Genomic DNA, 117,666 nt, shown 5'->3' on the forward strand with positions numbered 1-117,666 from the left:
ATGAATATAAACTTTATCATCTTACTTAGCACATTATAGCCTTTTTAACGGTACCTGACATGGCATATCTCACATGAATTATTATGATTCTGACGTATTGATGTTAAAAAATATAATAAATGCTTCCTCAGTCCAGCCAGCGTGACACCCCCAATGCGAGATTGGTGTCGAAGGGAGTAATCAGAGCTCCTGAATACACCTCAAGGACTCCCCCCAGTCCAGCCAGTGTCACAAATACTGTGCATTTAATATCAGATATTTACAGTAAACTTCATAGCTAACATTTTATACTTCTTTTCCTCCATAGGAAGAACACCTGCAACTTTTAACAGCTTTCTGACCTCTGTGTGTTCTGGGAGGTTGCTTTTAGAAAAACAAACAAACAAACATTCTCTTAATGACTGAGCCGTGATTACAAGAGAACAGCAAGACTTTTTTTGGAAGCTCAGAATACAGCACCAACAATGCGCAGACAATCCAGACAAATTATAAATACTGTTGCTGATGTCAAAGAAAATGCAAAAGGAATTATTGAAGATGATGGAGAGATTTATTCTCTGCCTGTTCCAAAAGACAAGATTGGCAGAGTGGATGAATCAAAAGTTGCAAAGGTTTCAAAAATGGAAAATTTAAGTGGCAGGAGCTCCACACATGGGCAGAAACTCAGAGTGAAATGCAACAAATACATAGAGAGAAAATCATATCAGAACAGTAAGGATGATACTAAACTGACAGTTAATGAAAGCCTTTCTGTTAGACTAAAAGGAAACTTAATTGAACCTTCCTTGTCCTCATTGACATCAGACAAACTAAGTCCTTTTTCAGAAGGCAGACCTACATTTTTAGGTAATGCAAGCTGTCTTGTGCCTAATACAGGTGAAGCAGATATAAAACCTAATGGTGGAACATCAGAGAAAAGAATGAAGAAACCTATTGATTTTGCTAGCATAACAATAGCTGAATATGGGATTAGTCCAGAGTCTTTTACTTCTAAGCATTCTGTAGGTAAGGGTTGACAAAGTGACTCTAAAAATGAAAGTTTCAAAATATTCTGCTTCATATGTGAGTGAGAACATGTGGTATGTTGCATAATTTACATTCCCTTTAATATTTAATGGTGTACATGAATTGCTCTCCAGAAGATTTCATGGCATTTGGGACAACTTTTAAGTGAAAAATGCTCTTAAATTGGATTGGAATGTGGTGGGCGAAAGCTGTCAATTAAAAATTATTTGTAATCTGTTTTAATTTTTTAAAGAGATGGATTTCATCATAAATTGAAATCCTCAAAGTTGTTATAAAAATCCCAAGATTGCTGACACAGCTGGAAGCACTGTTGAAATAGGCAACAGAATTGGCTTCACAAAAACCCAAAAGATTAAAATTTTTGAAGGTGCCTTAAGGTATGATTGTGTTTATATTGCTGGATTCCATTTACAGTTAAAACCAAAATGATACTGTAATGGATTAACAGCGCAAGACACCCAGGATGCAATATACCGAGTACAACATACAACACTGATACGATCATGTAAAATGGCAAAATGATCTGAGTTTATTACCCGAATGGTCTATCTGCTTGGATGAATGTCAGTTTCATTCACAGCAGAGTAATAAGACATAATGGGCATGTCTAGTAACACAGACATAGGTTTTATAAGAAGAAATAGTACAGGAGAAAAAAATTGAGGAATTGTCCGATGTTCACTGTACCTGGCATATGATTAATCAGAAATTACTCTATATGTCTTTTTGGGTGGAGGGGAAATACTGTGACTTCCTAAAGCTCTGTTCAGCCAACATGAGATTATGGGAATAGGATCAACTGGAGGGAATTTTTAAAAGTAAAACAGGGAGCTTTCTTCCTCCCAAGTGCTTTATAGCCAAACTTGGATGTTTCTGTTGATGGCACAGACTCTTCATAAGTACAACTAAGTGTGCAATTTCACTCTCAGTGGGTGGGGCTTTCTTCCTGAACCCTAAATGATGATCATTTTACACCAGGGTAAGGAATGGTGATTATTCCACAGCACAGCCTTTTATATATTCTAGCTATGTTAACCACAGGATTTTCCCGTCCCTTTTTAAAGGCACAAAAGAGACCAGAGCAGAATGTTAAAACATTTTGAAAACGTGTTTAGTAACCTATCTAGGAACTGTCAATATGGTTCCCCAGGGGAAAACAGCAGTGTTATACCTCAGTTTGGGGCGAAGGGGGGTTGTTTTTGGTTTTTTTCCAGTGCTAGAGAGCTGAGGGGAGGGTAGCCTTGCATGGTGCCATTCTCTCCTACTCTCAGCCCCAAAACCTGTGGAAATTCCAGCAGAACTTCCATGGAAGCTTATGTTGATCACTGCAGCATTAACTTTCTATCTCCTGGTTCTTAGACTCTGCGGAAGTGTTGGGTGTAAGAATGTTTATGCTGCCAAGGAGAGGGACACCAAGGGGCTGCCCAAGGATTGATTTGAGGGAATTTCCTTTAAGCCTTTGTTTTTACTTTCTGTGAAGGCCTTTTCTTGGTTCTCTACACTTTCTTCAGCGCAATACTGTTTAATTGTCTTTTGTATTCAGACAGCAAACTGTGTTTTTGCATGTGTATGTACTCACCTGTCCCCCTCTACCGTGAAACTGTTGGGGAGTTTTCCAGTGTTTGCTGTTTTATTTTTTCTTATAATGAAGACAACATTGCAAACACACAAGTTTGTATGACACTTAAATTTTTGAAATAGAAGGAGTTTTACTATTTTAAAAGACTTGTAAGTATTCCCCTGAAGCTTCATTGTTCTTTTCTTGCATTGTTTTCATTTCAGGGAAATCCATGGCTTTAAAATGTAGGCGCAGATCTACAATTGGTGTACGGGGTTCCCCTGAAAATAATAGTCTTATTCGATACCTTGCCCAACAAAGAAGGAACAGAACTGAAGACCCTATCACAACGGTGGGGAATTTGTTGCAGAATTTTGCAATATAGCTAGTGGAGGAAATCAGCTTCAGACATTTGTCACATCTTGAATGAATGTGACAATGTTAACTGTTTCACAGTCAAACTTTTTTTAGTTTAGATTTTGAATGTGAAGGAAATCAGTCTAACATAGATTGAAAGAAACGAAGATAAGTCTGAGGAGAAAAACAAAAATAGAAATAACAATGGATTTAACTGTGATACTTAACATTTTTCCTACTGAGAATTGTGGGGAGCTAAAGTTGAGGCTAACTGCCTCCAACAGACGTATCTTGGTAACTCAGATTATCATATACTGAAAAAGAGTTACATTAAAATAATGTGAAGGTAAAGCTACGCTTTAAAACTGTTACACCCTCTCCATTCCTCCCTGTTTTCCTATATCCCTTTCCAAGGTTTGCTGTCTATTTCCTCGTATATTTGTTGCTCAAATAATGTTAATGAACTTAAACATTTTGCTTCACAACAGACCGAGATGCTGTTTTTACCATTTAAAAATCTTTACAGCTCAATTGTAAAACTTCCTGAAAGCGTGTGCATCTGTTTGGGTTATTGGATTGAAAAACTGTGTTCTGTATTGGAATATCAAAACAAGTTTAAATATTGGAACAGTTGAGAGTACATAGTAGAAACTTAAAGGTAAAAAATATGAGAGATGTAATTATCTCAAAACGAAGCATTACAAACCCAGGATATTCTGAATTAAGATTAAATTTAGAATAAATAGAAGCATGCTAAAGTCTGGAGATGCACATATAAAGTGCCTAAACAACCTTAACTTTGACCTGTAATATCACCATGCAATAACAATATAATTATTACAAAAGGCATTTTAGTGGTTGTGGTCCAAGATTAAATTAAACTGACTTTTAAAGACTCCTCATTCACTTTTTTTCATATTTTTTCTCTCATGCTGTTACTACAGGACTAGGTGCCTTAAGTGTCTGTTTTCATACTTTAACATCTTAGGACATAACTCCTGAATTTCTTGGATTTGTAATGCTTGGGTTTTGCAATAATTACAAAATATTGACACAAGGCTAATTTAAAAAGAGAAATACTTAAATTTCTTAATGAATCCAGTTTTTAATTAATTTTTTTAATTCCTAGATTAAGTAATGGATCTTGAAGTCTCAGAAAATTCATTCTGTACTTAAAGTGCTGTTAGTTTGGGAAAGTGTGCTGTTTTTCTTACATAAGAGGCTGAATCCCTTGCTTGACGTGCAAAACAAACTCCGCCTTACTTATGGAGTCACAAACAACGTTTGTATAATTATAATATACATATCTGTTAGTATCCTGTAAGATACTACTTTAAGACACAGACTACTTGCTTTTTACGTATGTTCAGTTCATGCTTTTACATCATAAAGGGCCTATGTGCATCATAAGGTTATGGTCATATTGAAGACTGGGGGTCTGTTCACTTCACTGAACTCATCACTCTCATGTCATGAAGCTACATTTTTAACTGTCCACTCTTTTTATCAGTCCTCTGCCTCTGAGGTATAACTGGATGTTGTTTTCTTATGGAGAGTTAAATATTCAGGAGTTCTCGATCTGTTTTTTTATAAAATGTCAGTGTTGTGTGTAGTTATGGCTAAAATATAGAAAGATGCTGTTACTCAAACAATTTAGTTTACATGAATGTGAATTGGGAGGGAGCGGAGGGCAACAGCAAACAGGTTTGGAAGGACAAGTGTAGGAGAAAAAGGAGTGCATTTCTGTGTAATAATATGTTTTGAGATTAATCCCTTTTCTACGTTCTTCATCATAGAACTCAGGGCCAATAACCAAGTGAAACAGGCCATTTTAAGATGCACTTATTTGCCTCTTTAATCATGTTTGTGCTGTTGTGTTAACATAATTCATTCTTCTTCAACATTTGTAAGTTTCAACCTTTAAACAGCTCAAATGGTTTACTATTTGTTCATGTCCTAGCTGGCCAGCCCTTTTAAACATCGAAATGTTGGCTCGTTAAAGGATAGAATATCTGTTTTCCGATCATCTTTTAAATCGGTGCAAGACGACGAAGGGAGCGCTTGCTTTCCAGGCCTCTCAAAGGAGGAGGGGGAGTCCCAGGTAGCAGACTGTTGTAAGTAAGCTACATCTGCAAGCACAAAAATCAATAATGTTGATGGTGATTTTAATTTTGGTCTCAGTAGAAGCAATATATTTCATAGTAATAACCCAGTTTCAAGATGTTTGTTTGTAACAAGTGTACTTTTTTAACATTAGTATTTTATTTCTGGGTGAATCTTGGTTTCACAGAAAACTTGAACATTGGCGCTTTCAGGTAGTTTATTTTTATCTGTTGCCTTAGTGACTTCCCTGATAGTTTCTACTTTTTAAAATTTTATGAAGTATTATTATGACCATAATTGTCCAAAATGTATACTAACCAGTCAGGTTTCTTGTGTTTTACTTCTCACTGAATGTGTTTTCATTCACTGTTGTCATTGTTCCTCTCTATTTCATGGATCTAGAGACTGAAATCATAAGTTACTATTTGCACATTTCTGGTAACAATTCCAATCGCGTGAAGATTGGTCTCCAGTACCTTCTTCAAAAATGCAGTAGCATTTGAAAATTTTATCAAAGAAATAAAATGTATAATTAATGTACTCAAATACTGAAAACTCCAAATTAATTGATAAGTTGCCCTGTCCCCTGAGGCCCCTGAACAATCCAATAGAGAAAAAGGAAATGAACAAATGTTGCACATGAAAAGTCAAGATGGCTCAATGGTAGGTACAGAAAAGGTGCCAGTAATACCTTGTTGTATTTACTACTTTTCATACCAGCCACAAAATAACCATCCAGTTTTGGTGGTTTTCTTTGTTTAAAACCCCCCAGAAAATGAGAATAAGTAATACAGTACTACGTGCACAGTAGAATTTAAAAGTTTTTTCTTAATTTTGTCTGACTAGAGAGACTTCTAGCTTATCTATCTTTATGCAGTGAAGGGATGTAAATGATCTGCATGAAAAATCTAAGATTTGTGTTTTGGGTTTTTTTTAACTTACAAATGCAGCTGAGAACCCACCACCTTTTACAAAACAGCATGAACCATCTCAGTTGAGTAAAGAGTTAATATCTGAATGCAAGAGCGTTGCTTACAGGGAAACCTTGAAAGAAAAATTAACTCATGGTGATAAATCTGCCGCTGATACCCAGATATGCAAGATTCTCTCTCCACCAGAGCAGGTGCCCATCATTGAAGCTGCTACTACTATTTCAAAGGTATGCTTACCTGAAGAATGTCTGTGTATATCTTTAAGGGGGTAAGGTGGGAATTTATTATGAAATTGCATCAGCAGATCCCTCTTGTAAGAATTAATTTTCCATTGTGATACGTGGAATTGCTGATGTAGCAAAATATGTTGGGGGCACTGGTGCATTGAGTGTAGATTGAATTGTAGCCCCACCGTAGTCATCCTTAGTTCCTCTTCTGTCACCAGCAGTTATGGGCCCAACACCAAAGTGGATGCTTTGTTTTTTCGTTTTTCTACATTCATAGGCTTAAAATGTTTTTGTCTGGCTGCTGTAAAGTCTTCTAATAGACAAGCTTATCTTTTGTCTTGTAATCACATACAGGTTTAATTTCAAACTTCTGTTTACATAAATGAAGATGATTTTAATTTTGTAACTTACTACATTTGGCATCTGAAGATTTCTTGTACATAGATAAAATTGAACTTCAAAGTTCTACCTCTTGGTGCTCTAGGTTCTGTCAGTTACAACTCTGATACTTGCACAGACAAATTTGAACATGTCCGTTAACTAATGCAATCATTCAGAAGCGATTTAGATGAGATGCAAAACAAAGGTTCTCCATGACCCCTCTCCTCAAGGAAAAAGGCATATTATTGCCTGTGAACAAATTGGGAATGGGGAGAGAAACCCTACTGGATTTAATACAATTACTACTTAAGATAGACCAGTGACCTAGCAATTCTGATCTATGGCACATCTTGTCAGGTGTCTTGTCTGATAGTGGCCTCCAAAGGAAGGTGCAAGTAACCTGCAATAAAAGCTAGCCCTTGGAAGTTTTTTTTTTCTAAATCCCCCATCAGCTAGTGGATACTTTGTTCACTAAAATACAAACTTTCTTTCCCCTTACGTTATTTGAGAAAAATTCAAATCCTCTTTTGAATTGTGTTAAGCTTTTGGCCTTGCTGATATTTTGTGACAATGAATTCAACTAAAGAGACTAGTAATGGGAGAATGAAAACTGTATTTCCTACAGAAGAAATATTACCTGACATTTTAACAGGCATTATATGCTTAAAGCAAAAAGAAAAGTCATAAGCAACAGTTGCTATTCAAGTCATCATGAGCTAGCAGCAGCTGAACAGTCCTCACCTACAGGTAGAATAGAAACTTACCTGTTTGGTCCTGTACTGACAGCCTTCAAGATGAACTGCAAAGCCTTTAAATATTTTGTCCTCTTCTTTCTTCATGATCTATAAATAGGCCTCAGGTGGTTCTTCTGTTAAAATTCTGGGGGTTTTTTTCTTTTACATTGGAAATACCAAGTCTCGCCTGCCTTCCCTGTGTGTGTTTTGAGGACTGGAACTGAGCATTTGTGGGAACAGAGGATGTTTAGTCAGACAACTTAACTTGGTTCTTGATTTATTTGCTATTTAACGAAAACATGTGGCAAACACTTAAGAGAGAAGCTTTTTTGTAAAAGATTCAGGACTTCCTCCTTTCATCTTAGGATTGAGAGCTCTGACACCTGTCCTCCAGAGGCTCCTCTTTGTCTTGCTTTGAAGATCGGAGTTGATGCATCAGAGGTGAAAAACAAGCCTTTTAAAACACTGCTTACTTTAAAAAGACTATTTAGACATAGAAACAAATTTCAATGAATACAAGCAAAATCGATTTTCTTTACAATTCATTTCTAATAACTTGAATGAAGCTGCTCTCTCAGGTTTTTGCTTTATAAAAAGTCATGGATATTTTTATTTTGAAAACTTCTTTACTATGTTTCATTGTATATCCATATTCTGGTTAAAAGAGCTATATTTTTTTTTTTTAAGGAAATTCTCTGTACGCCCCCAAATATTATTGACTCTGGAAGCTTATCTTTAGAGGTTATTCCACTGACGGGCACCCCGAAGACACCACACAGTAAGAAGATTCATCACTGTTTTTGTTAATGCTCTATTAGAAGCTTAAAACCGAACTATGCCGTATCAGTTGTTCCTATTCTACAAACAGCAATGCTATATCTTTCTGATCAGGAGTTTTAAATGCAACAGAAGTCAGTATAGCTTTGTGCTACATTACCAGTGCTGGCAAAAAAAGTGCATGAATGAGAGAGTAATATTCAAATGCTACTGCAGAGGAAGCTCAGTTAAAACGGTTCCCAGATGTATTCAGCTCTTTTTGCTGTAAACTGCACTTGAAAATGCTTCTTTTAAATGATAATTTAATAGAAAACCAGGCATTATGTACCCCAACAAGAGTAATCATCAAGAGACTCTCTAGAGTCTCTGGAAAAGAAAATAGCTCAAAGATAAGAAACCGTCTCATCCAGTAAACTATTCTTTTGCTGTAATTTTGATATTTATTAATCACTCTGAACTAACTTTATTTTTCCAAGCATCTAATGGTGTTGCCTTTATCTTCTAAAAAGCTTTGTTTTATAACTGACAAGTCCTACGACACATTACAAATCTACATTCTAAGAAGTTTCAGTGCCTCTTCATTTGTACTTTAATTTTGCCTTTCTCCTTTAAGTACTACAGCTCTATAAGCTATTTTTAATGAGGCGTTAAATACTCATATAAAACAATTTTCCAGCTCTCAAAATATTTAGTCCAACAGTTTGGAATGTGTTCAGTAAAGTTGTATGTCACATAAATAGTAAGGATTTAAAATAGACGTATCATTAGACTCTAAGAAAGGTGAGATTATAATTAAGGAACTTTTATAATTAACATAGATTTCACCTGAAAGTGATAATCTATCTCACTGAACATGTCACTTAACTGCATGTTAAAACTGCATGCAGAAAATAGGGAAGCATAATGGAAATGCTGATACAATCTTACAAGAAAAGAAAATTGTAGTACTATAGCAGCTATGTATTAAATGTCGGAAATAAAACTATATCTGATATTGTGTGGTAGTAACTCATATCTAATGCATCTCTAATGGAGACCACAACTCCAAAAACCTAGCTTCTGAGGAATTCACATATTAAGCAGCTTTTGAAACTAAGTTGTTGCAATACATGTATGCTGCTAATGTTGAATTTTTTTAACATTACTTCTAAAGCCCTTAAATCTTGATATTTATATATTCATTTTGAAGACTTTAGTTCTGAGTGTATCAGTGAAGAAGTTGGAAGTAATGCTAGATCACAGCTAAGTAGAAAGAAAGTTACTTTTGCAGAAGAACTGAGCTTGGAGATATTTGATGAAACCATGCCACCTTATACACCACTGCAAAAAGGAAACCTACCATCCAAAGAACAATCCCATAGTGGCTCCTCCTACCTTCGATCTGTTCTGAAAAAAACACCAGTAAAACTACTGATGGAAAGCGTGAAGGTTGGTCTATTGATCTGATCATAAACATACATTTGAGACATTAAAGAAGCATTATTGTGTTCACTACTCGGTGACTTCTTTAAATTGAACCATATTTTCCATGAAACCTCTTTTCACAAATGGCGTAACAAAATGCATTGGAAGTTTATATTAAGCAGTTATGTCAGTGTGGTAGAAGGGGTATGTCTGTGACCTTTTTTCATGTCAGAGGTTTATCTTGATTATTTTGAAAGGTTCAAGAGTACTTCATTGTGTACAGTACACTTTCTAAAAAAACCAACAAGATTATTCAATGCGCAGTTTATGCTAACTACTAAGAATTACTTAAAGAAAATGACTTTCATTATCCTTTTTAAAAAATGAACATTGGATAGATTGAACATGATCAGACAAGTATTGTTATGTCTGGATTGTTGTTATAGTACTGTATTGATTAAACAGGAGTAACACTGTTAATCTTAATAGGAAAATGTAAGCAATCCTACTGGCATGGAAGGAAATGAACCTCTTTTATTCTCCAAACTCTCAAGAAGTTGTGAAGAACTGCAAACAGGTCAGAACTTTTTATATTTTTCTAAATTTGTATGAACTTTATTTCCTATTAATTAAAAGGGACACTGTCAAGTTGAATTTGATGCTGTTGTTACTAGACACTCTGTTACAGAACTTGAGGAAAATGTGTGCAAGTAAGCAGTGCATGAATGTCGTCCTGTTTCATGGGGCAGGCAGGACAATTGACCAAGAAAAAGAGGATACTGTCTATCTGTAAAGTGCCATCAAACTCTCCAAGTGAACAGTCAGCAGAGGGAGAGGGGAAGGAGGAAGACAATATTTTTCTCTAATTTCTTTCTTTTAGCATTTCTTTCAGTTATACAGCAACAGGCACACAACCCTAAGATGAAGTGTGGCTTTTCAAGTTGACAGTGCCTATTTAATATTACATGTTTTAATTGTGAGAAGATGTAAGAAAACTAATATATGGCACTATCCTTAGGATATAACTTTAAAGTACTTTAAAGTTAAAAGTGATCTACAATGCTCTTGTGAAAAATAGGTCATGGTAGGATTATACGATGACTGCCTGAAACCAAAAGTGACAGAAGGGTTTACAGTAAGTAAAGAAAATTTAGTTTTTGGCCTGTGGCCAAAATACCATCTTGAACTGTGATCCTGTTGGACGTTAAGTCAGTATTTGATGTGGAGACCTTTTAAGAACGGGAAGTATTAGTTGGTTTGTTTAGTAGCAAGCTTCCTACTCTCTGACTCAGTACTTAATAGCCTTCCAACGGTTGCAGTGGGGGCAAGAAACCTAGTTGGCTTCAAGACTGAGCTTGATAAGTTTATGCAAAGGATGGTATGATAGGACAGCCTAATTTGCAATTGACTGATCTTAGGTTACTAGTGATAAATATGCCAATGGCCTGTGAAGGGACGTTAGATGGGGTGGATTCTGATTTACTACAGAGAATTCTTTCTGGGTGTCTGGCCAGTGAGTCTTGCCCACATGCTCAAGGTTTAACTGATCGCCATATTTGGGGTCAGGAAGGAATTTTCCCCCAGGGCAGATTGGCATAGGCCCTGGGGGTTTTTCGCCTTCCTCTGTAGCATGGGGCATCTGTCTCTCTTGCTGGTGGATTCTCTGTACCTTGAAGTCTTTAAATCATGATTTGAGGACTTCAATAACTCTCTTAGGTTAGGGGTCTATTACAGGAGTGGGTGGGTGAAGTTCTGTAGCCTCCGTTGTGCAGGAGGTCAGACTAGATGACCAGTGTGGGGAATCAGAAGCACTGTTTGTGGCTGGTTGGGAAGTCTGACTTCAGTGTCATCCACCAGGGCTGGGAGAATCTGCTCTCCTTTCACAGCCTGCCCTGACCTTGGCATTTTCAAGTGACTACCCTAGGCACGGACGGGTCACACCATCATTTATTTATCACTAACTTTCAAACAATATTTGGAAACATCAGAATCTAGCAGTCCATCTTGCCTATTAAATAGCTTCTTGAGAGGGAGCCTAATAAAAGAGCAACTATGGAATTATTTTTATAGTCATTCTATTACTTCCTACCATAAAGCAATTAATTTTCAGTTCTAGTTTTACAAAAAACTCAAATATGACTCCTGTATTTTTGTCTCTTATTCTCAAATCTAATAGTTCCATACTAAAAACTCCTGTTGACTTTATTAGGAATTCTGTGCTTGAAATAATTGCCTATTCAAGTGCCTAAATAAAACAGGAGAATTTAAAGTAAAATATTTTTTAATTATGTTTGAGTTCACTGTGTATTTAATATCTTTTGTTACAGATAGAAGCAAAACTAAAACAGACACAGCTAATGTGTACAGCTCTGAAAAGCCAATGAAGAGAAAGAAGGTTACTTTTGGAGAAGATCTAAGCCCAGAAGTATTTGACAAAACCTTACCTGCAAATACTCCATTGCATAAAGGAGCAACCCCAGTCAGTTACCCAAGATCACCAAACAGTAGCCCTTCCACAGTAGTAAGTCCTATCAAAAATCCTTTATCCCAGCCAAACTTTGATGACTGTAGTGATGACGACGACGATGCTGTGAGTTTGCTTTAAACTATTTACAATGGCTTCTTAGTCTCTACAATCAGTTTTCTCATTCCATTTTGTTCTGGTTTTTTTAACGTTAAAATCTGGAGTAAATGACATCTTGGAATGGTTACACTCTTCAAACATCAAATTTTACTTCATTTGCCTTAGGCGTCCTGCATAGCTGCTCTGCCTGCAGATTTGCCATTGGGAGTGAATTCTGTTACAGTATCGGAGGTATGTAGTATTTTACCTCACTGTGGGTGTTTGATTCCTTCATACTTGTACCATGTTTCTTAATGTCTCTACATATGACAGTTATAAGTTTCTTTATCCTGTAAAGAGGAAAATTCTGTTAGACCATTCCTATGCTATTTTTAAGCAGATTTTTTAAAGTATTGAAACTGTGATTTTAATTTATTTATTTTTTTAAATCCAGGAATATGTTATGCCTCTTCAAGAGTCTGTAGCAGTCCCTGAGAATATGAAAGGTAAATTTGGGTTATAATACAGCTTCTTAGTTTGTATATTTGCTATCTCTCAGCATTTGTGTTTCTTAGTTAATGAAAAATTTTAGGGACAGTGCCAAGGATACATGCTTATATTTTAATATAGAAATATGTTTAATGCTGCTGTTTGATTACACTTTAGGGGTAAACAAGACAATGTTTAAGCATCTGAAATGTTAACTTTTCATTGACTTTTAGGCCAACTCAATCTCACTGAAGTCTGTGTGTGTGTGTATGACTAGTCTAAGTTGAATTTACTACTTAATGGTTTTTAACAACTGAGTGCCTAATGTGATCAGCATGTAAAAGATGCATGATGATGTGATGGAGCATAAACGTTTTATCAGCAAGAATTTAGGATTTGGTTTCACATTCTGCCTAAAAGGTATTACCTCTATCACTGAACCTACATTGGTTAAACCTACTAATTTACACCCTGATTGTGCGCCATTGAATCACTGGGAGCTTTGCCTTTGACCTAAGTTGAGTACCAGATCAATCCCTTGGACCAAGTTAATTCCTGGTGAAATTTGGCCCTTTAACTGTGAGGTCTAAGATGAACTGGGCTTAGTAACTTGGATATATCTGTTTTTATTGAGTCTGCAGTTTCTATTAATATTAGGCTTTTTCCAATGTAAAAAACAAAAGCTAAAAACAAACTAAAACTACAAAAATAATAAACAAGGTACATGCATACCTCTTTCTAATCAACCACGTTACCTTGTTGCAGTAATCTTTGTCCTCCTCTTACCAAACTTTTTGGTTTTTCTTGTATCTGCTTGTCATATATTTTTATTTACAACTGTAAATTTTTCATGTCAGTGGCTGTCTTGTGTGGGTTTTTTTAAGGGCTTAGCATATTTTATACACAAAACAAATAAGAATAAATAAAAAAGGTGAGATGAGGTGTATTGTGAAAGGAGATATATTTGATGGATTTCCCAAGACAGGTATATCTGCTGTTCTTACATAGTTTAATCAAGATTTTTATTTTCCAATGTATTTAACAGAAGTTGATTCCTTTGATAACAAAAACTCTTGTACCAGAATAACAAGGTCCTCTACTAAAAGAAAGGTAAGTATCTTTTAATATTTTCTTTTGGTAATTTTATGTCTTAATGATTCATATTTTTTTTGAATTTCCAAATAACTCTCAAATTTTATCAACTGTTCATATTGTTAGAAATTGGTGACAAATAAGAGCATCCCTTAAATAATTTTTAAAATAATGATAAAATTAACAAAACTACGCTTTCATAATTTTATTTTAAAATAGGGTTTACTTTTCCAACACTCAGTCTTGCATAATTATAAACCCTTCTTGATGATCTTCAAATTTTATTCCTGTTCACTATATAGTTTTTTTGTTTATTGCTGCAAGATCTCCAGGATATGTGTTTGCACGTGGTAGAGATTAACATTAGTTAAATCCGTACATTGCAGGTACTGATTACCCCTCATCACTGCAAAGGTGATTATGTTCCCAGGTAGCAATGTTAAAAAAGTATTAACTGATATGTTAACTTGCTTGCCCAGTAATCTAGCAGCATCACTCACCTAGCAAAGAAATGTTAATATCAGGAACTTGAGGCTCACAGAGTTCCTTTCACAGCGCTCTAACTTATTCCAATAATATCTCTTACTAGACTCACTGCACAGAGGTGTGTAGCATTAGTTACATGTTGGAGAACTTCAGTGCAGAAATAAAATACTCCAGAAGACCAATCCACCCTACTTAAAATAAATACCAAAAACAGAGAAATGTTTAACTGAATTAAAAGGCTTTATAATTCTTTCTTCCCCATTGCAGTAATTTAGCTATCGTAATTTAGCTTTAATCAAATGAGTAAAAGATAAGATTTATAACTTTGAGATTGTTACAGCTTCTGGTCTATATTGTGTACTTTTTTAAAAAAGAATTGATGTTCCTCAGCAGTATATCAACATTTCAGAAGAGACTGGTCTTAGCGTCTCAACGGCCAAAAATGCTCCAGATAATAAAAATCCAAGAAAAAGCAAGATTCAAAGAGAAAAGACTGTAAACAAATCTGCCACCAAAAGGACAGCAGTAAGTAATAGTTCATTGCAATTGTGTGAGTACCTTGCTTAATTTTTCCTGTTTTTAGATGTCTTCTGAAATTACTTTTTCATGGATTTCTCCCATAATTAAAAGAACTGCTCAAAGTAAATGTTTTTGGAGGGCTTGTTTTTACGCCACTGCCAACACTTTTTTTTTTTTTTTTTTTTTAAATCTTGTAGGTGTCTCTCTCTCCCTAATCCCTTCCTGCACCACTTGTTATGAAGCTGGGCCCAATAGGCTTTATAGACCTATAATTTTTATACCTTTTCTTCAAGACCTTTCTTATGAAAGCTGGGGGAAACCTCGTACAGCAGTATAGCACAGAAAGGACCCCTTAAGCTTTCTCTAAGATGTAACTCCCATAACAGTTGTATGTAACAATGAATACCTGTGCTCGGTTACACCCTATTTTCTTAAAATATAACCTAAATGTAGGTTTGTCCCCATAATAAACTGTTAGTTGATGTAGCTGTATTGAAAAACTTAAAAGGGATAATACTGTCTTGTCTTCTAAAACTTTTCAGAAGATAAAATGTAGAGATTACGGAGGGAAAAAAGGAAAGAAAAAGGTAGAAAAATCCTTGTGTGACGGAAGAGCAGTAGCTTCCAAGAGACCTCTTCTGAGCCTGATTCCTGAGATCCCAGAGGTCTTCTCTTCTGCACCATCTTCTCCAAACACACCTAAGACACATACTCTGCTATTCTCAGGTAATATAGTCTCTCTTCCTCCCTTTAAGTTGCTTTCACTTTTTTCCACAGTCAATGATAAAACTGTAAAAGCTGTTGATAGCTTTCTAGACACGCCACACATGTATAAAAAGTCTAACCTGATGTTTATCATCTTGTGAAGACGGATCATGGAGAAGGAAAAAGAAAAGAGTACTTCAGTGATTATAATCCAGGAAATCTATGGTGCTGTTACAAAGCCCCAAACTGGATAAAACTGAACTATTACAGTGCAGCAGTTTAAATTGAATTAATTACAAAAAGAGTCCATCAAACACATGAGGTTACAGGGTAAGGCAGAAAATCCTTGACGTGGGGAATCCTAAACTCTGAAATTTTCTTGGTTTTTGTGTGTTGGTTAACCTGAAATTAAAGGTCTATCTTGTGTAATTTTTAGTTTACTGTAACTTTTTTAAAAAAATGAATGGGTTGTCACAACTAAAGGACCAGAGAGGTACACTTTCTCCATTACAATAAAAAAATTAATGAGGCCAAGATACTGAGTGCTGTAGAATTCAAAACCTTCATGCCAAGAAGTTGTTGAGCAGATTAGAAATAATTTGGCAAGCGAGCTGCTTATTTTGAGCTTTGGACAAAACGCATGATGGAAGTGGGAGGGGGGGGGGGGAAAACAAACCCAAATATTAGTCTTCAGCATCTGTGAACAAAACTAATATGCGAACAAACTGGAAATCTTATGCTTCCCTATCTACCCCGTTATAACATTTTTACATATAGTATAAGCCTTTGTGTGTGTGTGCGCGCCCGTGCGCGCGCATGTGCAAAACTACTGTTCTCTAAAGTATCACTGAGTTCTCAGGATTTTTGGATCCTGTAACCCCATGTCACGTGACCTAGATTGATACAGATTAACATCGTGAGATGTTGTTCCCTTATAAAACTGCAACCATTAGCTTCCAGTTTGTCTCCTGGAAGTGATGGACTGTATTATAGGTATTTTTAGTTAATGAACGAACTGATGTTTCTGCCCGATTGATACAGTATTCAAATGAGTATTTTCTTTATTTGAACATCAGCAGTATGCTTCACACTGTAAAAGAAGAGACCTGTTCCCTTCTCTCAGGAGCTTAAGTTCTCAGATATGCAACCCAAACAATACATGCGTATTGCACAGGATGACCAGAAGATCAGCATCAAAAATGTTATGGTGGGGAAAAAAATTAGGATTTTTGTCAAATAAAAATTCTTTCATTGGTTTTATAATTTGAGAGGCTTTGGAAGTGTTCTGATTTATTTTGAGGGATTTGAAAGAAGTGAAGGGTAATTGCTTTGACCTACCAAGATAAGGAAGGAATTTTCAGGCGTGCATCATAAAAGGAAGCGCACAGGAGGAGAGTCTGAAGGAAACTGGTTAAGTGGCAGAATGCTACGTTTTTAATACAATTTGGCATACAGAATATGAACTGTAATATTTAATTTTCAGAGGGGACCTTGTGACTATAATGCAGTAGTAAGTTAAGCAGCAGGAAGAAAAGACAGACCACTCGGAAGCAGCATGGTGTCTTGACTACTGTAGAAAGCAGGTGGCCTGCTGCCATGTTGGTAATGATAGCTTGGAGCATGTCGTCTATTAATGGAATTCCCTTTGAGCCATGAGAGCTTGAGAGGAAAGGATTAATGCTTTTCTCCACTGGCACCCCTGGATCCTTTAGACTACTCCATTGGGGCTGGCTGAGAAAGTTTAGAGTGATCTTTCCACTGGGAATTAAACATTTACCTTTCAAATAAAACCCAATTTAATGGGAAATGAAGAGGCATCTGAAATGGTAGTATCACTCTGTTTTCGGGTTAGTGTTGCTGGGCAGCTCATAATTCTGCCCATGGTTGAAACAACATTGCCTATCTGTCTTGGTGCATGTTAACATCCTCTGAAAATATGCTGCTGCCTGATGCCTTTGTTTTGAAACCAGTAGGTCTCCTTCAAACTTTCCTATAAAATTCTGATTATTTGTAGGCTAGTCTGACTAGAAAGATGGGTAGGTAACCACTACAGAGAAGCATTGATCGTAACTGTCAATGTTAGCTACTTGAAATAGTTGTTCTCCTTCAGGGAGTGGAAAGGAGTGTAAAACCTTCAAAAGTATTTTACTTATCTATTATAAATTATTAAAATAGAGTATAAATATCGCTTTGAAATTTACTTTTAGGTGTTCTGAGTATAACCAAGCAAATTTGTGTCAACTTAACTTTTTAAAATTGTAAACTTTGTATATCCTTTTAGATTATTCCAAGTCCAGCAAGGCTCACACAGGCTCTATGAATGAAGTTGTTGAACAGAAAAAAGTGATTGGAAGAATCCAAAGGAAAGTACCGATCACAAACAAATGTCCAAACACTAAAGAACTTGAAATTGTAGAAGCAAGAAGCACCAGTGGCATGGAGTGTCAGTCATCAGACAATGGCCTTGATTCTGCTTCAACCATTAATATTGGGGTAGTTAATATACATAAAAACTTTCAAACAGAAAATGAGCTGGGATCATCCTTAATGGCACTAGATCAGAAAGAAAGTGATATATGTGTGAGTAATCAGATCAGTGAAGAAGACAACATTACTAAGACCAGCTATCAGCAGTCTAAGCCCAGTCTTATGAGAGAACACACTTCACCTGTAACTGTAAAATCAAATTTTCATTTGCCACTACCAAACACATTTATTCAAGAGATTAAGAGCACTTCTCCATTTGATACATCTGACAAAGATCATGAAAAAGAAAGAGAGGTCTTAAGAGAAGATGAATGTGTACTAAAAAATGACCATCCTTCAAATAACACAGAGGTGCTAAAAGAACTAGAGATTTTAAACCTGCAGGACATCGTTGTAAGTGAAAATACTCCAACTGAATGTCCTATTAAAGACTTCCCGAGAGAACAAACAGCTCACTGTGATGCCAGTGTTAACTTCAAAAGGTTTTCAAGAAAAGGCAGGAGAACCATTGTCTGTCTTCCTGATATTGAGAACCTTCATTGTGAAGCTCTTGGAAACAATCTCTGTGGTTCCTTTTCTAATGAGCAAGAACCCCCTTCCATACCTCAAATAGAAAATGACTCAGAAATGTTCAGTGATCTACATTACTCTATAGAACAGTCCTTCATGAAGGTGAGGGAGGATGGCAAAAAAAAGGTAAGGCACAGTCTGAGGCTTCATAAAAATGCAGAAAATGAGGGACTTGCATGGATTAAAATACCTGTTAAGATTGACAAGAACTCTTCATCAGATTCTGCTTGCAAATCCAGGAGGACAATGTATGCATCCGTCTTTAAAGAATCTGAGAACGTTCACCAAAGACAAGAATATGGGATCCCATTTTCAGCTTTGAGGAAAGAGAAAAGTGAGTGTGTTCCTGCTGCAGGAGGTTCTTGCAAAACACGGAGGAGGAGCATGTGTGCATCCACTACCCAAGGAACCAAAAATATAACTCAGACACAGAAAAAGAGAAGGGCAAACTTTGTGTACAATAACAAAAGCTACCAAAAGGAGACTGAAGTGGACGTATCCTTTGAGAACCATCCTAATGCCTAAGCAAACTGGGCCATTCACTTTTAAAGAGAGAGGTCAGTATTTTAATGTAGATTTTCTTTGCTTTCAATTCAGTTATCTGTCTTTAAATGTGTCATTTAGAAATAGGGCATTATTTATCTCTCTGGTCACAGACATTTATATAAGCATTCATTTTATTTATTCATTTGTCAAGTAACTTACATTTTCCTGTCTTGACAGTTTCAAAATGCTTGGCGAAACAACGGAGGAAAAGCAAGCTCAGCTTTAAGGGGTACAGGTGTATTGGCAATGATGGGCAAACAAGGGTGAAATTTTAATCTCTAGATGCTAGGAATCAGCACTTCCTGTTTCTAGCAGAAATGATACTGATCACAAAGCAAAGTGATTAAATGTTTGTTTATAAGAGCTTCAAGGATTGATTGAAGCAGTAGTAAAAGCTGTTTTAAAAAAAAAAGTATAGGTAACAGTCGAGAATAAATACACACTTCAGTTATTTATTGGAAATATACGGGGTTTTAGTAATAAAGCAGAACACCACACTCCTCCTTCCTGTGGAAAGGATAGCTATAGAAACTAATGAATTGTATCCCAGCGAGCATTTTGTTCTGTTGTGACACTTACAGTCAAAGGAGAATAGTGTTTATAGAATAATCTACTGCTTATGTTAGATGCAAGATTTCTTTAAGGAGCAAGACCCAGTTCTTGCTCACTTACTTTAGGATTCTTTATATTTAGATCTTTTTATACTTAGTCCCCCTAAAACAATATTACTGTCTTTAAAAAAAAAAATTAAAAAGTACCGTATTACCGAAGTCCTGGGTTTCAAATGTTCTGTTGCCCTGATTTTTAAGAGGCAGGAATTATGGCAAAGCACATGGCAGTACATATATATTTGCCACTGTAACTTTGGAGTGGTTACTGGGTGTAAGATATGGCTTAGGGCCAGACTCAGCATGCATAGCCCACTCATTATGGAACAGTCAGTGTGTGAAGTGTTTCATTCCTCCACTCGCATGGAAAAATCCAGCAACCACACATGGTTATGACAAAAGAGAAAGTTTATGGAACAGAAAAAGCCTCTTATATTGACAAACTGTATATTCTAGTACTTCCCACTCTTGATGTAATCCATTCTTGATGGTGGTTCTTGACAGAGCAGGATTCAAATCCTAATTTCATTGTATTTTGAAGGATGGAGTCATCTTATATAAAAACTGAGCTTGTCTTTACTTAGTTGAGCTATTGTGGTCTCAGGAATACCCTTCCAGCTGTCATTGTTTGAAGAGTTTATATTTCCTGTTTGCTGAATTCTGCTTTATAAATTGCTAAATAATTGCTTTTGAAATCCATGTAATTTTTTTTCCGGATTTCAAAAACAAACTAACAAATAGAGATCCTCTACAAATATAACAATGAAGAAAGCTCCTGCTGGGGTGCAGACTTTTCCCGTGTTCTGCAAAGACTTTGCTTTACCATCTTGGCACCAGCAAGTCTGGAGTTCCCACTACTATGAACTTGTGTATTTTACATTTGCTCTAGTTATTAAGAAATCCCAATTTCTGCAAAAGGATTGATCATTTAAGATTAAATGATCTTTACTGTATACAACACTTTTATATTTTAATGTTTAAGGTTGAAGTGGCTAGAAAAGAATGTGAAAATGTCCAGAAAACACTACTACATTGTGAATGTTTTAATTCTTCAGTGTATGTATATCCAATACAGTGCTCAGTAGTTGACCTGCCATCTCACTGTCTGCTTATTTCTAGTTTGAACTATAAAATGTTGAATATGGTCTACTTAACACAATCAGTATTTTCATATTTCATACTGTTCTAGTTCCTCTCTAAAGTGATACATGCCAGCTTTAAAACAGTTTCTTAATGTTGAAAAATCACAGCTGTTGTAAAACCTGCTCAACCATTTTGAGCTGGAATAAAACTTATGCACTGTTGGTCAAGTTAGAAAATCATATTGGAACGTTATGTCTGTCTCATCTTATCTGCAGAGACCAACCACCAGTCTTTCAAAAAACAAGAACTACTGAGGCAACCTTACAGGAAATGTCATCAAAAGAAATCGTGTGTTGTACTGTTGATTTCAGTTGACAGCTGATCAGGATACATCCTCTTTCTTCTACTGTTTTATCTTCCCTTTTTTCACATCTTCATTAACTAAACGTTTGCATATTTATCTGCGCTTGCTGTCTACATTTTTCTAACTTGAACTGGTTTCTGGATGGTACTAGAATATGCTCTCTGTTAGCAGAATTTAATCTACCACAGTGAAAATTCTAGACTTTAATTAGAAGATACAAGCATATTCAGTTAAAGTTGTTAGAATAGCAGTATCTTTGTTACCAGAAGAGGGCAGCATGGCATGAATTTTGCAGTAGGATACACAAATTGGACTTGTTTGTGAAAACTGTCAGATTTCAAAATCTTTTAAACCATTCCCAGACCAGAATACTGGATGTGAAAATCATTTGTTGGTTTAAAACAAACTGGTAATAGCAGCTAACTCTGGTACTCTTATTTTATACTTAATGTTTCTTTCTATTTCACACTTGTGGGGTTGGGAGAAATGGTTTAAAGGTTGAAATAAAACTAAATTCATCTTATGAATGATAGCATACAAATAAGCTTGACTGTAATCCATATGATATAGTGAGTTGTGTATAGAGCAAGACTGGGTGTTTTCTGGTGGTCTTGACTAAAATTTTATGTTTTCCTGGAATCTATTTTTCAGTAGGTACTTGACAGTTTGTTTTACATGGTGTAAATGGTCCACTGCAGATCTCTTACAGTGTGTGCCTCTGTAGTTCAGTCCAGTATTAAAGACTTTGTTCAGTTGCTGGGAATGGCCTAATGTCTGTAAATACAGCTGGAGACAGCTTCTCCTTGCATGAAAGAGATAGATATCCCTTTTTCTTAAAAAAATACATCTGAGTATAAACAGATCTTCTTTCTAGGATCATTCCCAGTGATGGGGACCTGATTAAAACAGTTGTGTAGACAGGATCAAAATGTGCTTTATTCATATCCTTGAATCTTCTGTAAGATCTAAAGTCACTCTTGCTATTGGACACAGATCAGTTGCCCACTGGGTGTAAATCTTTTTTTAACAAAGATGATACACAATGTGTCCATTGCTCAGTATCATTCACTTTGATTCATCCACCCCATTGCTTTAGCATTTAAAATGTTATAGAGCACTTGTCCTCCTTATATAAGATATATTTATCTAAATTATAAACTTCTGCTCATTCAGAAATAGGTGTTCATTATTTTCTCTTACCAGTGTATGAATGAAGACAGACTTTGAATGGGATTTGTGGGGGGTTAACGGAGGCTAGAGGTTAGAACCTGAGGGGAGGTGAAAAATTATTGAAGACAGGGATGCACAAGAGTGTAATGAGTCACTAAGAGTAAGGTGGGTACACTTGAAATAAGGGTCATGAGACCATCCTCATGTTGGAGGGTCATTGGACTGTGGAAGGAAGCATGGATTCTGGGAGAGGAGGCTTTTCAACCATGGAGTATGCATGCATGCATTTATTTATATATATATTGAGCTCACTGACTCTTAATCATCACACATTAAAAGCTTGTCTTGACAAAGGCAGACTTTGCTTGTAAGTGTTGAGGGGCAGTGATGGTTTTTGTTCTGTTTTTGGTTGTACAGTGCGTAGTACAATGTGATGCTGGTCCATGACTGAGGCCAGATCTACACTACAAAGTTAGCTTTCACACACCTAGCTGACATATTTATGCTATGATAGCAACTTCCACCCCCACAACTTATCCCAGTACAAGAATCCTTTTGCCAGGATAGTTTGTCCTTCGGGGAAGTGGTCTAATCATATCACGCAAAGGAGTTATTTTGTTGATCTAAACTACATCTACACTGGCAAAGCCTTTGTTGTATGGACTAGGCAATACCACAATATAAATAACTGGGTTTTGGCCAACTTATTTCACCTGTCTGCTTCATTTTCCCTATCTGTATAATGGGGATAACACTTCCCTACCTCATTGGGATGTTGTGAAGATTACTTAGTGCTCGTGTAAAGTTCTAATAAATTCCTGGTATGTAGACATCACTTCAACCATAGTAACAGCTAGCTAAGTATGTATTCCTGAATAATTACGTTTATCGGATTCCTATGTAATTGCCACGTAGTGTGATTTACAGGACAAATGTTTCCTGGAAATGTGATCCTTATATTGCCACTAAATTGTAATTACCAGGTCATTAGTCAACTGTAGCTATGTAAGGAAAGAGTTGTTACATCACACTTGTTCCCTATAAAGTGAAGTGTCAAATTATAGTAAAATATATGAAAACTACCTGTAGGGGATGCAGATTAACAATAGGAATTCTTTTCCTGAGTTTGTGTTGTACCATGAGAATGGCACAAAGAAGAAAAACACCAAGCCTGAATTCTTCAGAGAACATGAGGTTGCAGGTTCAAAGAGATTCCAATAAAGGGTTGGAATCTTACTATAAATGTTCTGCTAATGGCAATTAAGTTGTCAAATTCACTCTTTCCAAAACTACCTAAATCATAGAATAAACCAGTGGTTCCCAACCTGTGGCCCGCAGGGTCTTTCAAAGCGGCCTGCCATTCCCTTCCTGCTGGCTGCAGAAGGGAGCTGATACCTAAGGACACAGGCGGACCGTATTGCTGCAGGGCTACAAGATCGGTGCAGGCTCCTTCCTAAAGCCAAGGAGAGGAGAGATCAGCTCTGCCCTGCCCCTGGCTGTAGTAGGAAGCATGGCAAAGCACTCTGCCTGGGTCCCTAGGCACTGGGGTCCCTGCTGGAGCCAGAGGAAAGGGAGCACTGATCTTCTGTCTCCCTGACTGTAGAAGGGAGCCACTCTGTAGGGACCCGGGTGGCACGCACAGGGCTACAGGATGCATGCGGTTTCCCTGCTGCACGGGCACAGGAGATCTGCAAAGAGGCAGCCTCCTCACTGAACTCCTTCCATCTGGCTGCGGGGGAGCTGCTGGCAGAGCAGCAGGACCTGCCATGCTTGAGGAGGGGCAGGACTCTAAAAATCAGTGCCTTCTGGTTTGACCTGCACTTAGAAGGCCACCCACCATGACTTACTGTGAGTAATAATAAGTGTAAAATAGTGAATGTAAAAAATGAGCAGAATAGCATCAAAATGTTTACTTTAAATTTGTAGTCCTTCACGGTGTATACATCAATACATTTTTTTATGAGTCGATAGAGTGGTGGCCCTTCAGGATTGTAAAACTGATGTGTGTGGCCCTTGAACCAAAAAAGGTTGGGAACCACTGGAATAATTTGCTTTTCATATACTAGAAGCATGCTGTTTTCATGGCAGTAAAACAGCTATTTTTAACCTGACAAAAATAATTCTAATTTTTTTAATAAAGAGAAAATTAAGTGGAAATAATGCTCTAATTTACTGATAAAGGATATTAACAAACATCCAGTAGTCTAACTGTGTTGTAATTGGAAACGGTTGGATTTTAGGGACAATTTTCTTTATATTATTTTTGTTGGAGTGGTTCTCCTCCTCCCGCTATCTTCTAAATAGCGAATTATTTTTTAAAACTGCTTTATTGCTCAATGCTACATATAAAATTTAATTGTACCTGTTCATGGAAGACTGACATCAGGCCAAAATGTGTCATGCTCTGCTACTCCGCCTGCTGGCTCTGCAAGTTACTGTACAGTCTACCTAGAGCTGGGCTGACATCTGTCCTGATGCCAATTCACATGCCAGGGGGTAAACAAATGGCATTATTACTTTCCACATCATTAGAAACACCTCAAATATACCTTGAACAGAATATTACATAAGTAAAGAACAAAATAATTTTCAAGCTTCTAACAGGCTATTAAGCAATGGAAAGTATGTTTGTTTCGTAGAAACACTGGGAAAGGTGTAGGTGAGTGTCTTTTTTCAACGGGCACTTTTTTTTTTAAAAGAGATAAGCAGCACAAAGCAGGGTCTTAGACTAGGTGAGGTAGGATCTGATTGTGCTACACTCCCTGTGGGAAAGGTACAACTTCATCTTTGACACTCAGACAAGAAAGCTAATGTATTAGTTTTGTAATGAAGTCTTGTAAATTGTGCATAACGGAGCATTTAACTACTTTAAGCAAGCTTTGGTGGGGGGAAGAAGAAAAAACCCAGTGTGCATTGGGAATGAAGGCATGGAACATATTCCCTAACTCAAACCTGAAAAACCTGGTGTTAGTCTTGGGTTCTTGCCAATGACCCTTTGACTCCCTCTTCCTGCCCCCTGCACAGATTTGGAACTGGTCAGCCATTTTTGTTTTTGGAAAGGAGAGGAGGCAGATATAATGAATGGCTTTTATTGTGCAATATTTCAAAACCTTGTGACTGTATTCGGATGGGATGGAAAATGTTCTACCCTGTGCCGTAGCCAAAACAAACACAACATATTCCCTAAACCTGGATGTGTGTTTCACTCAAACTGGCAGTAGTTAGAGCTCTACTCTCAACAAGAATTTAGTTTGACGATTTTTAGCCCTTGTTCAAATGAATGTCTCAGCCAAAGAAAATACTAGAAAAAAAAATTAATATATTTACAGCTTGTAGATGCCATTTATATTTTTAGTTCAGATTGTTTAGTTTAAGAAATGCCATTAGCTGGCCTATATTTTAGATTTTTTTTTTTTTAATTTTAATTAGTTTGTCTTACTAGAATAGTGAGTCTGAAGGAAAATGTTCTATGTAGCTCCCACATGGGTGATAAATAGCTGAGATGCAAGGACTTAAGTTCAGGAGCTACCAAGAAACTGAATATTCTGCAGATCCAACGAACCAGCAGTAAAAGTCCTTGATGGAAGCCTATAGACTAGCTTCCAACTCCACTAAACTTTGGTTTAAATGCCTTCTCTCTTTGCTGTTTTCTGGCATTGCAGATGAATTTAAGGAAGAGGCTGTACTGTGTAATCAACATAATTCATGTAATGCAACATGTTTTATGGCCTGAACAAACTATTTATTAACTTTTAATGTATAGGCAACCATGCCCAAAGGCCTCTGGGTGCCATAACAATGCAGAATTAACCATAAATAATCAAAACAGGCACCATGCCTGACCACCCAAAAAATCTTGTATGCCTGACATTCCCCCCCTCGAAACAAAAATCCCTTGAACAGATAAAATAGAAACTTCAGCTAGATGTTCTTGTTGACACAATGTAACACAAATAAATGAACCTTATTTCTATATTATCATCCTGTAGATAAATGATGGGGATGAGGTATCTCTTAATAACTGAAATAGGAATTGTAAAAACAGATAGCAATCATGTAAAGAAAGGCAGCATGATATAATGGACTGAGCATAAAACTGGAGATTAGGAACTCCAGAGTTCTATTTTCTGCCAGTGATGTGCTGGGTAGTCTTGGGCAAAATCTCTTAACTATTGTGCCTCAGTTTCCCCCTCTAATTCATTGACTTATGTGCCCATAAGCATAGATTCTGGGTGCAAGGCATGGATTTAATGCAGCCATAAACTAAATCAGTTAGTCTTCAATATAATTCATGTACATTCATTGCCCCTATTCTGCCTCAATCTGTCATAAATAACCCACTTACAATCAAACAAATGCTTGACTAAAAGATGTATCTTGTTCCACATACGGAAGGTCAGTACCTCTGGGTTCTGGTAGTAAATAATACTTGCTTACCCCACCACGGCTGTATGGGAATTAATGTTTGTACTGTTCTTTGATGTAATGTGCTCTCAACCTTGCAAAGTTGTTGTGAAAACTTAATTAGGCAGGTACAAAACCTACTTACTGATAATGAAAAAAGTAATTTTACTTTCCCATCAAAAAGAAATTTACTTGCCCCTGGTGCGTTATGCAAGGAGAACTTTGCAAGGCTAATATAAATGCTAGGAAATGTGCACAGCTCATCTTACAGAGCTAATGCTTAGCTGTTACAGACGTGAATGGTGTCTTGACCTTGCATCTCAAGAGGTGGAGCAGGAGGCCATAGCTCCACAGGTTTAAACGTGGGGAAGAGATCCAAAATGAGGAACAGTGGAAGAGGCGGCTTGTAAGTATGGGGCACTAAGTTCGCCTGTCCAATTTTTTTCCCTGCAACTTTTTGGGTCTTATTAGGAGAGTTGATGGAAGAATGGATTCAGAAGTCTGTGCAATAACTGATGTTGGTCTGAAATGGGGCGGGATTGTTGAATGGTATTTGAGTCTTGAATTCCATTTTTCTTTAACCCTTAGAGGCAATTTTATTTTGTCCTCAGTAAATGACACTTGATACCTTTCCACTTCAGTGCTCTGTACAAACATTAACTAAGCCTCATAGTCCCCGCATGGGATATTAATCCATTTTAAACTTGAGCAGAAGTGCTTAAATGACTCGATCAAGGCTATAAAAACACTTGCTGTCAAACCTGAGATGAAAGCTCAGGAGTTCATGGATCCCACCTCTATGCCTAGGCCCCTAAATTTTGTATAAGCCATGTATGTTCATATTCAGTTTCTCCTCCACCCCAACAGGTGCCCTCCCTTCTACCAACAGTACTGCTTTCTCCCCACAAGAAGGAGACCCATCATACCCAATTGAGGATCTCACAGCATTTCCACTGGCCTGCCTCCCTAATACTACCTGCTGCCAGGCATGTATGTACTCCTGCATCAACTTACTCCTTGCTGGTTTGCAGACTGATGATCCAAATAGGGAAATGGAGCAGTAGGTAACATGGAGAACAGAGGCACAGACAAGAAGTCAGGAAGCGAGTCAGAACTCTGCTGCCAGGAACCCTGTCTAATGCCTGGCATAGTGCCCCTTAACAGAGCCACAGAATCCCCTAACAACCACCAGATCTAAGGTGTTAAGTGCCTGGAAACTGGCCCTGTGGGTAAGCATTGAAGAAAGTGATGAGGCTGCAGGCAGAATTAAATGTGTGGTTTCATACTGATGCAGAGAATAGTTGAAGCCTTACATTTTTAAATTTTTATTTACAAGGAAAATCCCCAGCTCTGACAGTTCCTTTTCATATTCCACTAAGGGTGTGGTGAGGGTTATGGAGTGAGGGGTGTGGTGGAGGGAAGAGGAGAACCTTTTAAAAATCCTAAAACTTCAGAGATGTTTTGTTTCCGTATATTGTAGCCTGCCTTCCTTCTTTCAGTATCTAATGCAGTGCACTAGTATGACTGTGCCAAAAGCTGTTTAAACAATATTAAGATGTTTTCTTCAAGCTTCTCCCTAGGAAGATACTCTCTTTCAAGAGGAATGTTTTCCCCCGAGCATTACATCATGAATTGGTTCAGTTCTTGCAGTAAGAAATTGGACCAAATGGTGGAGAAGATCTCCTGGGGAAACATACTTATGCTGTTAAGTATTCCCATCAGAAAACTTAGAAACTGCTTACATATTACTATTCAGTCTACATTTAGCCTTTCACCTTCTTGCAGCTGAATGGGTTTTTTTAAAAGACATTTGAACCCTTTGTCATTACACCCTCTCTCTCCAGTATCTTATGAACCGAACTGTGGCAATAGTCTAATACTCTTGATGCACTACTGTTTTCAAAGTGTGTTTTGTTGGGTGTGTGCAAACTGTTAATGAGGATGCAATTATGAAAGCTTTCTTGGAAATGTTGAATTTGGCTTTTGCTGGAGCATTAAATGAGAGGAACTTTGGAGAACACTGGAGGCTGGAAGGATTTGGGTGGATTTATGGGACAGCAGCCATATGAACAATGTCTGCACTAGAAGAGTATTGGATTTCTTTATGTTTACGAAATGGGATACTTGATAACGGATCTTTTTATCAGTAAAAAAAATCACAGAACATTTTGCCAACAAGAAATATGATCTCACTACGTTTCAATAAAAACTCAGAATTGAGGGGCGGGGGCAATGGGCTTTGTGTAATATGCCTGTTTTTACTTGTGTGTATAAAAGAGATTGTGAACGGTTATAAGTTAGAGTGCTTTGTAGTTTCAAAAAAAATTGGTATTGTGCTTGCACTAAAGGCAATTGAAAAACCCCAAGGCAACTTAAAAAAGCAACCAACTTTAAGAGATTTAATTCAACTACATGGGTAAAATGGATCAGGAAGATTCCTCATTTCAGTCCACCCCACTGAGACAACATACACAGCTACTGCAATACAAGACAAAAGCCATCCATCATCAGAACAGCTCATAGGAAATCAACACAACAGTGAATGTACTGCAAGATACAACACTGTCTTAGCAATTGCTGACCAGTTCAAATGGACCAGAGAAGCTGAGCTATACTCTCATGCTTGGAAATGAGCCCTCCAGAGCATGTCTGAGAGACACGGACATGCTAATTTAGAGAGAACCACTGCTACTACCCAGAGGTGTTCCATGGATGAAGATGGAACTTTAGCCTCCAGTGTGACTATCTGGCACCCTTTAACCAGCCCTACACGTGTTCTCCTCAGACAACTTGATATGATACACAATTAGAGAGGCCTGGAGCTTATGCTGTGCTTTCTAAGTGCTCCTTGTATTAATATTTTGCATCTATGTTGATGTAAAGAATAGGTTTAAAAAAAATGCAGGCAGACTTTTAGTGCGCATAACAAGAAGGGCCATTAAGCTGGACCAGCTGTTGAGGAATTGGCACCAAAACAGAGAACTAGAAATTGGCACAGGGTTTTAGAAAATGTCTGCCAAAATATGTATATATTTAAATTCTATATAACATGCACACTAATTTATATTTAATATCTTTTTACTAGTTTCAGATTATGGAATTGTCCAATAACAAAAAAGGAAAGTATGTAACATTGTAGGACGAGGCCATAGCCTTGACCTCAAGCCCAATAAAGTCAAGGGAAAGACTCATTTTGCATCAGGTCTTACGTTAGTGTTTTATCAACAGTAAGGCCAAAATATTCTTGCAGGATCAGCACTTTGGGCCAAAGCTCCAATTATATGTTGGTGTCTGACTCCCAATGCATGTCAAGCACTTAAATAGCTTTAAGGATCTGGGCCTATCATTCATAATGTGAATCTGTGTTGAAAAGGCATGTGCCTGGAGTGATTGTGGAAGGTGTCACATGGACAGCCTGGGAGCCTGTCATTTTCATCCAAAGAACAAGGATAGGGTGGATAGTGGCAGTGCAAACTTCTCCCCACTACTCTTTTCCAATATTCCTCACCTCTGGGGCAAGAAGGGCATTTAATCTACATGGCTCATTCAGTCTCGGGGGAGCTGACCAGTAATAGCAGTGGTTTTTATGATGTGGACACATCTGTTAGGAACCATGCTGAGCCCATCCATGTTGTATATTCTGCCTTGGGGCTGTGCATGGAACTTCCCCTGAATTCCCTATACAGAAGGTACAGGAGAGATTCATGCAGGATACCACAGTTCCTTTAATATAGAGACTCTTGGAAATCGCCTGCAGTTTGAGAGAGCTTGTGTCCTTCAGTGTTTGAACATATAGGGTGAAATCCTGGCCACACTGGTCTAAGGAACTTTTGCTGTTGACATCAATGGCGCTAGGCTTTCAATGATGGTATTTTTAAGTAATGCATTTTAATTGAAACAGTCTCCTCCTCAGCAACCCTCTTCCCCTGTATTGCTCAGTTTCTGTGTATCAAAAATACATCTACTGCATAATTCAGAACATGCATGAATATTTAGCAGAAATGATTATTTAATCTTATGATAGATGCATTTTTCTTGTGCCTCCTGTCTTATGCATTTCTCCACTACAGAGCCAATATTTTAAATTATTGCTCAAAATTAAACTGCTTACACCAAATAGTCCCCACTTGCTTAAGATGGAGGATAGTTGTAGTTAGGGCAATAATTATTAAGACTCTGGTGGCGAGCAAGAAAACACCACATGAATCTAATAAAAGCTCAAGGAGACACTTAAATTGAAAAGCATTTTTTAAAATATAAACCAGCTTAATTTGGTTACTAACTCCTTAGATTACTAAAACTCAAATGTTATTAAAGATTACATTCCCTTTCATCTATATATACTTTGCATTTCATTCACAGTACTTAGTGATGTAAGGTGTGTCTGTAATTCTGTGCACCAACAATTTCATAAGTTTGTTTTGTAGTGGAGAAACTGACCCCCCCAAAAAGGGGGGAGTGAAAGAAATGTATAACTATCTGAATCTTCCAATGAAGAACAGATGGTACTTTTTCTTTGATTATTAACTACATTTAATAAGTGCTATAATAGCAAGTCTGCTGTATGCAGACCCCACAGCTGCTTTCTACTGCAAAAAATATTTCATCTTTTTATATTGCATATTGGAAATACGTTCTAAATAAACTAAGGATACAGTAGAATTAAAGCAATGGATGGAGAGGACTGGGTTGGATGGTTTGATTTGGTTCCACCGTGACTTGTGTCCTTGGACAACTCCTTTCATTTCTCTGTGTCTACCTTTCTCTCTCTATAAAACAGATTATTAATCTCTACATACGTGGTGGTGTTAGGCTTAATTAACTGTTTGCAAAACACTGAGATCTGTTGATGAAAGGGGCTATAGGTGCAAAAGAATGTTTATTGGGTTTTTGGGGGTTGGGAGGCAGTGGATTTTTTTTTTTTAATAGCAACATTGTCACTGTTCACAGAGATGGAAATGAAGCAGTTAATCTCTGACGTTAAAGTGCGTTAATGGTATGGCTGTTGAGGTGTGACTGACAGAGCTTCAATGATTTAAGGGTGGCACTGCTTTTAGAAGAGAGGTGGCTTGTTCAGCTTTATAAAGTCCTTAAGATAATGTCTTTTATATCTATGATTGATTTATTTTATATTTATGCAGTTGGCAGTGGGATTTGAAATATAACATAAGCACTTCCTGAGATGTCAGTACTCCAATGTTAGTGGTCTGAACAAGGATGTAATTCATATCTGCAGGTGCTTACTCTGGTATCAAACACTTCAATAACATCATGCTTGTGGAATCCAGCGCTCCCCAGTGTCCCATTTGTATCCTGATATGCCCACATCTTTCCTATGTGTGTTTTTCTTTCTTAAGGAGCTCTCATTTCCTTCAATAGGATATGTTTTATTTCATCCTTTTTCCTGCATTTACTCATACTAATGTCACCGCATTCACTGGTAATAGCGAGGCTTGGAAATAACCCGTGTATCCATGAAAACACTGGGTCTGAAATTTAATGCCTGGGATGCTTTATTAAGGAAGAATGGATATTTAAGTGAAGGGAGGTAATAGCTTCTTTCTGGATTCTAATTTGATCTAACAAGTGGGTAAGCACGTCCCGCAGGCTCATATGCAACATGCACTGATGTTCTCTGAGGCGCTGTTTGACAAGCCATGGGTGAAAGTGTGCTGGAACCTGATGGCTTTTATGCAAAGGAATGGAAATTGGACAGTCAGGTGGTGGAAGAAAGCAAGTTCCTGAACAAAAAAAGACCAGATGTGCTCTGTGAACTTCTTACCTGGCTTTCTGAGGAGGATTAGTATGACCTTAATGAGCAGAATACAGAACTGGAAGTCAGTCTTGGGTTCCTTCTATTACTATTTTTTGGAGAGAAATGAGATGTAGTGATCAGAACGGGAGCCTGGAAACTAGGATTGCTGGGATCTACTGTTTGCTCTTCCACTGATCAACCATATAATCTGGGGGATTTCACTTGTCCTTTTCATGTCATGATCTTATTCTAACCCTTGTCCTTTCCCCTTCTCCCATTTTGCTCTGTTTATGACATGTCTGAATTTAGACTAAGCTTTTCAAAACATGGACTGTCTTTGATTTGTAAAGCAAGTTTCCACACTAGGGGGCACTTGGGTTAATACTCATTTGTAAAATTACTAATTCAGTAATTCTTAGCTCTGCTACACCACTTTAAATCTTCCCACTGCTTTGAAGCCAACTATCAATCGTCACAACCCTCCTGTGAGATAAAGAATTATCCCTATTTTACAGAGGGGAGAAACTGAGGCATAAGAAGGTTATGTGGTTTGGTTACAGAGGGAGGTGGTGGCAAGAGGGGTAGTGGTTATAAGCTTTTGGTGTGAGTAAGCATGTTGGTAAAGCCCTTTGACACTCTTGGATTCAATGCACTGTAACATGTAGTTCATGGGACTCCTTGCCTAGTGCCATTAGAATAAGATAGTTCAGTCAGCAAGTGGAGTGTCCTTTTATTGGGTGCTTTAAGCCAAAATATTTCCCATTCCTGTTAGAACTTCCTTCCCCTCAGAGGCCAACTCTCTCAACAGCTGCTAGGAACTGCATCTTTTCCCAACAAGCCAGGAGAGTACTGCAGGGGTCCCTACGTGAGACTCCTTTATCTTACGGAATCATGCAACAGTAATGGTCCAGTGCACCTCATCTGGGTAAGTCATTTTTGCAGTGGTAACATAGCACAAGGAGGAAAAAGCTACAGAATATGGTGTTTACCTTGGAAACTGAGTGGCCCCAGTTCATACCACTTGAGCTAAAAATAATCCCTTTTCGTAGGAGGCCTTGAACCTGTTTGTTTTCATACTGTAGAAGGAAATGGCACAGTATGGTGCCCATTTTACAGATGGGGAAAGGGAGGCAGATTAAGAAGTTAGGTGTCAGAGGAATAATCTATCAGCCTCAGTAAAACATCTATAAACTCTCAGCTGGAAGGTGCAGAAGTATTAATGTCATTTCATTTTCACAGTTTATAAACAGCAAAGATGCAATTTCCTGTTTTTAGCCAGGGAAACTGCTTGTGGGGGGGGTAGCTGCAAGTCACAGGCATGTGGTAACTAGCCACTTTAGCCTAAGAGCTCTCCCACCCACCCACACACCTCCCACTCGCCTGCTATGGATAAAATGTAACTTTGGCAAACCCTTTTTGCCACTTACTATCCTGAGCAAAATATCTATTCCACTCTCTCCCATCCATGCTTTGTTTTTGTTTTGTTCCTTCTCTAAATCAGCTTGGAAAATAAGTAACAAGCCATGCTACCAGCAGCTGGGGACAGGAAATCCATGACATTAGCCCTATTGTATAAAGTCCCCTTCCAACAGAAGAATCCAGTTCATTTCCTTTCTGCAGCAGGTGGAACAACTCTGGCTGAGTCACAGTTTCAACTGTTTTTAGTCTCTCTTTTTAAGTCTCTTCTCACTGTTCCTTTGTTTTTGTTTTTTTTTAATTGCCAGGAATTTAGTCACTCTCCAGAGAAGTAAACATGACTTATTTAGTGCATCAACTAAAAACAGCTTTTAACGATTTGGAAGGAGAATTTTGTCTCTCCATCTGCAAAAAGATGTAATTACTTTCAGTCTGAATGGGATTATTTCAGATGAAAGGAAACAAGCAAATAAAAAGAAAACAGAAGTGAAGTCTCCCTGCAATGATTGGATGTGTTTTTCCTCTACACTAGACTGCCTGAACACTACACCTCACAATGGCTCTATGTCTCTGCAGGAAGCAGTTTTTGTAGGGATTTAAAGATGCACTATGGGGGGGAAGATAGATGCAACAGTTACCTGGCAAAATCCATCCCAGACAAAGGTTGGCATGAATGAAATGGCACATGCTAACATCTGTAAATGTTCACGAATACATATCTGACTAATAGATCCAAAAGAGAATCTCCAGATCCTAATCCCCAACTGAGGGAAATTCAGGTGTAAGCAGTAAGATATTGGTTACCCCCTTTACAAAGGGGCTCAGTCACTGCCCACTAAAATCCACTTGTCCCTTCTCCTCCCTTACAGCTTTAAGGTAGCCAGGTCTGCAGCTAACCTGTGCCCTCAGGCCCATTCCAGTTTCTAATACAGGAGAAACAGTCTTTATTTTCCTTTTGCTCTGCACTATCTCTGAACAGCAAACAACAGAGTCAGGTGGCTACAGTCCAGACTCAGCTGCTTTAGGTTCCACTGTCTGAGTTACCTAATTACTAATCCCCTCTCCAGGGCTGGTTCCAGCAAATCTGGATTCTGTCCCTAGAACTAAGGGACAAAAGCTAGTTTATAACTTTCTCCTCCCCAGGCTCCTACTGGGCTCAGACTGGGGCCATTAGTCCCCCAGCAAGGGAGGTGGAAGACACAGGGAAGGTGCCTAGTGTGTGGAAGGTAGGTAAGGGACTTACAGCCGGAGATTTCCTGTCCGCAGGAGAAACCTGCAGCAGGCTTCAGTCGGGGCTGTGGTGAAGAGGGTGAGACCCTAGTTCTCCACAGGAGGTCGGCTTCTCCCCAGCACGGCACGGCACACAGCAGTGCCTGCTCCCAGCAGACACATCCCGCCTAGGGGTTCAGTCTCGCTGAGTGGGACGGGACGCCCTGGGCTGATTCCACGCACCCCGTGCAGCCCGGTTCGCCCTGCAAGCAGACCGGACCCGGGGCTGGGAGCCGCCCTGCTCCCCCTGGGGGAGGGACATGGGGGGACCCACAGATACTGCTCAGTCCCCCCCCCGTTCCTCTGCACCTCCTAGGAGCTTGGGGGGGGGGGGAGGGAGGGAGCAAGAAGCCAGGCCCGGGCTGCCTGTGCGCACCTGGGCGGCGAGCGCGAGGCGCTGCTGCTCCGCCCGCCCCTGATGCAGCGCAGGTGTGGGGAACGGGCCGGGTGCAGGGCGCGAGCGCGACCGTTGCTCTTTGCTGCCCCCCCCCCGCGCGCCCCCCCGGGGTGCGCTGAGGGAGCTGCGCTGTGCGCTGTGCACGCAGGTCCCTGTCCACAGGTGGGTGCGACAGCAGGAGGAGGGGGGGGCGCCGGGGGGGGAGGAGGGCAGGAGTGAGGGGGGTTAGGGGGCAGTGCAGGGGGGTAGAGGTAGGGGGGAGTGCGGGGGCTGGGGGCAGTGCAGGGGGGAGAGGTATGGGGCAGTGCAGGGGGGAGAGGTATGGGGCAGTGCAGGGGGGAGAGGGTTTAGGGGTGAAGGGGCAGTGCAGGGGGGTAGGGGTGAAAGTGCAGGGGCAGGGGGGACAGGGGGGTTGCTCTCAGAGGCTGGGGTGTGAGGGGTCACCCCTCTGAAAGCTCGAGCCCCGCTGCTGTAACTTCCCCTCAGGCTCTGTCCCCCCAGATTGCTCTAGAGCTCGCCCTGCTAGGAGCTTAGACTCGGGGCAGGGACTCTCTCTCTCCTTGTGTGTTTGTGCAGCACCTACCACCACGGAGCCTTGAGCCGTGGTACCTTGCACCCACTCCTATTGGTTATTCTTTGTATCTGCCCGCACAGATCCAAGTGACTTAAACTGCAAAGGTAGAAATAATCTGACTGGGGGGTGGGAGGATATGTTATTAAAAGCAGAAGCCATCTCAGGGAACCCAGCTTGGCTCCATTCTTATGAAGAAGCCTTGAATAAGAGAGGGGGAAAGCATTGGGAGTAATTATCCAAAATGGGTGGCATAAATCCAAACAAGAAGTAATACATCAGTTTTAAAGCTACTCATTTCAAACTGTGAGTTAGATTTATTTGACCTGCTTTTGGGAGCAAATATTAATGAAAGGGCGAAGGCAGCGTACGGCTCTTTCAGGTCTTTCATTTCCCACTAGATATCTCTGGTGTAAGAACTAATTATGAATGTTCCTGATTTAATTTGGAAAAAAAATTGGATGAAGATTTTTTAATTTCTTTTAAGGTCTTCTGTTATTGTGCAGTATCTGAAGTTAACTCTGGCTCTTTCTTTAGTAACTATCCCAGCCTGGAGTCCATGGAGGCCACTTAGACCCTATGCAATTAATGGATATGATTATTTTTAAATACAGATCTGTCCAAGGATTCTGAGAGTTGAAACATTTTTCCTCGCTCTTAGGCTGTTACATGTCACAAACTTGCACCCCACTATGACAGTAATACGTGTGTGGCAGCCCCTGAAATTTCCCTGTCTATTTATTCCACACCATGTTAGCATGTTACATTTGAACTTGGACCTCAAACGTGCTTTGTTCTGGTCAACCAGCATTAGTGGCCTTTGCAAGAACCCATATCTCAGGCAATTCTAAGAGCCTGATTCTGCCATTGGATGTGTGGGGATGGAATTTTTGCCTAGCTTATTGCCCCACTGAAGTTAATAAGGCTCCACGCATATGCAGGGGCCCACTCATGGGGATTCAGTTTCAAGACAGAGGCCTTACTTATCCTAGAAGAGCAGGATTCCTGTAGAGAACATCTGTTGCTTGCTGATGAGAAAGCAGTAGAAAAACCCACAGTGGGGAAGAGAACTGGGTGGCAATGGTTGCTGAGATTTCCTATTGTAGAGTCACTGACCCTGCTAGCACTTGATTTAAAGTAAGTTGCATTAAATCACTTTTTTTTGGTTTTTAGCAGGGACCACCAACTTGATGGCACTCATAACCCCTTCACTGCCCAGTGAATATTCAATTCCCATCCAACTACATCTGTGCTCCTACACCATCCATCTGAGAGCTCCATAGAGCTTATGGGTCACAGTTCGCCGTTTGGGATGGAGGTTTAAGGTAGGCAACATTTAAGGACTACAGAGCTCAACTGCACTGCACAGAGCACTGGCTTTTTGCAGGATTCCTGCACCCTTGCCACTCAAGCTGCAAATCCAGTCTGATCTCGCAAGGTAACATAGGAACATAAGACTGGAAGGGACTTCCTGGGTCATTGAGTCCAGTCCCTGCTAATGAGTCCCTTTGTAAACATATCAGGCTCAAGCTTAAAACTAATTAGCTTGTTTGCTCTTACTACTCCCATTGGGAGACTGTTTGAGAACCTCACTCCTAAACTGGTTAAAAAAATCTTCTCATTGCCAACCAAAATTTATCCATGGCTAGTTTATCCCTATTTGTTCTTCTACCAGTATTGTCCTTGAGCTTAAACAGCTCTTCCCGTCCCCTTGATGTTCAGTTCCCATTGTATTTAAAGTCAGAGTTTAAGGCTACAATGGGCCACCAGATCCTTTAGTCTAACCTCCTTTATATCACAGGCCACCAGCACCCATAGAGAGCTATTCAACCCCCCTCTCAGCCTTTGTTTTGCCATGTTAAACAAGCCAAGCTCCTTTAATCTCTTCTCATAAGATATGGTCAGGGGAATGGAGAACCTCTTAGGTAGTACTTCTCTGTAGGATCCAGATGGATCAGTGCAAGGGTTGGAGATGGCAAAGGAGCACCTAACCGTTTTAGGAAATAGGGCTGATTTACTAGATGGTGTTCTTCCTGCAAAATCTCTGTTAGGGCTGGTCATGACTTTTTAATTGAAAAGGGCTTTTTGAATGAAAAATGGCATTTCAAATTATTGATGTTTTTCATTGATACATTGCTTTGCCTTGAATGTAATTGAAATAAAACATTTTTGCATTCCTCCCTTTTCCAAAGGTCAGGGGGGTTAGGGCTGAAGACAGAAACCAACTTCCCTCCACTTCACTCTCCCCTCCCCCCCAAAAAATTCCTATCAAATGGAAACATTTTTTCATTTTGCTGAAAAATGGGGAAAACACCATGGAAAATTTTGGAAGGAACAAAAATCCCTCACTCCCCACCCCTATTTCCTTTTAAATTTGTCATGGAAAATGCTTTGTGTTTTTCTGCCAGGCTCATACTGAACCAGTACTTAGGGGCATTCTGCTGCCAGGGGGACCACCTTTTGAATTAAAAATAAAACTGAGATCCTAACTAGCTGTGCTCTTTAAAGATCCCATGGTACTTTTTGCAAGAGTAACCTTTGTGTCCTGGCTAAATTCCAGCTCAAGTCATTACAATCTACATATCTAAATATGTCCCCTCCAGCAATTCCAGCATGTGGAATTATTCTATTATCTGATTAGAACAGTGCACGAAGGCTCTACTCAAGGTCAGGGATGCACTCCGCTAGGTGCCACACAGGCAATGTGGGTATGTGGTGGGTCTCTGCTCCCAAAAGCATCCTGTCTAAGGGTCTGATCCTGCGACTGCCTCTGTGCGGGTCTTTGTGGCACCAGTTTGAGGAGTGAGGCCTGATTCAAAATAAGATACAACCAGAGCATGCCAAGTGATAGGAGGGAAGGTGGGGTGGGACAACATGGTTTTGTAGTGCGGTTGTATGCTATTAAACTGCTGCTGTGTTCCATGACAGTCCAGGATGAAGTTAACCTGATGTATCACTTCCATGCTTGATGGGGGCTGGGATGTGAAGTATAGGGGTCTATACTGTAATCACTGGTGTAGACATAGCCAAGCTAGCTTTAATCTAGCTGGCTCAGGTGCCAGAGCAGTGAAGCGGGGGCAGTGTAAGCTTTTGTGGGAGCTGGCTGTACACACCTGCCTGGAACCCTGGCTAGTTACTGGGAAAGTTAACCCAGCCTAAAGCCCTGTCTGCCAGTTTCACTGTTCTACTCCTCAAGCTAGCTAGATTGAAGCTAGTTCAGAATGTCTCCCTAAGATGCAGCATCACCCCGCACAGTACAGACATACCCATAGTCGACATTTGTGAGGTTCTTTGAGAACTTTGGGTGAAGGCACAAGAAAAGATTACTACTATTACTCAACAAATTTAGAATTGGACAAAATGGGTCCTTTTCAGATTATGGAAAGCACTTCAGCATTAATTCAGCAAAGCATTTAAGCACATGTTTAAATTAAACACTTTGCTGAATAGGAATGGACTTAAACATGTGCATATGTGCTTTGCTGAATTGGGGGCCTTCAAAAACTGAGGGGGAGGGAGTCTTCCTTCATTATGTAGTTGCATATTATTGTGGCAAACAGCTGGCTCCACTCTAGTGGGTCTCATGCTCCTGTTGCTTGTAGTGGGCTAGGGTATCTCCAGTCACCCCATCTTCCCTGAGGAGGGGATAGGGACCCATCCCTATCCACTTCTCTGGGTCCCAGCTCAGTGGCCCTATGAGAAGCAGCTATGTGCTGCTGGCACCATGTTCCCAACTGCAATTCTTTTCCCCTAGGCTAATTTTCCCCCTCCTTCTGGCTTCTTGAGCCTGGTACCTTCCTCCAGTCCATTCCTCCACAAAACGGTGCGGTGCGGTGCGGTCTGGTCTGGTCTGGTCTGGTCTGGTCCTCCTCAGCATTCCTGGTCTTCCCAGCTGGTGCCCCATCTGGGTGGGGCAGAGGGTTTTTATGGAGCACCTGGCTGGTCCCTAATTGGCCTCAGCTGCTCCTAATTGCCCCCTAATGACTCTCAACTAATCTGCAGGGAACAGAGCCCTGAGCATCCTGGGGCTTCCCTATCTCCTTTCCATCACTTTCCTGCAGCTTTCTGCCCTTGCTATATCACATAATGCATTAGTGTGTTCACTAGAAATGTGGGGCCAGATTTTCCAAAGAGCTCAGCAACCATTTAGGCACCTAAATAAGAAGCCAGATTTAAAAAAATAAATAAATAAATAAAATATTTAAAGCAGTTCCCATTGTGACCCTTATGACCAGATTTTCAAAAATGCTCAGTACTCAACATGGACCCAATATACTCAACTGTATTCAAATCTAGCACATAACGTCCATTTGCTCTGAAGCTTGGGCAGGTAAAATTCAGATAAGACAGTAAATTGAGCAAGCAGAGAAATGTCCCCATTTCTTTTGGACCCCTGTTTTCTCCTATTGAATTATTACAACTGGGCAATTAATACTTAGCTGTTTTGTGGCTGATGGAAATATCTCGTCTTGACCTTTCTGGTACATGTGGTAGGGCCCATGATCAAAGTCTATTAAGTCATTTTGGTTTAAATTGTTCATTGCATATACATTTTTGCATCGATTTTTAAACAGCTATAATTTAACTTTCAGTGTTTTTAAATGAAAACAGCAGCTTTGGTTACAGTCAGCATATTCTAGGTAGTCCACAGAGGGTAAATATTAATTTCCCAATGGACACCTTTTTTCTTATGGTGATTGGCAGGGTTTTTTATTATTATTACCCATGCCTTTTATTTAAAGCATTGCTGGATGTCTGTATCTCAAAACACCTGCTGTGTCAGTGATTACACTGTTTAATGGTGTATCTACCTCAGAGGAATGTGGCTAAACTTAGGAGGGGACTGGAGAGGACATCAGCACAGCTGTCAGGTTTGTTCATCTCTGCATTCTGCTAGAGGAAATGCTGTCTACTGTTTAAAGCACGGTCTTGGCTATCAAAGTGCCTGGGTTCTACCTTTGGCTCTGTGACCTCAGTCAGGGTGTTTAACATCTATATGCCTAAGTTTCTCCATCTGTAAAATGGGACTGACAATATTAAGTGGTGTTGTAAAACATGTGATGAGCTATGGATGAGCAGCTCTGTAGCAGAGCCTATGGTTGAAACCCTGATACTTAGCAGAGCCGTTTGGAGGACTATTTACACAGTTCTGCTAGCACGCTGTATGTGGCACTCCATTGATGTGATTCCTGAGTATGGAAGGCAACAGATAGGGATTGGATCCATTCACTAGTGTTTGTAGAAGTGTTTGTAAAGTCAGTGGATCAAGTCCATAGTTCGGGGATGTTTGGATCTGGGCTAGCTTTAAAATTTTAATCCAGGATCTGATATTTCACCATGTGAACCTTGGAGGGCTGGGGTTTCAAATCTAGGGGTTTGGTTTTGCCTGTTATAGTCATCATTGGGGAGCCAGGAAGTTCAGATCTGCATTCAAACTTCAAGACTCTGGATGTTCACAGGAGTGGTGGTGACGGGTTATGGAGCAGCATGGTTTTGATTCATTTCAAGTCACTAAGGAAGGGTTTTCCAAGGGGTTTAAGTGTTAGGTGCCAACTCCCATTGACTTTCAGTGGGAGATGTGTACTCACTTCATTAATCCAAGCCTGAAAACCCAGTATCCTTAATTAGCTCGACCAAGGCACTGGTATTGATTCTGTTTTCAACTTCAGAGAAGATGTTGGAATTATTAAGGGAGATACTGACTTATACTCTGGGCAAAGAGACCTTTCTTAATTTTCATCTTTACTGCTAGTCAGAAAGATATATACTCTCCAAATAATAGCAGTTTCCTCGTGCTAGAGTTATAGCGGCTTTGTGATACAATAAACAGCACCCTGTCATAAGTCTTGTTTAAAAAATGGCCTGACATTTCTTTAAAAGTAAAGAGAAACACTACTGCAGGAATGACCTTTGTGAAGGTCACAGATGTTTTGTGTGGTGGGGGAAGCTATGGTTGCATACTTATGCACCACGATATATTGCTTACTTTTCACAAAGTGTTTTCCTGAGAAATTACAGTACATTAAAAAATGTAGGGTGAGCTCCATTCAGTCCTTTAATGCTGGTTTTTTAAATGATACAAAACAGAAAAAACAGTGCTGGCTGGGTTCACCCCCTTCCCATGCCCCCCATCTTTAAATGTCTAGCATCACAGATGGGAGCAGGTTCTCAAAAGGTTTGGAATTCAGATTAGGTTTCGATAAGAACCCTAGAGTTGGGATCCTTACCAGAATATCTGCAAAACTGAGCTGGAAATCATGTCATGGCAGTTTTCTGGTATTTTCCAGAACGTATGACGTTAACCTGTGGAATTCATTGCCACAAGACGTTATCGATGCTAAGAGCTGAGCAGCTTTAGGAACTGGATCAGATTGTTTCTGGGCCAGATCCTCAATCTGGTGTAAATTGATGTAGCTCAGTTAGGCAAGCGAGTTCAGTTGGAGGTATTCCAATTTACACCAGCTGAGGATTTGACCCCTATTTGTATGATAAGAATATCAACTGCAATTACAGTTGCTAGGATGAATATATACAAGGGATATCTCCACTCATGTTTCAGAGCACAGACTAGGCACTAACTGGGATGAGGAAAAAATTCCCACAAGGATGATGTTGTTACGGAATAGTCCATTCTCTAAAGACACCCACGTGTTAACTCCTCAGTGTGAGAACAGCAGAACTCTGGAAGAATTTCAGAAAACCCTCCAGATTTACCAACCAAGTGCCCACAAACTCTTCAGTACCTTAGTAATCAGGAAAGAGACATTGGTCCAGTCTTTCCTAACAGGGAGTCACCAAGCATACATGATTAGGTAAAAGAGGAATGGATTTTAATCTGGATAGTTGTGATTACTTATTTGTGTTCCACCAGCAGCCCCCACTGAGATTAGGGCATCATTGAGGTAGGCCCAGTATGTACTTACAGTAACTGAGAGTCCCTTCCCCAAAGAGCAGAGCTGGGCAAATATTTTCAGCCCAAACTTTTTTTTTCCCTGTAAAAAAATGTAGTTTTGGGTTGACCAAAACATTTTGCAAATTTTAGTTGAATTGTTTTAGTTGAAGTCCACCCCCTCAAGAAATTCTGAAATGTCTTTCAAAATTCAACTTTTTTTTATTTTAAATTCACCTCAAGTTTTATTTTAAAAAAATAAAGGTTAAAATAGCTCGAAGAAATACTTCATTTGAACTGAAATTATTTTTTTATTTTATTTTACTTTTTTCAGTTCACCAAAAATTTCAGGAAAAGAATTGGTTTTGGGTTGAACCAAAATCATGATTTTTTTCTTTCAGGGCTGCCAGCAAATTGAAAAGTCAGTTATAAAGAGCTTGCCATCTAAATGGGCATGACAAGACAAAGGCTAGGAGGGAAAACTGAGGTACAGAAAGGTGATGGGCTTTGCACAAAGTCAGACAGTAGATCAGTGGCAGAGCTAGGTACAGAACCTGGGTCTCCTGACTCCCAAGCCAGTGCTTTGTCTGTTGGTTCATACTTCTCCAGGTACTTCCTGATAGTCAAAAAGGCTGATCCTGGCCAAAACTCAGAAGACCAAAGGCAAATAAAGGTCAGCTTCTGATTCCTTTTTATTATTGCTGAGCTGTGTCTTACTCTGTTATTAGTCTTGTGGAAGTCAGTGGGATGACTTGTGGCATAAGGTAACTCAGTGTGAGCAAGGGTGTTCCAATCCAACTCATTCTGAGGCTTGGTTAAGTCCAAAAATGGGCAAGAGGTGATAATCCTTTTCTGAACCTGTCCCATTGTGCATTGTTCAGAACCATTCTTGTCCTGCTTTGCAGTCTAATAACGTAGATGTTTTAGCTACCATGTGGGACTAGTAAAGCACATAACCCACAACTAGTTTGTTATTTAATGGTGTATTGGCTTCCCCAGGAGGGTAGAAAATGATCATCTCCATTGCCTGGGGACATGATGTAATGGGAAATATTTTCCTCGCTCCTTAAATATTGTCTATTGAACATTAATTTACTTTAATCAGCACTAGGTTTAAAGGATAATCAACAGCATCCAAAACAAACCCTTTTAGGAAGTCTATAGGATTTGTGCATGCTCAGTACCTTGCTAATAAATGAAATAAAGCTCAGCTGGTCGTGTTGACTGAAGTCCTTTTCGTAAGTGATATTGTACTGTGCATTCACAACTTGCTAATTCTCTGGATAACACAGCACAAGAGGAGAGTAGGCAGGATTGTAACGTTCAAGCTATTTTGCACATCTGTGGATACAAATACAAGATAAGATGGTGCCGTCGTCTAGGATTCAGGAAGTCGGGCATCTAGCTGTGTGTGCTCCTTTTGAAAAGGCCAGCCATCTTCCCCAAATTGACACATGGATGGGATAAGGCCCACACTTTCAAAAGTGTCTCTGATTTCGGGTGTCTCCGTTCTCGGCTGTCGAAACTTAGGGCTTGTCTACAGGAACAGTTAGTTTGCGGCAAACTTGGACGTGAATCTTGCTGTGGTCTAACTGTGTGTGCCCTGCTGATGTGCATTAACAGTTTGTTAGAGCACTTTAGCACATCAGCAGGGTGCATGATTGGACAGCTAGACTGTAGCAGTCTGGCGTGGGGTAGAGTCCTGCCCCAGCTTGCCACAAACTAATTGATTCATAGATTCCAGGGTCAGAAGAGACCAGGGTGATCATCTAGCCCCCAACCTCCTGCATATCACAGGCCATAGAACCTCCCCAGAATAATTCCTAGAGCAGATCTCTTAGAAAAACATCCCGTCTTGATTTGAAAATGGTCAGCGATGAAGAATCCACGACGACCATTGGCAAATTGTTCCAACGTTTAATTGCTCTCACTGTTACAAATGTTCACCATATTTCCAGTATGAATTTGTCTAGCTTCAACTTCCAGCCATTGGGTTGTGGTAGATTTTTCTCTGCTAGATTGACGAGCCCATTATCAACCTTTTGATCCACACGTGGATGCCTCTCGACTGTAATGAAGCTGCCCCTTAACTTTCTCTTTGTTAAACTAAATAGACTGAGATCCTTGAGTTTAGGATCCTTGAGGCAGGTTTTCTAATCCTTTCATCATTCTTGTGACTCTTCTCTTCTCTTCTCTGATTGTTTGTGTAGACAAGCCCGTAGGTGCCTAGGTCCAGATTTGCATCGTACCCAAAACCTGGCAGCTCGCACTGTTCTCGCGTGAACTGAGCACTAATGAAAATCCAGCCAGATTGAATTAGGGGCCAAAATAGGAGCTGTTGGTTGCTGAACTCAAAAATCTGACTCCACTGGCCTCTTTTCAGGTGCTGAGCACCTGTGACTCCCATTGACTTCAGGCAGGGATCCAAAATTAGAGGCCATTCTAGAAAAGTTGGCCCCTAAGTGACTTTGCTCAAGACAATGATGATATTTGAAAGGGCCTGTTTTACAGAACACATTGAGTCACAGCACTTGGCATTACATAAATTGCACTAACACTTTCATCCCTGAGTAAACTCTAACGGAAGAGTAAGAACCAGAAGGTAACTCGAATTGCAACTGACAATGACAAAAACAGACTTGTAGCTGGCTTTTTAATCCATATTAATTTGATGCCGTTTTAAACTGTTCCATTAGAGTTTGCACCCTTGACAGCCGTGTTTGATGCATTGAGTTGCAAAGCAAACCCTTTGTTTACCATTTGGCAGGAGAGTATCAGTCCCCCTCCCCATTTTATCTTTTAAATTAATTAAAGAAACACTAATTTTGATCCAGGCTCCTCTTTGACTGTTTTTTTCAGTCAACAAGAAAAAGCCTCTTTATCTTTAAAACAAACAGCAGGCAGCTAATAATGTGGCAGGAAAGTAGCAGGGAGGTAATCCTCTTGAAAAGCTACAGAATTTTATCCAGAAGGGGACTCTGAACCTGTATTGCTCTGACTTTGGCACATTGAGTTGTTATCCACTAGATGGCAACAGATAGCTACATACAGAGGTTTCCATTCTCACAGCAACTGGCAGTTTTCAGTTTAGCTCCTTTCACTTTATCTTAGTTACTTTTTTTAAAGGTACCGTATCTGGCGACCTTTGCTGCCTTGAACTCTGTGGAGAAATGTCTGATACATGTACAAAGTGCTTTCTTTGTTTAAATAGACACTGTTAAGGTGTTGTCCTCTCTTATTCGAAAACCCCTTTGGAAGTTAGCAATTGAAATAAATTTCCTTATGAGTATTTCTTTCCCCTACTCTCCACCATACATGTAGAATTGTTTGTTGCATGGATGGGACTATTGTCTAATGACTGGAGTCAGGGCATTTGGTTTGCATTCCTGCCTCTACCACTGATTTGCTGTGTGACCTTGGGCAAGTCACTAAACACATCTGTGCCTTAGTTTCTGATCTGTAGAATAGGGCTGATACTGACCCCCCTTTTTGAAACAGCTTTGAAAGGTGCTGCAGCTGAAAGGTGCTATGTAAGTGCTATTATTTATTATGGTTTGATCGTGTTTTTTAAAGCACATATATGTGTTTTGGATGCCAAATAAATGCTATGTATAGTGGTGTAGACGTGGGAATTGAAAGCATGAACTAGGTAGCTTTTCCCCCTGCAAGAGCATAGCAAGAACACCTTTGCTCAGGCACGTATATTTTCCAAGATGCTCTATCATGAAAGCCAACAGACTATTTCATTTTTGTCTTTAGGGGGACTAAAGCATTGTCCACTAGAGAGCAAAAGCTGTCTGTGAGATGATTCTTTAATGTAGGCTTGAGACCCTTAACTCTCATCCAGTGTTCTACAGAAGTACAAGGTGGGAGTTGCAAATATCGCCTAATACAGTGATTATTTGCAACTGAGCCGATCTCATGGTTTTCATTTTTTAGCCTGAGCTGTGTGCTGTCACTTTAAAAACAATAGATGTTGGGAGGGAAAAAATAGTCTTGAATAATTAGACTGGAGAGCACCAAGGGACATGGCAGATGAATCTTCCACTGAAAGAATGGCTGAATATTTAAACTGAACATGCACAGCTGGTGATCTCATTCTTCACATGAGGCCAAAACCTGCTCACCATATTCAAAGGAGAAGACCCATTGATTCCTAGACAATGAATAATCTAAACAGGATTTGGCCTATGTAGTGGTACCAGGTGATGATGGCGATCACTCACGAACGAGTAAGATTGTCTTCCAGGGATCTCAGTAGTGGGTCTGCAGGTGGCTCTATAGCCCAATCCTAGACCCACATGTCTTGTCACAATAAGGACAGGTGTTTCCAGGAAGGATAGGCACAGTGTTGCTGCGTTGAATGTTCTGATGGTCTTTCCTCCTGTTCCTCTTTTCCTCTTCTACTTGTCGATGAGCTGTTTCAAAGTGTTGAGATCCCTCCGACAGAGCCTTCCTCCATTTTGGATAGTCCCGAGCGAGGGTATCCCAAGTATTGATGTCAATGTTGTACCTCTTCACGTTTGCCTTCAAGGTGACTTTGAAGTGCTTTCTTTGCCCTCTGCGACTTCGCTGACCTTCTTTCAGCTGTGAGAAAGAGAGCTACTAGCTGTGTACTTAAATACAGGCTATATTGCCATCCTACACTGGAGTTCATCAAGAGTGAGACACTGGACAGTTCATTCTGGCTTTGTTAGGGTGTTATAAAGTCTTTTTGTGTCACCAGTTTGAATCCAGCCAAATACCATGGGCCAAGATTTTCAACGGTTACTATTGAATTTTGGGTGCTCAATTTGAGACACATTCAAAGGACACCAGAAAAGAGCTGAGCACCCATTTGCTGAAAATCAGGCTGCTTTAGTGTATCTCAAGCTGGGCAGCCAGGATCATGAACTACTTTTTAAAATCTCATTCACAGCATGCAAAAATTGTCACTGGGAGATGGCTGGTCATTGGCATATGGGAGATGTGTTGATGGGGCTCAGTTTAGTTCTTTGTAGATGCACATTTATATACGAAAACCACGATGATAGATGGCACTTATTGGAGACCTTGGACTGAAATGGACCATATTTTCACCCCTCAATGTGGTGTTTCTAGAAGACATTTCAGGTATATTTGCAGGGCTGGGTGGGGGAACCTTCCACCATTGCTGCCTGTACTGTGTACCTCTTCTATGTCCAAACTGAGGGTTCCTTCATCCAAGACACGCAATTTATCACTCACCAGCCTTAAATACAGTGGTTGCAAGTATACTACAATTACAATGTAGTTACACTGTTATGCATTTTGCTGCATGTAATTACTACATAGTTACATCAACAGTGTCACTGAGCGCAAATTAAATGTAAATACAATGTAGTTCATGAACCCATGTTCAAGTTCTACATGTATTAAAAATGAAAGCAAAGGGGGTAATAACTAGTTATGTAATACAGTGAGCCTTCCAGTTATCAGCATGAGTGGCAATTACCCATCAAAAAAGCATGACAACAGTGTAATTACACTGGATTTGTAGTGTAGTTACAGTCACTGTATTATCAGATATAACCCAAATACGCTCTGTGAAATCAATAAAATAAGATTCTTATCTCCTTTGGAGCCATTTAGCTTTCATTATTATTATTAATAAGCATTGACAGTGAGTGCTCCAGGGGTAAAAAGTAGAGCTAAAAAATCATTTGCCAGAAATAAATTTCATTTAACTTTCATTTTTTTGGATCCCTGAATTCTCAAATACCCAGTTGAACTTTTTTTTTTTTTTAAATAAATAACTCTTGGTTCTCAGGTGCTTATTATGAGCTCATTATACATATTTGCAGTTTGTGCCATATTTGGTGAGTTACATTAGTGATGTGGTATTGTTTCTGTTCACTTACTGGCTGATTGATTGAAATATCCAGAGCAATGCAAGTGGCCAAATAAGAACTGTACAGTTGAAGATCAGCTATGAAATTCCTGTTTAGGGTGCAGTGCTCCCCATCCAGAGGGCCAGCATGAGGCCTATGACACTAGCTGAATTCCCCTTTAGTCTCAAAATTGTGCATGAAGTTTTTTATGGCTAATATGGTAAATTATTATTGTATATTAACTAGCTGTTAGCCTGCCATATGAATTGCTGCAACATAACCATTTTTTGTTTCAATTGAGAATCATTCCGACAAGTGTGGAGTTGGATGTCAATAAACAGAGTTTACCATAAAATAGCTGAAAAATCAATTTATTCTTTAAGTGGGGCCTGATCCTGAGCATCTTCCACTGCAAACCCAGGGTTGCTCTGTGTGTTGCAGGATTGGGCTCATGATCTGATTTCAGATCTGTCTCTTGCTGTTTCCTTCTCCAGCTGCTGACATCACTGAGTCACCTACAGCGAGTCAGTATAAAGGAGCCCAGCTCTCCTATGTGCTTTTGGTGTTAGTGATATTATCAATGGCTGCAGGCGGGGCCCTGGAACATGAATGCAGGACTCAGCAGAAGGAAAGCATTTTAGGTCACCTTTTAATAATTAAAAAGTACAAAGCAAGTGAGCTCAGGTAACAAAAGTGAGCCCAGGCTGCCCCGGGTAACACTTGGTGCACATGCAACTACCTTAACCTGGACCCCTGCATTGCAGCACATATGGTCTCCTAGCAGAAGCTCACATGCTGGGAAAATATTTTGTTGCAAATATGAGTGAAGCATCTTTGTACTTCATGGATAATTAGTGGAAGAATACGTAGGTAACTTGTTTCTCAGAGAGACTAGGTCTACAGCTGCCTCTGTGTTCATATGGTTAATACTAATCAAAATCAGTCACAGACTTATTACCCTTTCCTACTTTATCTGTCATCTCTAATTAGATTGTAAGCTCTTTGGGGCAGAGACTGTATCTTGTTATGTGCTTATACAATGGGGCCTCTACGTGACATCATAATACTTACTGCTGCTACTACCACTACTAATTGCACTCAGAATTTACACCTTCTTAGTCAGGGCTGATCCAAGATAATGCCAAAAGCTAGCAAAATGAAGTGATGGTCTTGTGTCAAAAGCACAAGAGTAGGCGTCAGGACTCCTGAGTTCTCTTCTCACACGTGACACTAACTCATATGATCTTGGGCAAGTCACTTCTCTTCTTTGTACCTCAGTGTTCCTTTCTGTAAGATGGTGAAAAGTTGTGGCCTAAAAGCAAAAGTTTTATTGGTGATGATCCTGAATCTAAATGTTGGTTGCAGGGGGAAAGGACAGTTTGAAATCTAGTTCTGGATTTCACATCGTTGTCATCTAAACCTCTTTTTTTGGGTCCCAAACACTGGGGAACAGGAAATCTGCACTCAGATCTGTATTTTGCAGTTTGACCCTGTATCTTTACAGAGCCACGTGAGCAATCAGGATGTAGTATTTGATCTTTGGTTTGGCAGGGGCTAAGCAGTCTGTGGGGAAACTCATAGCTTTGGTGAGCCTGGAATTGCTCAATAGTGACCCCTGTGACTGATACAGCTACTCGGTAGGGATTTCCATTCAAACCTCTTCCTGTTGCCAAGTCTGAGGCCATGAGTTGGGATCTGAGGAGCAGAAAAGGAGGTGAACAGCTACAGGGATTTAGGTGTGTTATACCTAAGCAGAGCAGTCTGAGGGATAGAAAATAAATCCTGCCAGTTGGGCCCTGGATTTATCACCCACATGCTGTATTGTCTACATGCACAGAAGGAGATTTGTTAGCGTTGTTGTTTACCTACGTGGCGCTGAGAAGTGTGATACTGTGGAACATATGGGCTGCAATATCACGGCAGAATAGCCTGCGTGAGGGATGCCATGGCTCTGAATTTTCTTGCTTTTGTCAGTTTTGAAGTGATGCTGTTAACTGAATTTGTGAGACATTGAGATCTTTGTGGCTTAAAGGAAACATCATTTACAGAGCCTGGTTTTTGAAGATTTTTTTTTATACCCTAGTTTTATTTCAGCGAGAACAATTAAAAAAAAAAATTGCTTCTCCGAAGGGCAGTGAGCCCAGGCATCACCTAAAATACTAGTCCAAGAGAGCCTGAAAATGAAACTGACTCGAAAGGGATGTTAACCAAGTGAAACTGGGCTCTCTTTCTTCCCCAAGCTGAATGGAACTGCAAAGGGTCAATAAAGGGCCAAAATCCTGGGAAGTGTTGAGCAACCTCAACACACATTTACCATCATTGGGAGTTAGCTGTGCTCAGTACATTGCAGAATGAGGCCCACACTATGTAAAAGGAGAAATGCACTCTGTGTGTGGGTGTGCGTTTGATTTATCACATTCATGTACGGCCTGATCCAAATCCGATGGGATCACTTAAAAGCTTCCCATTTACTTCACTGTGCTATGGATCAGGCCTTATAAGTGTAAATAATAAGTCATTTTGTTTTAAAGAATGTTCTGTTGTTAGTAGCGAGAAAGGCCTGGATTTGCACCACTGACGTCACTGGGAGTTTGCAATTGCCCCTAAATTACCATGTAGCCCCAACATTGTTTGGTCACTTTCCTTTCACCCCCAAAAAGTAGTAAAGCCGCATTGCAGCTGAACCCAACTCTATTGTCACTTATTCAGAGGATTTGTCTTCACATGCCTTTTGCATTATTGTAACAGACAAGTCTAAGACACTGTCTAATGTTAATTTTGTTCATTGCTGCCAATTATAATCAGAGCCAGTCAAAATAAACAAATTAAACAAATAAACATGTCAAAACATCTCAGTTGTAGAGAAATTAAGCCAATTTTGAACTCTATCAGTGCTGCGTATAACTGATGTGCTGCGTATTGTAAAATGCTCCATCCTATCTTTTGTTGGGGAAAGGAAGAAAAGGTGGGTCAGTTTAGAATTACAATTCAGCTCTGCTCTGGTAAGGAGTCTGCAACTGAAACCAAATCAAACCCAAATGTTCCCCCCCCCCCCCCACTGCCTTCACCTAGCCTAATGATGATCTGTTGTATGTTTTAAATGCTTTTTTTTTTTTTTTTTTTTTTAAAGTAGTTGATTCTTTGTTGTCATGGTGCCAAGACACTAAATCACTGTAAGATTTGGACAAGATGCAGGTGAAAATATACCAAATGCGGATATACACTTCAATATAAAACACACTGTCCAATCCGAAACGTTAAAACATGATGCAATTAAATTAGAAGGCCCTATAGGTCTGAAAGAGGAATATATTAAAACATGTTTTTGCTACATGGTGACGGGTATCTTAGCCTGGATTGTTAAGAATCAGTGGTGATGGAGGAAGCAAAATTTATTTTATTTTTTTTTAGTGGTATGTTAACCTTAAAAATATGTTCTGAAGTTAAAGGAAAAAGCTGTCGCTTTAGACAGGTGGTTCTTGTAAAGAGGTGATCTTTTAAAGTGCAGTCCTACAATGTCAAAACCAACGTCTCAGAGATAAAGCTATAATGCAGGTGATCGCTGGGGTTCTTCTGTAGTCAGTCACATTTTTAAAATCTGTGTTTCAAAACTTGGGTTTAAGAGTTGTTTTGGGAAGGAACTTTTTCAGTTGTATTTTCTCTGAGACACATGCATCAAATATTGCTTTCAAATAGTCAGAAGTGGATCCCTGAAATAGAATGAATAGAAACTAAACACCTTATCTTGCAAACACTTACTACTATGAATGGAGCTTGTTACGGTGAATAATCAGAAAAGACTCATTCTAGTAAGTATTGGCAGAAATGGGCCCTAAATTCAATAAGGACAGATCCTCAGCTGGTATAGCTCAATAGAACTCTATTGAGGATCTGGGTCAAACTCTTTTTAAAAGTAGAGAGATGCTCTTAAAAAAAAAAAAAAAAAAAAGAGAAAGAGAGAGAGAGCACCTTGACAACCATGAAAATTTTACCAGTCCATTAACCAAATTTACTTGCCCATCTTAAAATGATGTTGGAAAATCAGAGTGTTTGTTTTATGCTCCTATTCATAAAAGGCTAAGTTGCCCAAGGTGAGGAGAATTTTACAAGGCAGTTTGAAGAGCATGTGAATCCTGTACGAAATATACAGAGGACTCTTATTATTGAGCATCTATTTTCTTCTTCGTCTTCTTTCCCAACACAATGTTTTTAATGTACGTAGGGTCTGGGGAGAAAAGGAACAGTGTGCCTTTGAAATGTTGTTTGCTGAAGACAGTATATAGAATCTTGGTTATTAACAGCCTCTCACAAGACAGTTATTTTTGGAGTGGCCTCTGAGGAGGCAACCTCTTGGAATCAAACTCATTTATTCCGCGTTTCACTGTCCTGCCATTTCCTGCAGAGAGAGGGGAAAAGTGAAACCACATGTTTTGAGGAGCGAGCGTAGGAAACCCCACCGAAGACAAATGACTGCTCCTCTCCCCTGGCAATTAGTCAAACCCGGGCTGCATGCCAGCCCAGGTGTTCCCGACTGTGTATAAATTTGCCAAAGAACAATGAAAATAGCAGCTGATTGTGCTGACAGATTCTTCTGGTAATTTCCTGTTGTTTGGCATCTTCAGGTTACTTTCCCACAATTATGGATCCTGATGAAGTCAGGGGCCTTCAAATCTACTTTCAAACTGGAAACAAAGTGAGAGAGAATTCTCCTCCCCCTCAACTCTTCCTCCAGTTTCCAGATGTTTTAATTTAATCCCCTTTGCAAAATACATATTTTAATGAGCCTGAATTTAAAAAACTATTTGCACCTGCATCATATAGAGTTTCTTGGCAACTTCGCTACAGCTTTTGCCAGGTTTCATGCTTGTTCTCCTCCCTAAACCTACTACTTGGAAGGCTTTCCTCTTGTACCTTCCATTATCTTTTAAATCAAGGCTGCTCTAGCAGCACTCGTAATGGGACTTGGAGCTTTGAGCTGGCCACAGGAGGGGGGAGGAGGAGAGAGAGTGAATGAGTGAGTGTGATTTGACAAACTCAGATGCTTGACAACAAGGTGTTGTTAAAAGAGGGATTCCTTCAGATGCCAGCCATTGATTTGGAATTGGGGGGAAGATGTCCGTCCCTAAAGAGTTCCGAGTTTTATCTGGTGAGAGAGGGGGGAGATTTCTGAGTCATATTAAAGCTTTTTGTTATCCAGACTGTCAGGAAGTTATAAATGTTCAAGGTGGGGCGGGGGTTGAGCAACTTTAAAACAGTTTGAGATGGAACATTGCTGAATGGGTACCAGGGGGTATTACCTCGCAAAGAAAGGGAGAACAGAAAGTGTGTGTGTGTGTGTGTGTGTGTGTGTGTGTGTGTGTGTGTGTGAGAGAGAGAGAGATGTTCATGGCATAACCACAGAGAAGTTACATTAAAAGAGGTTGGAAGGCTGCAATATTCCTCTACTTTTATTCATAGAATCCAGAATAATACCGCACAGTAACCAAAACAGAAAGTGACAAAGCAGGCTGCTCCCTAAGGCAGCGAGGTACAACTCACCCCACCTTGTTCCAGACTGACTCTGACCGCTGTGGCAGCCATCAGCTCCCCTCTGGTGGGTCCCACGCTTGTACTGTCTCTAGTGGGCCAGGCGTGTCCAGTCACCCCATTTTCCCTAAGGAGGGGGGTAGGTGCCCAGGCCCACCCGCTCCTCCGGGTCCCAGCCCAGGGGCCCTAGGAGAGGCAGCTATGTGCTGCTGGCACCGTGTTCCCAGCTGCACTGTCTTCCCCTGGGCTACTTTTCCCCCTCCTTCTGGCTCCTTGAGCCGGATACCTCCGTTTGACCACAGGCCTCTGCACTCCGTTCTGCTCCTCCACTTTAAGTCAGCTCACCACTCCCCTTCACTTCAATCCGATCCACGTCACTCCGATGCACAGCACAGCACACTCCTCCTGCTTGTGCCCTGACTGTTTGGGGCAGAGGGCTTTTATGAGGCTCCTGGCTGGTCCTTCATTGGCCCCAGCTGCCCCTAATTGCCCCCTAATGGCACTTAGTTAATCCGCAGGGAACAGAGCCCTGAGCATTCTTGGGCTCACATACCTCCCTTCCAGCACTCTCCTACTGTCCTCTGCCCTCACTATCTCACACCGCATACCTCCGTACAGAGCCTCCTGGCCTGCAAGGAGGACCAAGTCCACCCCCTCGACATGCACTTGTCAAGTGATAGACTAATTCCAACGGAGTCCCCAACATACCCTAGTGTGTCTTCTGTCTGATGCCTTCTGATAAGGAGGGTAAAAAATCAACTGTAAGAAGGTGAATGTTGTTTTTAAAATATTTTGCAAATGTTCTTCGAGAGTGATAATTCCTTAGTATAAAGTACAAACTCCAGATGCATGTTTGACAGGTGTCGTGTAAACGTAAATGTCTTACTCTGATTAGGGAACCACTGCAAGACGTTTTCTATCTTTTTCCTCAAGGGTTAGATTTCACATCATTATGTGGGGCTGGTGGAATATAATTAGGGCTGCTCAAATATTTCCTATGGAAATTTTAAGGATTGTTTTTTGGACAGAAATTGGTTTTTTTAAGTAAATGAAATTTTGGTGGAATATTTTGATTTTGTTGGAAAACTGAAAAAACACAATAAAATCAGTTTTGAGTTTTTTGGCAAAGTAAAAATGTTCTACTAAAAATTTAGTGGAACCATATTTCATTCTCACTCACACTCACTGAAATTTTCCATAAGGTAATATGGAGCATGTCCAGCCAGCTCCAAATATAATAGATATATACCCTTGTGTAAGCAGCAGGTAAATTGTGATCTATCCCCCTCCGGTGGATGGTCTACATAGACAATAAAAGCCACCTACTGCTAGCTATTAGTTGCTCTTTTAGTTCAAGTGGTAAAGGTCTGTACCTTGTTATTGGAGGTCTGAGATTCAGATTCTGCTGACAATCTTTGATGGGGTCATCACAATTGAATGGATGATAATGGGTGTTATCTATGGTAATCCCTTGTATGCTTTTTTTCTGAGCAGATCAGAAAACAGGAGGGGGAAATGTTGTGAATTCCACCACATCCCACCTGTTTTTTCATCAAAATTTTGTTTTAGTGGGAATTTTCTTCCTAGTTCTAATGCTGCCTTCTGTTCAGATCCCTAAAATTAGATCGAAAGTCCGTTCTCACTTATGCAAATCCACGCCGTCTGCATCATAGTAATTATCTTCTTGAAACAGCAGTGAGCCATGCAGGTTTGTAAAGCTCTTTGAAGATGAAAAGCCCTCTGCGATTTGTCTTAGTAAGAGGACCAAAAAGTGCCACCATGGCTAAACAACAAAGTAAAAGCAGTGGTTAGAGGCAAAAAGGCATCCTTTAAAAATTGTAAGTTAAATCCTACTGAGGAAAATAGAAAGGAGCATAAACTCTCACAAGTCAAGAGTAAAAGTATAATTAGGCAGGCCAAAAAAGAATTTGAAGAGCAACTAGCCAAAGGCACAAAAACTAACAGCAATTTTAAAAAAATACATCAGAAGCAGGAAGCCTGCCAACCAATCAGTGGGGCCCCAGGATGATTGAGGTGCTAAAGGAGCACTCAAGGAAGATAGGGTCATTGAGGAGAAGCTCAATGAATCCTTTGGATTGGTTTTCGCTGCAGAGGATGTGAGGGAGAGTCTTACACCTGACCCATTCTTTTTAGGTGACAAATCTGAGGAACTTAGATTTTAGGTGTCAGTAGAAGTGGTTTTGGAACAAATTAATAAATTATATAATAATAAATCACCAGGACCAGATGGTATTCACCCAAGAGTTCAGAAGGAACTCCTATGAAATTGCATAACTACTAACTGTTGTATGTAATCTGTCATTTAAATCAGCTTCTGTACCAGATGATTGGAGGATAGCTGATGTGACAGTAATTTTTTAAAAAGGCTCCAGAGGTGATCCCAGGGCAATTACAGGCTGGTAAGTCTAAATTCAGTAATAGGCAAATTGGGTGAAACTATAGTAAAGAACAAAATTATCAAACACATAGATGAACATGACTTGTTGGGGAAGAGTCAACATGGCTTTTCTAAAGGGAAATCATGCCACACCAATCTATTAGAATTCTTTGAGAGGATCAACAAACATATGGAAAAAGGTGATCCAGTGATTACAGTGCACTTGGACTTTCAGAAAGCCTTTGACAAGTTCCCTCACAAAAGGCTCTTAAGGAAAGTAGCAGTCATGGGATAAGAGGGAGGGTCATCTCCTGGATCAGTAACTGGTTAAAAAACAGGAAACAAAGAGTAGGAATAAATGGTCAGTTTTCGGAATGGAGGGGTATATAGTGGGGTACTTCAGGGATCTGTAGTGGGTCCAGTGCTATTCAACATATTAATTAATTATCTGGAAAAGGGGGTAAACAGTGAGGTGGCAAAATTTGCAGATATAAAATTCCTCAAGATAGTTAAGCCTAAATCAAACTGTGAACAGTTACAAAGGGATCTCGCTAAACTAAGTGATTGGGCAACAAAATGGCAGATGAAATTCAATGTTGATAAATGCAAAGTAATGCACATGGGAAAACATAATCCCAACTATACATATAAAGTGATGGGATCTAAATTAGCTGTTACCACTCAAAAAAGAGATCTGGGAGTCACTGTGAATAATTCTCTGAAAACATCCACTCAATGTGTAGCAGCAGTCAAAAAAGCTCACAGACTGTTCAGAACCATTAGGAAAGGGATAGATGATAAAACAGAAAATATTATAATGCCAATATATAAATCCATGATATGCCCACACTTTGAATATTGCGTGCAGTTCTGGCCATCCCATCTCAAAAAAGATGTATTAGAATCGGAAAAGATACAGAGAAGGGCAACAAAAATGATTAAGGGTATGGAACAGCTTCTGTACAAGGAGAGATTAAAAACACTGGGACTTTTCAGCTTGGAAAAGAGATGACTAAGAAGGGACATGATAGAGGTCTATACAATTGTCACTGGTGTGGAGAAAATGAATAAGAAAGTGTTATTTAGTCCTTCAAATAACAAAAGAACGAGAAGTCACTCAATTAAATTAATAGGCAGCCGGTTTAAAACAAATAAAAGGAAATACTTCTTCACACAACGCAGTCAACCTGTGGAACTCATTGCCAGGGGATGTTGTGAAGGCCAAATGTATAATGAGGTTCAAAAAAGAACTAGATAATTTCCTGGAGGATAGGTTAATCAATGGCTATTAGCCAGGATGGTCAGGGATGCAACTCCACACTCTGGATATCCCTAGCCTCTGGTGGCCAAAAGCTGGGAGTGGGCGATAGGGGATGGATCACTCAATAATTGCTCTGTTCTGGCTATTCCCTCTGAAGCATCTGGCACTGGCCACTGCTGGAAGACAGGATATTGGGCTAGATGGATCATTGGTCTGACCCAGTATGGGTGTTTTTATGTTGCTCCCTGCATACAGCTTGAATTAACGGGCTGTGAACAGGGGGACATTCATCGAGATCTTGGGGGGAAGGAAGAAGGCAGTAGACTCCTCCCCCACAACCCTGGGCACAGTTTCAGAAATGCAGTAGTACCCAGAAGTTTGCTATATAGTCCCTACCTTTGTGGCCAGAGGATCTACGTAGCCTTTTATCCATTGGGCCTAATTTAAAGCCTGTTGAAGTCAATGGGAGTTTTTCAATTGATTCTCAATGAGCTATGCATTGGGTCGTGTGTTCCCATGTCCCTTCCTGTTTGCAGAGGCCACCACAGAGTACATCTTCCCTGAGCCTCCCTCTCTTTGCTACCAGATCCCAGGTGGCTCCTCTGTATTTGGAGCTGCTTGTCCCTGGGAAGATTTGACCCTATTTAAGAGCTCTCCATGTGCGTGTTTGAGATCAGATTGCCGATACTGTATGAATACGATAGCTCTCTAATAGGACCTCGGTGCTTCCTACTCGATTTACAGTGAGTGACAGACATGGAATCACCCAGCCTCCATAAATCAGGGCTTGTGTTCTAATTTCGTACCGTTAATGGCATGTCGGGGGTTTTATTCCTGTCTGGCTGAGCGCTGTCAGCATCGTGATTTGCAGTCTCTTGATAGACTTGCGAAGCATTTGGAAGCTCTGCAAAGCATCAGGTGTGGGAGGTCTGTCTTGTCCCCTGTACAGCTGCACTGTTAGCACCACCCCTGGCAAAAGGCCTGTCAAGGTTCTCATTAGAGATGTTTATTTTTATAAAACTGGCTTTTTTTTAAAAAAAAAATATGCTGCAGAGTTGTACTTAGCAAACCAAGCTTGGGCCTCAGAGAGCATTATTTCCATTTTGTGAAGGGGAAGTGGATGAGCGGGTAGGACACTGGGCTAAGGGTCTGGAGAGCTGGTTGTATTCTTGGCTTTGCCACCAACCCGCTGTATGGCCCTGAACAAGTCACTTCCCTTCTCTGTGCCCCTGGTTCCCCTTGTCTGCCTCGGTTTATTTAGACTGTAAATTCTTCAAGACGACCGTCTCTCCCTCAGTGTTTGTGCAGCACTTAGCACAACGGAGCCCCAATCTCAGCTGGGCACTACTGCAATACATAATTTTCCACAGACACGCACATTATACTCTTTTTGTAGGCCACATGGTCGAGTAGAAGGATGAGATTTCTATCATTAACTGTCAGTCAATGCCAATTTCACCGCTCACACAAACCAATGGAAAAATATTTCCACTGATGATGATCAACATTTGCAGATGGGGAAAGTAAGAAAAATGATGCTTGAGAACTTCTTAGAGTTTGATTTAAGGATATTTACTTTATGTCTTGTCGTGATGATGACAATTTGATTTTTAATGGTTATAAATAAATCTTTTACTTTTTCAAATCAATGTCAGTCATTAAATAATTGTCTAATCCCTCCAAAACTTCCTGCAACAGTGAAAATTTGAATAAGTAGAAATGGGGGAGAGGGGTGGGGAATGCTTAAAATAACCAGAGATGATATTCATCGAAATTATTAAAAAAAGAAAAAATTGAATTCTGCCAAGCCTATAAATAGAAAACTAGACTGGGACCCAAGAGACCTAGGGTTTTTAATTCCTGGCTCTTACATGAAATCATTGTCTGACCTTGGACAAGACTCTTTGCTTATCCCTGCCTCAGTTTCCCCATCTCTAAAATGGGAATAATGCTTCCCCATCTTTCCAGAGTACTTTGAAATCTGTGGATGAAAAGGACTATACAAGGGTTAAGTATTATTTTACTTCTACATGTAAAGTGAATAAGCAAACTGATAAGGCTGATTGGATTAAGATTGTCTTTGCATTAGCATAATATGATGATGCTTTGATTTACAAATTAAATGTTTGGCAAGTGTTAGTCCATAATAAAGAAGGCCTTGCCATAGACTTGGCTTTGGGGTGACATTCCCAAAATTTAAACTGAATGTGTAGTGAGTCATCCCCACACCCAGTTGTCAAAAAAGTTTGAACTGAGGACCTTCAGCACTGAATCACTTGAGCTAAAGGAGAAATCACATTACCTGGCTAAAATAGTAGGCTGTTATCTCCATGTGGACTATAGGAGGAGGTGACGTGTGATTTACAAGCATGTTACTTTCAGTGTCTGAGGTTTTAGTCCAGGCCTATAATGTGGTCAAAATGTGGGGTTGAGATTTTGAAAGATGGCTAAGGAATTTGAGTGCCCAATTTCTATTCAGATAGGTGGGAGCTCTATGCTGAATGCCTGCCAGGTGGCTTTGAAAATCTCAACCTTGGTGTCTTATAAAATATGCTTCTGTAGGCTGGAAATTACTAAAAAAAAAAAAAACCAAACCAAAAAGCATCTGCTTGCAGTTAATCTACCTGTTCTAACAAAATCTTTCAACTCAACCTTAATCTTCTGGAAAGATTTTAAGTGAATTTTTGAACTAGTGAAAGACTGCTCATAGACAGAATTATGTCCTATTAGCAGATGTGGTGCTTCACAGACATGTAAAGAGTCAAGTGGACACAGCCTATAGAGACGCTCTTTTTGTTCGATGTTTGTACAGCATCTAGCACAATGGGGTCCTGGTCTATGACTAGGGGCCCTAGGAATTACCTTATTTGTCCTATTATTATTTCTATTACTGTAACAAGAAATGAACATTGAGTTAGTGAAGGAGGGGGGCAGGGAGGCATTATCTCTTAGGAGAGCGTAAGTCAATAAGAACTCTGATAATTTGTTGTGCTGGACATGAGTATTTTAATTTGTTTTTTAAAAAAAAGCATTTTATTGTATGAATGGGACCTGCCAGGAGAGGTAAATCAGAAAAAAACCGCTGTGTTACTCAGAGTGTATACAGTGCCAGTGATAGGTATTGCAAATTATCGCCACGCTGCTCCACCCAATGTCTCCCCACTCTTGCACTGAAGGAACCACCTTTCGGGGCCAAAGGGGAGTTCCATCTGACTGATCTATTATTATTATTTATATGTATTAACATCATGCCTAGGAGCCCCAGTCATTGACCAGCACACCATTGTGTGAGGCACCATACAAACACAGAATGGAAAGACAGTCCCTGCCTCAAAGAGCTTGCAATCAAAGTCAAATTCTTGACCGCTCTGCAGAAATTGCCACTAAGGGGGCCCATTAGCACCAGCTCTGTGCTGCTGTTTTGTAAAATGGACTCCTGGGTTTGGTTGGAACAATAAGTTTCTTCTGAAGCTAGCTTCCCACTCTCATCTCAACTCAAAGGGCCAATAAATAAATCAAAAGAAAAATAATTGAGACTTGGGGTAAAAATTTCATTAGCATTGTAAGTGTTCCTGGTTCCGTGGGAGGCCACAGCGGCTTCCTACACAGGGGAATAGCTCGCACTTGGCGAGGGAGTAGTTCTAGTCGTCCGCCCTTAAGCAGGGTGAGCAGCAGTTAGTCGCGCAGGCCCTTAGTCAGGGTGAGCGACCAGGAGTCTATTGCTCCAACCCCTAGGTAGGGTGAGCAGAGGCGGATCGCTCAGGCCCTCAGGCAGGGCGAGCGAGCAAGGAGTCTATCACTCCAACCCCTAGGCAGGGGTGAGCAAGTCGCTCAGGCCCTCAGTCCGGGCGAGCAAGCAAGGAGTCTAGGTTCTAACCCTTAGGCAGGATCAGCAAAGGAGGCAACGGCTTCAGGCGGGGTCAGGAGAGCAATTCTCCTGGGGTGGCTAGGGAAAAGGGGAAGGGGACGCAGGCCCACCCGTCTCCACTGCGTCCCAGCCCAGGGCCCTAGCAGTGGCAGAAGCGGCTGCCACTGTGCCGGCGGGGCTCCTGCCGCAACACACCAGCTATAAGGCGGCTTCCTCCCCACTGACCCTAGTACCGGATTCCTCCGTGGCATGGGGATAGTCCACCTGGTGTAGCACCGTCAGTCCTTCCTCATCAATGGGGGGTAAGGCAGGAAGCTCCTCTTCAGGGGGCAGCTCCTCCAGGTCGTTGTAGGTGGGGAGTGGCTCGGCCTCGGGCAGCTCCTCCAAGTCGTTGTAGGTGGGGAGTGGCTCGGCCTCGGGCAGCTCCTCCAAGTCCTGTCCCGCTGCAGGGAGGGGCTCAGCGGCCGGCAGTTCCTCCAAATCCGGCCCGGCCTCCGGGGGTGCCCGCCACTCGGGCTGCTTTGGGGTCTCGGCCCAGCCAGGCGGTTCCAGAGCACGGCCCCGGGCTCGGGGTAACTCGGCCCAGTCGTCCTGGCCGGGTTGCCTTGTCCAGCTCCTCGAGGGCCCTATCCAATCCCCGGGCCCAGGGTTCGGCAGCGGCGGCTAGGCCCTGGCCTAGGCCTCTGCCGGCGGGGCAGCACAGCGCGTCTGCCTCTGGCGGCAGTCTGGGCCCTACTGAGCTCAGGGGCCAGGCTTTTGTACTTCCCCTTCCTGTTGGGGCTCCGCCCCGTGGCTGCCAATTGGCCTGGCCGGGTGGCCCTATCATGGCCCGGGTCCCTTGTTGCCGGGCAGACTCTGGGGCAGGGTGTGAGTTGGGCCAATCAGAGCGCTCGTGTCCTTCCTCAGGCTCTGACTCTGTGGGAGGCCACAGCGGCTTCCTACAAGCATCTAAATGACTTTAGAAGCCTAACTCCCATTTTCAAAAATGACTAAGTGCTAGATTTTTAAAGGTATGTAAGTGCCTAATTACCATTAAAATCAATAGGAGTGAGGCACCTAAATACCTTAACCATTTGGCCTGTAGGTACTAGGGTGATGAAGTCTCTTGCAAATGGATTTAGGTGCTTTGAAAATTTTTTCCCTTTGCTTTTATGCCTAATAAAGAAACAAAAAGGTCCTCTATTTCTGCTTAGGAATTCACCATTGAAAGGGACAACCCCCATATAAAATGAGAAGTCATTGTCCTAAATATGGAACAAGCCTCAAAGCATCATGTCACCAAGTCACATGTGTTTTCTCTTGCGCTACACTGACTACTAAACAAAGGAAATCATAGGAGTTAGGGACGGAGATCTAACTTTAAATGTCCTAAGTGATGAGACTTCCACTACTTCCTTTGGGAGACAACTCAACAGCACAATATATCTTACTGTCAAGAAGTTTTTCCTGATAAGGAAAATTTAGGCTGACTTTCTTAATTTCATCCCATGACTCCTAGCTATATCCCCTTGTCTCACCCTAAATTACTTCTTCCCCTCCTTGGAGTTTACTCCCTTCAAATATTTGCAGGCTATAACGTCTCCTCTACCTAGTCATCTCTTACCCAATCTATACACATTGAGCTTTTTCAATTGTTTTTTGAGAGTCCAGCATTCTGGCACCTGATCATGTTTGTTGCTTGATTCTGAATTCTCCCCTGGAGGTGGGAAAGGAAAGTCAAAGACCAAAGAAAAAGGCTTTACACAAAAAGAGGAAACATTGAGTCTCATCAGAACAGGATCTAAGTGAATAATTCACACTGAATGATTTATTTGACATATTTAAGACACTTCCTCTGCTCACAATGAACTGACTGCATATTTCCCAGATTTATTTGTTTGTTTGTTTCTTTGTAAGGAATTTAGTTAACTAACTTTTTTAGTTTCTATTCTGTGACTTGATAACAAATATTTGAAACTTTAGCTGTTGGGTACTTTTAGTTTAATAGTAGATGTAATATCTCTTTAATACAATTAGTCAAACACAATGCCCTCTTTTGCAGGCTGATGCTGAACCAAATTACAGAATGGCTGATTACTATTATTATAGCAAGTAGGAGACAGTCATGGCCCAGGACCACAATGTGCTAGGTGCTGTACCGACATAGAACAAAATAATGGTGCCTGTCCCAGAGAACTTACAGTTGATCATCTTTTAGTCTAAATGCAACATTGTGACTTGGACTTATGTGCCCACAGATACTCACGCACCTGCATCTTACATGCCACCTTTTGTTCAGGGCTTTGCCTAATGGTACAATCTATCCCTAAAATTGCAGTGTTAGTTACTGCAGCCACAGTGGAACTTGGGCAAAATCCTGGCCCCATCGAAGTCAATGGGAGTTTTGCCATTGACTTCAGTGAGGTCAGAATTTCACCCCTTTTCTCAAGCACCTACCTTAGGATCTGATCCATCTGTCATTTATCATATTGCATAATACTTGTGAATGTGAGTAGCCTCATTGAAATCCATGGGACTGCTGCAATGTCAGGTGCTGATTCATGGAGTAAGGGGGCAGAATCTGTCCCTAAGCTATCAGTAAAACAAGTTGACCAGGAAAGGGGATATTTAAAGGTCTGACAAAATTCTACAGGTTATTTTGGAGTTTCTTTATAATGGCCTTTTAAAATAGGGGCTTGTGATATGAAGATGATTACTTAGTGTAAGTTTGGCTGCACTATATCTGGATGATCTGAATAATAGTCCATATCGAGAGTCCATTTTTCTTACCTGTAACTACGTCATTGCTTGTTCCCTGTATACAATTATGAAAGAGCACCCCCCACTTATTCCAGTTCAAGACATGAGGAGAAAGCAAACACGGGAGCTAAATGGGGGGTCCTTATCCAAAAAAGTACAATAGATGAAGAATAAGTTGTTTGGTTTTAAATTGTGATTATTGTGGATATTAAAAACAAAAACAACAATCTCTGCAACTGAATGGCACAGAGGAGTCACTTTTCAGCTTTATATTTTTTTATGCAAACATAAATATTTTACATACTATAAAATTAAATGTCTTGGCCTGTAGAGCATTTTTGTTTCTATGGAGAAAAGAAAAATGTCCAAGCCTTCTATTATCTGAACAGTACAATAAACCACATTCAACTCCAGGCTTCCCATATTCTTCAGTTTTTGTGACAAGTATATATGACCATGATAATACAGAGGATACTCTCTCCTTTTCCTCTTTTAAATGCTATTAGTTTTATAGTCGAATGAAGAATCTTGGAGAGTCTGGAGAAGTACTGACTCCTGGCAGAAGTTGGGTTTGTGTGGGCAAGGGAAGAAATGGAAGTGTCACATGCAGTCATATAACACGTAATGCCAGAAATGTAATGATACTTTCTTGGCTTATGAAGTCATCTGATGATTCATGCTTATGTGAGAGTTGTCCAGTTTTTGCACACATGCACCCACAGAATCACACACACCCCGGCCTTCCCAGAACTCGGGCTTTTTAAATTATTTATCTCTTCTTAAAGAATTATGGCCTCTCCCCGAAAGTGGATTGATTGAATTTGTGTCTCCCCCTTTGCTCCTGAACTGGCCAACTTCAGATTATTTAAACCAGGGGAATTTAAGTGAACATAACGTTCCTACAAAGAAATGCTGACAAAATAATAAAATATTTAACTAAAAAATGTCTAGATCTCAATTTAAAAAGAAATGCTAATTAGGAACTATAAAATGTATGGATATTTTTCCTTAGTTTTTATGGGGCACCTCTGCAATAAACGGTTGAATGCCTTGGATAAAATTCATCCCTGTTCAGAGGGTTGGCACAAGTCCTATGTACACTAAAAGTCATCAAAATTGGGTATAAGTGGGTTGTAAGTGGTGCGTAAGCTTTGTGCTGGTCCCTCTGCTCAAAGGTTTGTATCATCTGATGTGATTTTGTAAACTAAGACCTCATCTATGTGGGAAAGTTTTTACCAGTATATTAAACTTGTATAACCCCTCTATGTGGACACTCTTATTTTGGCATAAGAGTAGGGGTTTTTTTGGTGTAGCTTAACTCCTTCCCAAGGAACATAAGCTAAACCTAAAAAAAGCTTTTGGAATGGGACTTGGGTCTATTTTCAGATAGAGAGATCTCTAAGGGAAATGTTTTAAGGGAAGCTGTGATGGTTATTTAGGAGAAGATATTCTCAATGAGTAGGTCCTGAACCAATGGCCTGGCCTGGTGTGTTAAGAGATGCTGTGATGCCAGAGTTGCTAGGCAAGATTTTCAAAGGTATTTAGGACCCAAAAGATGTAGCTAGGCACCTAGTGTGATATTCCCCCCCAAGCAGTTAACCAGGTTAGGTGCCTACCTCCCACTGAAATTGTGATGCTCCCTCATACCCTTTATGGATGGTAGACACTTAACCTTACTGAGTGCTTTTGAAAATCGCACTGCGTGCTTATATACATCTTTAGGCTCCTTAAATACATTTGAAAATCTGGGCCTCAGTCTTTAGGCTGGAAAGCCATTGATAACTCTCAGGAAAGTCACATTTGAAGGGTGATGTCACATTCAGGGCTCTTTGAAATTTTGAGCTCTGTTTTTTTTTTTTTTGGTGAATACTTTTGACAAAACTAAGTTTTTTTCGTTTCATGCTGCACAGGGAGCCAGTTGGCCTGAGACTATATGTCTGACCCAGGAGTCTGGAACCCTGGGCTCCCTGGCGTCAGGGCAGTCCACAGGCTGGGACTACTCCAGAACCATGGATTCTAAAAGCCCGGGGACTACAGTCCTTATGGCAGGACTCTCCAGCAGCCCACCAGGTGAGCTGGCAGGTTTCACTGGGAAGCTACCTAGTTCCCTATCTGTGGTTCGGTGAAAGTTTGTCAAACCCAACTCTCTTTCATGAGAATCTCTGGTGCAACAAACTGGCATTTTCCGACTAACTTCTGTTTCCAACCAGCTCTAATGTGAATGAAGGAATTGCCACATTGGATCACCTCCATGCACCATCTAGTCCATTATCTTGTCTTTGACAGTGGCCAGAACAAACAGACATTTGGAAATAGCAGCAGCTTGAAGAGTGGCAAGTTGCTTTGAAACTTGATGGGTCAGATCTTCAGCTGGTGTTAATGGGGGCAGCTCCAATGAAGTCAAATGAACAAAAAAATAAGACTGTAATCTGAAAATCTCGACAACAGAACAATCTCTTCATGGACAGGAGGGCAGTCCTTAATCCTAACTGTTAATTAATTTACAGCTCAATCAAACGTTTATCCAGAAAAATACAGGGCCGCATTCAGCTCTCTGTAAATCAGGAGTAACACCATTGACACCAATGGAGTTATTCCCAGTGAACTAAAATCATTATGTGGCCCACGGCATCTGCATGTATTAATATTCTTCCCTTACCTCTGAACCACAGCCTCATAATGACGGCTGAACAAGAGCCCTAATATGAATGATTTTTACAGCCAGTGCCTGCATTTCTTCAAGTCTGTTATCATGTGTCTTGTGACAAATGAGCTTCCAGAGTGTTGAAGCTTCTAAGAATATTATTTTCTTTTTAACCTCCCATTCGTCTCTGGAAGGCTCCTTTCTCCCTTTCACTCTTGGACATAAACCTAATATAAAGAAAACCCTTCAGGCCATAGCGTGCTGGATTTCTGTTATTGTACAATAGGTTTTAGGAGTGTTCTTTGGCTTCTTCTCTTGTTTGCTGTCTCTGTTTATACATATTTACCTTCTGATTAAGAAACGTAATGACGGCTGGTCCCTCAAGTGCTGAGTTTTTAAAAAATGTTTTGGTTCAGTTTGTTCTTGTTTCGTATGCACTTTGATTGACCTGATTTCCTCAGATATAACTATTCTGTGTAGGTTCTTATACCACCCACTTTATCATCGTCTACAGGGTGCTCAGGTATTAAAGCGGGTTAGACCCAGTCAGTGATTGGATGGGAGACCTAACAGAGAACTCTAAGTTGGGGGCCAACCCTGCAAAGACTTAAGCATGCAGGTAACTGTACTCACGCGACTGATCCTGTTGGCTGCAATGAGCAAAGTTACTCAGGTATTTGTATTTACAGGAACAGGACCTTGATCAGGAATTGGTCTTGATGATGGAGATTGTTGCTGTGCTGTTAAAGTTGCCACCTGAACCTAAAAAAGACTGCATGACCATTTATCATCATTAAAGATCCTCCAGCAGCTTTTGCTAGAGGCAGGTATTAGACTGGTTGCACTGGGTAAAATTTGATCTGGTTAATGACATTCTCCTTGCCCACTTCCCCCTGGCACTTTTCCTTGGATACTATACTTGAAATGGTTTGGGCAGCTGCATAGCATGGCTGTGTGCTGTTTAACAGCTGCCGTGTTTCACCCCTGTGGTGGCTGCACGTCACTGGTAGGCATAGCTGGTTCCTTAAATCAATCTGTGATCCTCTAGGGATAAGAAGTCCTATATCAATGTATGATTTTTAACCAAGATTTTGCAAGTGAATAATGATTTCAGGTGCCTCAGTTTAGGATCATGTTTTTCGGAAGTGACTAGTGATTTTGGGTGCCCATTTGCAGACATCTTGAAAGGGTCTGTTTTTTGGAGGACAGGTGCTCAGCACTCTTTTGAAAACTAGATCCTTGTAAGGAGTCTCAAATTGGATATCCCACAGTCACTAGTCCCTACTGAAACTCTTGGTCTTATACATTTTTTCCCCTTCGAAGCCAGTCAAAGATTTGGAATTGCTGATCACGTTGAGACACAGAAGAAATGCAAGTGGTTTTCATGTTTTTTGGAACAGTTAAAAATTGGCCGACTCTTTTGGTAGGAATTCATGGATATTTGCTCTTTAAATTTATGAAAAACAGGTTTGCTCACTTAGGAGAGGCGGAGGGTGGAGAGACAAATTTATTCTGACTCTATCTTTATTTCATTCTACTGAAGTAAGTTCTACACCGTTTCATTTCACCCAGCTGGTTTCAATCATATCAAGAGAACACTATTTATTAAGTGTCTGTTTGGGGCAATGTCAAATCCTTCAGTTTCTACCCTATTTTCTATTATAAGCAGGCACCTCAGTAGCCCAGGTGGGCTTTGAATTGCTTCAGAAAGTAGATAGGTGAGAATCTATTTATTTCTTACTGTAGATCTCAAAAGACGGGGACTCCAGTTAAAGCAGGAAACTGATCATTTTAGCCAACTTTCTCCAAACATGAGATTAGGAAATGAGCTTGTTTTTTTTTTAAAGTAAAATAACCAAGGTTACGCTGCATTTTCTTTTAAAAGCCTGGAATCAGGATTCTTTGCTCATTGGCCCTTTTTCTAACTCTTTCTGTTCTTCGTTTACTTTTGTATATATAGATGGAGAGGCAAGAAAGCCTTTTTGGTAAGCCATACCAGCCACAGTGCTGTGAAGTTCTGCCAGGGTATGTCTACACTGTGAATGGAGATGTGATTGCATACCTGAGCTAGCTTGGAGCCATCTAGCCTGAGTAATAATAGCTGTGAGGTTGCAGTAGAATGGGCTAGTTGTCCAAGTAATTACCCTGGGGGCTTGTCCACGACCCCAAGGGTAATTACTTGAGCAACTAGCCCACACTACTGTGACCTCACTGTTGTTGTTACTCAGGTAGCTAGCACCAAGCTATCAGTACATGAGCTATGACTACATGTGCTGCAACCACCCCTTGTGTTTGGGGTGTAGATACGTATCCTAGGAGAGGCAAAGTATCAGAAGCCAGGTGCTTGATCCATGGCAAAACTCCACTGGGCATAGGACTGGATCGGATCGTAGTTGTTCTCGGAAGTGGAATAACACCATTGGCTCTAATGGAATTATTCTGGATTTACTTCAATGCGGCTAAAATCAGAATCTGACCCGCAGCAGCTACATGGCCATACTATTCTGTTGCCTCTGCATCCCAGGCTTATCGTCAGAGCTGTGCAAATAACTGGCTTTTGGGTTCTCTGGCAGTGTCATTAAATGAATAAAAATCGGTTCAGATTGACACAACTCCAAAACTTTTCTACATTTTTTATGAATCAAAAAAATTCATTTTGGATCAATGAAATGTTTTGTTTGACTCAAAATTAAACATTTCAATTTCAGGCACTTATGCTTTTTTTTTTTTTTTTTTTAAATAATATAAATGCAAGCAAAGGAAATAAAGGGCTAGATTCATAAAACTGATGGGTGCCGTCCTCATCTACAATAGCCCAATGTTTTAGGGCACTCACCTGCGATGTGGAAAAGAATCCCTGTTCTGGAGCAAAGATGTGAATCCAGGTCTCTCCCCTCTTATCTGATTGCCCTATCCACCTGGCTATTCTTGAATGTGTGTCTCTGTCTTTCCTGTGGGAGAAGTTCATCTATGTATAAAATACGTGAATAGTCAGTGGGGCTAGAAAAAGGAGAGACTGTATAGCCTGGTGGTTAGGGCACTCACCCAGGAGCAGGGACACAGTGCCTGCTCCAGTGACGACAAATCCATTTGCCAGAGATGTGTTTCATGCTGGATGCAAATGCTCCCTGAACGTTGGAATGTTTGTCATCTGGCTCCAAAGTTGCTGGCATTTAGTTTCAGTTTGTAAAGGCATTACATAAAAAGAAGGAAATCCTACAGGAAGGGAAGTATAAAAGTCAGAAATCATTCCAAAATTAATCCATATGGAAATTATTTTAAGAATTGAAGGAAACAAGTTTATTTAAAAGAAAGTAAAACTCTCAGTGTAACCATTTGATTTCATTTTTTAAAAATAATTCACTGTTAATAACCAAAGGTGACACTGGTGACCCTAGAGAGGATAATTTCTGAAAGCATCATGGGGCTGTGATGTACATAGACACTGTTCCATTGACGTTACTGGAACGACACCACTTACACCAGCTGAGAATTGAGCTGATGGCCTGCATTTCTCTGATTAACTTCAGGGAGCTCTCAACCCTCTGAAAATTGATTCTCCACTTGACATTGTCTCTTTAACACTCCTGACGGGCCAAATTCTGAGCTGCTATAAATTGATAGAGCTCCATTGAAGCCAATGTACCTATGACAATTTACGTTATCCGGGAAACATTTTGAGGCAGTGTAAAAAAGAAGGCTTGTGTGGTCCAGAAACAAACCAACTTATATATATCACCAAAATACATCAGACTATTAGAGGACTTCATTGTTCACACGCATCTCAGCCGCTTGACATTTAAGCCGCCCTGTGTCACTCTGTAGCATATCCTCTCCATATTAATACCAATTTATCATTAATTCATTTGAATGTATTTTTTTCCAAGGAAAAGACAGAAAACATCTGCATATTGAGTAATATTAGCTACAGTGTGTGTCTCAAGTGAGAGTAACTGACAAGCCTCATTTATTATAACTGCGTAGGCTTAATTGGGTTGACACAGAATTTGGACTTTGTGAAAGGAAAAGTAACATTCAGATCTTTTTGACAGTTTTGTTTGGTGGGGAGAAATAACAGAATAGAACATCCTACCAACAATGTTTTACATATTTATTAAGACCCAAACGTACAGGAGCTGTTTAATAAAGATGCTTAAATGAGGTATTACTTATTAAGCCATATGGTTTACATTACATCGCTCATCTTTTGTTTCCTGCTTATGCTGTCAAGCATTAATGTGATTGTTTTGATTCTTAATGTCTTAATTCATCACTCCTCTCAATGCATTAGGCTAATAACTTTGGTCCTCTTAAGGGCCATGTCGCCATCCATTACTCTTCCTGTTTTGACTGACCATAGATGTTGAAATGAGTGACTCTTTAAAAAAAAAATCTATCTACATATTCCAGTGTTTACGAAGCTGGCACACTGAAATCATATAGAGGAAGCCTGGAGTGCTTTAAAGAAAAGTTGATTCCACTATGTTAATAGTGACATTTGCATATCATGCCTTTCAGCTAGCAATAGCCCAAGGCAATTTACAAATCGTGTGTATGATAAGTGTGTGTGTTTGTAAGATAACTGAGTAAAATCTGTTGCAATATGATTTGAAATTGTCATCCTAATTCGGGACTGGTTCTCAGCTTGCTTTCTACAAAAACATGCAGCATGGGAAGAAAATCGTATCCTAAAGTGTCACAACTTCTCATAGTCTTGGCAAGTGTGTATATATAAATATACAGTACAGAGCATTTTATTAGAAGATCCATGTGTCACACCCCCATCACCTTTGGTGAGACACAGCAGCAACAACATAACAGGGCAAAGCCATTCCAAACATGATAGCCTGTCTCATCGCACAGTTGCAGTTAGCTGACGTACTAATGGACTTTAAGGCCAGAAGAGACCATCATGATCCTCTAGTCTCCTCTCCTGCACATTGCAGGCCACAGAACCTCTCTCACCCACTCCTGCAGTAGGCCTCTATAGCCTCTGGCTGTGATATTGATTTAAAGACGTAGTTACAGAGAATCCACCATTTACTCCAGTTCAGACTAGCAAGTGACTATTGCCTCATGCTGCAGAAGAAGGCAAAAAAACCCTAGGATCTCTGCCAATCTGACTGGGGGAAAATTCCTTCCTGGCCCCAAATATGGCAATCAGATCCTCAGCATGTGGGCAAGACCCACTGCCAGACACCTGGGAAAGTTTTCTCTGTAATTACTCATCCCCTCTTCATCTAGTGTCCCATCTCTGACCTTCGGAGATATTTCCTTGAGGTGGATCCCGATTGATTTAAAAGATGGGGGCCTGGCAATAGAATGTTCTCAGTGAAACACGTTCAGCTGTGAACCAAACTCCGCCACTACCCACGTCACAGGTAATGGGCCAAGGTTGTTGACCTTCAAAATGCACTATAGAGAACATCTACATGCAAAAGTTGCATCAGGGTAGGGCTGATCTGTGCGAGGGGAGAGTTTCATGTTCTGCTGACTATTTGTTTTTCAGAATTTATGGCAAGCGTGCTGGACAGGTGCCTCTCTTTATTTTTGTATACAAATCTAAATAAAGCAGTCAGGCTGGGCTGTGGTGAAGGTAGGGTTGGATGGTGGTTAGGATCAGTGTTGAAGAAGGGAAGCAGGCGTCTTACATCTTGTTGGGAAGTTCACTTCTGTTGGATAGGGGGTAGAACAGGCCAGAAAAGGGAATTTCCATCCCATAAGAACGCCGACATTTAAAAAAAAATAATTTCTAATAGGTATCAAAATCCTGAAATATTTTGCAGAAAGGAAATCCTGAAATATTTTGATTCAGAAACATCACAATGCCCTTATTGAAACCTTTCATTTCAACAGTCACAACATATAAAATACATAATACATTAAAATTAAAAACAAACTGATAGTTGGAATGAAACAAAACAAGAAAGTCCAGATGAACCACTCCATTTCTATTTGAAATCAGTTTGTAAAAAAATTCTGTAAACGCCTGGATTTCAATGAAACGGCATTTTCCGATGGGAAACTTCTTTCAACAACAAAAAGTGAGCAGTTTTAATGAAGGGTATGGTGCTATTTTTATTTTTATTTCTCCGGCTAGTGCCCTAGCCACATGTGGGTAGGTGATTCTTTTTTATTGTAGGATTCCAGGTGAGGCTAGAAAGATATTTTATGGTTTCAGCTGAAACTACAGAGGGAATTTTAGGTTGGCAGTATTTAGTTAACCACTAAAATAAAAGATAAAACAGCCTGAACTCTAGAAGACTATAGGGAAAGAAAAAAGATATGATTTGGACAAAACCTCCATATTTCTCCAATAGCGATAAATAAACTAGATCAGCTAAACTAAGAATGGACCCAAAACATGATGCTAACTATACTTGTGAACCCCCGTTTGATAGTATTTATTCTGAGGGTTTACTTACATGCACTTTTCACACACCTGTGTGATCCCTGGGGATGGCTGCAGCCGGGACAGGAAATACTGAAATGCCATCAGAAAAAGCTATAGCTAGTTGAAAAATAGAAGGGAAATTTATGCAAAAATTTGTTTAAAAATCCCTCTCAGCCCCAACTTTGAAAAATTTCAACCAGTTTTACCTAGGGTAGATTAGGAGGTAGTGGTATTTAGAGATAATGGGACTTCTTAGGATATGTCTGTCACCGTTCAGAGCAATTGCTCTTGTATTCCCCCTCTGTGGTCCAACCAGGGCACCCACTTTTAGGTTTTTGGCTCCCAACCGTCACTTTTTTGGGTAGAGGGGTGTGTGTGTGTGTCTCTCTCTCTCTCCCCCCCCCCCCTTCTGACTGGGATTTTTCCAGGCTGCACAGTTCCTTGTCTACACTGTGTTACTCCTGGCAAACCAGACTGCCTAATCAAGCCACCATCTGTGCTTTACTTGCTCTTCAAAGGCTGTGCAGAGCATAGTTACCAGCAGTTATGCGCTACCACACAGCTCTTTCTCAACAAGCACATTTATTCTTAAGTTGAAAGCAGTGGAGAAAACATTAAAAGAACTACACACATGCTAAAAAGCTTTCTAGGGGTCTTGCAATTCCAACCTCTGCCTTTGGCAGGTGTCAGTCCTTCCAACCCTTCCCTAAGGATTGCCGACCTGTCCCACCCCCGCACCTTGGATAGAAGGTTCCAGCCACTTGCTCAGTCAGAAAGAAGGTCCTGAGCATAGGTGCTGAAACTAGGGGTGTGGCTTGAAGTGGTTTCCATTATAGACAGGGTTTACAGAGTGGGTCAATGACTCTCAGCATCCCCACTATAAAAATTGGTCCAGCACCTCTGGCTCCAAGTCAGTTTAAATGCAGGCTATTTATTCCCAAGTCCTTTTTTCGTCTGTTGGTCTCTAGAGAATCCAGTTTGAACCAGTATAGAGAGACTCTCCAGGTGGTCATACAACCTGAGTGAATTTGCCTCATCACCTCCTCTCTCTCCACACACACTCATTAGTTCCCGTAGGGCTATGGTCACCTTCTCCCCTGTGGAATTGCATACAATCCCATGGTCCACAAGGATACATAAACTTAAAACAGTAACTTCTCCCAAAGAGAGCACAGGAATTTGCCATGTGTGTCACAATGTCTACACAGCAGCTGGGAGTGTGCTGATCGGTGCAGGTATAGACCGACTCGCTAGTTCTGCTTGTGGCTAGTGCACTAAAAATAGCAGTGTGACTGTGGAACCTCAGGCTAGCCAGCTGAGATACCCATAGGGAGTATCCAAGTACTCTCAGAAGACAAAAGAGGAGCGAATACTGACTAACTTAGCTTCTCCTTCCCCTTCTCGAATATCTGTGAGCAAATGGGCATTTCCTTAAATTTATTCAGTTTTTGCCATCATTTTTTGATGACTCTTTGAATGGAGCATTCAGAGTATTCACAATCTGAGCTATTGTACTTAATTCCGATGAGTTCAATAGAGCAGGGGGGATTGTTAATGTTCTTTGGATGAATGTGTATACACTTGTGTCACAAATATTCACTCATGTATGTATGCAAACGTGGCACAAACCCAGGTTGGTGTTCTTTTTAAGTTACAGACTCGAGGAATTGTTCCAGACTGAGGTGTCAATAGAGGAGGTTTTGGAACAAATTGATAAATTACACTTACACTCACTTCAATATCTGCCCAGCTCTAGTAATGGCCCAAGGGCCTTGTCTTTGTATGAAGCTAGGGGGCATTATCAAGTCAGACTGTGAGTTATAAGCTGTCCTGACCACTTGGGATTTGTTAAAAAAGAACCGCAAAGCATTTTTAGTAAGAGGTGTTTTGGCCTAGACACATCCCAGTTTAGTTAGTTACATTATGCTTACCTAATATTTCATCTTGTAGCTTCAAATGGATACAGTATTCTTTGCATCCTGTTCTCAGCTGAGGTGTAGGGCTGGCTAGTACCATGTTTTGTCCAGTGAAGTAGTGGGAAAAACAGTATGTAAAAATTTGTATAGCACTTAGGGATCCTTTGGGATGAAAAGTGTTGTATAAAATGTAAGATTATTGTTATCCTTTGGTCACCTCAATTTATACAGTTGAAATAGCAAATGGAGCGAAGTGTCAGGAAACTGAAAGGTGTGACAGTTGTTCGCCACATTAAAATGACCAGTGTCTATCAGGGAGTCTGATATATATTCAGCATGTCACTGAAACACTTATGAGATGGGATTGAATTTGAGAGAGTGTCAATATGAATGACAAGTAAATGATTTAAGTATATAATGCACGGTATGCCCTATAGTATTGTCATGTAAACTGTGATTTCAACACTCAATAGGCCTGCTACAGGAAGAGCCAGGATAGAAACTTTGAGAGAGGATCTAGCAAAAATCATTGGGTCTGTCTCCTAGGGAAAATGTCCATTTTGTTTTTTGCTTTTCACACTAGCTGAGAGGCTGGAGCAGAAGAGGATTACTTTATGTGCAGAAGAAATTCTGGTGCATTAGTGAGGGAAATGCAGTGCATGCTTTCACAGCTTTTCTGTCTTTGCTGGTATGAATTCTGAGGATTACAAAACCTGTCAAACAAACTGTTTTGTTACTAGATGAACCTGGGACAGTCAGTACAGCTTTGCACCAAAGCTTTAACCCAGGAGGAACAAGGGCTGTTTTATTTTAATTCTGTAATATATTGCTCTAGAGACTTAATATCCCATTTGGCTTGAAGGAAGAGGGTGTCTTCCCCCCCCCCCCTTTTAAGCCAGGAACTCACCGTGCAGGGCTGTAGAACACCTATAAGATATGGGGAAATTTAATTCGCCAGTGCTCTGTCCATTGGGCCTGACCGAATGACTGTGGAGTCAATGGGAGTCTTTCTGTTGTCATCAATGGATATTGGATCAGGCCCCTTGTGTAGTCTTTACACCCGTGTAAAGTGGATGTAGAATGTTACTATGTCAGAATGGTAGTTTTCTGCACCTGTTCTGCACTGTCATTGCACTGATGGAAATGACTCTGTGAATTTCAGGTAACAATAAATTGGGCCCTATCTGTAGTCTCTAAAGAAAATGGGGAATGAAAAATTCCCCAGAAGATCTATCAGGGAGTTCTTAGTTAAAACCAGGTTCAGGCCACCATGGGTTGAATCTGATCCCCATTGCAAAAGACAATAGAATGGAGTTGAGACAGCCCTCAACAGTACAAACTTAAGTGATAGGTTTCCAGTTAGAGATAAAGACTTGATCCTCTCAGTAGCCATCATCACCAGTGTCCTTTCCTGGGCTGGACAATGGATGGGTATTTGGTTTCATGTAAACAACTATCTTGGGAAGTGTACCTCCCTGCCTACAACTCACTGCTCTGCTGTGCAGTGGGGCTGAAGTTTATGAGCATGGTTTTCGATATACATAAATTAGCAACCATGATCTGCATACATAGCTCATAATGATCAAGTTCACAACATTACAAGCTTTCATAAAAGACCATACTTGATCGATATATTTTTGTACTATAAAAACATTGTAAACAATCAGTTGATTTTAGCTGTTTATTTTGGTGGTTCAAACCTTCTGTTCTCCCCTAAGGGTGCCTGGACCTGATTGTCACACCTACCAAATGTCAGCCTGGTTTTTAAATCCGTGTCTTCATCCTGCAAGTCATTGGTGTATGAGAGTTTGCGGTAGTTCACTCAAGACAATAGCATAAGTAATATCCAATGCTGACTCTGCATGGATGGGACCCTGAAGGGAAATGCTCAGACTCTAGTGTCTGAGGACTTAAACAATGCGGAATATGTGCCAGCTCTTTTCATTTGCTTATTAATAGGTTCTGTGTATCAAGCTCCAAGGGGATTGTCCTCTCTTTGTATTGCTGGCAGGGAAGTATTCAAGCATTCGCCTGATAGAAATGGAGAAAAAAGGGGAAGGAAAGGAAAATATTTCAGTAAAGATTGGAGCATGCCCTCAAAATTAGAAGTTTGGGGTCCTGACTTTTCAGAAGTGCTGAGCTCTGGAGTAAATGGAGCTAGGGATGCAAAGGATCTCTGAAAACCAGGTCCTGATTGCTACAAGTTCAGCCATCTCAAAATTACCACCGTATTACCATGGCAGAGTTGCATATAACCATAGCAAGAGCTCTAAGCAAAATAGCAAAGTTCAATGCAGGACTTGAAAGGAAAGATCAGTCCAATCTAGTGTCAGCTCTTTGAAGCAGGGAGTGTCTTTTTATCCTGTGTTTGTACAGTTCCTAGCACAGTGGGGTCCTGGTCTGGGCCTGGGCTCCTAGGTACTATGATAATACAAATAAATATTGTTCATTGGGCATTGTGGTATGACTGCATTGGGCCTGATCCTGCATACCCCAACTCATGCAGCATCCTTGCTTAGCTCAGTTGAACCCACTGAGACCATTCACGTGAGGAAGGGTCTGCAGACTTTTGCCTCTGAAAGTTGAGATCCTTTTATTGTGTTTTTGGTTCTCGGTGAGCACTGTTAACGTTCCTTTTGGGTGAGATTTGCAAAGCTGCCTGAGAGATTTAAACTCTTTGTTCCTATTCATTATAAGGGGAATTGAATGTTAAAATCTTTTAGGCAGCTTTTGAAAATCTCATCCTAGGGGCTGTCGTCTCCATGCAATTTTGCACTGGTTTAGGTTATGTCTTCACAATGAGCTCTGCAGCTGCACCGCTGCCCTGTAGACACTTGCTACAGTGATAGAAGGGGTTTTTCCATCACTGTAATACATTTACCATCTTGAGAGGCAATAGCTAGGTCATCAGAAGAATCTGTCGACCTACCTGCATCTACAGTGAGGATTAGGACAACCTGACTACGTCGCCTGTAGCATGACATTTTTCACAGCCCTGAGCCATGTATCTAGGTCGACGTAAGTTTTAGTTCTTAGTGAACCATTGCAAACTTCAAAGAGCACTTTCTTATTTCAACTTGAGTGGCTTGTTTTGGTTTATCTTAGATCTGTTTTCTAATGGACTTAAACTAAATCGGAATAATCCGGACTTATCCCAAAATAAGACACAGGGTAAAATATTCAAGTGCCAGAGACTTAGGAGCCCTAAGGGCTTGTCTACCACTGAAATGCTACAGAGTCACAGCTGCACCTCTGCAGCGCTTTAGTGTAGACACTACCTACACAAACGAGAGGAGTTCTCCCATCAGTGTAGATTGTCCAACCTGCTGAGAGGCAGTAGCTATTCAATGGACAAATTCTTAGTCATCTGTCTTGGGCTTGTGCTGCAGGGCTAAAAATAGCAGTGTAGATGTTTGGACCCAGGCTGGAGCCCAGACACTGAGACCTTCCCCCTTCACAGTTTTCAGAGCCCCTGCTCCAGCCCAAGCCCAAACCTCTACACTGGTATTTTCAGCCCTGTAGCACTAGGCCTGGGAGCCCATGTCAGTTGACTGAAACTTGCTGACTCCAGGACTTTTTTTGCTACATAGACATACCCTAAGCCTCTTTTGGCCAGGTGATTTAGGGTCCTAAAAGATTTAGGAGCTTTTGAAAATTTTATCTACAGCCTTTTGCACCAGTTGTTTGAAATTTGAAACTTCAGTTAAACTGGTGTGATTCTGCATGCAGACACCGCATAGGTGCCTCCATAAGGACCTGCATATTGGGTAAATAGACAAACACAGAGTTGATGTTAATTGTAGCTACAAAACACTTGGGTTGAGTTTGGATTGAGACCGGCCCTTTACCAAGTAAAATGAAATGGCAAACAAAAGGCCCAGATTCTCCATTTCGCTACACTTTGTGTTGTCATCCACACTAGCGCAAAGAGAGTGTGTAAAATGCCCCCATTCAGATTTAGTAATATTTTGCACTCACCTTGTTCCCAAATAAATGACAACATGAGGTGAAGGGCATTGCAGAATCTGCAAGTAGCTGATGTGCAGTTTTATGAATGGATGGTCTGATGGCTCAATGAACACGAATGGCTGTGTAGCTTTATTGTAATCTTCTGCGTCTTTCTGCAGTGTCTTTCTTCACATCTGCTTTTATTTGCAGTGCTAAGCATCCGAGTGCTAAACAAATGCAGACCAGCCGGACCATGTACGTTGGTCTTGATATTCCTTTGGCAAAGGAGCTGCATGCAACAAAGCAGAAAATTCAATGAGTTAATTAATGAAGAATTGTCTATGATTTCCTCTATACCTTTTATTTCTACCCCCCACCTCCTGTACGTCTGTGCAGTGGAGCTGCCTCTTGCCCCTTGTGCCAGAATGATTAATGATGGCACCACAAGGAGGTCAATTAGCTGGGGTCGGCGTGAAGCTGAAAGGTGGCGTGTGTTTCTTTATTGAACGTTGCATTCACACTCCAAACCGTGACCTGGACTACAGTGATTTATTACCAGGGCAGCGTTCTGATCACTTACCTTCAGTACCTTACCTTGGCTTCAGAAATCAGGCTTTCGCTATCAATTAAACTCCAGCAAGGAGATCCAGTTGAAATCTGAAGTGTACCCCTGACTTGATCAGGGGAGGCCCACCTGCTTTAAAAAAAAAAGGGGGGGAGGCCTTGTAAGCTTTAGAGTAACCAAGAAATAAAATTATGTTCCATCCTGAGGAAAGTAAAAGTTCAACTGCTGAGACATTTTGAATGTTGAGTCTGAGAAGAGGAAGTGAAAAGGACATAAATTTTGGGCGAGGTGCTGAGGTTAAAATCCTTGCACCTGATATATGAATAGGGAGAGGGCGGATCACCTGAGATTTTTTGGAGGTCAAAAATTACCGCATGCCTATTTAAAACGTTTCTTAATGAATAGTGTTTAGTGAGCACGAATGAATGTTAGATAAGCCTCCTGATATTCCAAAGATGGAGGCATTGCTTACACTCACTTTTATGGATGGGTAAGAGAGGTTAAGATTCTGGTCCTGAGAGATGCTGAGCACCCAGAATTGAATTGGGAACAGGGACCCTTTGTGACTTACCCCAGGGACACGGACCCTGTGTGGAAAAAATGGTGCTCTTTTTTGTAATTAGCACATTTTAAAACATGACTCTTACCTGTTATTTTGCAATCAAGGCCCCATTGTGCTAAGCACCATACAAACACATGGTGAGAGGGAGAGCCTGTGCCCCACATAGCTTTCAGTCAAAGGCTGGAATTTTCTAATGCTCCAAAGGAAGTTAGCCAGTTCCGTTAGGAATTCCCCACCTATATGGACAAAGCTGGAAGGTCAGAGTGACTTGCTCAAGTTAAACATGTGGTCTGTGGCGGAGACAGGAGTAGAGCTCTGCCCCTCTTACTCTCAGCCCAGTAGGGCTATAGATGGGAATAGAGCACAGGCTGAAAGGTTTGCTGGATCAGGACCCTGGTTTGTAAAGATCACAAAAGCCTCATTTTAAAAAAATTGCTAATATTTTCCAAAATAGTTCCCGGTTTCTTTCTTTGTCCATTAAGCATAGGAACCAGAGATGGACAGTACCCATTAACTCATCAAGTCCATCCCCCTGCCAATGCAGGATTGGTCCCAACAGAATTTTCTCCAGTGCTTTGTCCAGACTATTTTTAAATGACTCATATGATAAGGCTTCAGCTACATCCCGTGGGAGGCTATTCCATCTTTTAATAGCTCTCGCCATTCGTATGGTACACAGTAGCTTCCTTACCATACAGGAAAGGTGATAAAGTTATGGCAGAGCAGGGTCTGGGTATTCATTGCAATGCATTAGCTTTATGTTATTGTCAGTATCTGCATGGTTCTGATGTGTACGCTGTAACTCTTTATTGAAATGGGAATAGGAATTCTCGGTAGTTAGAGTCTTCTGGTATCCAGGCCTATTGCTTGCTATATTTATGATTTACATCTGTTCTAATTTGCACTGTCTTCTCAGGCAAATGTTGCACTGTGTCTGCTACATGGTGCAAAGCAAGTGTGTTGCAGACATGCTGCATGGTTTCACACTATATTAACTCCATCTTATCTGTTCTTTGCCTTGCCTAAACCTCTTCACCACTGAAAATTAGATATGGTAAAACATAGGATTTGCCATATTGGACAGACCATTGACCCAGCAAGTCCATTGCCTCTGGCAATGTTCAATACCAGATGCTCCAAAGGAAGATGAAATATCCATAATGCACTCAGTCACCTGCATAATCATGTACCTCGTTACAGGTGCCTGGAGCTGGGGAAGAGAACTTTTTAGGTATCTCAATAAAATAAATAACATTGACACAGCAGTATAAATGTGCACAGCACTCTACAGATGTAAAAAACAATGTCTCTGCCTTTAAATAGCTTGGGCCGGATTTCAGTGGGACAGTGTGGGAGTTAGGATAGGTGCAAGGATAAGTTTGCAGATCCAGTCCTAAATTAACAATTGCCCAGTGTACATCAGCTTTGGCCCTGAGCCATAAGATCTGGTTACGCTTATTTTCGTTTGAAGAGCTATACATGTGATTTGGTCATGAGTAAATCCGACTAATGGCATTCACTTCTGTTTTTCTGGTAGCGGAGAGTTCCAGTTTATCTTAGGTTTTTACATGGCTCCCCTTCCCATAGAATCTGAACACCTCAGTGTGATAAGGAAGTATGGTCCCCATTGTACAGATGAGGAATTGAGGCACAGAGAGACTAAATGACTTGCTGATGGTCATACAGAAAAATCTGTGGCAGATCAGGGACTTGAACCCAGTCTCCCAAGCCCCAGGCTTGTGCTTTTAGTATTGAGCCATCCTTTTTTACAAGCTCATTTTTCACCCTTCGAAGCATTTGTTTTCTTTTAGTTCCAAATGTACCTCCCATTAATTGTGAAGGGATCCTGTTATATCATGGAACAGGGTAAACAAGATCATACTAGAGGTTTAAAAATGCCCTTTGGGTGCTGAAATGTTGCTTAGCATAAGTAGATTTTCACTGAATTTGTTGGGAGCAATAGGAAATCAGTTTGGTTCATTTGAGGTCTGTTTAATTCAGCAGAGCAAAATTCTGCTACCTTAAGGCAAGTCATTTTTTGGCCACACAAGTAAAATAGCATTAATTTTATCTTCCCAGAGTCTATTAGAAGATGATCTCCTTCCTACACATAACTTTTGAAACATCCTGTAGAATATATATTTTATCCCTGCTGTAGAATTCTATGGAGCAGTTACAAAAATATTTTGACACAAACTATCTCCTTTTCAATTAGCATCTAAAGGTTTTTGATCAATTTCTATAGAACCCTATGTCTCAAATCATGGCAACTGCACCTGTATTCCCCTCCATGGCCCAGCAATGGGCATCTACTTCAGGCTTCTGGTCTGCTTTCTCTTGCCCCCAGGCTGCAAGCTGCTGCATTTCCAAACACAGCTGGTCTCTCTTCAGCTGTCTCCTCTCTTGATCTACCTGTAGATGAGACCATGATCCCAATGAACATGGTTGCTGCCTTGGTTAGCTTCTCTCCAGTCTCTCGTCAGGGAGTTGGCTCCAGGATTTCCCCCACCCGCTAGACCCTCTGCCAGTGGGATGGATGTTCCTCGTCAACCTGGACCATCATTTTTCTTCTGGTCATCAGAATACAGCAAATCGACTAGCCGCACTCTTGTCCGCTCCTCAGAATCTGCTGCCTTACTCTACATAGCTTGACCAGCTGACCTTTCTTCAGCTGTTCACAGTTCATTTCCCCATCCCTCTCTTTGCTATTCCCTTCCCAAAATGATTGAGATTTTTCTGTTCTTTTCCCATCTAGGCTACTTGCTTTCAATGCGGTTGGCATTTACGGCAATTCACCCTGTCATAGATCCCACACATGCTGCCGCCTTGTCTGATTGTATTCCTGTGGGACCCTATTGAGTTAGTGCCTATTAGGTTTTATAAGACTTTTTCCATAAGAGTTGGCAAAGGACAGCCATGAAAATATTCTCCCTGTGTTGGTAAATTTTAATGACAATTTTGCACGGTTGACGTCATTCCTGTTTTGGATGTCTCCGAGTTGCATTTCCTTCACCCTGTTCTTTTTAAGGGCTCAATCCTGCAAGCTGTTGAGCAGTCTGTCCCCTATCCAACAAAGCATGAAGGCACCTCAAATAGTCCCACTGAAATTAGCAGAGAGAGATTTTCAAAGGCACAAATGCCAGTTAGGTCCCCAACTCCCATTGATTTTCAATGGGAGTTGGTCCCTAACTGCCCATTGCACCTTGAAAAATCTTTCCTTAAATCATAGAATCATAGAATCATAGAATATTAGAGTTGGAAGGGACCTCAGGAGGTCATCTAGTCCAACCCCCTGCTCAAAGCAGGACTAACCTCTGCTATATCATCCCAACCAGGGCTTTGTCAAGCCGCAGCTTAAAAACCTCTAAGGATGGAGATTCCACCACCTCCCTAGGTAACCCATTCTAGTGCTTCACCACCCTCCTAGTAAAAAACTTTTTCCTAATGTCCAACCTAGACCTCCCTCCCTGCAACTTGAGACCGTTGCTCCTTGTTCTGTCATCTGCCACCACCGAGAACAGCCTAAGCCCCATCCTCCCTAGAACCCCCTTTCAGGTAGTTAAAGGCCGCTATCAAATCCCCCTCACTCTTCTCTTTTGCAGACTAAACAAGCCCAGTTCCCTCAGCCTCTCCTCATAAGTCCTGTGCTCCAGCCCCCTAATCATTTTTGTTGCCCTCCGCTGGACTCTCTCCAACTTGTCCACATCCTTTTTGTATTGGGGGGCCCAAAACTGGACACAATATTCTAAATGCGGCCTCACCAATGCCGAATAGAGGGGAATAATCACTTCCCGTGACCTGCTAGCAATGCCCCTCCTAATGCAGCCCAATATGCCATTAGCCTTCTTGACAACCAGGGCACACTGCTGACTCATATCCAGCTTTTTATCCACCGTTACCCCCAGGTCCTTTTCTGCAGAGCTGCTGCCCAGCTCGTCGGTCCCCAGTCTATAGCTGTGCATGGGATTCTTTCTTCCTAAGTGGAGGACTCTGCACTTTTCTTTGTTGAACCTCATTAGATTTCTTTTGGCCCAATCCTCCAGTTTGTTTAGGTCACTCTGTATCCTATCCCTACCTTGCAGGGTATCTACCACTCCCCCCAGCTTAGTGTCGTCCGCAAACTTGCTGAGGGTGCAATCTACCCCATCCTCCAGATCATTAATAAAGATGTTGAACAAAACCGGCCCCAGGACCGGCCCCTGGGGAACTCCGCTTGTGACCGGTTGCCAGCTAGACATGGAGCCATTGATCACTACTCGTTGAGCCCTATGCTCTAGCCAGTTCACTATCCATTTTATAGTCCATTCATCCAACCCATACTTCTTTAACTTGCTGATAAGAATACTGTGAGAAACCGTATCAAAAGCTTTGCTAAAGTCAAGGTATATCACATCCACCGCCTTCCCCACATCCACAGAGCCAGTCACCTCATCATAGAAAGCAATCAGGTTGGTCAGGCATGACTTTCCCTTGGTGAATCCGTGTTGACTGTTCCTGATCACCTTCCTCTCTTCCAAGTGCCTTAAAATGGATTCCTTAAGGACCTGCTCCATGATCTTTCCAGGGATTGAGGTGAGGCTGACCGGTCTGTAGTTCCCCGGATCCTCTTTCCTCCCTTTTTTGAAGATGGGCACTATATTTGCTTTTTTCCAGTCCTCAGGGACCTCCCCCTGTTGCCACGAGCTTTCAAAGATAATAGCCAATGGCTCTGAAATCACCTCAGCCAACTCCCTCAGCACCCTCGGGTGCATTGCATCCGGCCCCATGGACTTGTGAATGTCCAATCCTTCTAAATAGTCTTGAACCTGTTCCTTCAGCACTGCGGGATGTTTGCCTCCTTCCCATTCTGTGCCACCCAGTACAGCAGTCTGGGAGCTGATCTTGTCTGTGAAGACAGAGGCAAAAAAGGCATTGAGTACCTCAGCTTTCTCCACATCCTCCGTCACTAGGTCGCCTCCCTCTTTCTTTAAGGGGCCTACACTTTCCCGAATCTTCCTCTTGTTGTATAGAACCTATAGAACCTATTAGAGATTTTGCTTTTTATTTTAAAATTATCTTATTGAGTTCTACTGTAGGTACACAATTCCTCATTACTACAGTATGGAACAAAATTCCTATGGAAAAGAAATTATTTTCTATTGGTTCCTATATGAATGAAAATAAAATTGAAAAAAAGCTGTTTTACTTGCCCACTTAAGTGATGCTGTTGAAGTATGGTTGTTTTAAGTGCTTAAAGATAAGCACATGCTTAAATGTTTTTCTGGATTGGGGCGACAATATTCAGCATGTTGCAAGATAGAGCCATTAGTAGGTGACAACCAGGTTTCAAGAAGATGTTGACTGCTTTGGATGGTTGTCTTGGCTCAGACTGCCTTCCTTCTATGTGTTAATCATACATAACGAGATATATTTGCAGTGTGAATATGTTTACATTTACAAGAAAATAATATTATAACATCTTTATGCAGGTGATCATTTCCAGTAATGAATTATAATGGGAAGGAAAGCTAAACTAAACACAGCCACATGCTGATATGGATATCCAAGTGGAAAGTTACTATGAAGTACGGTATATTTTAATAGTATTTTCCCCCTCTTTATGCAATGGTCTCTCTCTTTAAAAAAATGCAGCATTTTAGAGAAGCGGAAAGAACATCCCTCCAAGAGCTTTGATCTGTATCTTTGAAACAAAATCTATTAATAGCCTGTTTGGTTTGGCAGTATCTTCACTTCTGGGCAAAATGCGTGCGGTTGAGGAGACAGCATGTGATGGTATGACTGACACACAACTTTTTGTGTCGGGGATGCAAGTCAGACGAGTTATTCATGCTAGCTTGTTATTTGGCCAACCTAAATGGCAATTTGATATTCTGCCCCTGCCCTTACAATGTGAAGAGTGTGATTCAGGAACAATGGAAATACGGTTTGACAATGGAAATACTTCCTATCCTTGCATGACTGGTGAGTTAGATCCTTACTGACAATGTGATATTAATATGCTCAGGCTCGTAATTTAGGACTTGGAGGCAGTATTGTCTAGTAGATATGGCACTGGACTGGGCATCAGGAGACTTGTTCTTCCATTGAAAAGTTTTCAGCTTTCTGTGCCTCTGTTTCTCCTCTTGCCATTTGTCAGTTCAGACTATAAGTTCTTCACTGTCTCTTTTTATGTGTCTATGTACCTCTAATCTTGATTGGAGCTCCTAGGTGTTACCATAATACAAACACTATTTGTACTAATATAAATAGTAATAATTCAGTCAAGTGAGGCACGAATTACTTTCAGTTTCCATAGTCAGATGGTACTCATCATCTCTCCAGACTGAGTCTCAAGTTATGAATACACTGTTGCCTATCTTAGCATAGAATGGGTTACTATAAAACACTGCCAGGTTACTGAATTACTTGCAAACAGTTAGAATCTGGTTGTACAAACCTTATTCACGTGAGCAATCCTTACTTGCACAAGAAGTCAATGGGACTATTCTTGTGAATAGGGTTTACTCATGTAAGGAAGGATTATAGGATTGGGGTCAGGAATGGTATCCTGCCACTATGGAAAAAATCCAATGGAATTTAATAGTATGCGACAAATGGTCTATAGTTTTGTTTTATGGTTTTTTTGGGTCATCCGATTGAATTTAATTGAAAATTGTATCCATGCCAGAGAATTCTATAGGAGTGTTTCCACCCCTAGCCCAAATAACACCCTATAGAAATAAATGAATTCTGTGTTAAATACCATAGGTTTATACAATAATTTCTGTAGATCCGTATTGATTCCATCTCTGTTAAATTCTACAGGACTTTCCAAGAGTGTGTGAATGCCTATATTTGCAGTAGCAGCAGCAACCGCAGCAGCAGAAAAAAAAACAAACTAAAACAGGCATGGATCATCTAAAAACTACAGGATTTCTACATACTTTGGTACTGTGGGCCAGATCCTTAGTTGGTGTAAATTGGAGTGGCTCCATTGAGGCCAAAGGCGCTAATCTGACTTATACCAGCTGAGAATCTGGTCCATAGGTCACAAATATATTTTAAACAAGAAAATCCTAAAACAGAGCGCTATGTTGCCTTCGTCAATTCAAACGGGTTTTGTCACTTTTTGTTGTTGTTGCTGCCTGTTTTCTAAACAAGCTCAGTATGCAACAGCATAGGTGTCTTAAGTCTTTGTCTGTGTGTGTACTATAGCTGCTAGCCATCTCAGCACGTATACAGCAGTCTTGTTTTAATGTTTAATCGCTAATTGGTGTGATGATCAAGGGACAGGCGAGGGAGCACTTTGACATCTGATCTCTTGAACTGATTACATGCGCTTTGCACTACATGTTGTTTATCACGGTCAGGCTAATTTCCTTCGCCGAGCGCTGATTTCTTTTTGTGGAGAAATCTCACACTGAGGCTGGCAGGGGGAGAGTTTCATTTTTTTTTTTTTTTTTGGAAAGGATTCCAATATGCACTGGGCTCCTTTTATTGAACAGACTCACCAATAAATGGGGTTCAAGTTCTGCTGGATGATTGGAATTGAGCATTCTCCCATGCTCGCTCTCAACTCTCATTCTCTGTTTATTCTTTGTCTCTTTATTCATTCCTTTTCTCTCCATGTTTCTTCCCTTCCCATACCTCTCTCTTTCTCTGTTCCCCTCTCCTTTAAATTTACCTTTCCTTTCTTGTATGTTCTTTTTACTTTTGTGTTTGAAATCCTGCCTTTCAAGGGCTCCTTTTAATCTTGCCCAAAACAACAACAACAACAACAACAGATACAACCCAAACTGCCAATCCTGGTAGGGGAAGAGGGTTTCTCTTCCTTTTTGTATTATTATTATTATTTGTTAAGGGAGGTGGTAAAAAAAAATGGAGAGCGAATTTGACATTATTGTATAATTTAAAATTGCACAGCCTACAGCCCACAAAACAGAGCATGTAATTACACACTTACTAGAGGTAACAGCAGTGCTGATAATTATTCTTTACACAGGAGGATCTTGCTGATATCCCAGAGTCGGAAAGTGGGAACTACAATATCTTTTAATACCATCCTTAGAGACCGTTATAAGCAGAGGAGAAGTATGAGGAGGCACACAGGGTCCAGAGCAATATCTTCATCGCGCCAGAATGTCAAGGGCTTTAGCACAGCAGAAATCAATAGTTTCAAGTACATTTTTTTTAAGGTACAATATTTTTTTTATGACCCTACCCAGAGAAAGTACAGAAAAGCCAGAGGTATGGCACTGGTATGAAACAAACATTTTGAATGGAAGCCTTGTCGGGTTAGAAGAGCAGCAAGCTAGATTTTTTTTATGAGAGACAAGTTCAGCATTAACCGTCTCTGGGCTGTAATCCTGGAATTTCTTTGGCGTTCAGTTCCTAAATTATTTTTCTTCCCTTTCTATTGCCCTTTCCCAGCTTTTCCATCCGCACCTTGTTTCAAATGTTGTCTTATGGACTTTAAAGTCACATCACTATGATTATGTAGTCTGACCTCCTGCATGACACAGGACACAGAATTTCACCCAGTGATTGCTGCATTGAAGCCAATAACTTGTGGTTGAGCTAGTGTATATCTTTTAGAAAAGGACTTCCATCTTAGTTTAAAGACTTCAAGTGAAGGAGAATTTACCCTAGCCCTTGGTAATCTGTTCCAATGGATGATTTACCCGGGGGTATTTTATATGGGCTAGATTTTGCTACCCTTACTTGCATTGTGTAGGGCCTTACTCTGCAAATAGTTCCATTGCTTTCATGAAGTATGGTAGCACTCAGTGTGAGTAAGGGCAGCAGAATCTGCCCCCTCTATGTGGAGTACTTTTTAAATGACCATTTAGCCAAGGCATGCAAAAAATCAAAGTAACGGGGCCTTGTCTTTCTCCCACTGTTCTGGCCAGCTCACATGCCTCAGGCAGTGCAAAGTTACGACTGACTGTACAGCTCAGAATTCCTTGAGGGGAGGGGAGTTTTCAGTTTGTGTAGTCGGCTCCTAAGCCAGACGTGTCTCTCATGCTGGTATGAGGGATGGGAGGGCACATTCTGGAAGCAGGAGGGTATGGGAGACAGTGTTCCTTCCTATTCTCAACTGTCTCATAGTCTCATAGAGCCCATTGCTGCCAGCAGGTGTAAGTTAGAGCAGTGTAAAGGCTGCTGTAACTGAAGCTGTTGAGCCAAGGCTAGTATGGATACACCAGGAGAATCAGGGAGGCATAACTTGCTCCCTGATGGTCTTAACTCTCCTGCCTGAGCAGATCACTGCATTAGAAAGAATCTGGGTCACGTTTCCAAAGTGCTTAGGAAATCAAAGCAAATAATGTGTCGATGGGGGTTGAGGAAGAATCAAGGGACGTAAAGTTAATTAAAAAAATGTGTACTTAATATCCCTCATATCCACCGTAGAGTGGCACCGTGATCTCAGAAGTTGGCTTTAATGCTATCTAAAATCATTTAAACTTCTCCTTTGACACAGGCTGCATGCTAATAGCACAAACATGGTTTGAATGCAGGTGAGCGCTTGTCCTTTTGGAAGGAAGCCTTTGTTATAAAACCCCCCCTACATCTTTATACAGGGGAGCTGGAATTAAGGCAGCTATGTATGCTGTGTAGTCATATTCATTTAAGATCTGAGCTAAGGCTGGGTGTTGCTCAGGGATGCTGGATGGGCAGTGTGAGGGGATGGGAAGGATCACAGTAATTTCTTCAGGTTTCAGGCACTGAGGCTCAGGATAGCTGAGTTCAATTCCCAGCTCTGCCACAGATTTGCTGCTTGATCTTGTGTATGTTACCAAACTTCTGTGCCTCAGTTCCCCAGCATTAGGCTCCAAGTAATTTCTTCAGGGTTGGTATTTTTTGCAGGGGGAGAGGGTGGAGAGGAAAGAGAATACACTGTATAGAAAGTGCCTTGAATCACATCTGCATTGGTAAAGGATTTTTACATTTTGTTTTACGGTCAGCATTCACAGAAATTAAACTACTGATATTTGGAGCTACTGAGTGTCTTAGCAAATCCTCCAAGTTAGGAAGTCAGATCTCCTGGAGATCAGGACAATAAGTGCCTGATTTTCAGCTATACCGAGACCCCTTTGAACGGCTCTGGCAGTGGAAAGGAACCTCGCCATGCGTGGAAAGTCATCCGTTTATCCTGCCAAAGTACTGTAAAGAGGCCTCGGCATAACTGAGAATCAGGTCCCTAATGTCTTAAAAAATAAGACTCTTCTTGAGATTTGTTAATGGTGACGGATCAGAAATGAATCTGAGCTTCATAAGCAAAAATGGATTTGATGGTGATCAAAAGTGTTTAAGGGCTTGATCCAAAGCCTTTTGAAATCACTTGAACTTCTGATCATTCCCTACAATCCTTTATGGCAGGGTTTGCAGTATTGTTCATGGATCAAAGGAAGGATGACTTTGTGTTTAAAACATTGTACTTTAGAGTTCAGTTCTCAGCTCTGCCACAGATTAGCTGAGTGACCTTGAACAGGCCATTTAACTTCTCTGTGCTTCCGTTCCCCACTTGCAAAACTGAATAACAACACTTCTTTCTCCCATCCTGTCATTCTTGTCTTTTTAAAATGTAAGCTCTTTGGGGCAGGAACTCCTTATTAATATGTGATTGTGCAATGCCAACCATAATGAGGGCCTGAGCTGGCTTGTGGTTTCTAGGTGATGCTGTAATACAAATAATAATAATGGATCATCTCATTTTTCATAAAGCTCCTGGAAGGACACCAGATAAATCTCTATGCCTGTACTTATTAGACAGCAGGCAAAATAGCCTCATCAGGGAAATGAATAATACATCCTTGCAAAGACCAAGAATCTTCTATACACTTTTTAGATCAATGCAAGTGCCTCGTTCCCGGTAATATTAGTGTTTGTTTAAAGAGGAAGTTCTTAGTCACCTGCAACTTTCGGTTGTTTTGTGTTTGATTTGCCCTAGTTGGATGGCAAAGGCGTGCACAGCCTGCCTCGTGGAATGTGTACATCTAGGAGATCATACTGATTGCTGTTACTTAGAGAGGGGCCTAGGAAGGGTGGCTTTGGTTTTGCAAAATCAAACCAAGGAAGTTTTAGGTTCCATTATTATTGATATCGGAATCTCCAAAATCAAGCCTAGATCCTGCATGATCCCTCCCCACTCATTGTCTTCAGTGAGTCCTTCACATTGGGAGTCAGATAACCTGTTCTGGTTTTGGCCCATCTCCTGGCTATTTATTTATTTCAAATTCCCTGACCATCCTTGTCTCTTTTTTAAACCCATCTGTAGATCCTTGGCTAAATCTTGTCCTCTTGTCTTACACTTCTGCTGAATGCAATGGCATTGTAGCTGTGTTGGTCCTAGGATATTAGCTAGACAAGGTGGGTGAGATAATACTTTTATTGGACCAACTTCTGTTGGTGAGAGAGACAAGCTTTCATAGAGACATGAAGGTTAGGGAGGGAAGGGACCTCAGGAGGTCACCTAATCCAACCCCCTGCTCAAAGCAGGACCATCCCTCACACAGAGCTCTTCGTCAAGTCTACAGTAAATTTGCCAGAGTAAGGCCAGACTAACATTAATATATGCATCTCTCTGTTGTGACAGCCAATCTGATAGCTACCTTTGCTTTACTCAGATGTGTTCTATCTTGGCATTTTGTGATTCACGTTATGTTGCTAATTATTATTATTGTTTCACACTTAATAACATTTTGGTAACTAAATTGCTCTGGGGTTGAAAGCATGTTTATTACATTTTAGCCTTGAGCAAATTTTTGCATCCAAGCTCTAACCTCCACTCCCAAATATGAATATATATTGGAAATGCTGATGGATCCTGTCCGGAATTGGTGCAAAGCAACACAACTGTGATAAAGTAATGTAAAACATGGACTGTGTTACGTGTCAGGATTGGGGATTTTTTTTTCTCCCCTTCCTTTCTTTTGTGTAAATCTGTTTTCACCACAGGAGCACATGCTGTCTCTTCTGGCTACAACACTACTTACTAATTCATCGATTCATCTTTAATGAGGCCCCCTGCCAATGTTTAAATAGCATTCAGAACAAAGAAAAAGGCAACATTTCCAAAACAGCTGCTTCTCTCCGATCCTGATATATCAGCCTTTCGGAATATCAAGAAATAGAGTTTTTCTTCCCTTAAAATTTGTAATTTATAATTTAGGTGCAGCTTTTATAATTAATTGTTTGCAGGAGGGGGGAATAGAAGGAGATAGGAATGAAAAGAAAAAAAGAGTAAAGTTTTTCCCTCAGGCTGTTATGATACATGAAACCAACATGGGTTCTGTGGATTGCACTCGCACTGCAGATATAACAGTGGGAGAATTTTCTTTTACAGCCAGAATTGTTTGTTGGATGTTGCAAGTTGGTGCAAGGACATGACGGAGGAAGTTTCTCTGCCTCAGTGGTGCATAGACAGCCTCAGGATTCAGTTGGTTAACAAACCCCTAAACTATCTGGGTAGATTTCCGTAGGCTGCTCTTAAGAAGAATATGTGGAGTCCATTACCTTAGTGACTGTTGTTATTTATTAGTATTCCAGTCCTATCTAGAAGCCCCAACTGAGATCAGGGCACTGCTGTACTAGCTATTGTACATACGTATAGTAAGAGAGAGGGCGGGGAAAAGAATTTAGAGTCCTTAAGGGTATGCAGCTGTGAGTCAGCTGCCTGCCCCCGCCCCCCGGGGGGCTCAAGCTTGTTCTGGACATCACAGGCTCTGGCAGAGACTTGGGCTAGCCACCTGATCTCCAGGCTAGGGGCTCAGGTGGGATTGAGCCTGGGTGGCTCGACTTAGCCCTTCAGTACGTCTACACTGCACGCTAAGCCCAGGTCTGCGACTTTACACTGCAAAACGACAGGGCTTGGACCAGCGTGGCAGGGGGACTTGAGCTCTGACCCTTAGCAGGGACCAAGACCCAGGTTCTGAGTGCTTGCTGACTTGCATCAGACTGATTTGCATGTGGATGGAAGAAGGGCTTGGGCTCCACCCTGAGTCAGAACTCAGGCTTAGTGTGTAACTTAGGCCCTTGGGATTCCAAGTCCTGTTGAGTTTCAATGATACTGAGGCACCCAAGTCACTTATGCTCTCTGAAAATTTCACTCGCACTGAGCAAACAATTTAAATAGAGAAGGAAGACAAACAGTGGGAGAAAGGAAAGGTTACAGATGGGGAACGGAGGTATAAAGAGATGAAGTGACTGGTCCATGGTTGTACATGGAGGCTGAGCTAAGAATTGAACCCCGCTCTCTTGAGGCCTAAGTCACTATCTTAGCCTCAAGACCACCTTTCCTGTCTGGTAGGATCACAGTTAAGCAACTTTATACCGCTGGTGAGAGGCTCCTGCTCGACACGCCCAGAGACTGAAACTCTCGGTTTGTTTGACAGAAAAAGTACAGATAGCAACAGTGCAGTTCCTCACACTGCTCCGCCTCCTTCCAGCCCCTTCCTTGTCTCTGTTCAGTCCTTTGGCTCTCTGAAGGAATTGCCATCGCGGGTATCAAATGTGCTTTGTGGTTTTTGTGTGTCCTGTAGGATTTGGACTTGAAACCCATCAGGTGAGTTCACAAAAGTCCTTGAACAGTCATCGTATGGTAAAAGCTTTTGCCTATCACCCAAGTGATCTGGATTCAATTCAGTGACCTACAGCGAGGTAAAAGGGTCCATATCCCATTCCTACAGTCTTGGAGCCACTCACTGCCCTCCAAACTGCTTATTTCCCTCTGGTTTAATAATAAAGGAGAGGTTCTGGGCTTCCCTTTCACGGGTCACAGTACAGAGACTAAGCAAACCAAATGTTATCTGAATGCAGTTTTTCCTCTGACCAGTCACAGCTATGCATGTATATTGAGAAAGGAATAAACACTTATGTTGCTAGTCCCAAAACGAGTTGTGGCAGCCGTCAGCTCCCCTCTAGTGGGTCCCACGCTTCTGCTGTCTCTAGTGGGCCAGGGCGTGTCCAGTTACCCCAGCTTCCCTAAGGAGGGGGTTAGGGACCCAGGCCCACCCACTCCTCCAGGTCCCAGCCCAGGGGCCCTATGAGAGGCAGCTATGTGCTGCTGACACCATTTTCCCCAGCTGCACTGTCCTCCCCTGGGCTGATTTTTCCCCTCCTTCTGGCTCCTTGAGCCAGATACCTTCAATTGTCCACAGGCCTCTGTACTCTGTTCTGCTCCTCCACTTTAAATCTCCACAGCACAGCACAGCACAGCACAGCACAGCACAGCACAGCACAGCACAGCACAGCACAGCACAGCACAGCACAGCACAGCACAGCACAGCACAGCACAGCACAGCACAGCACAGCACAGCACAGCACAGCACAGCACAGCACAGCACAGCACAGCACAGCACAGCACCCCCTCCTGCTTGTGCCCTGACTGTTTGGGGGCGGAGGGCTTTTATGAAGCTCCTGGCTGGTCCTTCATTGGCCCCAGCTGCCCCTAATTGCCCCCTAATGGCACTTAGTTAATCCACAGGGAAGAGAGCCCTGAGCATTCTTGGGCTCACATACCTCCCTAGGTTGTAAATAGGGAGCTCTCTCCTACTGTCCTCTGCCCTCGCTATCTCACAGAGTGTATTTCAATGCAGAGAAGGAGCCAGGAGAACATAGGTGCAGTGGAATGTAAGATTAAGAGGCACTCAGAGCAATGATGTTAATGAGTTCAATGATCTGCTCATTTTGCAATCCACCCCTGAGGAGCTGTGTTCCAGAGTTGCCTTAATCTTGTGCCCCCAGATTCAAGTTTCTTTGCAGCAAAACTCCCTCAGCAAGTCACAACCCAGAACCGCTAACTTTGCGTGGTGATAGTAATAGTAAGAAACATTTATAGGGTTTATCATCCGTAGGGGTGTATCAGTGATGTGGTCTACTATACTCAGCAGTTCTTTCTACACCTACCTAATCCAGTTCAGGATCTAAGACAACCCTGTGTGGTTGTAACCCACCTGCCCCCTCTGGGCTTGATCCAGTGTGTGTTACCAACCCGCCGAGAAGAAAGCCTGGATCTTTAGCCCAAGCTGTAGAGACTCGCGTTCTACTCCAGTTCAGTCCCTAGTGTCAACCAAGATGGCTGCCATCACGTGATGACCACAAGAAGCACAGGCCATGTCAATGAATCTGAGACTTACAGTAAACCGCATAGCCACATCTGGGTCCAGTAGCCTCAGCAGAGAATACCCTTCTCTATTCATTACATCAGAGTCCTGTCTCTTCTCAACCATGACAGGCACAGGACACGTGCGTGAATCTCCCTGTTGTCAAACCAGTTTATTTTACTTGTACATACAGATACAGTGGTGAATATTTTAATACCCACATGCCCTCAGAACTGTGAGACAAACACTGTCAAAGGAGCTCCACACAGAAGAGAGGGAAGGCTTTGACAGAGGAGAGGATGTACGTTTATATAACGTAGAATCTAATTTGGATTCTAAAGGCTTTTTACATTAAATAACAGCACGACTCCTGCGCCGCCCCCCTCCTACCCTCCCCATGCACCTGAAAACAACAACAAACAAAACAAAACAAAATAAAGGAGGCTGGAGATGTTTCCGGGGAAAAGATTCACGATTCTGTTTCCATGGAAGCGACAGCACATCCCAAGTGGCTGGAAGAACCGACAGAGCGCAGCTATGAAAGTTAAAGTGCCATCTTCCTCTTTCCTCCAAAGAGCACAGCAGGGGATGGGGGTGGGAAGAAGTGCTTTTAAAAGGAAAAAAGGGAAATTAAAAGGAAGGATGGTCTAGTGGTTAAAGCACTGGACTGGTAATCTGGGTTCCATTCTTGGCTCGGCCACAGTCTTCCTGTGTCACCATGGGGCAAGTCATGTAAGACCTGATCACATTCTTGTTGCTATCAGTGGGCATCTTTCCACTGACTTCAGGGGACATTGGATTGGGGGCTTTATCACTCGGTGTCTCTGTGTAATAACTATAAAATATCTCCTTCACTGGGCCTTTCTTCTAGTTGTTTAGATTATGAGCTCTTCAAGGCAGAGGGTGTCTTTCTTTGTGCATATAATAGAGCCTCTATGTCCTACCGTAATGCAGATAATAAACAATCCAAAAATCACAAAACTCTGCATATACAAGGTGATTTAATTGCCTAGATGTGTCACTCCCAGACAAAATTACATCTGGGGAATTGAGCTGTAGTTTCAGCCCGCCTCGGCAGCCTTTCAGGCAGTGCCGTAATCTTTGGGTAGTACCAAATAGGTGTATGAATGGTGGCATGCCCACTGGGCAAACTGTAGAATATCAGCCTTTGTCTTCTTATTGTCATGGAGAGAAAAAAATGTCCACAGTTTTTTTCCTCGGTCATTTAGCCCAGAGCTGCCATGAAATTTTATATTCCTTAAATTTTTTTGGCAGACTCAGAAGATGTTTCAAAACTTGTAGAACTCGGGGCTTTGCCTGAAAGTCAGTGGGACTATGTTACTGTGAAAATAGGATTTAGGAGCCTGAGTCTTTCAGGTTTTTTTGAAAATGTTACCTTAAATCTCACAATATCATCCCTGAACCATCAAAATGCATAGTGACCTGTGGAACAAAATCTGTCATCTTGATGGAAGGAATTCCTGATACACCTGCAGACTCTGCTTTAGTAAACTGAAGAGATTCAGCTATTTTCTATCTTTTTATATTGGAAAGCAAAATGTGCAATAGGTTGTGGTAAAATATTTGAAATCAGGGCGCTTTTGCATCTTGTGAATTTGAAGTTGATCCTGTGGCTGAGATTTTTTCGCACATGTTGATATGTGCAAATTTTCAAGCAAAGCAATTAGTCTGCGGAACTCATTGCCGCTAGGTATTGTTGAGACCAAGAACTTTGCAGGATTCAAAAAGGATGGGGCATAATGAGAACATTCAGAATTAGAATAGGCAAAATATGAAAAGAAACCCCTTAAGTTTGGAAGGGTTATAAAATCACATGCTTCTCAATATAAACCAAACACAAACTAATCGGGACTATGCCAAAACTTTGCATGTGGGCAGGTTATTCCATAATGTCCCATATAATGATTTATTGTACATTACTGTGCTCAAAATGTACGAGTTAGGGCTGGTCAGAAAATGCCAATTGTGTTTTGCTGGACATTTTGGGGGTGAAAAATCTTTTTGTTTGCAATTTTCTATGAATCTTTTCAACTTTAGAAAACTGAAACTCACAATATTTCCATTGGAAAAAAAGTCAGAATTTGCTGTGAAAAGTCATTTAAAATTTTTTGGGACAAAGTTTTTGACCAGTTTGTCTCTTTACAGAGCAAACATAAGGACATGGGACCTGATCCAAAACCAATTGGAAGGGATGGTGAGATTCCCATTGACTTCAGTGGGCTTTGGGTCAGGAACATGCATGGTTCCCTGCCTCTTTGATTTAAGACATAACCTGATGAGTAAGGATGACAAACAATGGGGAAAGGGTCACAGGAAGGATAAAGGTTACTGTAATAAACCCACCTGGTAACTTAGTTATGGTATAGGCACATTCTGATGATCTTCATCTTGACATTTCTCCCTGAAGCAGCTAGTACCGATCACTGTCAGAGGTGGGATACCGGACTGATGAATAGACCAGTGGTCTGGCATGTTTCAAGTTTTCATTGTGAAAACTGAGAAAAATTAAATGAATAATTTGTTGCTCATTGAAAAAATACAATAATTTCTTCGTGTTATTTTAATGCTTTATGTTGTCTTTATTAATATACATGAACTGAAAAATATAATTCAAATTATACTGATGCTTATCCCTATTAACGCTAACCCGAACACAAGCAAGTGTTGTAAATCTTACTCATAACAGTTTCCACACATCTGACCTTTCAGTTCTACCTTTTTTTTAACTTGCAAAGAAGCAAGAGGGTCAGAAAATCTTGCTGGTGTGAAAACGTAACATGTTAGGAGCACAAAAAGAAGCTAAAGCAAAATTCCATCTGATATCAGATTTTTTTTAAAATCAGTTTTGCCAAGCCTTCATTTGATTGCAGTTTCAACTTGAAACCTTAACTCCCCTCGTACATACCCCTGATAAGCTTTTAACCATTGGAACAAACTACCAAAGGAAGTAGCAGATTCTTCATCTCTCAGCTGGGTGCCTGGACTCCATCGAGATAGGATGCTTTTTGTAAGATATGCTTTAGCCAAACACAAATTACTGGGCTCAATGTAGGGGAAAGTGGGTGAAATTCTCTGGCCTGTGTTATGCAGAAGGGCAAACTAGAGGATGTAATGGTTCCTTCTGGCTGAAAATCTATGAAAGGACCAATCCTTTAAGTAGCTCCATGTGGGACAGACCTTTGCCCACATAGGCCCATTGAAATCAGTGGGGTTGTGCAGGGGTCCGGATGCAAGGAACTCCTGGCAGTATCAAGACCTAAAGCATTCCTTAAGCAATGCTCATGCTCGCAACTCGTTACTTTTTAACTAGCAGAGCTGTTGTGCTGTGGTCGCCTTTGAGAGAGCTTTAACTACTGCCATGCAGACATAATCAGGGTGCAAAGAATGAGCTGGTCATATGCAACAGGCAGGGCAAACAGGCATGGTGGGGGGAAAAAATTAAAATTTGCTTCTGGCAATTCATTATACTATGTAAGAGTTTTCTTTTTCCCTCAAGCGCTACAGAGAGCTCCAGTGTTTCCTTCTGAACGTGGGAGGAGAATGTCCAATTGGGCTAATTTTTTTATACATACTGTACGAGCATTCAGCTGTCTGCTTTGCACAAGGAAAAGACATGTTATTGCTTCTTAGAAGAAATGTTTTTAATTGCATACTATTGATTCCCCCCCACCCCTTGCTGGAGCACATGTTCTGTTGCTGGCGGATATAGTTAAATATAGGGCTGGCCTATGTGCATAGACTAGTACCGAAGTAACAAAATAAGTGAATTAAAACCCATTTGCTTATTTTGGTGCAAGATATGGGTAGATCAGCCCACATAGAACTTAGTTTTTCTTTTGCTGGATTTTATGAAATATACACAGTTGGACTGTTTATCTTTCTTTCAGTGAACTTTGTGAAATATACACAGTGTAGCCTTTCTGTTTGTCCCTCTCTTTCAATGAATTCAATTAAATATATACAATGTAGTTTTTCTCATTTCTCTCTCTCTCTCTCTCTCTCTCTCTCTCTCTCTCTCTCTCTCTCACTCACACACACACACACACACAAAACAGTGTGTTACTACAGTAATATTGGCACCCTCTATAGCACAGTCATCAGTACATATAAAATGATATCATGTCTGTATTTGTGGCTGCTGTAATTTACCTGTAAAATTCCCCCTCCTCCTTCAATACTAGAGTGGCTTTTAAAGCTTTGTGTGTGTGTGTGTGTGTGTTTGGAGGAGAGTTAATAGTCACATATATTTTACTTTGTTTCCCGTTGCAAAATAAAACAAGCTGTAGAACCCCCTGCTCCCCCTCACACCCCCCTGGGGAAAGAAAGTAATTTTGTAAATGGCTGGATATAAACAGGTTAAGGCAGAACCATGGAATATAACCCTTCCTTTACCATTACCTTTATGTGTTATGATAATATGCAGTTCAGAGCTGGTAAAAGACATATGCATGCATGTTGATAAAGGGCCAGGGAGTTCTAAAATTGTTTTCACATTTATATGTAAAGCAATTACTGATTTTTCTCTGCCTCATAAGCTGAGAAATGGAGCAGACATACAGGAAGTCTTACTTTTTATTTCTCTCAAGTAGACTTGTAAAGCATGCAGCTCTGGTATACAGTGCAACAAGAGTCAAATGAAAACTGCCTTTTTTTATTGCATTACTTGTAGCCCCTTAATTCAGGCAAATATGTTCATAGCAGGGAGGGGGCGAGTGAAAGAATAGCAGGTTTCAAAAAGCTATTCATTTGATACAGGTTTGCCTTCCTGGCGATCAACAGATTGTTCCAGTGTATATGTGTTTTTCCATATCACCACCATTCCACACTGTCACATTTAAGGCCTTGAGAAATGAAACTATAAAATCAAATTATTTTCATTTTTCAATTACCACTTGGGAAACTGTTTAATAAAACAAGCTTCAAGGTAGATGAGATTGGACTAACTTCTGTTGGTGAAAAAAAGAAGCTTTCGTGCTACAAAGCACTCTTCCTCAGGTCTGGGAAAGGTACTCAGAGTGTCACAGCGAAATACAGAGGTCAAATGGATAGTTTAGCATAAGTAGTTAGTGCATATTCTATGGGACCATTCAAGGTGAAGGGGCCCGTTATCATTCCTGTTGTCATAGGACAAAACGGTGGGTTAGTGGATTACAGATTGTTGTAATAAGCCATAAATCCAGTGTCTTTATTAAGACCATGATTTTTAGTGTCTAGCAAAGTTATGAATTTAAGCTCCCTGTCTTGTCTTTTGAAACATCAAACAAAATGTCATTTTGAGCCTGCTTGTTCTTTTATGGAGTGTAACTAATTCATTTTCAGAGTTTGTCTGTATCTCATTTTACTGTGCTCATTTTACAAAGGTGCTAAGCCCTTTCAATCAGGACAGAATTGAAACAGATTTGTTCATGCATCCTTAATTTCAGAGTTGGTTGAATCCATGTTCGTTAAGATGGGGCAGTCTAGTGAGGGTGAAAAGAAGGGCTGGTCTTGTGTTTAATGAACTGGACTGGAAGATTTGTGTTCAGTTTCTGGCTCTGACACAGATTGCCTGTGTGAGTTTCGGCGAGTAGTTTAATCTCTCTCTGCCTTTGTTCCCCATCAGTAACACAGGGGTAGTAATACTACTTTTCTCTCACTCTTTGTCTAGTGTGTTTAGACTGTAATCTCTTTGGAGCAGGGACTTTTTTTTTGACATTTCAAATACCTAGCACAGTGGGGTGCCAGTCTTGGGATTTGATTGAAAGGCTGGATCCCTTCAACTGAGTATGCCTTGTCCCCAGCTTTCACATGCTTCATCCTTGCCTTTGTGATCTCCAGAGCAGGGGAGGTGTCTTATTTATGCTTGTAAAGTGCTGAGTCTTCCATTGTGCACAGGGGTCTGCCTGTATGGAGCTTGTTGCAGGATGAAAGCCTAAGTCATCTATCTACTTATCCCAGAAGCTAGATGCACTTTACCCTAAAGCATTTTAATAAAACCCTCTAGCTCTATGGTGCATCAATAAAAGACATTAAAATATTATAGTGAGGCAAATGTGTTGATAAACTACCATTTCTTTTTCCTTACCTTCTGTATGCTGGTAATGCTGGCTCAGTCTCCATATATGTTTAGATATTATGTATTGTGCATAGTTCCACTACTACAAAAGTGTATAATCTAAGTGATTAGGGGTTTTTTAGCTGACAGTAGCTTTCTTTAGCATGGGGATATATGGTAGAGCCAAACAGAGAGAATACATTGGCGGAGAGAATTACAGCTGTTTGTAGTATTCCTACTGGCCTAGCAATTATCTCATGGTTGGCCCAAGCAACCAAAAAAGCTCAAGGCTGTAGAAACAAAGGAAGATTGTTGTTAATAATAATTTATGGTGAAAAATTATTTACATAGCAACATTTTACCCAGCACTTTGCAATCATAAATAACACTCATCCCTTCCCCTGGAGTGCTTACAGTTTAATGATGCTTAGTTTTTAGATAGCACTTTTCATCCACAGATCTCAGAGCGCTTTATAAAGGAAGGTAAGTATCGTGATCCCCATTTTACAGATGAAAGGCTCAGGGAGATGAAGTGAATTATTTAAGATCACACAGCAAGTCAGTGGCAGAGCCAGAACCCAGGCCTCATGATTCTCTCGAGTTGCCCTACACGCTGAACAATGCTGCCTCCTTTTATTAAGAAGGAAGACAAGACATAGGGCAGCCATTAAAGGAAGAAGGGAAAAGGCTAGATTATTGGTGAGGAGAGAAAAGGAAGGAAGAAATCCTGAAAGAAGTAGGTGTTAAGAAAGGGTTTAGGACAATTCAGAGGTGGAGAAAAGAGCAGCCTTGTTGGACAGGAAGTTGGAGGATGAGATCGTGCAGGGCCTTGACTGAGACATTTGAGCAGTTTGAATCTAATATGGTAAGGGAAAGGGAGCAGACTTGAACTGGATTGAATGGCAGGGGATGAAGGTGACTTAAGCAGGTGTGTTTTGGCTAGAATGGAACCAGCTGTTTTCTAAAGGAGAAAAATTATTTTAAGGCCAGCTTTTCAAAAGCTCAGATCCCACTTAGGTCCCTAAATAAAGGGGTGGGATTTCTGAATGAACTTAATGAGACAAAGGCTCCTTAGTCAGAGCTGCTGGGTGCAGAGCCCTCTTGAAAATACCGGCCACTTCATTTAAGTGCCTACATGAGAACTGGTCTTAAAATTCTATTCCATTCTGCTCTCTTCAGCTTCTTATAGTATATCCATCACCATGGCATCTGAGCATCTGACTTGACATCAGGCACCTCACAGAGGCTATCTCCCACAGCTTTAAACGTTATCATTGATCCTAGTACCTTTTGTTTTTGTTTTGCTTTCTCTGTCATTGGAAAAGCCTGCGCTGGCAAAGGAGTAAGGGAATCTGAGCTGAAGAACTAGAAAGCACACAGATAAGTAGGACAAGGCTCTGAAACTTCTGAGAAGAGCTCTGTGAATCAAGACTTTGTTCATCCCTTTCAATCATCCCTAAAACAATCTCCATAATGTAGGCCCGTGTTTAACATAATTTGTGCTTTATTTGTGTTTCCAGTCTTTCAATTCTGGGTGGAGGGAAAGCGTGGCGTTGTCTTTAGAAAGATGATATTCAATATCTGTGATGGAGGAAAGACTGATCTAAGTCAATTTTGCAAATAGACTTACTATTATTATTATTATTACTATTTTATTTAACATGTGTTTTGCATTAGCTCCTATAAGTCACAGGCATAGATCAGAGCCATATTGTGCTAGGTGCTGTACAAACACAGCAAAAAGGTGCAAAAGAGCTTACAATCCAAGTATAAGAGGAGACAACAGATGGATACAGACAGATGGGAGTACAACAATTCAATATTTTCTAAATAGACAAAAAAATACATGGGTTGGGAGGAAAGGATGTAACACACAAGCAGAGAGAACAATATGATGGCGGCAAATATCAAGTTAGTTCCATGATTATTTTTTAGTCAATCTCCAAAGTTAGCTAGGGGCTTTGGAAAATGTAATCCCTTGTATTTCTTTGTTTGTAAATCACCTGACATGCTATCATTTCTACAGATAATTTGGTCTCCAGGTATTTATAATGTGCCCACCCAGATGACAACACGTCTTAGTCTCCGAATTACCAAAACTGAATAAAAATGTCACACTCAGTATAGAAGAATGTTTGATTTTATTCCAGACATAAAGTAACAAATTACCTTTATTGGCAGCATCACTAGAAATAGGCCTCAGTCGCTTTTCCATGTCACTTTTAAGTGCCTTGTTGATATTTGTATGGATTTTTATTATATAGCTTGTTATGCAGCTTAGAGCAACCACGCCATGTTCTGGGGGAGCAGCAGGCAGAGGGGATGAGGTATAATAAGAATTGTTACACTCGTGGTTTTAATATCTTTTACTTCAAAGCAAGGAGTTGATTTGATCTTTCATCATCTCAGCTGTTGTTTACCAGCTTCCTACAGATGCTGTTTGAACTAACAAACCCCACATTTCCTGGTTTGAGTGAGTAATTCCCTTGGCACTTGCAATCCGTTCACTTGGAGGCTTAGTAGTCCTGATTGAATGATGCCACTAACAAGAAGGAGATAAACCATTTAAACGTGCAGTATCACCTTTCAATCAAATAATAACGGGATAAATTAGCTTGGCTTAGCTTCTCAGCCCTACTGTTTGTTTACTGCTCACAGGGGAGACAGCCAACAAGAACTAAGCTGGATTTTGGGTCAGTTTGCTCCAAGTCTCCGTTGTGTTTCTGACACACGGACTTCTCTTTGGCGCTGGTTTGTGAATAGTGTTTTGTTTACTAGCAGAGTCTTTTAAATCAGATGAACTCCAAAAATTACAGAGGAGGAAAGAGCTGCGAGGTCACCTATTCTGAATAGAACAGAACAAATTCTTATTCTGTGCCCATCACTGAAGTGTGGAGTGCTTTAAGTGAAGTTACTCGCAACAATCACATGTGTTTCATTCTTTCTTTCTCTCCCCAAGCCCTTCACCAGGGAGAAGATAGAATGTGATTTGCCCAGTCTCATGAAGGCAAGCCAGTGGTGAACCTGTGGGAATAAAACTCAGATCTCCAGAGTTCAAGTCCAGTTCCCTATCCAGTGGACCCTGTTGGCTCTTTTTCCTTTTTCTTTTTTTTAACCCATGATTCTTTTTTTGTGGCTGTTTATTAGCAAAGGCAGTTTAAAGAAATACACCTCGAACCTGGAATAGAAGGCGGTGAGGTTTGGGGTAGATCTGCCATCCTGCAGGAGTAAATTCAACAGTCTTGGACTGGCCCCCTCAAAACTCAGTCTCCTGCACAAACCCTTGCTGTACCCTTGCACTGCATCAAAGGAGCAGAATGGTTGACTGTGGCTTTATCTTGGAATTTTAGACAATATTTTAGGTATCCTGTGTCCAGATCACTAAGAACCTTGAAAATAAGGCTCAAGAACTTGAATTTGTCATGATATTCTATGGGGTGATATCTCATCATCCCATGGGACCATAATTCCCATTAACTTCAGATTGTACTGGTTGCACGCTGTTGGGATCTCTGCAGTAACTGTCCTCCCCGCTCCCACTTGATTACATATGTGGAAAATTATAGACTCTGAAACCACTTATCCATGTCCATCTGAAAATGCCCCTCTCTGGGTGCTGGGAGGTTGCAATCAATACCTCATGTTCTTAGAGTCTTGTCTCCAGTGCAATTTTACTGAACAAAAGTTAAATTGACCTGAAAGAGAAACTTGCTTGCTTTCAAAGCCATCAGTGCACCTAGCAAAATAAACATACTTGAGGGCAACTTCCATGTTATTTCTGTGCTAAGTTTCTTTTTTTTAGTCCTCTCTTACAGCAAAAGGCAAAACCACCGTGATGGAATCTACTCGGTTCTCAATATTTTCTAATAAAACACTTTAAAAAAAAAAAAGGCATTTTGGTAAGAAGCACGTATGGGAAAAATGATGGATGGTCTTGTTTCATAGAAGTCCAAGAATAATTTCTCCACTGTTCAGGGTACTTGAATATTTAGTCTACATCAGAGGTATGGGACCATTCTGTTACTGAATGGAGTCTGTGAGTCAGGGGTGTAGAATTTAGAACTTGTAAAATAAGGATCTGATTCTCATTTACACTTAAGGATCCTTTACATGGCTAGTGGCATAAGGCCCTGAGACTTTATGTTGTATCAGAACATTCATAAAATCTATTCACCCAAAGTGCTTTAGAGTTAAATGAATTCAGTTAAGTTAAATAATAGCTGAGGGAGAAAGAAATTAAGAGGAACAGACCAGCAAAAAAGAAAGATGCTTCCATGTGAGTTTTGGGGAGAGAGGAAGAGAATTGAGAGGGAAGAGAGATGCAGGGAAGCTACAATAGATGGCAGGAGGGGTGGAGGAGGACACTCTCATGCCCTTAGCGGTCAGACTGTATGAAAGGAGTGAGAGGTGGTCAACGCTACAGAAGTGTGTAAGGGGTTTATAATAAGTAGGAGTCAATGAACAGGTTTTTAATACAAGCTACAGTCTGAGATCAGGGTTTCACTTACCTTAGCTGGTTATTGCAAAGTACCTACAGACTGTGCAAATGTCTGTCTTTTATTACTTATTTATTATTTGTATTGAGGTAATGCCTGTGAGTCCCAGTCATGCACCAGGACCCTGTTTTGCTAGGCTCTATACAAATGCAGAAAAAGAAGATGGTCCCTGTCTTAGTATCATGCCATCCAGGATCCCACAGTCCTAAACCACGACTGACTTTTGGAGCTTGCTGCTCCAACAAGGACAGGTTCCTACCACTTAAGAACATAAGAACAGCCATACTGGGTCAGACCACGGTTCCTAACATGATTAGACTGATGATGTTGCTTTACACTTTAAGAAACTTCTGAGGCTCATAAAAGGAATTCTATGTTTAATAGTTTGGATGCTAACAGCCTTGATCAGTTTCCCTGGGTTTTATATCATTGCCCTATCACAGTGCGATTAGAGTGATTAGGTGCCTAGAAAGCTTGGAGAATAGTAAATACAGACCTGGCTTTGCTCAGCAGAGCTTGTCCAGTGCTGTACAAGAAATCTTAGACAAACTCATTGGACAAAAGTTGGTTTAAAAAAAAATCTGAAAGTCCAATTTTTCCACTGAGGCTTATTTAATGAATGTGAATAAAACACGTCCTAGATATGCTCTAAACTGGGGCACAGTCAAGCTGCGGCTGATGTAAGAGGGAATTTGTCCTCACTTAATGTTAACTCTGTGCAAAGCTTTCTGTTAAGTCCCAAGTTACTGGGAGTCCTTAAATCAAGGCAGTGAGACTTGATAGTGGGACACAGAACTATGAGCTTTATTGATCATGCCTGCTGCGTGGGGCTTGAAAATACCTCCCTTCTCATGTGGGTGGATTCAGTGTAAAACCTGGGAAGGATTCTCTTGGGGCACTCTCTTATTTGGTTGTTCCAATGTCCTGGTTAGGAATCTGGAGGAAAGATCTCCTGGATATTGCATTTTCCAAATTTAGTTTGAAATGGGTTCCATAGAAGGTTTCTGTGTAGGAATCTGTCCACATGTGTTGGCTTGCAGGCCTCAAAGTTTGAAAAGGGTTGTGTTCCAATGAGCCTGGTCCCTCTTCAATCCAAACTTGCTATGAACACAGAGGCAAGATTTGGGGTTATGTTTGTGCCCATTTGCCAGGACTATAATTGGGACTAGGTAGGCAAGGTGGGTGAGGTAATATCTTTCATTGGACCAGCTTCTGTTGGTGGAAGAGACAAGCTTTTGAGCTTACACGGAGCTCTTCAGTGTGGGAAGATAGCAGAAGTTTTAACATCAAGCGGCAAGTAGAACAGAACTCCTGTGCTATTAATTGGGGAACCATCTGTAGTATTATTTATGTGTATTATGGTAGCACCTAGGTGCTCCAGCCTTGGACCAGGAGCCCATTGTGCTTGACACTGTACAGACACAGAACAAAACATCTGTCCCTGTCCTAAAGTGCTGCCAGTCTCAGTTTACCATAGTGACTAAGAAATAAGAGTGGTTCATGATGTGGGAGAGTTTTTTTCAAAGGCACAAAGAACAGTGAGGCTCTCAACCCTTTTTGAAAGTGTTTGATGTCTACACTCCCATGCATGCCTTTGAAAAATCTCTCGTCCAGACTTGATCTTACCACCGCAATTCATAGTATTCTACTGCCACAAGAAGCTTAAATGCAGAGAAGGGGAATTGAGGAAGAGGACAGCTTATTGGACATGTAGAGAGAGACTTTAATGGATTCCAATGAAAGGGAAGAGGAAGCCAAAGAAGGAAAACTTAGTGACTAAGGTATCTTGTTTATATCATCTCAGAGAGTCAATTACATGCTTATCACACAGCACAAAGCACAGTTGTCTAGACAGTCATCTAATTGTCTTTGCTTGGTAAGCAGCAGCCCTGGCGACATTCCAGACTTTGACCTCTGCCCCATCCAGCTCCAAAAGAAGTGCCGTTAGGAATCATGTGACACTGTGTATTAAAGATTGTTGAGGAAGGTCATGGGGGTCAACCTACTACAAGAGCTTTAGCAACACTTCTGAATATAGCACATACTTCTCTCCCTCTTTGAGACTTGGTGTCTTTGTGTGAGACTATTGGTACAGTTCTAGTCCTTCTAGCAAAAGGCATGAGCCAGCACTGGAACCATCTGGTGTGTGGAGTGTGCAAAATATAGGGCTGTTCAGACACATCGGGTTGGAATTTGTGAAAAGCAACAATCCCTGATTAGGAAAGGGACTATAAAAAATATTATAGTTTGGTGTTTGAGAATGGAGATGACAATAAATACGGTAACAAAGAGCTCTTTAGTCAGAAGGCCTGGTCTCTAGGCACAGCACTAATGAATAACAATATTAATTTCCATTACTGTGGCAACTACAAGCCCTAGTCATGGACCAGGACCCCATGGTGCTAGGCACTGTACAAACACAGAACAAAAAGACAGTCCATGCCCCCAAAGAGCTTACAATTTAAGTATAAGACAAGAGCCATAAATAATAATAAATGTGATGGTTGGTAAAATTTTCCAACACTTATGAGTGATACTGGAATCCAAGGATCTGTTTGCACTTTGAGCTGGGGTGATTTCCAGCTCACAGAGACATAGTCACACTAGCACTAATCGAGCTAGTGAGATAAAACCACAATGTCATCATGGGGGGGGGGAGGGTTAGCTGCGTTTGTTGCTCCTTTAAAGAGTCAGTGCACTACAACTCATTAATTTAATTGGAATTTGATAGACATTTCAATCCCAGCACCCAACTTGTTTTTTAGTAAGAGTAAAACAAGTTTATTTAACACAAGGACACAGGATTAAGTGATATCAAGTATAAGGAATAAAGATAGAAAGGGTTACAAACAAACCTAAAAATATGCTTTCTAATGGCTAAGACCTAATTTAACTTTGGTGAGGAAACTACCTTGAACAATCTTTCTTTTTCAGCAGTGGCTGACTAGCTTGTAGTCAGAATTCCCACGGAGTCCAAGGTGCTGGTTTTCCCTGCCTGCTCAGGTGAAGGATAACTTAGGAGTTCTCTGCCCCCCTCTTTATAGGCCAGTAAACCTTTGAAAAGTATCTCTCAGACTTCTTTAATCCTTCTTCAAGAGGCAGGAAGGTTTCCTGGGGGTGCAGTCTCCATCCCCTGGTGGGATTGTCATCCCTACCCCACCCCACTTGCTCTGCCAATGGCGTTATTTGCCTGGATTGCATATATGCTTTTCTTTGTCTTTGGTCACACCTTGCTCAATTTACATGGGAGGCACATTCAAGAAGCGGAACTGCATTCCTTTGGAAAAAACCTGGTTACCAACTCCCCCCGATATGTCTGGTTTAAATACATTTTAGTCATAATCCCAGCACATCTATATAATCCTTTGTGGGTTGATCATCCTGCAAGAATATTAATGATCAGTAAGTTATTAGTTTTCCGGTGATGTATTACATGACACCTTTTGGGTATATATCCTGACAACAGTGTGTTAGGTGTAGTGAGTATGTCAGGCCTGACAAGAGTTGCGACACAGCAGTGACCCACCAATGGGCCTCTGTCACAACATTATCCCCATTTGCAGAGGCACGGAGAGAATGAATGATTTGCCCAGGGTCACCACAGTGATTTATATGGCAGAACTGGGTATTTACCGAAGTCCTAGTCAGGTGCCTCAAACATAAGACCCTCCTTCCTCTCCTTGTTAACAGTTAACCATGTCAGTGGCTTTCTTCCCTTCTAATCTGCACCTTTCTTCCTGACATGGGTCTGTTTTTGTAGGGTTTTCCTTCAGAGGAGCTTTTCAATGTCCAATGTCCCAGAAGTGGAAAAGTTTGCCACGTTCTGGATCTGCAAGGCAAAGCTGCTGGCACCTAACGGCACCGTTGACGTGATGGGGTTGTACAAAGCAGCGGTTCCTACTGGTGCTGCGGTGAGTGACTTCTTCTCCACAAGCTTCTCATCCAAACTGCCTCTGACTTTGCAGCTATCCCAAGTAATGCTGGTGGTCTCGACATCAGCAAACCTCATTCAGATAGTTCTGGTCCCAGGAGGCTGGGGAAAACAGCAATGTTGACTCTCTCCAATAAGCTAAACAACGTTTCTGGAAATCAATAGCCAGATTTGGCTGGAGGGTGTGTTTGCGGCTAAACATCTTCGTTGAATGTCTCTTAAAGCTGCTTATATGGGGGTGAACAGACACACTGAAATGACTACAGTGTAGCCCTGATTTTAGGTGAGGATGGTTGGTCAGCTGTATAATCAGGTTCCTTCCTCTAAACACACAGGAGTTACTGAGATACCTGCTCCCCATTCCAGTGTAGGGAGGAGGCTAATGTTAAGCTTTCCTTTCAACCAAAGCTTGGAAGTGGCCGTGGCTTGCTGAAGGCAGCGTAGTTTGGTGGGTGGGGTGGTGGGAGAAGCTAGGGGCAGACAGCATAGCTGCCAGCTTGCAGCCATAGTATGTAGGTCTCTTATGCACCTTGAGTGTGGGGTTTCACTCTTCTTGCTGATGGCATCTAGCAGTCTTCAGAACAGACTTCAGCCTGTTTACAAATATTTCCCCTTCTCTTTATGTCACTGATTTACCTTTGGACTTTGAACTAATTTGGCTTTTCTAGCCCTCTTCTTAATTCCTCCTTGCTTTGGCTGTCTGCTTTGGGGAGGTGGGTTGCGATTTAATGGAACAGTGAGTTCCCCACTTAGGACCCATTTTCATGAGTCAGGTGTGCTCTGACCTTAAAGTTCTTCAAGTGCTTGCTCATGTCCATTCTGAATTAGGTGTGTGTGCGCCGCATGCACTGGTGCCGGAAATTTTTCCCCTAGAGGTATCCTTAGGGCCGGCTCTAGCCCCCTCTCTCCCCTGCAGTGGCGCACATATGCACTCGTATATAGGGTGCTGCCGCCCCACTCCCTCTCAGTTCCTTCTTACCACCTGTGATGGTGCTGGGACACTCTCTTGCTCCTGCAAGCGACAGTATTCCTAGTGGTTCTTCGTTTTGATATGGTATATATAGTTACTGTTGTAGAGTTAGTGAATTAGTTAGATAGCTGTTTACCCAGGGTCCGGGCATGCCCCGGTCCCCAGGTTTTAAGCCCTGCGCTTTGTTCAAGAAGCATATGCCCTTGAGCGACCCGCACCAGAGGAGTGCAGTGACTGATGGCAAGAGCAAAGGACCAGGTGAAGGGGAATGCTGAGAGGAAGGCTTCCCTGCCAAACCCCTGGCTCAGAGGTACAGAGGTCCAAGGGAAAAGGATCTTGCCAAAAGTGGGGAATGGGACTGAGATCCTTCCCCAGGCAGGAGGATTGGAGGAGACCCTGCCCAAGAAGAGAGGGAGTGGGGAACCCCAGAAGCTGAAAGGGCACTCTTACTTAATAAATGTAGATAGCCTCGGATAGCTGACTGGGTTCTGCTACTGGCCTGCTGCGTGGCCTTGGGCAAGTCACTTCACCTGTCTGTTCCTCAGATAAGATAGGAGTTCTCCAACTGAGGGTTGGGACCCCTCAAGGGGCTCACAAGGTTATCATAGGAGGGTCGCGAGCTGGTAGCCCTCACGCACGCCATGGCTGCAGCTGTCAGCCCAATGCAGAGCTGAAACGAGAGCCCTTCAGGGCCGGGGGGCCGGAGCGCAGCGGCTACTGGCCAGGTGTTCTGAAGGCAGCGCCGCCCCCAGCAGCAGTGCAGAAGTAAAGGGGGGCATGGCACGGGGAGGGTGTGGCGTGGCATGGGGGGGGTGTCTCTTTTTGGGGAGAGGGGGTCGTCAGCCTGACATTTTTCAAAGCGGGTCCCAGCAAAATAAGTGTGAGACCCGCCCTCTAGAGCGTGCTCCAGGTTTGGTTGTGTCTCTGTACTCAGCCTGGGACGTGCCCTACTGACCCATTCCTGGCCCTCAGTCACGGCTGCGCTGACAACCACGCTGCGGCTAAGCTATAGCCGTGCACGCTAGGAAAATCTGGGCAGCGTCCAGAGACATGGGCACGGAGTGGCACCAGTCATGCACTCCAAGGTGCGCTGCTGCTCAGAGCTGTGAGGAAACAGGACCCGCCAATTTGTCCCACAGACCTCCTCGGGTCCCGTCTACACTGCAGAATAACAAGGTGTGGAGCCAGTTCTGGAGAGACGATGTGAACCAGCCTGGGCCTAAGCTCACTTGGCACCATGGATTTTGCTTCAAACATTCCCTAGCTGCCTGTGTGTCTGCCCCTGAGCACGTGTCCTGCTACTTCAGTCTAGGCACCAGACACCTGACTCAAACCAGGGGCCGCTTGGCATCACCCTGCCTGTCTTCCCCGAGGGACTCGCTCAGCAGCCGCCCAACTCCACGCAAGGCGGTCGGGGGAGAAGCCAGCCTCCCCTAAAATGCTTAACTCAGTGGTTGAGAAACTCCCCCAGGAGATGGAGAACCTGGGTCAGTTAGTAGAGGGGAGTTAAACAAGGATCTGCTGCCTCTCCAAGGGGCACCATAAGGAGGAGGCGCACTCTCCCACATAACCTATAGCCCAGGGGTTAGACCCCTTAACAAGTCTGTGCTAGATGCTGCTTTAATTCCCTACATTGCCTGCTGGGGAAAAGGGATTTGAGTCTGGACGTGCAGTCTCTCCAGTGCTGGCCCTAATAACTCACGTAAGGGACATTCTGATGTGGCTTTCTCTTGCTGACGCTGGTCCACTTTAACTAAATAGTAACTGGGCCACAGCTCACATCAGAATCACTCCAGAGCCCTGTGGTTTGGGTCTACCCCTACCAGGGCCACATGTGGGGTTAGTTCCTGCTCTGATGGAGACAGGCCTCAAGCTGCTGTCTCTTCCTCTCAAGTGAGCATGGTAGGTGCTGGGGCAGGGGGCTCCCTCAGCTGGTCTCTTGAAACTGCTCCATTTTAATTAATTATTAATTGGGCCAAAGCAAAGCCCTAGCAGAAGCAGCCCTCTATGGCACTGTGGTTAGTGGCGTTGGTGGCAGCCTTAGTTCAATTCACCCAGCTGCTTGCTCACGCAGGCAAAGGGATTTGAACAGAGAGCATCTTCCCTCTTTAATTACATATTAATTGGGCAAATACCCATCTGAGAAGCCCTCTGATACAGTGGTGTCAAGAGTCACCTGTGCTGTTAGTGACATTGGTTCAATTCTGTCTCGCTGGTGTGGGGAAGGGATGTGAATAGGGGGCTCCTTCCCCCTTTCCTGTTGACGTTGCTTCACTTTAATTAACTATTGATTGGGCCAATGCAAGGTTTCAGCATAAGCAGCCTTCTATACTGCAGTGGCTAGAATAATCTCGTGGGCTAATGGAGAGCTTGGTTTAATTCTTCCCTGCACCTACAAAGAGGGATTTGCAGAAGGACAAACACAAGGTTTTCTTGTTGATGGTCCACTTTAATTATCTATTAATTGGACCAAAGCAAGAGCTGGGTGTAAGAAGTCCTTTATGGTACAGTGGGTAGGGTGTACACCTGGCTTGTCAGACCCTGGTTCAGTTTTCCTGTTTGTCAGGTGAGATAAAAGGATTGAACTGCCTGTTTTTTTCCTATTGAAAGGTTCCACTTCAATTAATTAGTAATTGGACCAGCAAGAGACAACTCTAAGAAGCCCTCTACAGTGCAGTGGTTAGAGTACTACAGGTTCAATGTGTGGACAAATTGGAGAGAGTCCAGCAGAGGGCAACAAAAATGACTAGGGGGCTGGAGCACAAGACTTATGAGGAGAGGCTGAGGGAACTAGGCTTGTTTAGTCTGCAAAAGAGAAGAATGAGGGGGATTTGATAGCAGCCTTTAACTACCTGAAAGGGGGTTCCAGGGAGGATGGAGCTAGGCTGTTCTCAATGGTAGTAGATGACAGAACAAGGAGCAATGGTCTCAAGTTGCAGTGGGGGAGGTCTAGGTTGGACATTAGGAAAAAGTTTTTCACTAGGAGGGTGGTGAAGCACTGGAATGGGTTACCTAGGGAGATGGGGGAATCTCCATCTTTAGAGGTTTTTAAGCTGCAGATTGAGACAGCCCTCGCTGGGATGATTTAGCTGAGGTCAGTCCTGCTTTGAGCAAGGGTTGGACTAGATACCTCCTGAGGTCCCATCCAACCCTCATCTTCTATGAGTCTATGATTCTTAAAGCCGTCCCTTTGCAGAGGGGGATTGGAACCGGGATCTCCCACCGCCAGGGCGGGAAGCCGCGCCGCGGGGGACAAAAGAGTGATTTTGCAATTCTCCTTTTAGTAAAATGAGAGGCAGCAAATCCCTCTGTTGGTCAGGCACAGGGGAATCAAACCAACAGCTCCCACATCCCAGGCAAGCCCCCTAAGCCCTCCACCAGCAAGGCTCATACACTGAGGTGTTGCTTTGGCCCAATCAATAGTTTATTAAAGTGGAACAGCATCAATAGGAAAGATAGAGGGCTCTACTCTCAGCCCACCACCAGCCCTGGGAAGAATTGAACATGGGTCTCCTACAACCCAGGGGGGTGCCTGCCCCACTACACCAAACAGGGCTGCTATGTTGGGTGCTTGCTTTGACCCAATCAATAGTTAAAGTGGCATAGTGCCAATAGTAAATATTGCAAGCACCCATTCTCCTAATGCCGCCGCCACCACCACGCAGAATTGAACCCGAGTCTCCCACGGGGGGAGGTGAGAGCCCCAACCACTGCGCTGCAGGGGCCCATTAGATATTGCATTTGCTTTGGCTCAATTAATAGTTAATTAAAGTGGAACAGCTTCAACAGTAAAGCTGCACCTTCCAAGCCTGGCCTCACCTCAGGTGATCGGCGCCAGACACACCCCAATTCTGGGGGCTTCATGAAATACGGCGGGTCAGCCACGAGCACGGCCAGGTCACTCAGCCTCTGGCTGACCTGATGGCATCAAAGGAGGTGACCTTCCTCAAAAAGGGAGTGGTTCAAAGGGCGGCCTGGGTGCAAGTTTCCTCGCTGACTGGCGAGGCCTCACCCCCATTCGCTCCTCTCCCATGCCACACGATGGGCTCGCACCCACAGCACCCATCACGGCCAGCACCGCCAGTGCCAGGCCAGCTACAGCGAGACGCCGTCCCTGACCCGGGCATCGCCCGCCACCCCCAGCTCTCCACGGGGCCGGCTCACCCACCTTATGTCCCAGAGATGGGGCAGTGGCACGGCAAGGTCTCTGGCCCCCCCGACACCTGCTCTGCCCTTCGCCAAGGGCGCTCGGCTGGCTGGCCAGGCCCCCGGCAGAAGGGGCAGCGAAGCCCAGGGGAGGAACGCACCAAGGCAGCGTGGGAGCAGGGACCCACTGCCCCCGACCCAGCACGGGCTGGGGAGACCAGAGACAGGGTGTTAGTCAAAAGGCAAATGTGCCACAAAATCTAAATACCCCGAGCGACTGCCCCTCACACCCCCCAAGATTGCTGCATCTGACCCCTCCCCCAACTGCCCCTCAGTTCTGACCCCAGCTCAACCCTCCATGGTCCTTCGCGCTGAGCCGGCCCTTGGTGTCAGAGCCCCAGGCTCCATCCCTGCCCCCTGCCCTAGCCCCATCTCGCCCTGGAGATCCCAGCCCCACAGAGCACTGCCAGGCTGTGGTAGCCTGGCCCTGGTGCTAGCCCGGTGACACCAAGCCAGGTGCGTCCCGGACCCTTGCCCCTGGCCTGCCCTGCCCGGCTGTGCCCCACACAGCGTCCTCCCCACCAGTTCCCTGCCCCGTTCCCCAAAGCTCCCAGCCCTTTGCCAACAGACCCAGCGCTGCCAGACATCACGCTCCACGGGAATGAGCCCCCAGCACCCTCCCCCAGCTCACACACTTCAATGGGGGGGCTGCAGGGCGCCCCCTCGGGCAGGGCTGACACCTGGCATGCACACGGCCCCAGCAGGCTGGGGCTTGGGGTGTCCAATTTTCCAGCCCCAGGGCCCCAAACCACCCCCCCTCCCCAGCCCTTGCCCAAATGGGCTCCCTCCGGGACTTACCTGCTGCTGGCATCCTGGGGGCAGAGGGAGCCTGGCTCACGTGGCAGTGGGGGGCGCTGCGGGCGGAGTGGCCCCAGCCCCCAGGTGAGCACAGGGCCTGGCCGTGCTGCATGCTAACGCCCAGCGCGGCGACCAGCCTAACCCCTGAAGCTGCTTTTTGTTTTGTTCCAGTGCCCCCCGGGCATGGCTAGCTGGGCCCCCGTCCCCCCTTCTGGCTGGGTGCCACCCTGAGACTGCTACAGCCTGGAGCAGAGGCCCCAGGGCTAGGGTCAGAATGACTCAGCCCTGCTCTGCTGGAGCAAGGAGGCGCAGCCCAGAGAAACAATTCACAGCTGATTGATTTAACCTCATTAACTCAGGTGGCCAGGCCAGGAGGTCTTCTGCGAGTGCTCCAGGAGAGGACCGGACACTGCAGGGAGATAGTTTTGAGGAAATCCAGGACTGGGAGGGTGTTGGGGTCACTTTGCAAAAAGTAACTGGGCAGTGGAAGCCTGCTTGTGACCTGCACGTGTGTGTGCTGGCTGTTACGCTCCACCCACCGCGACAACATGCTAGTTTTAGTGTGCTAACGCAATGAGAATGTGAGTGTGTCTTCTTGAGCTGGGAATCACACCTCCAGCTCAGAGTATGGACATACCCAAACTCCCAAGCACGAAGGCACTCTTGAAAATTTTCCCTGAATTTAAGGAATCTGGTGAAGAGAGAGGCTGGGTAGAATCTGCAAATAGAAGGTTAATGTCTCTGATGGCATAAGCAGAAATTCTTGTCCCTTCGTTCTAATGTGCAGATGCAGTTCAGCAGGAGAACCTTGAAATATCATCTCCAGCTTGAGAATCCTGAGGGCCTGATTTTTCAGAGGCGTTGAGCACCCACTAGTGCTTCCTACTTCAGATTGCAGCTGGGGATGCTCAGCACCTTTGAATATGTGGCCCTGAATGTACAAACTGAAGTCCCAATTCAGGAAGATACTGAAGCACATCCCTGCTATTAAACACATGATCAGTCCCATTGAAGTTCTGTTTGGATTTACTGAAGAGAGTAATAGATGGAGAACTATTTATAGACACATATCCTGGGCCAAATCCTCAGCTGGTGTAAACGGGCATTATTCTGCTAAAGCCAGTTTACACCAGCTGACGATCTGGCCCTCTGACCGTGCATGCTAAAGGTGTTTGTATGCACGTGACTATAGAAATGATTGTGGAAAGATTTAGCACTCGAAGGCCAATCAGCTATCTGATCCAGAGAGGGTACATCCATGGCTGTTAAAGGAAATAAACGAGAGAAAATTGTGAAGTGTTAGCTGATTTTTTTTTTTAAAGAAGTTTTATAATGACAGGTCGTATTCCTGAGGACTATAAAGTGGCAAATCTAACACCCATTATTCAAAAAGGGCAAAAGATACAGCAAGCAATTATAGTTTAACACCAGTTGTGGGAAAAATATTAGAAACCATTTGATGGGATTTGGGGCGTGAACAGCTTGAAAAGTGTAATTTGGATAGAGATGGCCATCATGGGTTTTTGAGGGCAGTTTTAACTAACTTCTTCAAAGGAATTGCTGCTGTGGGAGGCA

The 117,666-nt window shown here is 41.7% G+C and overlaps 1 protein-coding gene and 3 long non-coding RNA genes across 5 annotated transcripts; 2 read left to right on the forward strand and 2 right to left on the reverse strand.

Moving 5' to 3' along the window:
- The first annotated feature begins 464 nt into the window (after positions 1-464).
- CDCA2 (cell division cycle associated 2) lies at positions 465-18,935 on the forward strand. The gene is made up of 13 exons (XM_067543744.1): positions 465-1,005; positions 2,809-2,936; positions 4,902-5,055; positions 5,995-6,203; positions 8,006-8,096; positions 9,285-9,523; positions 9,989-10,076; positions 11,827-12,086; positions 12,517-12,568; positions 13,570-13,661; positions 14,523-14,654; positions 15,191-15,374; positions 17,635-18,935. The coding sequence occupies exons 1-13, from the start codon at positions 465-467 to the stop codon at positions 18,933-18,935; spliced, it is 3,471 nt and encodes a 1,156-aa protein (XP_067399845.1).
- On the reverse strand, positions 4,669-32,448 carry LOC137150071 (uncharacterized). 2 transcript variants are annotated; one of them, XR_010918898.1, is made up of 4 exons: positions 32,368-32,448; positions 24,544-24,647; positions 5,363-5,449; positions 4,669-5,070 (listed from the first exon to the last, which is right to left on the reverse strand). It is a non-coding gene; the product is annotated as an uncharacterized lncRNA (long non-coding RNA). The 2 variants fall into 2 exon arrangements; XR_010918897.1 differs by having other exon boundaries at positions 24,544-24,652.
- A 4,736-nt stretch (positions 32,449-37,184) lies between these two features.
- On the forward strand, positions 37,185-116,366 carry LOC137150072 (uncharacterized). Its single transcript, XR_010918899.1, has 3 exons — positions 37,185-37,318; positions 109,947-110,097; positions 116,263-116,366. It is a non-coding gene; the product is annotated as an uncharacterized lncRNA (long non-coding RNA).
- Positions 77,192-80,119, reverse strand: LOC137150069 (uncharacterized). The gene is made up of 3 exons (XR_010918895.1): positions 80,020-80,119; positions 79,456-79,714; positions 77,192-77,508 (listed from the first exon to the last, which is right to left on the reverse strand). It is a non-coding gene; the product is annotated as an uncharacterized lncRNA (long non-coding RNA).
- Positions 116,367-117,666: the final 1,300 nt, after the last annotated feature.

Source organism: Emydura macquarii, unplaced genomic scaffold (genome assembly GCF_026122565.2).
Source record: "Emydura macquarii macquarii isolate MOO-44397 ecotype Brisbane River unplaced genomic scaffold, CSIRO-AGI_Emac_v2 contig_967, whole genome shotgun sequence".
In the NCBI taxonomy this organism is placed as follows: domain Eukaryota; kingdom Metazoa; phylum Chordata; order Testudines; family Chelidae; genus Emydura; species Emydura macquarii.

Excerpts from the sequence above, each read along its gene's own strand:
- CDCA2 (XM_067543744.1), top strand. The coding sequence starts at position 465 with ATGCGCAGACAATCCAGACAAATTATAAATACTGTTGCTGATGTCAAA. Across the intron at positions 2,937-4,901 it reads CTGAAGACCCTATCACAACG|CTGGCCAGCCCTTTTAAACA; the intron begins GTGGGGAATTTG and ends TTCATGTCCTAG. Across the intron at positions 5,056-5,994 it reads GTCCCAGGTAGCAGACTGTT|CTGAGAACCCACCACCTTTT; the intron begins GTAAGTAAGCTA and ends TTACAAATGCAG.